Source organism: Hyperoodon ampullatus, assembly GCF_949752795.1.
Source record: "Hyperoodon ampullatus genome assembly, chromosome: 4".
NCBI lineage: Eukaryota > Metazoa > Chordata > Mammalia > Artiodactyla > Ziphiidae > Hyperoodon > Hyperoodon ampullatus.
The window spans coordinates 158,937,383-159,081,561 of record NC_136917.1 but is presented as its reverse complement, the minus strand read 5'-3'; positions in this window follow the sequence as shown (position 1 = coordinate 159,081,561).

Sequence of the window (144,179 nt, the reverse complement as noted above, 5' to 3'; positions counted from 1 at the left end):
TAATCTATATCCATATCTACCTATTTACCAACTTATATGAAATATATGATAAGAGAATAAAAAGACAAACAACAAAAATATTAGTTATTTGCAAAACATTTTTACTGCAAATAATTTGTATTCAGAACATGTACAAAAATCTCAGACTCCATGATAAGGGAATAGGCTAATAAAAACAAGGAAAACATTTAAACAAAAATTTCATCATGAAGATATGTGAATGGATTTAATAAATCATGCCTGTGTAGTGAAGCCACCATTAAAATCCAAAAGGAGCGGTTTCAGAGAGCTTCCAGGTTGGTGAAGAAGAATGCCTACACGTGCCACCATGCTGAATTCCAAACTTCAAGAGGACAGAAGTTTCTTTGTTCTTGACCTCACCGTATGAAACTCTTCATCTGGCTGTTGGTTTCTGTGCTTTAATATCCTTGGTAATAAAACACTCATTTGCTGTGTAGCTGACAGTGTCTTGGTGCTACAGGCTTGTGTCAGGCCAGAGCCTCTGAGGTGGGAGAGCTGAGACATTAGTCCAACAGAAACCTCCCAACCCAACATAATATCAATCGGGGAGAGCTCTCCCAGAGATCTCCATCTCAAAACTAAGACCTAGATCCACGCAACAGCCAGCAAGCTCCAGTGCTGGACACCCCATACGAAACAACTAGAAAGACAGGAACACAAACCTACCCATTAGCAGAGAGGCTGCCTAAAATCATAATAAGGTCACAGACACCCCAAAACCCACCACCGGATGCAGTCCTGCATACCAGAAAGATAAGATCCAACCCCACCTACCAGAACACAGGCACCAGTCGCCTCCATAAGAAAGCCTACACAAACACTGAATCAACCTCAACCACTGGGGGCAGACACCAAAAACAATAGGAACTATGAACTTGCAGGCTCTGAAAAGAAGACCCCAAACAAAGGAAGTTAAGCAAAATGGGAAGACAGAGAAATACACAGCAGATGAAGGAGCAAGGTAAAAACCTACCAGACCTAACAAATGAGGAGGGAACAAGCAGTCTACCTGAAAAAGAATTCAGAATAATGATAGTAAAGATGATACACCATCTTGGAAATAGAATGGAGAAAATACATGAAACGTTTAACAAGGACCTAGAGGAACTACAGAGCAAACAAACAATGATGAACAACACAATAAATGAAATTAAAAATTCTCTAGAAGGAAACAATAGTAGAATAACTGAGGCAGAAGAAGGGATAAGTGACCTGGAAGATAAAAGAGTGGAAATAACTACTGCAGAGCAGAATAAAGAAAAAATAATGAAAAGAAATGAGGACACTCTCAGAGACCTCTGGGACAACATTAAACAAACCAACATTTTAATTATAGAGGCTCCAAAAGAAGAAGAGAAAAAGAAAGGGACTGAGAAAATATTTGAAAACATTGTAGTTGCAAAGTTCCCTAACATGGGAAAGGAAATACTCAATCAATTCCAGGAAGCACAGAGAGTCTCATACAGGATAAATCCAAGGATAAACATGCCAAGTCACATATTAATCAAACTATCAAAAATTAAATACAAAGTAAAAATATTAAAAGCAGCAAGGGAAAAGCAACAAATAACATAAAAGAGAATCCTCACAAGGTTAATAGATGATCTTACTGTAGAAACTCCACAAGCCAGAAGGGGGTGGCAGAATATATTTAAAGTGATGAAAGGGAATACTTACAACCAAGATTACTCTACCCAGAAAGGATCTCATTCAGATTTGATGGAGAAATTAAAACATTTACAGACAAGAAAAAGTTAAAAGAATTCAGCACCACCAAATCAGCTTTATAACATATGTTAAAGGAACTTCTCTAGGCAGGAAACACAAGACAAGGAAAAGACCTACAAAAAGAAACCAAAAACAATTTTAAAAATGGTAATAGGAACATACATATCAGTAATTACCCAAAATGTAAATGGATTAAATGCTCCAACAAAAAGACATAGACTGGCTGATTGGATACAAAAACAAGACCCATATATATGCTGTCTACAAGAGACCCACATCAGACCTATGGAAAAATACAGACTGAAAGTGAGGGGGTGGGATGAAAAAAGTATTCCATGCAAATGGAAATCAAAAGAAAGCTGGAGTAGCAATTCACGTATCAGACAAAATAGACATTAAAATAAAGACTATTATAAGTGACCAAGAAGGACACTACATAATAATCAAGTAATCAATCCAAGAAGAAGATATAACAATTGTAAATATTTATGCACCCAACATAGAAGCACCTCAATACATAAGACAAATGCTAACAGCCATAAAAGGGGAAACTAACAGGAATACAATCATAGTAGGGGACTTTAAGACTGCACTTTCACCAATGGACAGATCATCCAAAATGAAAATAAATAAGGAAACAAGCTTAAGTGACACATTAAACAAGATGGACTTAACTGATATTTATAGGACATTCCATCCAGAATACACTTTCTTCTCTAGTGCTCATGGAAGATCCTCCAGGATAGATCGTACCTTGGGTCACAAATCAAGCCTAGGTAAATTTAAGAAAATTGAAATCATATCAAGTATCTTTTCCGACTATAACACTATTAGACTAGATATCAATTACAGGGAAAAACTGTAAAATAGAAACATATGGAGGCTAAACAATACACTACTAAATAACCAAGAGATCATTGAAGAACTCAAAGAGGAAATCAAAAAATACCTAGAAACAAATGACAATGAAAACACAATGACACAAAACCTATGAGATGCAGCAAAAGCAGTTCTAAGAGGGAAGTTTATAGAGATACAATCCTACCACAAGAAACAAGAAACATCTCAAATAAACAACCTAACCTTATACCTAAAGCAATTAGAGAAAGAAAAACAAACAAACAAAAAAAACCCCAAAAGTTAGCAAAAGGAAAGAAATCATAAATATCAGATCAGAAATACATGAAAAAGAAAGGAAGAAAACAATAGCAAAGATCAATAAAACTAAACATTGGTTCTTTCAGAAGATAAACAAAATTGATAAATCTTTAGCCAGACTCATCCAGAAAAAAAGGGAGAAGACTCAAATCAATGGAATTAGAAATGAAAAAGGAGAAATAACAACTGACATTGCAGAAATACAAAGAATCATGAGGGATTCCTACAAGAAACTATATGTCAATAAAATGGACACCCTGGAAGAAATGGACAAATTCTTAGAAAAGCACAACCTTCTGAGACTGAACCAGGAAGAAATAGAAAATATAAAGAGACCAATCATAAGCACTGAATTTGAAACTGTGATTAAAAATTTTCCAAAAAACAAAAGCCCAATATCAGATGATTTCACAGGCAAATTCTATCAAACATTTAGGAAAGAGATAACACCTGTCCTTCTCAAGCTCTTCCAAAATATAGCAGAGGAAGGAACACTCACAAACTCATTCTATGAGTCCACCATCACCCTGATACCAAAACCAGACAAAGATATCACAAACAAACAAAACTACAGACCAATATCACTGATGAACATAGATGCAAAAATCCTCAACAAAATACTGGAAAATCCATTCAGCCAGTAAACAGAATCCACCAGCACAATAAAGAGATCATACACCATGATCAAATGAGGTTTATCACAGGAATGCAGGATTCTACAACATATGCAAATTAATCAATGCAATACACCATATTTAAAAACTGAAGGATAAAACCATATGATCATCTCAATAGATGCAGAAAAAGCTTTCAACAAAATTCAACACCGATTTATGATAAAAACTCTCCAGAAAGTAGGCATAGAGGGAAGTTCCCTCAACATAAAAAGGCCATATATGACAAACCCACAGCCAACATCATTCTCAGTGGTGAAAAACTGAAACCATTTTCTCTAAAATCAGGAACAGGACAAGGATGTCCACTCTCACCACCATTACTCAACATAGTTTTAGAAGTTTTAGCCACAGCAATCAGAGAAGAAAAAGAAATAAAGGGAATTCAAATTGGAAAAGAAGAAGTAACGCTGTCACTGTTTGCAGATGACATGATACTATACATAGAGAATCGTAAAGATGCTACCAGAAATCTGCTAGAGCTAATCAATGAATTTGGTAAAATAGCAGGATACAAAATTAATGCACAGAAATCTCTTGCATTTCTATATACTAATGATGAAAAATCTGAAAGTGAATTTAAGAAAACACTCCCATTTACCATTGCAACAAAAATAATAAAATACCTAGGAATAAACCTACCTATGGAGACAAAATACCTGTATTCAGAAAACTATAAAACACTGATGAAAAAAATTAAAGATGATACAAATAGATGGAGAGATATACCATGTTCTTGGATTGGAAGAATCAACATTTTGAAAATGACTATACTACCCAAAGCAATCTACAGATTCAATGCAATCCCTATCACACTATCAAAGGCATTTTTTTACAGAACTAGAATAAAAAATTTCACAAAGTATATGGAAACACAAAAGACCCCAAATAGCCAAAGCAATCTTGAGAAGGAAAAAGAGTTGGAGGAATCAGTCTCCCTGACTTTAGACTATACTACAAAGCTACAGTAATCAAGACAGTATGGTACTGACACTAAAAGAGAAATATAGATCTCTGAAACAGGATATATAGCCCAGAGATAAACCCATGCACATATAGTTACCTTATCTTTGGTAAAGGAAGCAAGAGTATATAGTGGAGAAAAGACAGCTTCTTCAATAAATGGAGCTGGGAAAACTGGACAACTACTTACAAAATAATGAAATTAGAACACTCTCTAACACCATACACAAAAGTAAACTCAAAATGGATTAAAGACCTAAATGTAAGGCCACACACATCAAACTCTTAGAGGAAAATATATGCAGAACACACTATGACATAAATCACAGCAATATCTTTTTGACCCACCTCCTAGAGAAATAGAAATAAAAACAAAAATAAACAAATGAGACCTAATGAAACTTAAAAGCTTTTGCTCAGCAAAGGAAACCATAAACAAGACAAAAAGACAACCCTCAGAATGGGAGAAAATATTTGCAAATGTATCAACTAACAAAGGATTAATCTCCAAAATATACAAGCAGCTCATGCAGCTCAATTTCAAAAAAACAAACAACCCAATCCAAGAATGGGCAGAAGACCTAAGTAGACATTTCTCCAAAGAACGTATACAGATTGCCAACAAAAACATGAAAGGGTGTTCAACATCACTAATCTTTAGAGAAATGCCAATTAAAACCACAATGAGGCATCACCTCACACCAGTCAGAATGGCCATCATCATAAAAATCTACAAACAATAAATGCTGGAGAGAGTGTGTAGAAAAGGAATCCTCTTGCACTCTTGGTGGGAATATAAATTGTTACAGCCAGGGTGGAGAACAATATGGAGGTCCCTTAAAAAACTAAAAAAATAGAACTACCATATGACCCAGCAATCTCATTACTGGGCATATACCCTGAGAAAATCATAATTCAAAAAGAGACATATACCACAATGTTCATTGCAACCTAGGTGTCCACAGATTAATGGATAAAGAAGATGTGGCACGCATAAACACAATGGAATATTACTCAGCCATAAAAAGAAACAATATTGTGTTATTTGTAGTGAGGTGGATGGACTGAGAGACTGTCATACAGAGTGAAGTAAGTCAGAAAGAGGAAAACAAATACCATATGCTAACACCTATATATGGAATCTAAAAAAAAAAAAATGGTTCTGATGAACATAGGGTCAGGACAGGAATAAAGATACAGATGCAGGGAATGGAGTTGAGGACACAGGGATGGGGAAGGGTAAGCTGGGATGAATTGAGAGAGTAGCACTGACATATATACACTACCAAATGTAAAATAGATAGCTAGTGGGAAGCAGCTGCATAGCACAGGGAGATCAGCTTGGTACTTTGTGACCACCTAGAGGGGTGGGATAGGAAGGGTGGGAGGGATAGGAAGGGTGGGAGGGAGACACAGGCGGGAGGGGATATAGGGATATACGTATACTTATAGCTGATTAACCTTGTTATACAGCAGAAACTAACACAATGTTTAAAACAATTATCCTCCAATAAAGATGTTATAAAAAAAGTAGAAAATATGTGGAAACAAATAAGCACACAAAAATATGCTTAACAACTTTATTCATTAGGGAAATGCAAAGTAAAACAACACAATATTTCTTCCACCCTATTAAAATAGCTAAAACCAAAAAGATCCATCATACCAAGCATAGACAAGAAGAAACTTAAACTCTCAAACACTGGTGGTGGGAATATAAAATTGTACAATCACTTTGCAATACTAAACATACATTTATCCTATAATGTAGCCATTCCACCCCTTGGCATTCACTCAAGAGAAAATAAAATATATTTTCGTACAAACAGTATGAATGATGTTCCTATCTACTTCATTTGCCTTAGCCAATATTTGGAGACAAACCATATGTCTCTCAACAGATGAGTGGTAATATAAAACTGGTATATCCATAGATGGAATACTACTTGGCGATGAAAAAATCAGACTGTTCATAAATTCTCCAATATGGATAAATCTAAAGATAATTATGCTTAATGAAATAAGTTAGACAAAAACAGTAAATATTATATCATTCTATTTTGAAAAGTTCTAGAACATATAATCTATAATACCAGATAAAAAGATGGAAAGGCAGAGGTGCTATAAAAAGGTGGTTACCAAAAGGAAAGAGGAAATTTTTCCAAATACTGGTAACGTCAGCTGCCTTGATTATGTTGATAACTTCACAGTATGTATTTATTTCAAATCATAACAAATTTTATAGTCTAAACAGTTGTAAATTTTAATGCCATTTGTACCTCAATAATGTAGTTAAAATTATTTATAAGTGAGAATATGAATATATTTTAAAATCCTCCAAATATATCTTCCCATCATCCTAGCTTATGTTATTGTATAAGAATCTCCCTAGATCTGGGTCTTAAGAAATTGATATCTGGCTAAAATGATTTTCACATGTTATTAAACATGTGTTAAGGAAATAAAAATAGAGAATATGGACTTCCTGAAAGGAGAATTTTTGATGTTAATTAGGCTTAATTAAAGTGGCAAAATATATGTATTAGAAGAGCAAACATCATTCGTGTATTTTAAATATAAATTTGAATACAAAAAGAGAAAAAAAAAAGACAGCAGTATCATAATTACTAATACCAAAGAAAAAACAAAATAATTGTATGTATCCAAATGCAGATTCAATTTGTTATAAGACAATGCATTATGCTTTTATGTTACCATGAAAAAAAAAAAAGCAGCAGTTAACTTAAAATGTATAAGTTGGCAATGAGAGGAATGCCTCAACATGATTTTGGATTCACTTTATGTGTAAGAATCAATTGAGTCAGTATATATGGAAGTTCCTTACATGCTGAAAATAGTGCCTGTGGACAAATTTATTTTCTGTATTACTTTGAAGAATGCTTCACACATAGGTGTTTAAAAATGGTTATTGAGGGCTTCCCTGGTGGCACAGTAGTTGAGAGTCCGCCTGCTGATGCAGGGGACACGGGTTCATGACCTGGTCCGGGAAGATCCCACATGCCGTGGAGTGGCTGGGACCGTGAGCCGTGGCCACTGAGCCGGCACGTCCAGAGCCTGTGCTCCGCAACGGGAGAGGTCACAATAGTGAGAGGCCCGCATACCGCAAAAAAAAAAAAAAAAAGAAAAAAAAAAAAAAGGTTATTGACTAGACTTGATAGGTCACTAACTCTATAAATGAATCTGAAATTTTGGATAATTTTCTACCATTTTAAACTGATTGCTTGAAGATTTGCTAAGAAGGTAGTGATCTTTGAATTTACAAGTTCAGATGCAATTTAAAATGTGGTAAGTTCTAAAGCAAAATACTTACAATAGTCTCTAATTATACTCTTCTACTTGGACCCATTTTAACATCTGTAAAGCTACATTAAATCCATGCTGTCTTCCATTCCTGGAGGCTCCATCCAGTGAGGGCTAAGGATGTGTAATCTAATAAGGGCTCAGTAAGTTAATGAATTATTTTCAAATTCTGATTTCTATTTTGTGCTGCTTGTTTGCAAAAGAAAGATCTATTCCATACTACCTTAAGGATAGAAAACTATTTCCGTAGAAGTTTAAAGACATAGAAAACACAAAGTTTAGAGAGAGGAATTACAGAAAGATTTACATAGTTAATCAAACAAAGATTAGAAGTCATTATGTTTTTTCTCCTTTTTCCCTTTATGTAAATAAATTACCAATAAAATTAGAACACTTTCTGAATATTTTATTTATACTTTTTTTTTTAATCTGAAGAAAATGTTATTATATATGCATTCTAGCTTTGGGTGATAGATGATGACAAAAATGTTAAATAGAGATATCTCTACTGAGATATTTATATGTGTAAGGGATTGCTTTATTAACTGCTCAAAACAAACTTTGTTGTTTTCTCATTTGTTTTTGAAGATGATAACATTCAGGTGTAATTTTCTCAATCATAATATCTAACAAGTGTCAGAACTGAGATTTGAACCCAGGTCTCAGGTTTCGCTGCCCCTGGATTCCATGTTTAAGTGTAAATTCATTGCATTATGTCTGTCCAAAAAGTGTAATGCCTGACCATGGTGTAAATGTGTGAAGTGTGCTGAGAGAGGTTTTAGGGACAAAGACTTACAGGTGCTTTTATGGCAAAAATGAGGTCCTATGTCCAAAAAATAATAATTCCTAACTCCCCAGAGGCAAGTTTACATATTTATTAAAATATATAAATCATGCTTATTTAGAAGCACTGTTTAAACTCTCAATAAATACTTGTTATCAAAATCTGATATCTAAAGCAGAAATAGAGACACAGGTGTAGAGAACAAACTTATGGATACCAACAGGGGGATGAATTGGGAGATTGGGATTTACATATATAAACTACTATGTATAAAATAGATAACTAATGAGAACCTACTATATAGCACAAGGAACTCTACTCATTGCTCTGTGGTGACCTAAATGGGAAGGAAATCTAAAGAAAGAGGGGATATATGTATACATATAATTGATTCATGTTGCTGTACAGCAGAAACACAACATTGTAAAGCAACTATGCTCCAATAAAAATTAAGAAAAAAATGTGATATTTGAAAGATCAGTTAGGAAGAAGTTGAGGAAATGAAAGAGACAGATTTAGTCAAGGATACATTCCATATGCTAGAACTTTGTCTCAATGCAATCCCTAATTGCAAAGTTAACAAATAAATCTAATTCCTGTTTGGACCCATTCCCAGCATTAAAACTATATTAAGGAATATTGGTGGACAATCACATTGTATCCATAATCTGGATTTGACAATTATGAACATTTTGGCATATATGTTTTACCTCCATATTTTGATGAACTCGTTCATCACAAATCCGATATATGAAAAAAGTCCTTCTAAATAGTTTAGCATGAGGTTTTAAAAAATAAATATATTTTCTTACAAAATGGTAAGTATGATACCATTATCATAGTTAATAAACTGACCAGTTATTCTGTATCATCTAGCATCCTGATTAGAAATATCTCTGTCTCCAGCTGTATTTTTACAATTTTGTTGTTCTAAACAGAATTCTGAGTCCAAAAATTAAACTTGATTGAGATATTCTTTTCATCTTTTAAGAAAATACAATTTAACATTAAGCAAGTAACAATAAATCAGAACTCTTAAATGAAATACATATATATCATTACAATAAACTCAGTAATTATATTTATCACTGTAACCTGAACCAGTGAAACTTTATATCAGAAAGGCCCCAGTTCAAGGATTGGGTCCTGGAAATCACAAATCCACTCCCACTCTTAATTATCAAATAATGATCCTAAGGTCCAAAAAGGGTACATTAATTACTCAAGATCACACAGCTAACAAGTTTCAAAAAGACGAGCTGCCAATAAAGCTTGGATCTCTGGACCCTCAGCTGAAGATATTTTATGTTATTCAGGTGAAAATGTGATTTTCAGTGATTGAAATATTGAGCATTATATAATATTTAGGTATATTACTTGTAATATAAATATTTCAAAAAAGACATTTTCAACATATGAGTGATAAAAATGATAAAATACAATTTACCATAATTTACAAATAACATGAAGGGTGCTGGATCTTGCCTTTGAGATTTCATTTTGCATGATCTAACCTAATGTAATAAATAAGTTGTCAGAATCAGACTGTCAATCAAAGCAATGACACATAGTCATGCACCAAATATTTTTCCATTCAAAAAAGTATCTCTGATATGATTATGAGTTCTGCTGGGGGACTATCAGACTTGTCATTTTCTATCAGTATCCTGGACCCATATGCTCAGATTGGACTAGCTTCATGATTTCAAGAGTGCAAAACAACAGTAAAAAATAGTCAAATAAATTGCCTACTTACACAATAATTGGAAAATTTAAATTTTTGTTAGGTTTAAAAAGATCCAAGAAATTGATTTAAGCATGAGGAAAGAACAGAGTTTCATATTTTGAACTAGCTAAAAATAAAAATAATATAGTTTACTTATGATACAGATATGCAAATGTTATATTTCTTGGTACTTTATGATTTTCAAAACTTCTGAAATTAGGAAAATTCATTGCATTTCTTGGAATTGTTATGATTTTTACATAATGTACTATGTTATTATCACATAAATTTTGTTACTTCTAAGGTCCATTACCCACATCCAACTTTTAAAATAATGTATCAATAGGATAAATGAAAAATCTAGATAATCTCCCTAACCAAGGCCAAAAAAAAAAAAAGATATCTCAACATTTTTCCTTGATTTACTCAGCCTTTAAGCAACAGAAATATCTGTGTAAAGCATCAGTTTGACAGGGAGTGTCAAAATTTAAAAATCTTATGCTTTGGCTTCGTATCTCAGAAGGTGATTTACTGGTGCCCAAAGTTACATGAAATCAGAATAAATGGCCATTTGTTGGGAGATATGTCTTCAGCTCTGCACAATGGCTTTTCTTGTCCTTGCAATGCAGGCTTAATAAATAAAATCTGCACACACACATTAAAATCGGTCCAAACTTTATTTTACCTTCTTACAAAACAATCGGTATGCACCATTTTTGCAATAATGTTGAAATAGATGGCATTATGTTGTAGTATATTCTAGTTTAAAACAAGTGAAGCTATATCAAAAGAGGTTCTAAAATATTTTTATATCCCCATAAATATGCCTGGATTTGAATCTCAAAACAAATGTGACCAAAACCAATTTATTTTTCTGAGGTAAAATAGAAATCACAGCAATGAGAAGGTAAAAAGAATAGAAGCCAAGCAGGCCAGTTGTGATATAAGAGAAAATTCTAAAATTATCGCCAGAAAACCTATGGATGAATGCCCACTTGATCTAGATTGAGTTGTTTAATAATTTTACTCTAAAGAAATAGGGATATTAATACCTACCTCATCAGATCATCAAGAACACTTAGTGAGATAATAACCTATACTGCAGCACCCTGCACAGTGCCTGACAGTGTAGTTATGCAAAAACACTCCTGAAATTGAATAACGTGATTTGAGATGTGTCACTGGCCCCTGTTTAAACACACCACACCACACATGAAAAACAACTCACATAGAAAGCACAATAAAAACCTACACAGGCTGCTGTAGAACAGAAATCCTCAGTATTTGAGTCCTTCCTTAGCTCTGAGTCTTAATAGCAATATGGAATCAAATTTCAGAAGGGACTAATAGACCACTAATATATCAACGACTAATGATATTACTATTTTTGATTCACAGATGACAAGAACTTAAGAAAAAAAAAGGACACAGTAACATCTAGATGTTTCCATTGTTGTATTTTTAAGGAATGATGGGGTAGCTGATGGTGAGCTGGAGAATGACCATCAACATTTGGGAAAGATGAAGCAGCAGTATATGGAATTATGAAAAATATCCACAGATTCGTAAAAGTGGTGCTAAATACAAAGTGTGTCGAGCCAAACAACAGTTGCTTACTATACAATTTGGCCTTGAGTTAATTCCATAAACTCAAATTAAACACCTGGCAGTTAAGTCAGAAGATGTGTATAAAGGTCATATTATGTTTTTATAAATCTGCCTCATAAAAATCCCCTCTCAGATTTTGCAAACTTTATTCAGGTGACTATTCATTTTTTGTGTATATCAATTATTGTATACTGTTAATAGGACCACTTACACATGCATCTGTGTTTTCCAAGTGATCCATATTGTAGTATGATTTTTTCTATCCCTTTGTTATTGTTTTTTTATTTACTTAAAACCCAGATCTATTGAGAATTTGATGAAAGTTATGCAAACTCTGAGCAAAAAAAAAAATCCATAAAGAAACATTTGCACATGTTTTGAAGGGATTTTGAAGTAGGAGTTCTAGTATATTACTTAAAGGAAAGCAGGAAGTGAAAATGTGAGTCCACAATTAGAAAGAAACCAATAATTCTAAATACCAGAGTACCTCAAACGTGGTACATATCTGATTAAATATGACTATATACATTCCCAATGGTTAAGAGCAAAGGATTGGTGCCAGAAGGACCCACAATCAATCCAGGTTTAGCTTCCTCATCAATAAAATGGAGACAATAAAATTGTATTATTCTAAATAATAAATGAAATTGTGTATCCCAGTCACTTAGTAACTGTCTTGGGCTGAGCATCCAATAATTTATTTGCATAAAGTGAAAATATCCAGCATTTGGGATTTTTTTTTCTTTAATTAAGGAAACATCACACGATAAGTTCACCAGCTACTCTACACTCAGCCCTTCTTGAGCTCAGCTTAGCCCTCTGACATCTTTCTGGCTTTCTCCCCATCCTCTCATCCACTTGAGCCACGTCAATCACAATTCATTTCTTCACAGTTAATGCCTTCAAAACCATCCAGCCTAACAATTTGCTAATCTAATAAACTAGTTCAGGCTAATGAGTAGAGTCAAGATGTTCCTCCCTCATCTCTCACCAAACCTCTAATCTCTGATACTACTTTGTGTATTTTAGGAGCTATACTCTATTAAACTAGTTCTTCACCACTTTTGTCCCCTAGTTCAATTTAATTAATATTTACTAATCTATTTTATGCCAAGTAGTATGCTTTACCCAGAGGGGAGGGAATGCAGAAAGATAGATTATAAATGCAAGTAAGTTAAAGATACTTTCCTCAATAGAGTTAGTTAACTATTGTTGTGAAGATAAACTTGGTAAGATAGAATTGGCATTCTGTAAGAAGTAAGACAAAGTCACATGTTTAAGGGGAAAAGGAAAATTCTGGTAGTTTAAGTATCCACATTTAGGCATTATGACTTAACAGTAAGTAGAGACTGGTAGATAATAACAAAGGGGAAAATGTAATAAAAATGAAAAGTGATAGAATGTTTAGAAACAAGGAAGTGTTTGAGAATAACTGTAATTAACTCAGAGAGGACACTATACTTCAAAAGATTCATTCATTTTTTTCAAATAGATAATTCATTCACTTACTTTGTTATCTTCCAAGAAAATGTCATTCTTTATTCATCAATATATACTAAATACTTTTTCTTTGATTTATGTAAATTGAACTTTAAGTGTGTGATCACTGAATTAAACAATATTTCTTATAAGTTTATTTTTTTACAAAGTTGAAGATTTTGGTGAGATTTAAATATTTAAGAGATGGATTTAATGCAGACTGGTTGAAAGTTATTTCTTCAGTGAGACGTGTCAAATAGATGAAACTTGACTAAATGAAAACGGATAAATGTTTGACTTAGAGCAGCATGGAAAGTGCTGTTCATCAACAAATGTGAAAGAAATTTGAAAGTACATAATCATGTTCTTCCTTATGAACTGTCAGCTTGATTCTATCCTTCAGAGGATAGAAGGTGCTCATGAATCTGCCATGGCTACATGACAAGACAAAAACTTTCAACCTAGGGAAATAAGCACACACTCTCCTTGCCATGGGCTCTAACATCCAAACAAGTGGCAGCAGAAACAATGAAAATGTTGAAGGCACCTTTTCTCTTTAGCACAGTAGTCCGTGATGTTCCTTTTCAGAATTACTTCTTTTTACAGAGTACATACATCTTAACAACTGCAACTAGAAACCAGAGTTTTTACCAGTTTAAACTGAACCCAGACAAGCATCAATCCCAGGTGACATTTTGTACGTAGAGGCCCCATACTGATTGTTTGGCATCATGTGATGATAAGTTTTATTCCTCTGTACTTAAGAATAAACATGTGAGCAAATGTTGAACTTAATATAATCATATTTTATTTTTTAATTGATATTTAAAAATAATTGTCTAAAGTCCTATAAAAATCATGTCATTTCTATTTTATCCACAGTTCTTCTCTAAAACAGTAATCATACCTATATCATAGCATAGCTTTGAGGAGTAAATGGGTTTATAAGCACTGATCTCTGGGAGCATTCAATATTAGTATTCATCATTTGTAAGATTTGTAAGATGCAGTCATATTAATGACTACAGAACTATACAGCCTGTTACATGTTGTCATCAGAAAGGTATGCAATTTTCTTGGTTTCTTTATGTAATCATATAAGGAATACTTAAAAGAAAGTACATGGAAACAAACAAACAGAAAAGCCTGAAACTACTTTCGGGTAAGTGTAACAGATAGATAGATAACATAAACTGTATGAAGTAGTATTTATAGAAATTTATAGAACAGAAATATGTTAGTATTCACATTTTTGAGATGAGAAAAGCAAAGGGTAAATATTAAATAACTTAAGTAAACATGCATTATGCTATTTCCCCATAATCGTAAAAGAATATATTAATCCATTGAAAATGGCATGAGGTAAATTTTGAGTGACAATATTTATAAATTGTGTACTCACATTAACTTCATTTAAATATATAAAACTTGTATGTTTGATTATCTACCAAAGTTGATATATATTTTTTAAATTATGAAACAGCTACTAACTATTTTATAACCTAGAATGAAGTTTTCAGTTCTACTCCATTAAATATTTAACAGGTTTATTTTGAATTCTGTTGTTTTTTAATTTAATTGATTTGTCTATTAAAAACAATTTAATCACAAATTTAAAGTGGACATATGCCTTTCTGAAAATTGTCTTTCTAAGAAAATTTTGACACAAGGTTTCCTGTGATATTATAGAAGAGAAGTAAAGTATGAATATTCTTCTGAAATGTAAGCCCTTTATGTCGGACACTGCTGGTTGTAAACCAGAGATTTAAAAAAAATGTAGATTGAGAGGAAAACTACAAACCCATGTAGTGGAAAAAATATCTTTTCTCAAGGATATTAATCTCACGCCTGTCTTAATTTATTAAATACTGATATTGTCTTGATATTTACATCCTCAAATATTATATTTTACAATAAAGTTAAAGAAACTTATGAGTCAAAGTTTAAGTGAGATTTAGCTTAAAATCAATATAAATATATGGTTAGACTTTAATTCACAGAAACAAGCAGTGTAAAATCTCTTTTTTAAACTTTATTTTACTTTTCTCCTTTTTCTAGTAAGTTGCATTAATTTTGAACTTGACAAGTACACTTATACTTAAACTCACTTGGTAAACAGTGTCATATTCTTCCTTTTTATATTGCATAGACCCCTTTCTAAATTTGACCTAAAGCCATGAAAACATGGACTAACATTAAAAGTCTAATTAAGCTTTACCTTATAAGATAATAAAATGTGTGATGCCCTACATGCTCTAATATAACCTTTTCAGAAGGTGTGCAATGAATCTTAGCTCTCACATGCAGAACAAATGATTTAGCATAAATATAATTCTGTTTACAATTACCTACAATCTTTAGGATGGCACTGTAAGATATAAATATAAGAAATAATGTAATAATACATTTTACATTAGTATTTCAATTTTCAAAGCTATTTATGTTTAATTCACATCCTGCGGCATGAAAATAGAGGTAAATTTTTTCACACACACACATACACAAACACACAAACCTACTGTGCTTTTCTTGTAATGAGGAAGTATACTCATGATGATAAGTAAAGTCTTGTTTATTTGTAAGAACGTATTGATAATTTCTTACTAAGATAATTAACCTATGTATGCCACAAACCTTTTATAACACAATTTCCTTTTTTTTAACTCCTGTATGTTCCTGCATCCAAAAATGCATTTTCAAACAAAATTCATCTGCGAAACAAATAAGTTTTGAACCTATGTGATAAGAAAACTCACCGTTTCTAAGGGTTTCCAACATGGTTTACTTTGTCGTGTCCTGAGTGGGGCACTCAGGACAGACACAGATGATATGGATGAGAAAGGAGGGGCATATATTTGAAAACTGTATTACTTTATATCTTTGTTTGAAATGAATGGAACATAATGGTTTAGATTTTATGCTTGTTTTTACATTTAATATATTATCACAAAACATATCCATACTTAGAGGTCTGTTTCTAAAATAATAACAAGCATGTTACATGAAACAACAGAATTTGACTTTGAAAATATTGAATGTTTTGAAATATCAACATTTTTAATCCTTTCTGTTGCTATAAATGAGCAGGACTTAATAAGATTTTTGCATACTTACCTAAAAAGTCAGGCAATTATACAGAATATGTGTGGTGAAACATACTTTATACAAAATAAATTAAAACAGTACTTTTGATCTCATGGCTGTATTCTGATATTTCATCTTTTCACAAGAAATTCAGATGTTCAAGAAGATGTTTCTTATAATGTAAGGCAATTTTGTATCAGATCTCATTAGTCACTAACCAAAATGTTAGAGGGTGCACTATTATTTTTATCTACTATTTATTAAATTTTTCAATATCTATACCCATTATACTTATTATTCAAGTATAAGTATCATTGTTTTAATAAACCCTATCTATAAAACATTTATACAGATAAATGATGATTAATAGCCAGAAACTGTTACATCTCTAGACTCTGATGTTTAAAGATGTTATAAAACATAAGTCCAATGCCCATTAGGAAAGAGATCAACATCTAACAACAAGTTCAAATGATTGATAAAACATACATAATCAGATTTCTCTATGTATTCCAAGCACACACATGTACAAAATTATAACTTAGAAATAGTTTTTAAATCTATTTTACATGTCAGTCTCCTTCTTGAGCTTTCACTTAAAAAAAATTAGAAAAACTTAAAAAAGTCAGCCTAACGTCAATGTACCTTGGCTGGTTCTATGGCATTTGAAAAGTGTGCCCGTGAGAAAGAGTTCCAAAACTTATTAAAGAAAATAATGGAAGAGATTATATTTTTTAATGAGTGATCTTAAAATACAGAAGAAAATTGCTCTGCCAAACCTCTAAGTATCTCAGAATAGCTATAAAGTTATTTAAGGGAAGCTATATGACAACGTTTTTACATTTCTACAACATTTTTTATATAACAGATATTACATAGAAAATTTTACCTTATAATTCACTTTATGAATGTTTGGTGATATATTTTCTTATGTATGACTGTGATTGGGTCCTGAAGAGGAAAAAAAAAGGAAAAAATATATGAAAAACTTTTTGATGTCTGTATCATATATAATATGCATAGCTATAAAAGGTAATAGTTTATTACAAAATTCTCCATACCACTCAAGAATCCAACTCATGAGAACATAATGGAAGATGAATAGCAAATACAGTTTTTGAAGAGGCAAAATATTGAGGGACTTGAACTGCCAGAATTTTGTTTTTTAGAGCATAGCCATATGTCCCAGGAGCACTGTTAAGAGAAAGAGGTTTGAAGTAGTTTGGAGATCATGATTATCTATTTGTCTACCTATTATCTATCCATCTATTGAAAGCAAAAAGTCTCGGATTCCTTTAGAATACACACTACTCAGAAGCTTCAGGCTCCCTAGGCTCCCAATATGTGTGTTCTCTCATGGTTGTATTTCAGAACTCTGACCTCTTCAATACAGCCTTTCCTAAAACAAGAGGAAAAGTAAAACCCGAAGTGACTGATTTCTAAGTTTGATTTTAGGAACTGGTGATGATACAGCGTTCAAGTGCCCTGTTACTGGGAACTAGAATCACTCACTAATAGTGCATGATGCATGCACCCCTGCAACTCTTGTGTGCATGATTTGAGTTGAGGGGCGTCAGGGGTTTACAAGGAGAAATTTTGAAGTTTTGGGTTATTTGAATGTTCTAACAGAGTGTAGCTCATATGTGAGCACGTGGAGACTTATGTGTAGCTTACATTTTCTGCAAAGGTTATCATAGGCCTGTAGGAAATGAGACAAATAGCATATGGATGGTCATTTCATCTCTGCTTCATTGCTGGAAATAAGGCACTCTCTTACATGTGTATGGCCTGATGCACAGAAATGATGTTAATTGTGAAAAAATTCTCTAATTTAACTTTTTAATATCCGGCAAAAGAAAGTTAGTTTATAATTATTCTTAGCTTAGTGAAAACAGCTCAGTCAACCAGGAGATGTCACCAATGAATAACTCCGCCTTCTGTGTTGCAAACATTTACTCAAACTTAAGGGAACAATTCAGCCAAATACCTTCTGGAAAGGATTTACAATAATGTCCCCTTATTAAGAAACATATATTTTAGTTTCCTATGAAATTACACCTATCTTGCCTCTACTTCAGCTATTTCTATGTGCCTAATATTTTAAAATTCAACAATTATTTTAGAGACAATTTCAACAAATACTAATTTGCACTTCTGAGCTCTTAAAGTAAAAAAAAAAAGTACACTTCTAACTAGAGCAGGAATATTTTAGAAAATATATATGGGGCTACAATAGTGGTGCAGTGGTTGAGAGTCCGCCTGCCAATGCAGGGGACATGGGTTCGTGCCCCGGTCCGGGAAGATCCCACATGCCGTGGAGCGGCTGGGCCCGTGAGCCATGGCCACTGAGCCTGTGCGTCCGGAGCCTGTGCTCCACAACAGGAGAGGCCACAACAGTGAGAGGCTAACATACATCAAAAAAAAAAAAAAAAAAATATATATATATATATATATATATATAGTCACATCAAAACGTATTCTCACTTACTGTATAGGTCACTGTTTCAAAGGCATTCATATTATATTGTATTCTACTTGATTTCATATCTCTTTCAAAATTACAGGCTTATTATATATTCACAGAAACTAAAGTCTTTCCATGTTGTCCAAAAATAACAAAAAAAGAGACATGCCAGCATAATATAGTAATACTATAATCCTTTGATTTAATTTTATTTTATTTTATTAAGATATTATTGTTTTAGAGCAGTTTAAGGTTCATAGCAATGTTGAAGGGACGATACAGAGATTTCCAATATATCCTCTGCCACAACATGCATAGCCTCTCTCATTATCACCATTCCCTATGAGAGTGGTATATTTATTACTATTTATAAACTTACACTGACACAACATAATCACCCAAAGTCCACAGTTCACATATGGTTCACTCATGGAATTGTACGTTCTATGGGTTTGTAGAAATGTATGACATATATTCATTATTAGGGTATCATGTAGAGTATTTTCACTCCCCTTGAAATCCTCTGTGCTTTAACTATGCATTCCCCCCTTCCCAATTCCTGGAAATCGTTGAACTTTTTATAGTTTTCATAGTTTTGTCTTTTCCAGAAATCATGCAGTATATAGCCTTTCCAGATTGGCTTCTAGCAATAATATGTATTTGTTTCTCCATATCTTTTCATGACTTGATAACTCACATTTTTTAGTGATGAATAATATGCCATTTCCTGGATCTACCAGTTTATTTATCCTCATCCACTGTAGGAATCTTGGTTGCTTCCAAGTTTTGGTAATTATGAATAAAGCTGCTATGAATAAAGAGTGCACGCTTTTCTGTGGATATGATTTCCACTCTTTGAGGTAAATATCCAGGACTGTAATTTTGAATTGCATAGTAAGAATATGTTTAGTTTTGTAAGAAGTCACCAAACTGCCTTACAAAGTGACTATACCATTTTGCATTCCCACCAGCAATAAATGAGAATTCTTATTGTTCCACATCCTCACTGTCATTTGCTGTTGTCACTGTTCTGGAGTTTGGCAGTTATAATAGGTGTGTTGCAGTATCTCATTTTTTAAATTTGCATTTCTCTCATTACATATGATGTGGAACATCTTTTCATATATATATATATATATATATATATATATATATATATATATATATATATATATATATATATATATATATATATTTCTGCTGTACGCGGGCCTCTCACTGTTGTGGCCTCTCCCGTTGTGGAGCACAGGCTCCGGACATGCAGGCTAAGTGGCCATGGCTCACGGGCCCAGCCACTCTGCAGCATGTGGGATCTTCCTGGACTGGGGCATGAACCCGTGTCCCCTGCATCGTCAGGTGGACTCTCAACTACTGTGCCACCAGGGAAGCCCTCTTTTCATATATTTATCTGCTATCTGTATAACTTCTTTGGTGAAATATCTATCAAGGTCTTTGGTCCATTTTAAAAATCAGATTGGTTTATTATTTTTGGGTTTTAAGGGTTGTTTGTATATTTAGGATAAGAATCTTTTATCAGACGAGTCTTTTGCAAATGTTTTCTTCTAGTCCATGGTTGGTCTTCTGACTCTATTTATTTTTTTGTTTATTTTTGTCTTCTGATTCTATTTATATTGTCATTTTCAAAGCAGAAATTTTTAATTTTAATGAAGCCCAGTGTGTCAATTATTTCTTTCATGATTTGTGCCTTTGGTGTTGTATCTAAAAATTCATCACTATACTCAAGGTCATCTTGGTTTCTCCTATATTATTTTCTAAAACTTTCATACTTTTGCATTTTACATGAAGTTCTGTGCTTCATTTTGAGTTAATTTTTGTGGAAGATATAAGGTCTGTGCCTAGATTCTTTTTTTCTTTGCATGTGGATATCCATTTGTTCAAGCACTATTCGTTGAAGAAACTATGTTTGTTCCATTGTATTGTCATTACTCCTTTGTTAAAGATCAGTTGACTATATATATGGGGGCCAGTCTATATCCTGTTTTTATTATTTTCTATTGATTTACTCAACTGGTCTTTCACAACACTGCATTGTCTTGATTACTGTAGATGTATAGTAAGTCAGTTAGTGTCAGTCCTCCAGCTTTGTTTTTCTCCTTGAATCATGTGTTGGTTATTCTGGGTCTTTTGCATTCCATATAAACTTTATTTTATTTATTTATTTATTTAAAACATACGTTTATTTATTTATTTTTGGCTGCATTGGGTCTTGGTTGCTGTGCACGGGCTTTCTCTAATTGCAGTGAGCAGGGGCTACTCTTCATTGCAGTGAACAGGTTTCTCATTGCAGTGGCTTCTCTTGTTGACAAGCATGGCCTCTAGGCATGCGGGCTTCAGTGCTTGTCACACACAGGCTCAGTAGTTGTGACTCATGGACTCTAGAGTGCAGGCTCAGTAGTTGTGGCACATGGGCTTAGTTGCTCCACAGCATGTGGGATGTACCTGGACCAGGGCTCGAAGCCATGTCCCCTGCATTGCCAGGTGGATTCTTAACCACTGTGCCACCAGGGAAGTTCCCGTTCCATAAAAACTTAAGAATCACTTTGGTGATATCAAAGAAATACTTGTCTGGGCTTTTGGTAAGAATTAATTGAATTTATAGATCAAGTTGGGAAGAACTGAAATCTTGACAATATTGTCTTCCTAATCATGAATATGGAATCTCTCCATGTATTTAGTTCTTCTTTGATTTTGTTCATCAGCGTTCTGTAGTTTTCTTCATTTAGATCCTGTACATATTTTGTTGGATTTGTCTCTATTTCATTTTCTGAGTGCATATATAAATGCTATTGTATATTTGATCTCAAATTCCACTTGGTCCATTGCTGATAATACACTTTTGTGTATTAACCTTGTATCATGGAACCTTGTTATAATCAATTATTAGTTCTAGAAGATTCTTGGTCAGTCCTTTTGCATTTTCTGTATGGACAATCATATCATCTGGAAACAAAGACAGTTTTATTTCTTCTTTCCCAATCTTCATACCTTTTTATTTCCTTTTTTTTAAATTTCATTACCTAAAACTTTTATTAGATTTTTAAAAGGAATGGTGAGGGGAGACATCCTTCACTTCTACCTGATCATAGCAGGAAATCTTCAAGTTTCTCACAATTAAATATGGTGACAGAACTATTTGATTGTGCTTTTTAAGAACCATACCAACCCAAAGACAAATTCAAGTGTTATATTGCTTTTGTTTTTGTTTTTTCAAGAATCAGAATTTATCTGTACAAATATCAGTGAGAAAATAATGTTTTTAAAGATCTCTGTTGAAATAAGCTTCTCTCCCAAGGTCACGTCCTCCTCCCAGGAAAGCTAATATTCAATAACAGACTGTCATTGAGATATAAAGACTTGGTCCCCTTATCCCAAGTAGATAAAGCACTAAAGGGTCATCCATCAACAGAATTCCTCATATACTCTGTTGAGTCCTCTTTTGCAGTTACCTCAGAACTTAACTTCTTCTGCTGCTTATTTCCATTTTCTTCCTTCTCTTTCCTTACACATATTTTCATGTAAATACTACCAGCCAATTAATCTCCTGCATAGTAATCTCCATCTCCTAGTCTTCTTCATAGGTAAGTCAACCTGCAATATAGCCTATATACTATGCAACTTTACTGCACATGTGGTGGGAAGGGAATAGGTCTGGAGTCAGATCATTTGCTTAAAAACCCAAGTTATACATGTACTAGCTGGATCACTGTCAGCAAGTTACTTACCTTTTCTGTTTTAGTAAATTCTGATTCTTTAACCTAGAGGCCACCTTGGATGGGCCTAAAATAATATACTTCATGAACCTGGAAAATTATGAATATGAGTAGAATTATGTAACACCAGGTTATCAGTCAATCAATTTGGAAATATCCACAAGAATGATTTTAAATTAAGGCAAATATTTATCTACAGAAAGATTCATTAGAGAATCTCTTATGATAAAGAGAACATTTAAAATAATATAAAATATTAAAAATTAAACTACAGTTGTATGTAGCCAATGAAATTATATGTGAAGATTTTAAGGACATGGGGAAGCATTCATGACATAATAGTGAGCAGGAACATATGAATATGACATAGTTAATGCTTGTAAATATATAATATTTATAGAAGGAGGAAAACACTCCCAAAATGTCAGATATAAATGGATGAAACCTCACAGAAAAGAGCAATGAGAGATAATATTGGATTGGCAAAGTGACTCTTGAATGCCTGACAAAGAGGTCTGTCTTTATTCTAAGACTAGGGTACTAGCTTAAGAGTATTCTTTCAAAATATACATTCCATTATTTATTTTTCTAGATTAAAATATGCTTATAGCTTCTTAGTGCCTAATTATATATAAGAATAACCTATGGAAATTTTATAAATTGTATGTCTGGCTCTGCCCAAATATTTTACTTCAGGATTAAAAGATATTGATGCATTGAATGATTAGAGATTTATAAATAGCATTGGAAAAGTAGCACATGGTATGTATATGAAGAAAGAGGTAGCAGAAAGAGGTATAAAGACCCATTACTATATGTATCACTATCATTGTAGACATAAGAATAAACAGTTATGTTTATTGGGGTGATAGCAATAGAAATGATGAAGAAAAGATGAATGAGAACAGTTTGTTAACAAAGAGTCTCTATGATTTGGTACTTAATTGGACAAGGGAGCCTGAAAATTGAAAAGCTGTGATAATTCCACAAAACAAAACAACTTGAGTGGTGTGTGTGTGTGTGTGTGTGTGTGTGTGTGTGTGTGGAAAAAAGAGAGAGAGACAGAGAGAGTGATTTCAAGATAAAAATATTTTCATGTAGACATATAGAGAGGACTAGAACATTGATAGATATGTTATCTATCACCTGTAGATATAGGTGTAAATATAGAAGTAAATCAAAATCAAATATTACAGCCATAGAAATAGATGAAAATCTGGGATAGAACAGAACACAATGTTTTCTTCAATGAAATTCCATATTAAAAGGAGACAGAAAAGAGAATCAGAGAATAAAATAGGGCACATTTATCTCCAGGAAAAAATAAAAAATAAAAACTTGAGGGTCAAGGTAAGCAGTCCATTGTAGAATTCAAGTAAGTCTGCTGCTACCCCAGATTTTGGCTTATAAGACCCTATTCCTTATCAAAATATGACAAGTCTAAACATTAAAAACAACTTAGTTCTATACACATTTGGTTCATTCAAGTAGCCATTCAAATACTTATGGCTAAACTCTTACATACCAGGCATGGTAATATGATCTGGATATACAAGGAAGAGACTCTAGTATGCACCCTCAAGGAGATCATAGTGAAACGGTGATAAAGCAGCAATGCAAAGTTCAATGTATGAAATGTTAAGGAAGGCTTCATGGATCGTGTTCCACTATTCTGGCAACTTATCAGATTGGCCACTGGGTGAGAGGTTTTCATAACAAGAAAACATAAATACAAAAGAAATAATTTTCAACCAGATTTTTTAATGGAGGAGGAACAGAGAGAAATGAAACTATTTCTTTACCAAATATTCACTCATTTAATTTGCTCTTTCTATACCATATTGGTTTCAGCAGTATTCCAATAACTGAATTTAAATGTAGACTGGGCAAGCCTATCATGTGAAAAGTTGTAGGTATTTGTAATGTTAAAACTCCACATAAACTTTGATACTTTAATGCTCTATTTAACTTCTAAAGAATAATTCATATATTATATTGAATTTGCAATAATCTATTAAGTAATTCATGAACAAATTAATTGTGGCATTCACAGTCATTGTACATTTTAATTTTTTTTAATACAATATCCAGCTCCTATGATGTAAATATTTGTGATTACCATTATCATTATCATACTTATGCCCAATATAATAACTGTTAAACTGAAATAGAGTCTTAAAATACCTGAATAGCCATGAAATAACTTTTGGCAGGTTTGGCGTAAAAACAATCTCAGAGAAAGTTGGAATTAGTCACCAAAGTGAATTCCAAGTATTTTGACCCTGAAATTCATAGCATTTGAGCTAGTGAAACCCTAAGTCAAGAACACAGTTAAGCTATGCCTAGACTTCTGACCCATGGAAACTTTCAGATAATTTAGTACACAGCATAGAAATGCATAACAATTTTGAAATTTGGAATTGAGGTGCTAGTACAACAATAACAACAAAAATTATTTTAAAATGTGTGAGTAGCTTTGAAACCAGGAAGTTGCTGGAGACTGGACAAATTTTAAGAAGCATGAGAGGGAAAGCCTACATTCTCTTCAACAGATTGTTAGTTTGAAATCTGGATTTGGAAGATCCTGCCAGGGAGGGTCCAGAAGGAAGTGAGGAACATGTTACTGAAAATTACTCGAGGGAAAACCTCTGTTATATAGCGACAAAAGATTTACAAAACTGTGTCCTGCAGTTATGTGGGAATTTGAATTTATAAATGACAGACTTGGACCTCTAGCTAAATGCCAAAAGTGCTGCCTAGGTTCTTCTTGTTGATTATAATAACATGCAAAAGGAGAGAGATAAATTTAAGGAAGAATTGCTAAACAAAAAGAAGCAGAACTAGATGATTTTAAAGTTATTGGCTCTCCAGATGGCAAAAGATGCTAAAAGTCAGAAGTAAATGCTGGAAATCTGGCATAGAGAAAAGACTGAGTGTGGAACTGTACAACCTTTAGTTAAAACCTTAGAAAGATCAAAATGTTGGAGGATTTAGTCACACTTAGTGTTTTTCAAGTGATTAGGGATGTGCCCACAGATTTTTCTCAACCAAAAGCTCAAGGGGTGAAGCCAAAAGTCACAAAAGCTTTTTTGTAGGCTTTAATACCCAAAGAAGAAAAACCCATTTCAGAATCATTATGGACCAGTTATTCATGTTTATTTTCCCTTTTTTTTTTTTTTTTTTGAATCAGAAAGTTTATAACTTTTGTTCTGTGCCTGACCTGTCATTGTAAGTCAGGAGAGCTGATAACTTGTCCCTTTGGTTTTTCAGGTCCACAAATGGAGAAGAATCTGCCCCAGGAGATCTACTTCATGGACTACATCCAGACCTATCATCTACGCCTGGCCTGATTTAGATTTTGGACTCTGAGCTGGCACTGTAATGAAATAAAGCCCTGAGAACACTGGAAGGGGGTAAATATAATTTACATTTCAGACGGTCTTAATTAGTTGGGGGTCAGAGATGGGCAGATTCCCGCCCCCTGGTGTACTGATCTTGTATAATCACCTCTACTTTAATGTGGGCAAGAACTAAGAATGTGATGGAATAGTCAATCCATGATTATATTATGATATATAAAACTCTATATAGCAGGCTGATTCTCCTGCTGGTTTTGCAGAAATAAGTTGCCATGTTTGACTAAGACTTAAGGAATAACTTCAGAATCTGAGAGAGACATCTGGCAGACAGCCAGCAAGAAGATGGATTGTGCAGAACTAATTTCTTCCAAAAAAGAATGAGCTTAGAAGAAGATCCTGATCCTCAGGTGGGCCTGTAGTCCCAGTTAACTCATTGTTCACCCTTGTGAGAACCAGATAACCCAGGCCTGGATCCCTGAGTCACAGCAACTATGAAATAACAAATAGATATTTTAACCTAAGCTTGTAGTAATTTGTTCATGGTCACAGAAAACTAATGAAACTACCTTCAAAGTGGTATTAGGAAGCAGTGAATTTTTGATTCAACTTCTTTGAATTATATAGTTAAATGTAAATGCATTTGTTTTAGCAATGTCCGAAAATGTTTTCCTTCAGTATTATCCTTTTGTGAAAGTGAATAATTATCAGTAGAACATTTAAATTTTTTTCAGATATTTTAAAATGCGTTTATATGTTAAAAATATGAAAAAAATCAAAAAAACCCAAAATGAGTTGAAAGAGAATTTAGAATATAAAAATAAGGGCATTTTACTTATGAAATACTTTTATAGTCTATATGCATTAATCATTATAATCTATCACTTTACAGCTTGGAATGTAGAAAATGACTCTATTAAATAACAAAGGTTTGCTAAAGGAAAATTATCACATAATGTGAGGTTTGGCTTTGTACTTTTAACATAATGATAAAACAGAACATTTTGACTGAATCACATTAGAAAGACATCAGCAGTACAACTCCTCTACATAATATAATTAGGAATGCAATGAATAAATAATCCTTTGTTCCTTGATACAAGGTGCCGCTCATTCATTAGTAGAAGGGTCATTTGTAAGCCAATTTTTGTTATTACCCTGAAACGACATTGTTGTTAAATTGTGATAAAGGGGAAACCATAAAATGGGAAAGAATTTTAATGCTCATTATCTTCATTAGCTAATGAGATGTGCTAATTATATTCTTAGATGATAATGATTTAGTAGCCTTGGCATAAAGGGCTCACAGAGCAATAACTAGGCAAGTCTCCTTCAATGTGTGTTCACAATGTTGAAAGAGACATAATAACTGAGAGCAATAATTATGTTATGTATACTATTATTCATTAAAAATGTCTATCTATGTTATGTCTGATTTATGTTGTTTTTCCATGTGATACATTTGCATAAATTCTCAGGTACTGAAAATGTGACATAGAAATTTTATAAAGGCTTCACTTCTTGAAGTGTGGTCCCCAGACCCCTGGAGACCCCTGAGACCCTATCGGGAGATGTGTGAGGTTGAAACTATTTTAACAGTACCTCAATGTTATATTTACTATTTTCACTGTGTTGACAGGGCCAGTGACAAAAAAAAAAAAAAAAAGAAAGAAAGAAAGAAAGAAAGAAAGAAAAAATCATAAGCAAAATTGCTTGTTTCTTAGCATAAATCAAGGAAGTGTCTCCCTACTGTACTAAGAATTATTATAATCTTCAGCACTCTATACTTGCAGGAAAAAGAGACAGACAGAGAGAGAAAAAGAGAGAGAGAGAAAGAAATTACTGAACACCACTCCATAGAAGAGGAAATAACTACTCCATAAAAACATAATACGTGGTAATCCTCACTAGTAAATAAATAGCTCAACTTGACACTCAATACAAACAAAAACCAGTGATATCAAAATTTAGCAAAAATGTAGATAATGGCCTAACTATATGTTACTGACAGTTGTGAAAAATCTCTATTCATACCTTGGGGGAAAAAATGGTATTCAAAAATTTGCTCTAAGCATTTACTCAGAGAGACTCATACAAGTCCACTAAGACAGGGAAAAGGATGGGAGGGAGTTGTGTGGAAATCATCCTTATATCCATAACACAGAATGTATTACAACTGTAATGATCTCAGGGGAAATCCAGTAAAGAAAATATACATCAATTTACTTATGAAAATTTTAGAAACAAAAAAATGTGGATTTCAGATATATTTTGTAAACTTGTAGAGAAAGAAAAGGAATTACTGACACAAAATTCAGCTACCTGATTGTTCAAGGGAAGAGGGAGGGAAATGAGATCAGCGAGGAGACTGTGGAAGTTCAACTGGTCAGTGGATAAAGGAATTGTCATTTTATTATTATTTTTTTATTCATTACGCTTTTTAAAAGTATTCATTTGTTGATATTATATATTTTATTTAAAAGTTAAAAAAGGAAGTGATTGAATTATCTATTTCATTATGGATATGTATGTTCTGCATGAATAATATCTAATAATGCTAGACATGATATACTGTCAGTTCTCTTGCTATGGGTAGACGATGCCACAGTAATGATAACAAGGTACCATGGACTGCAGTGGTCTACTGTTCTTCATCTCCAGAGTTGCATGTTCTTCCCTTTTCAGAAAACATGGTATTCATTCTATTTGGAAGAAAAGCACAACCAGAACCTTCCCTCTTCTTCTTTTTTTTTCTTTTTTTTTAAACTGAGTTTCTGTCATTTATAAATATAAAATTCCATCCACTACTAAGAGATGAAGTAATGTTTTCAAATTGTGTCATTCAAACAGGATGGCAGAAGAATATGAAATCAGTTCACAATGTTCCCCATGAATGTTCCCTCCAGTTCTTAAAACCTATTATAATTCCAAAATATTTCAGTCAAACTGACTCTCACTTTTCAGTGGAGAGATAAGGTAATTGAGGTAATGAATTTTAAATCTGAGAAAACAGTAAAACTTTTATGGCATTATGTAGAGAAATACACTAATAATGTTCCAAAAGTCACTTTGTCATCCAATTTTCCATTCTTGTGTGAGTCTAAGAGGACATGGATAGGCAATATGAGTAATACTTCATTAAATTTCTACTCTTATGTCACATTTAAGCAACAGTCACATTTTTTTTCACGGATCATTCAAAGACAATAGAATTTTCTATGTGAAAACTATACTACTGGGGAAAAAAATGACCTCGAAGAAGACATGTCATGTATTTTCTTGTTCTATTAACTACATTATGATAAAGATGTGATCTTTATAATCAACAATTTTAATTGTCCATAAAATTCTTCCCAAATTAATGATTTTTAAAGAGTTATCAGTACCCCTTATTCCCTCTGTTACTTTGTCTTATTCTTTCTGTTATTTTGTAAATCTACCCATCAAATTTGACATTTAATCTCTCTTTTACTACAAATGTAACGAATATTTTTCTCCTGAGCAATTTTAATGTCTCAGTTGGGATCAAAAAACTGTCCTTCTGGGTTTCCCTGGTGGCGCAGTGGTTGAGAGTCCACCTGCCGATGCAGGGGACACCGGTTCGTGCCCTGGTCCGGGAAGATCCCACATGCCATGGAGTGGCTGGGCCTGTGAGCCATGGCTGCTGAGCCTACGCATCCAGAGCCTGTGCTCTGCAACAGGAGAGGCCACAACAGTGAGAGGCCCACGTACAGCAAAAAAAAAAAAAAAAAACTATCCTTCTGCTTGCTGTATGCTGGAGCAGGGGACTTAATTTTCATCAGATGTGAGGTCTTTCATTATTTACTACTGCCTGAGAAAAAGATCATGGTTCTTTTAATTTTCATTACCTAACTATAAAAATATAAACATATAACAGTAGGTAGAATCAATTGTATATTAAGCCTACTGATTCAGAGGTAAATCATAAAAGCATATTTCTTTTTTAACATAAATATTTATTTTTTAAATGTAATTAATTGCAATGCAAAAATGCTCAAAATGCAATCAATTAAAATAATGCTTTATAAAGTCTTATTATTTTAACTTAGTATAATGTGATAGTCTGTCTGGACTTTTAAAAAACTTAATGCTAATTAAAGATATGATAATCCTCAGGCTTAAATGCTATAACCAAACCATCAATATTCAATGAAATAGTGAAAGTTGCCAGTTATGATGCTGCTAATTGTGACCTATTTGCTAGTTTGCATATTAAATCATTTAGAAGTCCTTAATCAAAAAGTGCTTTAAAATTGCCTCAAGGAATAAAATTTGTAAATACTAATGTAAATATTCCACAATCACTTCAGCAAATATTTTTTAGTTGTGAATGATTGTCCTTAAAGAGAAATACAACAGGAGTTAAATATGAAAAAAATATAAAAACTTAATTTAATACTGTATCTATCAATGTAATATCAAATTTTCAACACCTATATTATGTTAATTCTAGAATTAACTAGATTGCTCTCCCTTAGACCACATAAACCTGGCAGTTGGTAATATACTTACTTTAATGATTATATATGACATCAAAAAAAGAGACATAAAACAATGACAACAAACTCTAAAATAGATCTTGTTAGCTATCTAAAATTTTCTGAATGATTGAATCCATTATTTGATAATTATTTATTCTAAAAAAATTCACATAGATAGCATAAGTCCTATATTTTTCAATTTCCAAATGCCTAGCATTAAAAAAAAATGTGTGGCTTTACAGTAACACACAATAAAGCTTTTTGTCAGGCACGGGGATATGTGTATGCTCTGCAAGCATGTGAGCTGAGATATTCATCAGAGTTGAAATTCTCCATTTCACTAGTTGACAAATCTACTGGGATGTCTAGTTCTCCCAAGAATAATTTGCTAGTGATAAGAAGAAAGATATGAAGAAAAGAAGACTGATATCAGGATATATTGGGAGACTGTTAAAAGAGAAGACTGTGTAACTTGAAGATAGTATCTAAATAAGCCCAGTTCAATCTAAGACAAATGTTACATTACCCAAAATTTACCTAGCAAAGACAGCATCTGTCATTTACGTTGGATGATATTTAACATGCAACTTTGAAGTTAAATTTATTTCGTATTGACTTTTTAACATTTATGCCCTTTTCTCTAGTCATCAGCTCTCTATTAGAGATGACATTTCTGAAAATAGGAAAAATTATTTATTGGCTTGTTTTTTGGTAATGTATAGAAATGAGAGTTCTTCATTCATAAAACTATATTATAAAAAGGCAAGAGAAAGTAGTCCAAGGAAAGAGAAGAAATCCCCTCCACTTTTTTTCCTCTATGAATGCTACTCATGTTTTTCCTTGTGTGGAAAATAAAATCAAACACCCTAGAAAAAACTATCTCTTTAAGAACAGAGGTGTAGTTTTCTAATTAACCCAATATATACTATTTCTATTTGACAGAACAAATATTCAGAATAAAATACCAGTTTATTTGAGAATGTCTAGGGAAATAAGGTTCAGGAGGGATGCAACAGGTTATAGAAAGTGAAGAATATGGAATTAATATGAGGCTGGAGGGGGTGCAAAAATTAAATATATATATAGATAGATAGATAGATAGATAGATAGATATACTTAATATATAGAAAGTTAAGCTTATTTTCTAATATGCTTATGCCTTACAATTCATAAAAAATAAAACAAGAAAAATAAATACTGAAATAAATTATATTATTTTATCTTTGTACAAAAATCAGTTGACATGAGTGACTGCCAAAGCTCATAAATCCCTCCTTAAACACCACTGTTATTGGAAACAAAAACCTAGAGAATATTTCATGCAGGGGAATAATGAGACATGTGTGCAGCCTAAAAATTTCCCTGGGTAACAATTTGGGATTGAGGGAACAAGAAATGAATACAGGAAAATTATTTAGACTATGGTCATAATATAGAAAAAATATATCTATATATGGTTTAAGTGAACAGTGTAAAGGAAGAGGGGAAGACATATGTGAGCAATATTAAGAGGTACAATATATCAACACGAGGTTAAATAAATTATTAGAGGGAGTGTCAGCTGCAAGATGTGTCACTATCCTTCAGATTTTTGTCTTATAAATATAAATAAGTAGTCAGGACCCTCAAGATGGAGGAGGAGTAAGACGTGGAGATCACCTTCCTCACCATAAATACATCAGAAATACATCTACATGTGGAACAGCTCCTACAGAACACCTACTGAACATTGGCAGAAGACCTCAGAACTCCCAAAAGACAAGAAACTCCCCACGTACCTGGATACGGCAAAAGGAAAAAGGAAAAACAGAGACAAAAGCATAGGGACGGGACATGTACCTCTGGGAGGGAGCTGTGAAGGAGGAAAGGTTTCCACACACTAGAAGCCCCTTCAATGGCAGAGACTGGGGGTGGACAGGGGGAAGATTCAGAGACGCGGAGGAGAGCACAGCAACAGGGGTGTGGAGGTCAAAGTGGAGAGATTCCTGCACAGAGGATTGGTGCTGACCAGCACTCACCAGCCCGAGAGGCTTGTCTGCTCAACCCCTGGGGCGGGCAGGGGCCGAGATCTGAGGCTTGGGCTTGGGAGGTCAGATCCCAGGAGAGGACTGGGGTTAGCTGTGTGAACACAGCCTGAGGGGGCTAGTGTGCCACAGCTAGCTGAGAGGGAGTGTGGGAGAAAGTCTGGAGCTGCCAAACAGCCAAGAAACCACTGTTTTGGGATGTGCAAGGAGAGGGAATTGAGAGCACCACCTAAACGAGCTCCAGAGATGGGTGTAAGCCACGGCTCACAAACAATGAGGAATAACACAGTAAATGAAATAAAAATTCTTAGAAGGAATCAATAGCAGAATAACTGAGGCAGAAGAACAGACAGGTGACCTGGAAGACCAAATAGTGGAAATAACTACCTCACAGCAGAATAAAGAAAAAACAATGAAAATAATTGAAGACAGTCTCAGAGGCCTCTGGGAAAACATTACACGCACCAACATTCGAATTATAGAGGTCCCAGAAGAAGAAGAGAAAAAGAAAGGGACTGAGGAAATATTTGAAGAGATTATAGTTGAAAACATCCCTAATAAGGGAAAGGAAATAGTCAATCAAGTCCAGGAAGTGCAGAGAGTCCCATACAAGATAAAACCAAGGAGAAACACACCAAGACACATATTAATCAAATATCAAAAATTAAAAACAGGGGCTTCCCTGGTGACGCAGTGGTTGAGAGTCCACCTGCCAATGCAGGGGACATGGGTTCGTGCCCTGGTTTGGGAAGATACCACATGCTGCGGAGCAGCTGGGCCCATGAGCCGTGGCTGCTGAGCCTGCACGTCTGCAGCCTGTGCTCCGCAATGGGAGAGGACACAACAGTGAGAGACCCGCATATCACAAAACAAACAAACAAACAAAAAAATTAAAAACAAAGCAAAAATATTGAAAACAGCACAGGAAAAGCAACAAATAACATACAAGGGAATCCCCATAAGGTTAAGAGCTGATCTTTCAGCAGAAACTCTGCAAGCCAGAAGAGAGTGGGAAGACATATTTAAAATGATAAAAGGGAAAAACCTACAACCAAAATTACTCTACACATAAAAGATTATTTTCAGATTTGACAGAGGAATTAAAAAATTACAGACAAGCGAAAGCTAAGAGAATTCAGCACTACCAAACCAGCTTTACAACCAATGCTAAAGGAAATTAGTTAGGCAGGAAACACAAGAGATGGAAAAGGCCTACAATAACAAAGTCAAAACAGTTAAGAAAATGGAAATAAGAACATACTTATCAATAATTACCATAAATGTAAATGGATTAAATGCTTCAACCAAAAGATATAGGGTAGCTGAATGGATACAAACCAAGACCTGAATATATGCTGTCTACAAGAGACCAACTACAAGAGACTTAGGCACACACAGAGACTGAAAGTGAGGGGATGGAAAAAATATTCCATTCAAATGGAAATCACAAGAAAGCTGGAGTAGCAAGGCTTATATCAGACACAATAGACTTTAAAATAAAGACTATTAGAAGAGACAAAGAAGGACACTACATAATGATCAAGCAAACAATCCAAGAAGAAGATATAACAGTTGTAAATATTTATGCACCCAATATGGGAGCACCTCAATACATAAGGCAAATGCTAAAAGCCATAAAAAAGGAAATCAACAGTAACACAAAAAGAGTAGGGGTCTTTAACACCCAACTTTCACCAATGGACAGGTCATCCAAAATGAAAATAAATAAGGAAACACATGCTTTAAATAACACATTAAACAAGATGGACTTAACTGATATTTATAGGACATTCCATCTAAAATCAACAGAGTACACTTTCTTCTCAATGCTAATGGAACATTCTCCAGGACAGATTATATCTTGGGTCACAAATCAAGCCTTAGTAAATTTAAGAAAATTGAAACCATATCAAATATCTTTTCTCAGCACAATGTAGTAAGACAAGATATCAATTACAGGAAAAAAAAACTATAGAAAATACAAACACATGGAGGCTAAACAATATATTACTAAATAACCAAGAGATCACTGAAGAAATCAAAGAGGAAATCAAAAAATACCTAGAAACAAATGACAATAAAAACACGATGACCTACAACCTACTGGATGCAGCAAAAGCAGTTCTAACAAGGAAGTTTATAGCAATACAATCCTACTTCAAGAAACAAGAGAAATCTCAAATAAACAACCTAAGCTTACACCTAAAGCAATTAGAGAAAGAAAAACAAAACAAAAAACAAAAACAAAACCCAAAGTTAGCAGAAGTAAAGAAATCATAAAGATCAGATCAGAATAAATTGAAAAAGAAATGAAGGAAACAGTAGCAAAGGTCAATACAACTAAAAACTTGTTCTTTGAGAAGATAAACAAAATTGATAAACCATTAGCAACACTGATCAAGAAAAAAAGGGAAAAGAATCAAATCAATAGAATTAGAAATGAAAGAGGAGAAGTAACAACTGACACTGCAGAAATACAAAGGATCATAAGACATTACTATAAGAAACTATATGTCAATAAAATAGAAAACCTGGAAAAAATGGACAAATTCTTAGAAAAGTACAAACTTCTGAGATTGAACCAGGAAGGAACAGAAAATATAAACAGACCAATCAGAAGAAATGAAATTGAAACTGATTAAAATTTTTCCAACAAACAAAATCTCAGGACCAGATGCCTTCGCAGGCGAATTCTATCAAATATTAAGAGGAGAGCTAACACCTGTCCTTCTCAAAATCTTCCAAAATATAACAGAGGGAGAAACACTCCCAAACTCATTCTAAGAGGCCACCATCACTCTTATACCAAAAGTAGACAAAGATGTCACAAAGAAAGAAATCTACAGGCAAATATCACTGATGAACATAGATGCAAGAATCCTCAACAGAATACTAGCAAACGGAATCCACCAGCACAATAAATCATCATACATCATGATCAAGTGAGGTTTATCCCAGGAATGCAAGGATTCTTCAATATATGCAAATAAATCAATGTCATATACCATATTAACAAACTGAAGAATAAAAATCATATGATCATCTCAACATATGCCAAAAAAGCTTTTGACAAAATTCAACACCCATATACCATAAAAACTCTCCAGAGAGTAGGCATAGAGGGAACCTACCTCAACATAATAAAGGCCATAAATGACAAACCCACAACCAACATCGTTCTCAATGGTGAAAAACTGAAACCATTTCCACTAAGATCAGGAATAAGACAAGGTTGCCCACTCTCACTACTATTATTCAACATAGTTTTGGAAGTTTTAGCCACAGCAATGAGAGAAGAAAAAGAAATAAAAGGAATCCAAGTCAGAAAAGAAGTAAAACTGGTACTGTTTGCAGATGACATGATACTATATACAGAGAATCCTAAACATGCTACCAGAAAATTACTAGAGCTAATCAATGAATTTTGTAAAGTAGCAGGATACAAAATTAAAGCACAGAAATCTCTTGCATTCCTATACACTAATGATGAAAAATCTGAAAGAGAAATTAAGGAAACACTCCCATTTACCACTGAAACAAAAAGAATAAAATACCTTGGAATAAACCTACCTAAAGACCTACAACCTACAAACCTACAAAAGACCTGTATACAGAAAACTATAACACATTTAAGAAAGAAATTAAAGATGATACAAACAAATGGAGAGATATACCACATTCTTGGACAGGAAGCATCAACACTGTGAAAATGACTATGCTACCCAAGGCAAGCTACATATTCAATGGAATCCCTATCAAACTACCAATGGCATTTTTCATAGAACCAGAACAAAAAATTTCATAACTTGTATGGAAACACAAAACCCTGAATGGTTAAAGCATCCTTGAGAAAGAAAAACAGAGGTGGTGGAAGCAGGCTCCCTGACTTCAAACTATAATACAAAGCTACAGTAATCAAGACAGTATGGCACTGGCACAAAAACAGAAAAATATAGATTAATGGAACAGGATAGAAAGCCCAGTGATAAACCCATGCACATATGGTCACCTTATCTTTAATAAAGGAGACAAGAATATGCAATGGAGAAAAGATAGCCTCCTTAATAAGTGGTGCTGGGAAAACTGGACATCTACAGGTAAAATAATGAAATTAGAACACTCCCTATCACCATACACAAAAATAAATGCAAAATGGATTAAAGACCCAAACGTAAGACCAGACCCTATAAAACTCTTAGAGGAAACCATAGGCAGAACACGCTATGACATAAATCACAGCAAGATCCTTTTTGACCCACATCCTAGAGAAAGGGAAATAAAAACAAAAATAAACAAATGGGACCTAATGAAACTTAAAAACATTTACACAGCAAAGGAAACCATAACTAAGACAAAAAGTCAACCCTCAGAATGGGAGAAAATATTTGCAAAGGAAACAACTGACAAAGGATTAATCTCCAAAATATACAAGCAGCTCATGCAGCTCAATATCAAAAAAAAAACCAAACAAACAAATCCAAAAATACGCAGAAGACCTAAATAGACATTTCTCCAAAGAATATATACAGATTGCCAACAAACACATGAAAGCATGCTCAACATCACTAATCATTAGAGAAATGCAAATCAAAACTACAATGTACTATCACCTCACACCAGTCAGAATGACCATCATCAAAAAGTCTACAAAGAATAAATAATGGAGAGGGTGTGGAGAAAAGGGAACCCTCTTGCACTGTTGGTGGGAATGTAAATTGATACAGCCAATATAGAGAACTGTATGGAGGTTCCTTAGAAAACTAAAAATAGAATGACGATATGATACAGGAATCCCAGCACTGGGCATATACCCAGAGATACCATAATTCAAAAAGGGTCATGTGCCACAATGTTCACTGCTGCACTATTTAAAATATCCAGGACATGGAAGCAACCTAAGTGTCCACTGACAGATGAGTGGATAAAGAAGATGTGCCACATATATTCAATGGAATACTACTCAGCCATTAAAAGAAACAAAATTGAGTTATTTGTAGTGAGGTGGATGGACCTAGAGTCTGTCATACAGAGTGAAGTAAGTCAGAAAGAGAACAAAAAATCTAAACTCTAAAGTCTAAATAAAGATGGTTGTGATGAACCTAGGGGTAGGACAGGAATAAAGATGCAGATGTAGAGAATGGACTTGAGGACACTGGGAGGGGGAAGGGTAAGCTGGAACAAAGTGAGAGAGTGGCATGGACATATATACACTAATGAATGTAAAATAGAAAGCTAGTGGGAAGCGGCCTCATAGCACAGGGAGATCAGCTCAGTGCTTTGTGACCAACTAGAGGTGTGCAATAGAGAGGGTGGGATGGAGATGAAAGAGGGAGCAGATATTGGGATATATGTTTAAGTATAGCTGATTCACTCTGTTATAAAGCAGAAACTAACACAGCATTGTAAAGCAATTATACTCCAATAAAGATGTTAAAAAATAATATATATATAAAGGGAACTTTAGTAATAAATTATTATGGAAAAAATAAGACATATGATTGGGAGTAGTAAGCAAATCCGAATATAGATATTTATAAGCTACCTGTCTGTAGTATTTTGTTACGGCATCATCAAAGGATGAAGACAGAAAACTGGTGTCAACAAGTGGGTGTGCTGCTGCAACAAATACCGGATAATGTGGAAGCTGCTTTGGAACTGGTTAGAGGTAGAGGCTGAGAGACTTTGGAGATACATGCAAGGAAAAACCTACATTGCCATGAACAGACTTTAAAGACAATTCTGGTAAGAGCCCAGAAGGAAAAGCAGGGAGCTTAGAGAGAGCCTCTATCTTCTGAAGGAATACCTGAGGAATTGTGGTCAGAATGTTGGTAGGAATATGGACCGTAAAGGCCTTTCTGATGAGGTCTCAGATGGAAATGAGAACCACGTTACTGGACTACAGAGGAAAAAACATATTTATCATAAAGTGGCAAATAACTTGGCTAAACTGTATTCATGTTCTAGTATGCTGTGGAAGATTAATCTTGTGAGTGATGAAATGGGATACTTGGCTGAGGAAATATCTAAGAACAATGTTGAAGGTGTGGATTGGTTTCTCTTGAAAACTTATAGTGACATTCAAGAACAGAGAAATGACTTAAAAACATGTTTGTTAATCAAAAGGTGAGCAGAGGGCTTCCCTGGTGGTGCAGTGGTTGAGAGTCTGCCTGCCAATGCAGGGAACACGGGTTCATGCCCCAGTCCGGGAGGATCTCACATGCTGCGGAGTTGCTGGGCCCGTGAGCCATGGCCACTGAGCCTGCACGTCCGGAGCCTGTGCTCCCCAATGGGAGAGGCCACAACAGTGAGAGGCCTGTGTACCACAAAAAAAAAAAAAAAAAAAAAAAAAAAAAGGTGAGCAGGACTTAACAATTTGGAAAATTCTCAGCCTATCCATGTTGCAAAAAATGAGAAAGCATGTGAAGAAGAGAACACTAAGGGTATGGCCAAGTGACCGTTTGATAAGGAGATTAATTTGGGTGTGAAGCATGGAATTAATGAGCCACTTCAGCAGGGAAACAGCCAGTTTGTACTGAATGGGAAAGAGACAGGAAGATCTTTGATCTTAGATTTTGCAGGCTGGAACCATGGAGTTATTTGGCTGTGAATGTGCACCATTCTTCAACACAAGGGAAGAAGGACCCCAATGGTGATTCAGAGTTCATCAGGGCTTCCTCCTTAGTTTCAAAATCTTTGCACAGCAGGAAAAAAAAGAAAAAAAAATCTATGGATCTATGGAACATGAGAAGATATTTGTAAATCATATATCTAAAAAAAGTTAATATCCAAAATTCAAAAAGAACTCATACAACTCAACTGCAAAAAAGAAAAAAAAATCAACCCAATTAAAAAATGAGCAGTGGAACTGAATAGACATTTTTTCAAAAAAATCCAAAAAACAAAACAAAACCCAAACGACCAACAAGTACATGAAATGGTGTTCAACATCATTAATCATCAGAGAAATGCAAAATTTAATGCAAATCACAATTAGATGTCACCTCATACCTGTTAGAATGACTGTCATCAAAAAGGCAAGAAGAGATAAGTGTTGGGGAAGATGTGGAGAAAAGGGAATCCTGTGGCCTCTTCTTTTTTGGAATATAAATTGGTACAGCCAATATAGAAACAGTATGGAGGTTCCTCAGAAATTTAAAAATACAACTGTATCCAGCAATCCCACTGCTGGGTATATATCCAAAGGAAATGAAAATAGGATTTGGGTGCTTCCCTGGTGGCGCAGTGGTTGAGAGTCTGCCTGCCAATGCAGGGGACATGGGTTCGTGCCCCAATCTGGGAGGATCCCACATGCCGTAGCGCGGCTGGGCCCGTGAGCCATGGCCGCTGAGCCTGTGCATCCGGAGCCTGTGTTCCGCAACGGGAGAGGCCACAACAGTGAGAGGCCCGCGTACCGCAAAAAAAAGAAGAAAAAAAAAAAAAGAAAATAGGATTTGGAAGAAAGAGCTGCTTCCCAAGTTCACCGTAGCATTATTCACAATAGCCAAGATACAGAAATAACCTAAATGTCCATCAAGGAATGAATGAATAAAGAAGATGTTGTATATCTATATGCAGTGGAATATATACAGCCTTGAGAAGAAAGAAAATCCTGTCATTATTGACAACAGGGATGAAGTTTGAGGACATTATGCTAAATGAAGTAAGTCAGAAAGAGAAAGACAAATATTGTGTGATATCACTTATATGTGGAATTTTAAAAAGCTGAAACCACATAAATAGAGAGTAGAGTGGTGGTTACAAGGGGTTAAGGGTTGGAAGAAATGGGGAGATGTTGGTCAAAGGTACAAACTTTCAGTTGTAAGATAAATAAATTCTGGGGATCTAATGTACAGCATGGTGATTATAGTTAATAATGCATTACTATATACTAATCCTCAAGGTAATGGTTTTAGGAGGTGGAGCCTTTGAGCAGTGATTAGGACATGAGAGCAGAGCCCTCCTGAATGGGATTAATGTCCTTGTAAAAGAGATCTCAGAGAGATTCTTTGCCCTTTCTGATATAAGAGGACGTAAGAACTCTGACATGGAAGAGAACAATCCAACCTCACTGGCACCCTGATCTCAGACTTCCAGCTTGTAGAACTCTGATAATTAAATTTCTATTGCTTATTAGCTACCCAGTCTCTGGCAGTTATTATATAGCAGCCTAAAAGGACTAAGACGATGACTAAATTTCTTCTTTGTTTGCTTGTTTCAAATAGGATGGTGGTGATTAGTGGGAAGGCTTTAACATAATATCTAGAGGCTGTGGATGATTTTTTTTCTCTTCTTTATACTTCCTTAGATGAGAGAGAATAATATTTCATATGCTGCATGTTAAGAGTCAAGGTAGAACAATGGGGTGAAAATACAGAAGAAAGAGAAAATCACTATGGCAGCGAAGTCCAATTTGTCGGATAGAATTGAATGGAATAGTATGATAATAATACAGACCACATAATATTATTTCCTTTACAGAGAAGGTAAAACTGAAGCTAAAATGTGAAGTAATAATTCTAATTAAGGTAACATTCTAGCAAGTAACCCTAGGTCTGTCTGATTCCAAAGACCATTCTTTTTTTTTTTTTTTCTTCCCCACTGCAGCATTCTATCTCAGCATATTCTTTTTTAAATAAATTTATTTTTTTATTTTTAACTGCATTGGGTCTTCATTGTTGTGTGTGGACTTTCTTTTGTTGTGGCAAGTGGGGGCTACTCTTCATTGTGGTGTACAGGCTTCTCATTGTGGTGGCTTCTCTTGTTGCCAAGCACAGGCTCTAGGCGTAGGCTCAGTAGTTGTGGCTCACGGGCTTAGTTGCTCCACGGCATGTGGGATCTTCCCGGACCAGGGCTCGAACCCATGTCCCCTGAACTGGCAGGTGGATTCTTAACCACTTCACCAACAGGGAAGCCCCTATCTCAGCATATTCTGTACACCACTTAAAAAAGAAATGGGTATATGGGAAGTAAACAACAATTAAAGTAAATAAAATAATTTTGCTGATGTAAAAGCTGCAAGGATTTCCAAGAAATTATGAATGGCCACTATTATGCTCTGACATAAATGTGTTTGTCCATAGTACCCGATGTCAAATATTTCAATGTGATAGTTAAATTCTATGAAAATAAAATAAAGTGAATGTACCTGGACAGACACTAAAAATAAATTAATGCATATATATATAACTATCTGGATTCTAACAATTTACTATATATTGATAACCACTTAGGACTGTGCAAGTACATTTTACTTAGGAAAACAACTATTTGGAATAGAAAGTAATCAGTATCTCTAATGATGTGTGTTTCAGCATCTCTACTGCTGTATTTGCAACTGTTCTCTAGTCATCTAGGTAGGACTTGTTAATTAGAAGCTGTTAAGATAGATACCGCCACTCAATGTCTCATTTATGAATAAATGAAGACACAACCACTTAACAAAGAAATATCATACCCTATTATACACAATACATTGCCTCTAAAGATGAATACAACATGACCTTCCAGATTCAGAGTCTTGTGTTCTTCTGAGTTTATTATACTGATTTTATGGAGCTGTTCCGATGTTCAAATAGCACAAGGGGTTAGTGTAATCTATGATTAAGATAACATATGCTTATGATGCTGAGGCAGATAATATGGGGAAATGAAGTGGATTTAGTTTAAGAAGCAATATGAATTATTAGGAAAAATAGTTAATTGGAGAGCAGATTATTGACTGAATGTGCCAGGCATTACTATTATACTTTCAATTAATGGATGTAATGAGATAATAAAGAACCACTATTGTCCAGTCACTGATATTTCAAGCTTGATGTGACATTTAGTGTTTTATGTAAAATTTCTGAATTATCAAATCTTGACAAAATATTAAAACTTAAAAATGTTACAGTATAAGTCAAACAAAATGCATATTTTATACTTGTTACATGTACATTGTTAGTATTTGTTGGCTTACCCATTTGGGGTGTCAGTTGTCGATCATCAATGTTGTCAGTAAATAGGTGACTACCATGATGGACACCCAAACATGGAAACAGTGCTCACATCAAAGCTATGCCAGGACATGACAAATGTACCTTGGAAATATTGTGGGTTCTCTTCCAGACAATCACAATAAAACAAATATTGCAATAAAGCAAGTCACATGAATGTTTTTGTTTCCCAGTGCATGTGAAAGTTATGTTTACAGTATACTATAGTCTATTAAGTATGCCATGACATTATGTCTTAAAAAACAATGTACGTAGCTTAATTAAAAAATCTTTACTGCAAAAAAATGCTAACTATCATCTGATCCCTCAGCCAGTCCTAGTAGTAACACCAAAGATCACTGATCACAAATTACATAAACAATATGATAATAATGAAAACCTTTGAAATACTGTGAGAATTATCAAAAGATATACAGAGACCCAGAGACACAAAGTGAACCACTGTTACTGAAAAATGACACTGACTGACTTGCTTGGAACAGGGTTGCCACAAGCCTTCAACTTGTAAAAAATACAATATCTGCAAAGTGCAATAAAGCAAAGTGCAATAAAATGAGGTACCTATACATATAAACTAGATTAAATTAAGCACCTGTAGAGGTAAGTTGTTATAGGTTGAACTGTGTCTTCCAAAAAGATATGTTGAAGTCCTAAGCCCCAGTACCTGTGAGTGCAGCTTTATTTGGAATTAGGATCTTTTCAGATGTAAACAAGATAAGATGAAGGTTTGGACTGGGTAATAATCAAAATGTCTGGCATCTTTAAAAGGAGAGAGGGACAACAGCACATAACAAAGGAGTCAGAGATTTTCAGGGATGTATCTCTAAGCCAAGGAACAACAAGGATTGCTAGCAACACCAGAAGTTAAGAGAAAAGCATGAAACTGATCCTTCCCTAGAGTCTTCAGAGAGAGAATAGCCCTCCTGACAACGTGATATCAAACTCCTAGCTTCCAAAACTGTGAGAATAAAGTTCATTTTAAGCCACCTTAATTGGTGGTATTTCATTTAATACCATACATTTTATTTAATACCACCTTAGTTTATGGTATTTTATTATGGCAGAGCTAGGAAATTAGCACATCTATCTCTGATTGAGAACACTTCATGGGTACATTTGGGATAAAAGTAATAAAGGTAAACATTAATAACCCAATATGGTGAAAGACTGAATGCCTTCCCATTAAAATTACTGGCAAGACATGGAAGTCTGTACTTACTGCTTCTAATCAGCATTGTACTATAGGCTCTGGTTAGTACAGTAAGGTAAGAAAAATAAACAACAGCATCCATATTATTGGAAAGGAAGAGGTAGAATGGTCTTTATTTGCAAAGGACAAGACTTTCTATATGCAAAAGATAATAAGTGCCACAGAAACTAATAAGCAAGTTTAGCAAGTCTATAGGACATAAGATCAACATACAAAAATCCATCATATTTGTATACAATAGTTGTCAACAACTGAAAGTCAAAATTTTAAAAATCACAATACCATTAACTATATCATTAAAACCATAAAATTCTTAGGGAAAAATATGACGAAGATGTGAACAGCCTTTACAATAAAAGTGACAAACACTGCTGTGAGAAATTGAAATTTGAAATAAATGAAGAAATATACTATGTTTATCTGTAAGAAGATTCAATATTTATATCACTATTCTCAATTTGATATATAGATTTACCTCTAATCAAATTTTCAATTGACTTTGTTTAGAAATTGACAAAATTATTCTAAAATTTATATGGAAATGCAAAGGACACAAATAGCAAACAACTTTGAAACAAACACATTTGAGATATGAACTATCTCTGTTTCAAGTGTTATTATAGCTACATTAATCAAAACAATATGCTACTTATGTAGAAAAACCAAACAGATTGCCAAAAGGGGGTAGAGTCCAGAATAGACCCACATATATAAGGAGAACTGATTTTCAACGAAGGTGCAAAGGCAGTTCAGAGTAAAAAATGTGTAGTGTCTTCAACAGTTGGTGCTGAAACATTTGAATATCTATATTAAAAAATAGAACATGGATCCATACCTGGCACAATATTCAAAAATTAACTCAAAATGCACTACACATCTAAAGATAAAAGCTAAAAGTACAACATTTCTAGAAGAAAACATAGTAGAAAACTTTTCTGACCTTGGGTGCTACGTGTATATATGCATGTATTTTAAGTATGGAACTAACAGAACAAGCCCTAAAAGAACAAATTGATAATTTGGACTTCATTAAATTAAAAACTTCTCTTCAAAAGACCTTCTTAAGAGAATGGAAAAACAAGCCATAGATTTGGAAAAAAAATATTTGCATAGCAAAAACCTAAGACTCACATAAATTAATAAGATAAAACAAATTATGCCACCCCCCCCCCAAAATGGCCACAAGATACACACACTGAAATAGCAGATATTCAAATGGCAAAAAAAATATGCCAAGATAAGTAACATCAATAATCTTTAAGCAAATGCAAATTAAAATCATGATTAGTGATAACCACATACATATCAGAATGATTAAAATTATAAAGTTGTATCCTGACACTGAGGCCAGGGAGACAAGGAGAGGTGGAAGGAGCCAACTGGGAGGAACAGAAGAGGAGTGGAGGGCATTTGCCTCATCCACTTGGGCCTGGGGAGCCTGCTGAGCTCCCAGGCCGGTCCCCTGCCCTCCAAGGCCCCCTCTTCCCCCAGCCACATTGGTCCTGGGAGCATAGGAAGGAGGCTGAGGGGAGTTAAGCTGAGGTAGGTGGGAGGGGCCTTCTGGAAGGAGTGGGAGAGGAGTGGAGGGTGATTGTCCCACCCACTCAAGCCCAGGAACAGGGCTGGCCTGCCAGGTGAGGTCCCCCACGCTCTGAGACCAGGGTTGGGGGGCATGCCTGGGCCTCATCTGTTCCTTGAGCCTAAGCTCCACCCCTGACAGCCCCCAGGGACTATTCCAGCCCTGTGGGTCCTAAGCATAGGCCCGGCCCACCACCCAAACCTTGCTCTTGCTTAGGACACACCTTCCACAGCCAAGGCCTCACCCCCCCTCTTTTTTTTTTTTTTCTCTTTTCCCTCCTCCTCTTTTTTACTATTGTGGTACTATTGTAACTTCTGGTTGTTGATTCATCTATATTTTTACTTTTATATTCTTCCTAACATATCTGTTAGTTTCCTGGTATAATTTTAGTTTTTACTTTGCTACTGTTCTCTCTCTTTTTTTTTTCTTTTGCCAATCCATGTGGCTTGCAGTATCTTGGCTCATGAGCTGGGGGTTTGGCTGAAGCTTCTGAGGTGGGAGCTCTGTGTCAGAACCACTGGAGTAACAGAGAACCTCAGACCCCAGGGAATATTCATCAGAGTGAGGTGTCACAGAGGTCCTCATCTCAGCACCAAGACCCAGTTCTATCCAACAGCCTACAAAATCCAGTGTTGGAAGCCTCAGGCCAAACAACCAGTAAGACAGGAACAAAATCCCACTTAAAAAAAAAAAAAAAGAGAGACAGCAAAAAAAATGTCACAGATGAAGGAGAAAGGTAGAAACCTACAAGACCAAATAAATGAAGAGGAAATAGGCAATCTACCTGAAAAAGAATTCAGAGTAATGATAGTAAATATGATCCAGAATCTCAGGAGTAGAATGGAGGAACTGATTGAGAAAATACAAGAAATGTTTAACAAAGATCTAGAAGAACTAAAGAACAAACAGAGATGAACAACAAAATAACTGAAATGAAAAATACACTAGAATGAATCAATAACAGAAAAAATGAGGCAGAAGAACAAATAAGTGAGCTGGAAGACAAAATGGTGGAAATAAATGCCAAGGAGACGAATGAAGAAAAGAGAATGAAATGAATTGAAGACAATATCAGAGACTTCTGGGACAACACTAAATGCACCAACATTCGAATTATAGGGGTCCTAGAAGGAGAAAAGAAAAATAAAGGGATGAGAAAATATTTGAAGAATTTATAGTCAAAAACTTCCTTAACATGGGAAAGGAATTAGTCACACAAGTCCAGGAAGTACAGAGTCCCATACAGGATAAACCCTAGGAAAAACACACCAAGAACATATTAATCAAACTAACAAAAATTAAATTCCAAAAAAAAATATTAAAAGCAGCAAGGGAAAAAAGAAACATACAAAGGAATCCTCATAAGGTTATCAGCTGATTTCTCAGCAGTGACTCTGCAGGCCAGTTGGGAGTGGCAGGGTATACTTAAAGTGATGAAAGAGAGAAACCTACACCCAAATTAGTCTACCCAGCAAGGATCTCATTCAGATTCAACGGAGAAATCAAAAGCTTTTCAGACAAGTAAAAGCTAAGAGAATTCAGCACCACCAAACCAGCTTTATAACAAATGCTAAAGAACTTCTCTAGGTAGGAAACACAAGAGAAGAAAAAGACTCACAAAAACAAACCTAAAACAATTAAGAGAATTGTAATAGGAACATACATATTGATAATAACCTTGAATGTAAATTGATTAAATGCCCCAACCAAAAGACACAGATTGGCTGAATGGATACAAAAACAAGATCCATATATATATGTTGCTTACAAGAGACCCACTTCAGACCTAGGGACACATACAGACTGAAAGTGAAGGCATGGAAAAAGATATTCCATGCAAATGGAAATCAAAAGAAAGCTGGAGTAGCAATACTTGTATTCGATAAAACACTTTAAAATAAAAACTGTTACAAGAGATAGGGAGGGACACTACATAATGATCAAGCGATCAATCCAAGAAGAAGATATAACAATTATAACTGTTTATGCACCCAACATAGGAGCACCTTAATACATAAGGCAAATGCTAACAAACATGACAAGAGAAATCAACAGTAATGCAATAATATTAGGGGACTTTAACATGCCACTTACACCAATGGACAGATCATCCAAACAGAAAATAAATAAGGAAACACAAGCTTTAAATGACACAATAAACCAGATAGATTTAATTTATATTTATAGAACATTCCAAAGAAAAGTGGCAAAACACACTTTCTTCTCAAGTGCACACAGAACATTCTCCAGGATAGATCACATCTTGGGTCACAAATCAAGCCTCAGAAAATTCAAGAAATTGGAAATCATATCAAGCATCTTTTCTGACAACAACACTATGAGACTGGAAATCAATTACAGGAAAAAAAATCTGTAAAAAACACAAATACATGGAGGCTAATCAGTGCTCTACTAAATAAAAAAGAGACCACTGAAGAAATCAAAGAAGAAATTTAAAAAAATACATAGAAACAAATGACAATGAAAAGATGATGACCCAAAACCTGTGGGATGCAGCAAAAGCAGTTCTAAGAGGGAAGGTTATAGCAATTCAATCTCACCTCAAGAAACAAGAAAAATCTCAAATAAATAATCTAATCCTACACTTAAAACAACTAGAGAAAGAAGAACAAAGAAAACCCAAAGTCAGTAGAAGGAAAGAAATCGTAAAGATCACAGTAGAAATTAATGAAACAGAAACAAAGAAAACAATAGCAAATATCAATAAAACTAAGAGCTGGTTCTTTGAGAAGATAAAAAAATTGATAAACTCTTAGCCAGACTCATCAAGAAAAAAAGGGAGAGAATGCAAATCAATAAAATTCGAAATGAAAAAGGAGAAATAACAACTGAACTACAGAAATACAAAGGATTATAAGAGACTACTACAAACAACTACATGCCAATAAAATGGACAGCCATGAAGAAATTGACAATTTCTTGGAAAGGTACAATTTTCCAAGGCTGAACAAGGAAGAGCTAGAAAATGTACACAGACAAATCACAGGTAATGAAATTGAAACTGTAATTGAAAATCTTCCAACAAACAGAAGTTCAGGACCAGATGGCTTCACAGGAGGATTCTATCAAACACTTAGAGAAGAGCTAACATCGATCCTTCTTAAACTCTTACAAAACACTGCAAAGGGAGAAACACTCCCAAATTCATTCTACGAAGCCACAATCACCCTGATACCAAAACCAGAAAAATATATCACAAAACAAGAAGATTATACAACAGTATTGCTGATGAACATAGATGAAAAATCCTGAACAAAATATTAGCAAACAGAATCCAACCCTATTGAAAAGATCATAAACCATGATCAAGTGGGATTTATCCCAGGTATGCAAGGATTCTTCAATATATGCAAATCAATCAATGTGATACACCACATTAACAAATTAAGAAATAAAAATGATATGATCATCTCAATAGATGTAGAAAAAGGTTCTGACAAAATTCAACACCCATTTATGATAAAAACTCTCCAGAAAATGGGCATAGAGGGAACCTACCTCAACATAATAAAGGTCATATATGACAAACTCATAGCAAGCATCATACTCAATGGTGAAAAACTGAAAGCATTTCCACTAAGATCAGGAGCAAGACAAGGATGTCCACTCTTTCCATTCTTATTCAACATAGTTTTGGAAGTCTTAGCCACGGCAATCAGAGGGAAAAAAAAAGAGAAATAAAAGGAATAAAAACTGGAAAAGAAATAAAATTGTCACTGTTTGCGGATGACATGATACTATACATAGAAAATCCTAAAGATGCTACCAGAAAACTACTAGAACTTATCAGTGAATTTGGTAAGGTTTCTGGATGCAAAATTAATGCACATAAATCTCTGGCATTCCTATACACCAACAAAGAAAAATGTGAAAGAGAAATTAAGGAAACAATCCCATTAACCATCACAACAAAAAGAATAAAATGACTAGGAATAAACCTGCCTAAGGAGGCGAAAAGCATGTATGCAAAAAACTATAAAACATTGATGAAGGAAACCTAAGATGACACAAACAGATGGAGAAATATATCATGTTCTTGGATTGGAAGAATCAATATTATGAAAATAACTATACTACCCAAAGTGATCTGCAGATTCAATGCAATCCTTATCAAACTACCAGTGGCATTCTTCACAGAATTAGAACAAAAAATTTTACAGTTCATATGGAAACACAAAAGACCCCGAATAGCCAAAGAAATCTTCAGAAGGAAAAAGAGTTGGAGGAATCAGGCTCCCTGACTTCAAACTATACCACAAAGCTACAGTAATCAAGACAGTATGGTACTGGCACAAAAACAGATATATAGATCAATGGTACAGTATAGAATGCCAGAGATAAACCCACGCACATATGGTCACCTAATTTAAGACAAAGGAATCAAGAACATACAATGGAGAAAAGACAGCCTCTTCAATTAATGGTGCTGGGAAAACTGGTCAATTACATGTAAAAGAATGAAATTACAACACTACCTAACACCATACACAAAAATAAACTCCAAATGGATTAAATACCTAAATGTAAGACCAGACACTATAAAACTCTTAGAGGAAAATGTAGGAAAAACACTCTTTGACATAAGCCACAGAAAGATCTTTTTTGACCCAACTCCTAGAGTAACGGAAATAAAAACAAAAATAAACAAATGGGACTTAATTAAAGTTAAAAGCTTCTGCACAGCAAAAGAAACCATAAACAAGACAAAAAGACAACCCTCAGAATGGGAGAAAATATTTGCAAATGAAAAAACAGACAAAGGATTAATCTCCAAAATATACACACAGCTCATGGATCTCAATATCAAAAAAACAAACAATCCAATTAAAAAATGCACAGAAGACCTAAATAGATATTTCAACAAGGAAGACATACAGATGGTCAAGAGGCAAATGAAAAGATGCTCAACATCACTAATCATTAGAGAAATGCAAATCAAAACTACAATGAGGTATCCCCTCACACCAGTCAGAATGGCCATTATCAAAAAATCTAGAAACCATAAATGATGGAAAGGGTTTGCTGAAACGGGAACACTCTTACACTGTTGGTGGGAATGTAAATTGATACAGCCACTATGGAAAACAGTATAGAGGTTCCTTAAAAATCTAAAAATAGAACTACCATATGACCCAGCAATCCCACTCCTGAACATATACTCTGAGAAAGCCATAATTCAAAAAGAGACATGTACCACAATGTTCATTGCAGTACTATTTACAATAACCACGACATGGAACCAACCTAAATGTCCATCATCAGATGAATGGATAAAGAAGATATGGCACATATATACAATGGAATATCACTCAGCCATAAAATGAAATGAAATTGTGTTACTTGTAGTGAGGTGGATGGACCTACAGTCTGTCACACAGAGTGAATTAAGTCAGAAAGAGTAAAACAAATACTGTATGCTAATGTATATATATATGCAATAAAAAAATGGTACTGATGAACCTAGTTGCAGGACAGGAATAAAGATTTAGACATAGAGAATGGACCTGAGGACATGGGGTGGGAGGGGGAAGCAGGGAAGTGAGAGAAACATAGACATATATACACTACCAAATGTGAAATAGTTAGCTAGTGGGAAGCAGCCGCATAGAACAGGGAGATCAGCTTGGTGCTCTGTGATGACCAAGTTGGGTGGCATAGGGAGGATGGGATGGAGGCTCAAGAGGGAGGGGATATGGGGACATATTTAGGCATATGGCTGATTCACTTTTCTGTACAACAGAAACTAACACAGTATTGTGAAGCAATTATACTCCAATAAAGATCTATTAAAAGAAAAAGAAAAGAGATGGTGTCCAGGAAAAAATTAATGTCAATTAAATATTATTTTATACTCAAAAAATAAAATTAAAAATAATAAAGTTGTATGCTGGCATGTATTAGTGAGGATGTGGAGAAACAGGAAATCTCATACATTGCTGTTGAGACAGTGAAATGGTAAAAACATTTTGGAAAATATTTTGATAGTTTAAGAAGTGAAACATACTTCTATAATATGATTCAGACATTCCACTCCTAAGCATTGATCAAGAGAAATGAAAGCATATATCTAAACAGCGACTTGTAAACAAAGGTCTATAGAATTTTATTTGTAATAGCCAAAAACCAGAAAAAATTGATCAAACAAACAAATGTTCCTGAACAGATAGATATAACACAGTTTGTGTATTCATTTATCTACACAATGGAGTATAATTTAGCACTAAAAATGAAAAAAACAGCATGGATGAATCACAGAATAATTATGCTGAGTGAAATAAACTAGACCCTCTCCTCCACCAAACAACCAAACTATTGTAAGATTCAATTTATATAAAATTTATACAAGTCATAAAATGCATACTAACAGAAATCTGGCCATTGTTTGCCTGGGTCAGAATGGAGGGATTACAAAGAGGCTTATAGACATTTTTTCATGTTCATTATCTTGATTTTGATAGTGGTTTCATGGATGTGTAAAAATATCAGAAAATTATCAAATTGTAAAATTTAAGTATTTGCAGTTTATAGTATGTTGATTATACTTCAATAAAGCTATTATTAACAAACAAGAAAAAAACATGTGCTTTTACTAGATCAGCATATGGATATTTTAATAAATGCAAAAGCAAAATATGAACTTCAGTACAAGAACACTATTCCAGGAAACCTTGTATATTGGGATGTTACCACGTGTCCTGGGGAAAAACTGTATGGAAATGCTTCATTAAACAATGTTGAATGTTATATGTGTGCATGTTTTTTTAATGTGGGCCTGAATATTTAGTACCCTCCTTTACATTGTGATTCTCTGAGGACTGTACAGATTGCAATAATTTTCCTAACCTTTTGATCATGGATCACTTTTCTTGCCATCATTATTATCATTTCCCCAAAGATTGTTCCAAGGAGCGCAGTTTAGAAGACACCAGTATAACTGTTAATGTTAGCGTATCTAAAGAAAACTGGGTTTACTAATAAGTAGATGACCACATGGAGCCCGAACATCAGGAAACGTCTTTTATAGGTGTCAGCTTTTCCACAATGCTGTTGAGGAGAAATGATGCTGGGACCTGAGAATGTATGCTCTATTTGACAGTGACAGGAGACAAGCACTCCTCTATGGCATTTTCCACTGATTTATTCAATTAATTTTCTTGTTTTGAGTCCATTAAGAATCATTAAGATTATAATTTGGCTTTGTCATAATGTATTTTATGAGACACAAAACATGCTGATTAATCAAAATGTATATCCTGATCTTCTCGTGTTTTTTTTTCCCCACTAAAATCTGAAGGATTGACATTTGAGTTAGGCCTACATCCTTCTTGTGAGCGATGTCTATCGCTCTCCTAAGACCAATCAACTTATGGCCTGTACAAAAAAATAAATTTTGTCTTGCATCTAAACACTCAGTACCAGACCACGAATCTACTTGACCTCATTGACTAATGACTTTCTCTGAGACCCTGCTGATTTCACCAGGGAGTTCTCTCTTTTAACTAACGTTTTTAGCTGACACCTTTATGACTTCAATTATCAGAGCCTAATTATTATAGGATCTTGCAATGCAATGTAAGGATTAGAAGTCATATTACATTTGAGGCCGGTGAACTCACTTCTGTGCCACAGCTATACTGTGCAAAGCTAATTCCCAAGGCTCACACATGGTTTGTAATGCTGTACTGCAATTCATCTTTATGGATTACTTGAAAAACTCTTCCGGGGGAAAAACAAGCAAAAATATTGGTATATTTTATTATGTTTGAGAGTCAATTCATCACAGAAGTTATTTTTCTAGACAACAGTGTTTCTGCATTTTGCCTAGTTATATTATAGCCATCTCATCTCAGAGAGAGCCCTTTCTGCATTCATTTGGATTTCTAGCAGTAGTTACAGCACAAATAAAATAGAGTTTGCAGGCTCTCTCATAATTGATGTATACCAAGCTCAATGACAACCTAGAACTTCAATTATATGCTTTATCTTTAGAACTGACTTTTCCAAAGACTAAACTTGGTTATTGAGATGAAGGAAATGTATCTTGTCATTCAGCTCTCCAAAAGAATGAGTACATTTAATGGTATTGTTTTAAAATAATATTAAATGAAATTATATCAATATATTTATTTCACTTCCCCTTGTGTATTTGTGTTTGCTATTTTTGACATATACTTACTTTTTATTACCAATTACATACCACATGTTGTATTTAATGTTAGAAATAAAGGTATTAATTATATATCACATTTGTACTCAGGGAGCTCAAAGCCTAATGAAAAAACCAGGCATGTAAGCAAGGAATTATATGCACACCATACAGTCCCGTAATAAAAATATAAATATGGTATTTGGGGTGATAGCTCTAAAATGTCATTGTTTACTTTGCCACTACTGTCAGTAGAACGAGTCTTTTAAAAATTAAAATCTTGATATTAATGGAGACAGACAAGTTCAATATTTACTTAGGTGATTTTTTACACATAGCAGTAGTAGTTTTTAATAAGCTACACATACTGTGTAGTTGCCACTTATAATAGTAGCTAAATAACAATAACTATCTGTATATTTATGCTAAAAGAAAATAATGCTTTTCATTGTGAGAAAAAAGTGCAATGTATCAGTAATTTAAATTATCATAGTGTATATTTCATTTGCAAGAAGAATATGAGGTTTAAATGAGAAAAAATGATACATAAAATTACACCTTGCTATTTGGGTGTATTTCTTCCTGTGAGAATAATTTACAATTTTTCTTCATGATTGTTGGTTGAGAAAATATTCAAAATCTTGGTGTACATTAACCCTTTTCTAACATGCCCTGTATTGACATAATTTTCTAGATCTACAGCACTTTCATCTAAACATCGGTGACAGCCTTGGCATCCCGGAGAATGAAATGACTCAGCAGACCAGCTTGCACAATATTTCTTCATTTCCTGCCTTTATCTTCAGTGACCAAGTTCATGATACAGCTCATTGAAAATGTTAAGGGGATACTTGTTATTCCCCAAACGCACACTACAGGGGCTGTGTAGGGAGGACACTGATTGGATAAAACAAAAAACATTCACCTGCATCACAGCATCTCTCACAAAGTTGCAAACTGCATTAATTCTTCATAGTTTCTACAGCCTAGACAATAGTTGTTTTCGAGAATTTTTTCTCCTCTTAAGTTGGATATCTTCCTTTAAAAATTAAATGAGCAGAAGGCCATCCTGATATTTCATTACTAATATGGGCTACGTTTTCACCCAAGTATCATTTTGGAAAATTCTCCTAAGAGTTATTGTGCAAGAACTCTGATTCTGTGCCTAAGCGGATTTGTATTAGGCAAAATAATGCAACTAGAGGTGTGATTTTCTTCTTCAATTTGTAGAAAATTACACTAACTTTATTGTGAAATAATACTCAAAAAGAAGTTCAACTTAGTTTCTCAATAATCTCTTATTGCCAAATCAGAATTGATCAGTCTCTGAGTCATCCATTTTAGAATGTTAGACATATAGAAATATCTAAAAAATATGTATTCAAATTTGAATTCAAGGATAAAACTGTGCCTCATTCTCCACAGGTGGCTCTAATTCTAATATCTGATTACTTTTCTGTTTATTATGATTTTTGAAAATAATCTAAAACTTTTCTGCTTCTTTTAGCACCCTGAATATTTTCTCAATTTAAGTATTGTGAATATCCTAAACATATACAAATATTAAAAATTCACAGCCTCAGAATTTTGCTGTTGCTTACAATGTTTAGATACTTGGATTTTCAACACAAATAACATACTATTTACACACACACACACACTCACAGACACATACACACATATTGAATTATTATGAGCAGTTCATAACAGAAACAGTGTTCTCTAAATCTGACTGGAAATATTAGCTGGTTTGATAGCTTGAATAAATTTTTCTTAATACTATAGAACAAGGAGTATTCACATGAAACAAATGAGCATTATGACTTCTCTGCATCACATTTAAAATGTAATATAATATATCATGCATTTCTCATGCCATGAAATAATAGAAGAAAAATGACATTGGTGAAACTGACCTGAACAACATTTGTTTTCGGAAATGTATCCTTGTGCGAGCAGCTGAAGCCCTGGTAGCTGTTTGTGCATTTGATGTATAAAGCATTTCGTAAGCAAGAAAGCATTGCACAAGGTCAGAAATGAAACACATCTGAACCTCTGTTAACATTCAACAAAATGTACTGCAGATATTCTAGAATCATTTTTTTTTCTGTCACTATGGATCAGATGCCATGCAACCTACATAGAAAATTATGTCATAAATTCCGTTTCTGCAAGAATATACTTTGCAATATGAAAAGAATGAACTGTTACCGGTTCAGATGCAGAATCTCACTGCACTGCGTCTTCTCAGGTGACTGAAATCTTTAAATCTAACAGAACTCATTTATAAAAATTTAAGCATGTCTGTGAAGGTGAATGTACAAGTTAAAAATATGTGAAGAAGATTTAGTTTCAATCAAACTGCTTTATAAAAGACAAGTATTTCCTTCTAAATTCAGGAAAAAAAAAAAACACAAACCATTACTCAGTGATACAAATTAATGGACACTGGCCATTATTTTTTTCCTCCTGATCAGACCTTTTTTTATTGTTATGCTAAGTATAGCATAACCCCACTCTAATTTTGTAGCACATAAATTAGTATATCGTGACATCAAAATAATTTGGCTATCAAGAAAGAGAGGCCTAAGGAAATAAAAAATAAAGAGTAGTAAAAGGGGAAACGTTTAATTTTATCTTGATAAACCCTTTATAGTGACAATAAATTTTACACACACACACACACACCCCTACATACATGAAGATGGCATATCCCTTTACACTTAAAAAATGAATAATATAGGTTGTATTTCAGGTGAATGGAATTTTTTAAAACTTTCATATTTTAAAATAACTACAATTTTTAAATGATAACAATTTATTTTTACAATAAGATAAATTTCAAAAGAATAATTCTTCACATTTCTTAAACTTAATTTTACTTTTCCAGAAATTAACCAACTTTCCTCATATTTAATTAGACTTGTTTTTTAAATTTTGATGTCATTTTTAGCAATATCATGTAAATTATATTATCTTGTCATGATACCTGTATCATGTCAAATTTTCTCCACATTCTATCTGATCAGTGGCATCAGATCATGTACTCAATTAATTGACCTCTTTCCTATTCATAAACCCACTCTTATCTAATCTCTCTTCCGCACTAATGCTATCTTCCAGAATCCAATATCTATATAGTAACTCATTTAATATTCACAACAATCCTTGTTTCCATCTTACAAATGATAATTATGAGATGAGAATCATAAGCTCATTATGAGACGTTAACTCACTGCCTCAGTGATATACAGTAAGTAGTAATCTGTTTAGCTAAACTTGAGTTAGGGGAGTCTGGCTCTAAAAGCTCTGTCCTTCATATTGTAAATATTATCACTAAAGATGTCAGTGTCAGCATGTCTTGTAGCCACTTTGATCTACATAAATGTTCATGAACACCCATTATGTCTGATGAGTGGTGCATTTAAATGCCCACTGATCTAGGTGACAGTCTACAAATTTAGTATGAAATTTGGGACCTTCTAATCACAGGACCACAGTGAACATCTTTGAATCTCAGCATTCTAACTGGTGAAATAAAAATAAAAACAGCTAATTTGTTAAACCTACTACTTTGTATTGACATCAAATGACATCTAAAAGCAAATATATTTTTTAAATATACTTTAAAATTTTCTCAAATTTAAAATTGTACTACTAGTAGTAGTAGTACAACCAAAGAAGACTCTATAGACCAGATACACGTTAACCTATAGATTCAATAAAGATATAACAATAAGCAGGGAAAAGGTGATGCATTTAAAAGGAATAGGCAGAGGGAACCCTGCAGAAAGGTACACATAGAGCACTGTTTCTATTTTCATATCCTCATCACCTAAACCTATTGCTATTATCACCACTCTACCCATAAGACAATTGGAATAAACAAATCTAATTTTGAAAATTTAAAGATGATAAAAAGTAACATAATTTCACAAAGGGACTTCAGATAGCTTGCCTGACTGTTCTCCAAAGGCAGGGGGAAATAACGTTTTTCTTTCCTCTCAACTATATTCTATACTAGGGGTTCTCAGAATCATCCTGTTGAAGAAGCACCTGTGATCATGTTAGGCTGCCGTGGACCCTACCTTGACCTACTGAATCAAAACTTCTGGGTATGAGTCCAAGTTAACTATCTTAACAAGCTCTTTAGGCAATTCTTATACACACTAATGTTTGAAAATAACTGCTTAACACACAGACCAACACCAAAGAAACCATGCTTTTCAAGCGGTAGAATAAGAAGTGTGTCAATAGTGCTTATGCAGCTCTCCAGCCAGATTTGTGTGTGAAGATCCAAAGTGGGAGAGAGCAGAGATAGTCACATGTAATCAACAAATATTCAAAAGCCTGCTCTAGACTTGGACCTGGGCAGAGTAATGAGGTCAAAAAAGTGAATGAAGCATAAGCCCTGCCTTTGCATAACTCAAGTAATTAACTGTAATAATGCCGGTTCCCAAATGAAGGCATCTTACCAAACCTAGAGGGATTAAAATAAATCCCAAGAAGGTAATATTTGAGTTTCATCTTGATAAGCATGCCAGCTTTAGGAGATAATCTATTGAACAATGTTTGATTGGAAAGGCAACTCAAGCGGAAGTAACATGTTCAAAGCCATGGAACCATGAGGAAGTTTAGCTAATTTGAAAAACTACCAGTAGTAGTTCTATAGCCAAAAATGAAAAAGCAGATGTGGAAGTTGTGAGATGGGAATTGGAGGTGTGGACTCAGTTCAGAAGAGTGCTGCATTGTTTATCATTCTATGAAACTGGACTTGATATTATGTAGCTTATGACTGCCACTGAGAAATTTCAAGAAAGGTGGCAATGTGTTAAGATTATAGTTTCAGGAGCAGAACGTGGGATGAATTAGAGAGCAAAAATTGAATGCAAAATGTCCAAATAAGATGATATTGAAACAGACAAGGGGAATGAAAACACAGTCCTCAACTAGGAGAGTAGTGGTAAAAATGAAAAAAGTATGGTTTCCAGAGATATTTAGTCATGTCATGAATACAGTTTATAAAAGAAGAGAAGGTATATTCTTGAGAGGAAATACAATTAGCTTGGAGCATGCCAAGCTTTACATTGCTTGGGAATTAGTAAATCCAAGAGTTTTTAATTCAGAGGAAAATGTTGGGTCAGAAATCTTAATTTGAGAGCCTTTAGCAAATAGATGATAGCAGATCACATAGAAATTGAAGAGACCTCTCAGAGACATTGACCACCGGGTGGGGGGGGAACTAAGAGAGACAGACTAGGGAAGAAAAAATGAAGGAAGAGAGTGAAAATGAATGAGGGATTGTCTTGAGATTGGTGATGGGTAGTTAAGTTTAGAAAGAGTACATAACGTTTAAAAAAGGTATGAAACAAAAACTGCACTGCCTTTGACAATATAGAGACCACTGAAGAATCAGCCAAAAACTCAGATCATCAGAAGCTGAACAAATATTTCAAAAGGTTGAGGAATAAAAGGAAATCATGTGGCTGTATAGAAAGGCATAATTTAGAAACAGCATGGATTTGTTTTATTTTATTATTCTTCTTCTTTTTTTTTTTTTTTTTTTTGGCGGTATGCGGGCCTCTCACAGCCGTGGCCTCTCCCGTTGTGGAGCACAGGCTCCAGACATGTAGGCTCAGTGGCCATGGCTCATGGGCCCAGCCGCTCTGCAGCACGCAGGATCCTCCCAGACCAGGGCATGAACCCGTGTCCCCTGAACCGGCAGACGGACTCTCAACCACTGCACCACCAGGGAAGCCCTTGTTTTATTGTTATTTCTTCTGAGGGAATGGTTTTTAAAGTCTAGTTTTTAAAAGATGGGAGGATTTTAAGTAGGTTTATTACATGTCAAAAGGAGCTAGCAGAAGGGAAAAATGTTTAGTTTCCAGAAAGAGAAAACAATTAAAGATATAAGGCAAACCATAAACCATCAAAGCATCAAGTTTTGATTTTTTATGACAAGTAGGTTCCCAAAGCAAAACAGTCCAAAGCAATTTGTCAAGGCACTCATTGATCCCAAGCTGCCTTTATTTTACCATAGGGCAAATTCTTATGTTCAGAATATCTCCCTGGCCCTACTGGCTTTTCTAGTCCTATTGCTCACTCTGATTCACCTCAGTGATTTGACCTCCACTCTCCTGTAATTTCTTTCATAGCTTCCTCTCTGCTATTGTCAGGTCATCATATCCAGTTTTCAGAACTCTTTAATTCACTAACTCTCTGAAGATATCAAATGCCCTCTTCAGCTGAAATAGACTGAGCCCTGGACTGAACCTTCTGCAAAGGTCAGAATTAGGATACTGTTAGTGATGTAGAAACTGTATCTGAACATGTGTAGAGGCATTCAGTTTTGGCAGAAAATGAGAGGATTTTTGTTTGTTTGTTTGTTTTTCATTTAGCTGTGAAAATGGGGAATAAGAATGAATGTGGACAAACTGAGAGACAGTGAATTCCCACTCAATGTTTTAGTTCCTGAGATTGGGAAACACGATTGCTGCTAAATGTAATTGGAATTGAGGAGAGAAAGATGCTGAAATAAAGGAGAGAAATGGCTCTAGTCAAAGGTGGAGAGAATGATCACCAAAAGCACAGATTGCCTTACTAACGTTGTGGTGGAACTATCTCCAATTTCATTTGCCATTGTTTTGAAAGGGCTCTATATTATGGCTGTTGATGTTGAGGAGACCAGTGGTAGTTATATTAGGTTCCTAAGGTTGCCATGACAAAGAGCTACAAACTGGGTGGCTTAAAGCAATAGGTACTTTATTGTCTCAGAGTTCTGGAGCCTATAAGTCTAAAATCAAAATGTCAGAGGGCGATACTTCTTCGGAAGGCTCTGGGGAAAAATATACGCCATGTCTTTCTCTTAGTTCCTGATATTGCTCGCAATCCCCAGAATTTCCTTGTCATGTGTAAGCATCACTTTATTCTCTGCCTTCATCATCACATGACGTTTTCCCCGTATGTCTTCACATCAACTTTCCTCTGTGTATATCTGTCTGTGTCTTTTTTTTTTCTCTTTTTAATAAAGAAACCTGCCATGTTGGATTACAGCCCACTTTAGGACTTCATCTTTAATGATTATGTCTATAGAGACTCCATTTTCAAGTAACATTCACAGGTACTGAGGGTTAGGACTTCAACATATCTTCTCAGGGGACACCACTCAACCTATAGCAGCTGTAATGATTGAGCCAAAACTGTGCAGGATGGTGGCAGGGAGGGTACAGACAAAGGTTCAGAAAAAAGACAATGTCAGAAGAATATCCAAAGACACCTACCAGTGGGTTAATAAGGAAGAAATATGTGCTGGCTGAAGAAGAAAGGACACTAATCGAATGTTACTAGATAAGAGAAAAAAGAATTGCACAATGTAGAAAGAGTTGTCTGACTAAAAATAAGGATAATTATGTTTCCTCTGGGGTATTTGAAATTTACGTTTCCATGGCCAAAAATAATCTTCATATATTATTCAATAAGAGATAGAGTAATAAATAAACTTTAAAATACAAATGTCTGATTCATCAATTTTAGAAAGGAATTGGAGATATTTAAGTAAATGAAGGAAAATCATAGTAAAATATTGCTTTTTAGCATGACTAAATTTTTTTGAATAATTAATTTATATAAGCCACTTCTTTTTTTTTTTTTTTTTTGTGGTACGCGGGCCTCTCACTGTTGTGGCCTCTCCCGCTGTGGAGCACAGGCTCCGGATGCGCAGGCCCAGCAGCCATGGCTCACGGGCCCAGCCGCTCCGCGGCATATGGGATCCTCCCAGACTGGGGCACGAACCCATATCCCCTGCATCGGCAGGCGGACTCTCAACCACTGCGCCACCAGGGAGGCCCAAGCCACTTCTTCTGATGGATTTTATATTATGCAAATATGATATTATAAAATCTGAAGTTCAATATATAAAAACCACAAGACTAACAAAAGCTGAAATAATTGTACATAGGATAGAAATTATTCTCGGTTGGTTTATGGTGTCTTAGGCTAGACTCAACTTCATTAATGTACATAATTATATAATGTGCCCTTTTGAATCTATTCTGTCTACTTTCCCCTAATTAAAGGGCATCAATAGGCCCTCAATAAACATTTTTAATGAATGCGTATTAATTGTTAAATAACAGCATAGACAATTTATACACATTTTGAGTCACGGCAAATATCCATTGCTTTAGAGTCTAATATTTACTACCTGTCATATTTTACATATGTAAGTTCTGGGTTGAAAAATGCACGGTTAAGAAAGCACTTCAAGACCATTATTGATCCTCTTATCTACCCCAAATTGCTGTTTTGCCTAATAAATAAGCATCTTTACAACCAACGGCCCATAAAGGTTATTATCAAACATTTTTCCATTTCCTTGCATATGATTAAGCCTCAAAGGTGAATTAATGTATCCTGTTAGCCCATGGCAGGAAAGCAATAATGTCTATTAACCAAGAAGTATGTACCACAAATACACACTGCTTGCTTTTCAGTGTGGTCTGTAGGTTTTGATTTGGTTTCCCCTTAAATGGGAGATGATAAGAAGGGCTGCTAAAGGCTAGCTTTATGCCTTACAGCTAGGTATAATGGTAAACATTTATTTATGTGTGCTGACAGTATCTCATTAACAAGGAAAGTAGATTATTGATCCCAATAAAATGTATACTATATTATTTATCTTAAAGTAGTAACAATAATCAAATTATGTTGCACCTAACTTCATTTTATGTGTCCTGTTGTTTTCTATGTCCCTTAATTTTACCTTGTTTTAAAATTGTCTACTATATGTATATATATATTTGTAAGCTCACCCACAGCCTTTTGAAGAGTATGAGTTAAAAATTAAAGAAAAAAATCTAAGTGGTTTAGTGTAAATATGTTTAATCCATTCCTTCTAACTCTCCATAGATAGATAGATAGATAGATAATTACATAAATTCCAAAAAAGAAAAAGAAAACCTCATAGGAACTATCATGTAAGCATACTAACAAAGGCTGTCACTTCACTTTAGCTGTTGTACATCAGCAATGTGTGAAATATTCAAAGTGAATTTGAATTCTGTGTGTGTGTGTGGGGGGTAATTTTACTTGATCATGTTTTGTCAGAAAAAGATAATTTAAAAAAGAAAAGTATAATATTTTAGATTGTCCACTAACTGAAGTTGTCAAATTTCTCCACTGTTAGGATTAAAATTGTCACATGCATACTTTGAAATGTACAATGGGCGTTATATATAATTATCTTATAACAACAAGAATAGCATCAATACAAAACAAGTTTTTTATAATTTTATACTATTGTGTATCATTATATCAAATTCTAGTACCATGGACTTTTAGATCTCTATGAGGGAGTTATAGTATCAGCTTATATAATTATGATGGGAATAAACAGAAAAATGATTTTGGTTGGAAGGAAGCCAGAGGACCCATAATAGACAATGAATAAAGAAAGAAAATAATTTTAAAACACTTTTTCAGATTACCAATTACATAAGGATTACAGGGTAGAGTAACTTTTGAAAAATCTCCAAGCACTTTAGATATATATATGCATTGAGATTCACAGTGAATTACATTCTCTACATTTATAATCACACTTGACAGGAGAATATCAAGCCATTGACAAATTTCTATAATAGATTGTCACTAAATTTGCAGTACTCCCACTAAAATTTTTATATAATATTTTAATGTTACTAAATTAGTCTAAAATCAAAGCTTCTTCTATGACCCTAAATCTGCTTCAGTATAACATGGTATAGGTAAATTAATTTATAATTTATAATACATGTAATGCATTATTCCTTAAGGTATTGTGGCATCTTAAATTCACTTAAACTTTTGTATGCATTTCACACATATCGAACCCAGGATACAACTCCAGAAAGCATGGTCATTCTCTCCTGGTTTGAAAAAACAATAATCTCATTGTGCTATTTAGATCTTCACCATCTTTTTGAAAGTGAGATAAATGAGTGAAGAAACTTTTCAACTTATTAAACCCATAAGTCTATGTACATACAGATTTTATTATGTAAATAAGAATTTATTATTAGTTATATACATGTGTTTTATATTTATATCAAGATAGATATAAGATGGATAGATAGATACATCCACTTGGATCTATTCTAATTACCTATCTATTCTATTTATCTATCTCTTATCAGAAAGAAATTAATGCAGTTTTTGAATGGAGAGGACCTATATATATTTAAAATATATAATACACTTTGGATAATAAATTATTTTAAAAGAAGTAAATGAAGAAAACAAGGTAAAATAAAAATGGAATAGTGTTAATTTTAAAAATTCAAAATGTTAGTATACAGAATACATGATCATGACTCCATAATCTGCCCCCCCATTTCTAATTTGATAAATTATGGTTTTAAGCATTTTTACAAATTGCCATGTATAAGCAGGACAACTTGCCTCTAAGAGTTCTCCTCACGCACCAAGCTGATGCAAAGGGAGTCTGAGTCACTAGCTAAGGTCGTGCTGCAGGGAAGGCAGCAGAGGCTGCTTTGAAATTCAGCAAGTTTGACTTCAAAGCATGATCTCAATCAGGGTAGAGGGCTTCAAACTTTTTCCTAGAGGATGACCATGGCTTTGGCTTTTATTTTTTTATTTTTATTTATTTATTTGTTTATTTATTTATTTATGGCTGTGTTGGCTCTTCGTTTCTGTGCGAGGGCTTTCTCTAGTTGTGGCAAGTGGGGGCCACTCCTCATCGCGGTGCGCAGGCCTCTCACTATCGCGGCCTCTCTTGTTGCAGAGCACAGGATCCAGACGCGCAGGCTCAGTAATTGTGGCTCACAGGGCTAGTTGCTCCGTGGCATGTGTGATCTTCCCAGACCAGGGCTCGAACCCATGTCCCCTGCATTGGCAGGCAGATTCTCAACCACTGCGCCACCAGGGAAGCCCTGGCTTTTATTTTTATTGCAACAGAAGTAATGGATTTCATTTGATGTGCCACAGCATCCACAATCCAAAAACAGGCCAATGGCACAGGAGAAACACCAAGGCCATGAAAAGCTTTGTCCTGTGAGTCTTTCTAAACTGGATACCACATAACCTAGGGTAAAGATTCTCACAAGCATTAGAATTCTATTCTCACAAGTGAATAGAATTAGTGTCCAATCACTTTTTCTTACAACACCTTTCAGTGTAAGCAATGACAGCATAATTTTAAGCCAAGGAAATTTAAAGGGGCTTGAGTAACGGGGTGGTAATGGGTGGTGTGATTCAAAGAGACACCTCTTTGAAGTCATGATTAATTTACAGGATGCGGTATAGAATAAGACAGTTCCCTTCACACTATCCTCTGAACCAAACAGTGGAAAACAACTGTGCAGCAGGAAGGTTGAGATCCTTCTCCTCGATAATACCTACAACAATTTTATTCTGATAAGTAACTAGAAGGCATCTATCTTTCCAAATTACTGTAACCCCTGTTATTCAGTGGCCAGCTGAGCTAGCCCACTCTAGAATTCTTTTATTTCTTTAGGAAAATGGAAGAGAAGGGAACACGCCTGGCTAGAAAACCAGCTTGACTCTGCAGAGAGGTGTTCTGTGGGCAACAGCAGGGCCCTCCTTTAAGATGTTTCCAGTTATCAGATGAAGAGGTGTGTTTAAAAGAGCCATAATTTAGTCTCATAGTTGGGGGGGTGGGATCTCTCTCTCCCTTAAGATCTTTCAGTTAGCTAAATTTAAAAAAAAAATCTATAGAAGATTTAATCAAGAAAAATAGGGTTTATTTGTTTTTTTTGTTTTTTACTTATACCCCATTCAATAACTAAATGCTATATATTCACTTATGTAACTGATAGTACTACAAATAATGATAAAATAAAATTCAAGGCATTGACTGCTATCAAAATTGAGGGTTCTACGGTAGTCTAGAAGATTGAGGTTATAAAGCAATATGACTGATAATCCTTCCTTTGGGCAGGTTGTCTACTCAATGAAGCAAATTGCCTCATTCTGCATAATTAACTCATCAAGAATAACATAAAGTTGTTCAATTTCAAATTTAAAAGACAACAGAGAGTATCTGCACATGTAATTGACTCTCAAAACAGTGCTAAGATCCTGGGAATTCAAAAATGCGAATAAACAATATCATTCAGTCAACATATATTAATTGAGTGTATACTCCATGTCAGGCACTGTTCCAGAGATACAGCAGTCATTAAAACAGACCAAGATATCTCATCTTATATCCTGGTGAGGAAGGCAAACAATAATATCTTATTATAAGTAGATTATGAAGTATGATATATATGCTGAATATACATGTATAAAAGAGGAATAAAAGTCAGTGAAGATGTAATTCAAGGTATGATGGATACTGAAGGAACAGAGGAATAAAGCAGTTTGGATAAGGGAAGAGCATTTCTGGGAAGGGAAAAACGTGCACAAGGACATCTAGGCAGAGAAATCTTGGATTTCCAGACAAAAGTTACAGTAGTGTGTCTGGAGCAGAGTGAGTAAGGTAGAGAGCAGTCAGAAATGAAATCAGAAACATAAGGAGTGAGAGCTGGGGGAAGGCAATGTAGAGCATTATGAAACATGTAACAGATTTTGTTCTTTTACTCTGAAATGGGAAAATTTTGGCTGTGTTTGAATAGGGCTCCAAAATGGTGTGAGGGAGGTTTAAATGAAACATCATGACTTCAATCAATATTCTAGGGGGACCATGGAGAAAGCATGGAGGTCCATTAGGAGGGTAGTATAGCACTAAAGAGAGAGAGAATGTTGGCTTAACTCTGGATGGAAATGCTGGTGTCCAGACAATGTCAGATTCTGGATAAACTGGATGTGATTTGGCATCAAAATGGATGCAACCAGGATGATTCCAAACCATTTGGCCAAAGCAACTGAAAGGGAGGGTGAGAGTTCCTAAAGTTGAAGTTCCATAAATGTCAACACAAGGTATACATTGAAACAAAAACAACAGTAACATTAACAAACCATTGGTTATTTCTAGCAGATTTATTCTCAAGATGATACAAAACATTATAATGTTCAGAGGTAGAAGACTTAGGCTCATCTCTTCCTAAAAACCATTTCTTCCTAAACAAGAACTTGGGGACCTTGATTTTGCAAATAGTCAAGAAGAAATATATTTTAGGTGAACTATCTTATAGGTTAAAATATGTTCATTTAGGAGTAGTAAATTAAAATGTGTTATTCTACAAATGGGATTTAGCCAGGCAGGACAATTCCGTGTGAATTCACAAAATTAAATAATTTTTATGAAGAGAAATTTACCATTCAATACGATGAAGAATTTTTTTTGAATATTTGAAGTGTGAGATTAAAACAAAATTAACTCTACAATACGATGTTGAAAAATATCCTGGGATCTTTTCTCTTAGGGTAACTGAACCTTAGTTTCTATAGCAGGGACGTGTAAGCCCCCTTTTGGTCAACAGAGTAGTTCCAAATCTCCCCAGTCTCATTCACACAAGTGTTTCCAATAGGAAACTGGACATATAATAGGATCTGAGCAATTCAGACATAATTTCCACCTAGACTAAAGTGTGTGTGTGTGTGTGTGTGTGTGTGTGTGTGTGTGTATAAAGTATGTATATATATACATATATAATATTTTGACTTCGATCCTTTCCCCTCTTTCCCTGCTATCTATTCCCACATTAACAAGACCAGAATATATTTTTCCAGCTAAGAGCTTTGTCACACTAGGCTTTAGTAACACATTTTTAACACACTTTACAGGGAATGTGGGAAAAGAACTGATTTCAAGTTACCGCTGTTGATAAGTGAGAGAAAGAGCATTTTATGTAGCCCTTAGATACTATTTCACACATCCTCGAGGATAAATGGGTCATCATCAAAAGAATACAAAACTGCCTCAGACTATCTTAATTTTCACAACAGGCTAGCCACCCAGGTCTAACAAATAGAGCGTACAATCTATGAGATGGCTGTGCTTTTGAACTGGTGCTTGACAAATCTCCATCAGGTCCTGATATCTGACTAGTTCTAGATTTATGTCATGTACTACCACTCAACAAGAGTACTCTTCATTAAAATAAATTATTTTAAACAAGTGATTTTTTTAAAAAAAACATATGTTTTTTCCCATCTTATCCATATGGTGACAGAAAGAATTAATGCTTCCATGGAATATGTAAAACAAATGAAAGTTAAAGCCTCTATAAGATCAATCTAAGCACACATCATTCACCTTAATAAAGAAAATTGTAAGAGATACACTGGAAGGATAATTTTTAGAAGTCTGACCTGAAGGCAGGTGGAAAACACAGAAATGGGTTGTTAGAAACAGGCTGATGTGGTTTTAGAAGCCTGATCAATGACGTCAGGCTTTACTGTGTCTCCTTCCATGAGAATCTTTTGAGAAGCACAATACTTACCCCTACACAAAGGTAAGAGCAGTCATTGTACAGACAGGTTTCTGAACTGGGTTGAGTACAACAGGGTTGTTAAAACTTTCCACTGGTGTACAGGAAAATATATTAGAATTTCAACTTACATTCATTTCAATTCATCCTTTTAACATTCTCATCTATTTTGGTCTATGCTATATAATTTGCATAATAGGGGAGTGTAGCAATATATATGTATAATTTATTGTTACAAAACATACATGTATTGGGGAGCATGTTAAACCTCTTGCTGATTACATGAGACTGAATGTAATTAAGAAGATTTGAAGACAGATTCTTGGAGCCTTGGTTCCTGAAAGTCTATCCAGACAAATGCTAATTCTGGCTGCAGTTTTCTCTGGTCCACAGGGATCAAGAAGTAAAAGAAAACATGTAGGATATGCTTCAATGTAAAGAACTCTCTTCTCATTTGTATTGTGACTGTGGCTCTTGGGTGTTCAAATGTTCAGAATTATGAGATCATGGCCATATTCAATGTGTTTTTTTCTTTTCATACTTAATTCCTCCTCTAGCAAAATAATTGTAGGTAACATTATTATTAAGAGTAGAAGTAACAACAGAACCAGTAGTAGTTGTTGTACTAGTATTGCTAACAATGTTCCTTAGAAATTATTTGGCTTGTAGTATCCCAAAGGCAAGGAACCTTTGGTACACAGGCATCTTTTTAGTTCTGGTTTCCTAATCCACCATCCTTCCACACACTTTTGGCTTTTGATACTTTGTTGATATGCTTTTCCTCATCTAATTGCTATATATGTTAGAGACCATGTGCTTTAACTCAACATTAAATTAGTTTGTGACTTGAACAATTTGAAATGTCAGGAAGGAGTACCATTCCAGTAAATCAAATATGATGTCTGTAGTGAGGAAATATCTAATTGGGGAGGCAGTTAAACCATGGGTCCATCAAATTGTTTTGAACGGAAGACTTTGTGGAGTCATAGCTACAAGGACTAAGGGGGGGACGCCAGGGGAGTGTTTTTGACAGTGGGGATGAAGAATAACTTAAACCTCTTCTGCATAATGTGTTTATCTTTCCGTGTATGTGGAGTATAAAGCTAAGTGTCTGATGTGTTTCTGTCTATATTTCACAGCTTTTAACTAGATATAGTATAATTAAAGTGGTTGAAAAACTCCAACATGAGAATTGTTTAAGGATCAGCAAAATTCACAACTCAGACTTTCTTTACTTTTGAGTTTCTATCCAAACAACGGTGCAAAGTTTACAAGCAAGATCAAGGATAAAAGTGGCAGAGGATCCCTGGAATCTTCCTTTGTTATTCACGGAAGAACGTGAAGATGCATCAGTGTCCCAAGGTCTAAGCAACCCCAGTGTCTAGAGGAATCTGGAACCATGAGCTTCCTGCATTTAGAGTGTGATAGTCTAAGAGGTGCTATGTAAGCACTTAGAGGACAGTTTAAGAAAAGATATTTTTTATGACACAGTTACCTCCAAGTTCTACTACTGATTTGAGCCTATTTAAGGTTTCAGGGCATGAGGCAGGGCTACAGGCACAAAGCATGTAGGTGTTTTGTTCCAGAAGTAGGAGCCCTTTGGCTTTGAGCCTGGTCTCTTTTCAGACTCCTTATCTGAAAACTGGGGGTAAACTGTTCTCAGGCACACAAGTAAAGCACCATTTTTCTAAAGTGACATCAACTATGTTCACCCCTCTAAACGGTCCAAATCCAGCCAAGGCAGAGGGGACAGTTATTTACAAGAACATGAAACATGACTACCAATTCCATTTTAGTCATGAACTCTGGGGATGTCATATTCCTATGTGTCTAAAATATACTTATTACATATTTTATAAAATACAATTATTAGATTGCATTGCAAGTAGACCTTATGGTTGAACAGCCTGAATTGTCTGGTTTATATAGGATTTTGATTAATATTTATAACTCATGCTTCCAATGGCTATCATGCTCCAACCCCTGTCACCCAGGCGGAAATTCTTCTTCCTAAAGTAATAATTATTATGACGTTAGCTGATAGGTCTCTTTAAAAAGTCTAAGCACATTCTGACATTCCCCTTCTTTTGGGAGTCAGTTAGCTTTTCAAAAAGACCATCTAAAATAGTGGTAATACATAAGAGCAAAATTCAGAAAACATATATTTTTGGAAAAAAATGTTACAGAAGTTCAAGCCCCAAGAGATACATTCTTTACAAATCCACACAGAAATATAGAACATAAAGTTTAATAATGTGCACACAAGTAAGAGTCATTAATTTAAGGACGAGTTCTTATTGTTGGTCTGTAATTTGCTTGGCACTGGGAATAAAAGGATGAGCAAAAAACAAGGTCAATATTGTCATTGAGCTTATAGGCTAGTTGTAGCAAAAGAGTTACTCAAATAATCATCCAACTAAATAGATATTTACCAACTCTGATATGTTATGAGGAAGATACAGGTTGTGTTAAGAACAAGGAACAGGGAGCCCAATCCTAGTCCTGGACGAATTCCCTGAAAAATTACAGTAAATTTTGGAATATAATGAATCCTAAGATAGGAAGTGCATAGCAACTTAAAAGAATCAAAGAGAAGGAAGCCAGTGTGAACGGAGGGCAAGTTCAAGGAGAGTGTGCATGACATGAAGTCTTTTATCCTAAGAGTAATGGAAAATCCATTGAGGAGATTTTGGTAGGGCTGTGCAGTGAATCGATTTATGCTTTAAAATGATTTACATTACACTGTGGGCTTTAGGTTTGAAAATAGATCTCAGGGCACAGATTGTGGGAGATCTGTTAGTATCCTATTAATAGCTTGGTCTCAGATAATTTATCAATGAGACATATCCAACATGTAACATGATTTTTGCAGATTTTCTCTCACATCAAAGAAAACAAAACCCTAACAAGCCATACAAATTAAAGTTAGAACAGCATTAGAAAAGGGATTAGCTAATTCATGCATATTAAATATAATAGCAGTAATGCCTTAAGACAGTGGTCTTCAACCTTTTTGGCACCAGGGACCGTTTTTATGGAAGACAGTTTTTCCACGGACTGGAGTGGGGGATGGTTTCGGGATGATTCAAGCACATTACATTTATTGTGCACTTTATTTCTATTATTATTACTTTGTTATATATAATGAAATAATTATACAACTCACCATAATGCAGAATCAGTGGGGGCCCTGAGCTTGTTTTCACTTGCCACTCACTGATAGGGTTTTGATACGAGTCTGCAAGTAACTGATTTATCATGGTCTCTGTGCGGTCAAACCTCTCTGCTAATGATGACATGTATTTGCAGCCACTCCCCAGCACTAGCCTCACTGCCTCAGCTCTACCTCAGATCATCAGGCACTAGATTCTCATAAGGAGCATGCAACCTAGACCCCTCGTATTCGCAGTTCACAATAGGGTTCGAGCTCCAATGAAAATCCAATGCCGCCGCTGATCTGACAGGAGGTGGAGCTCAGGCGGTAATGCTAGTGATGGGGAGAGTTTGTAAATACAGATGAAGCTTCGCTCACTTGCTCGCTCGCCGGTTGCTCACCTCCTACTGTGTGGCCCAGTCCCTAACAGGCCACGGACCAGTACCAGTCCTTGGCCGGGGGGTTAGGGACACCTGCCTTAAGAGTTTCAAGTGAACTGCATGCATTGTATTTCATTTACATGCATTGCCTACCAACTGGAGAGTAAAAATGGGGAAATGGAAGCCAAAAGGAAACTAAACAATATTTCCTTTCTCTTGATATTTATTTTCTCATTAAGCAACAAATACCCCAACTATAACCAAGAGATAGGATACAGTGTGATCATTGTTCAAGAACTTTCCCTAATACTCACAAAATACTCTTCACTGAGTATGGAAGTCTCTACTGACAGTCTAACATTATCTCACCTTTATTTTTTTGACAATGATCAGTTTCTGTTCTACATCAACCTTAAACATTCATATTTTTACATATATAAACATCAATGAAAATGCAGATTTATTTAATTTGGAAAAAAGGACACATTTTTATTGCCTTTAACGAAACGGAGCTTTTTAGATGAAAACTGCACATTAGGGTGAAAAGGCATTTTTTTCCAAAGTAATATACATTATATGTGCCTAGAGTTGTTTATTTGCCTCTTTGAAGACTGATGCTTTTGTTGACTGAATTCAAACTATATTTCACAGCAAACTGTTTAAAGGGTTTAAATCTGCTAAATTTGTGTAGTTGTAAAGTCAAAATGACGATTTTGTTTCTATTTCTAAAGTATTTTTGTGGGTGGAAATGAAAACAGGGAGGGAAAGTGGTGCACTGATTTAATGAACTTTAAAAACACCAAGATTAACTAACATATGATGAAGGAAAGTATTTCAATAAACAACCATTAGAAAGCAGCATAAAAGTTGCCAAGAAAGTTATAGTTTTTCCAATATTTCCAAATCTTAAAGGTCCAAGAATTGGGTGTACTAAATGACTTTCTCTTGAACAGTGAGAGCACTGGTGTGCCTCAGCCACAGGAATCCATAGTCAACTGTACCCAGATACAGACAATTCTGTACCTTTCTCTAAAATCTGGCATTTTTTGTATATAAAACAATGATCACAGAGATCACACATACCCCTTAAATCATACACGTTATTGCTTTCACACATAGGAGCAAGAAAATTGGGTATTTATTTAATTTACTGACATTAGGTAGAGGGTTGGGCCTCATCTAAAATGCTAAGTTAAATGCCATAGAATGCTGGATATTCATAAGAAAATTAAACACCCATGTGCACACACAAACACACAGGCAAAATAATTGTTCTTGGCAAAACCTCTTAGTGTAGAGAGACAGGTTGGAGTGACAGGTTGACTTGCTTGATTATGATGTCCTATCTCATATAACTTGTAAAGGGAATTGTTAACATGTTGAAGAGGGAAGAAACAGAAAAGGAACATGTAGAATCTTGCTTTAGGCAAATAGATGCCCCCTCCTTCCTTCATTTCAGCCTCTCCATCTTATACAAGCCTAGGTCAGAATATTAATTATCTAAATAGGCAAGAAATATATATGCCCTAGTACCTATAGTTTGTTGTCAACCAAAATAAAGTCTGCAAAGCATCTAAAAAATAAATTGGTGTTCATGATACTAACAACAATGAAAAATATGAATTTTTTAAATCTTAAGGAAAAAGTACATAAAATAATAGTTCACACCTGGCTTGATAATTTAATTGTGAAGATTAATCCTTGAAAGTTATTTTTCCTATTGGGCAATAACTGAAGACAGGGATGCTGCTTCTCAAATTGAAGAAAAAGACATTAACTAAATTATCTTATCAACACATATGTGACATGTGACAGAGTTAAGCACAACAGAAATGTCTACAGCTATTTCTTGATAGTAATTTTACTGAAATCACATCAAGGTTTCCCCACATACACTGAGAAACCATAGCTCAGTGGCAATGTAACCAAGCAGGACCCTATGGGTCCTTCCCAGAACAGGACATCTCCCTCCATGTCCTCCTCCTGCCTTTTGTCTGTAGAAAAATTTCAAAGAATAAATTGAATCAGAGAAGTGAGACAATGCAGAAAGAATGGAAAACAGTCAAGCAAGACAAAATAATAATAGTTTGGCCATTAAACAAAGTCAAGGACCTTTAGTTCCTCCTCAAGGACTACATATAGATAATATTCTGAGCCATGTCCTTTGAGATGTTTTGCAGACATTGAAACCCCCAGCAGGTGGACGAAGTTAAGTGCATGCTGCCCACAAGCACGTAGACCCCAGACTGGTTGGAACCAGAGGTTGATGATGTTGACTCCCTAGTACCTCACCACCAACCAATCAGAAGAACATCCACGAGCTGATCACACAACTCAAAACCCGCCTCCCTCACCTTGTCTTCAGAAAAAAAAAAACCTTTCCCTGAAAGCCTTCAGAAAGTCTGTGCCTTTTAAGCACTAGCTACCTATGCTCCTTGCTTGGTGCCCTGTGATAAACACTGCTCTTTCACCACAGCCCAGTGTCAGTATATTGGCTTGACTGCACGCAGACAATTTTGGTCTGGTAACAGAAGCAGTGTTAAAATATGTGTTCAGTGTGTGTTTTATTACTGCTATTAATTTAGCTTGCATCCTCTTATATAACCATTGTCATTTCAGCATATTATGAACCCATATTCTTGGTATCTTTCCTTTCAGTTTCAGAAAATGAAAATATTTAAAAAATTGCATTAAATTCTAGTACTTCTAACTACCTCTTTATCCCTCTATTATATACATAAATGTATTCTCTCTCTCTAGTTGGTTCTTTTTTTTTTTCCTCTGTGTCCTCCAACATGATGTAGTAAAAAGAATATGGGCTCTGAAGCCAAAGGAAGCTAAATGTGAATTGTGATGCTGTCTCTTAATTATTCTGCAAACTGAGGAAGGTGTCTAACTTTTCAATGAATTGAATAAAGAAATTTGTTAGATGCTTAATAAAATACATGATAAATAGTGGATGTACTACAAAGTTTAACTCAGTTTCTCCCTTCTTTTTTTGCTAATTGTATTTAGGTGTCTTCTTTTCTAAAAATGAGTCAGGTCAAAAAGTCTCAACTTCTTCTTACTATGAACTCCATTCAATTATGTGAAATCTGTGCCCTTTCGTATTTAAACTCTACAAGCACATAGACAGTACTTGTTGTTTCCATGCCCCATTTATCATTATTACTAGTTTGTAATCCAGATCTTATACCTCTGCATTATTTGGGGAAAAAATGCCTAGCAACCCACAGTAGAATATAAATCATTGGTTAAGAGTAGACCAGGATTCTGCAGCCAGAAAGCTTGGTTCAAATCCTGTCTCTTATATTTACTGGTTACGTGACTTTTCATTTGTTTGCTTGTTTATTTGTTTTTGTTTTTGTTTAACCTCAATCATTGTGCCTTTATCTGTCATGAAGAATTTTAAACTGGGATGAGTTAATACATATAAATCCCTTAAAAGGAGTCTGGCACAGAGTAAGTGCAGATTGCATGTTAGCTATTATTATAATTGTGCTATTTCCAATAACATTGTCTCCTTTGTCCAACTTCATTTTTAATATTTGAAACTGCTTGCCACTTACTTCTCCCTGAAACTCTTCTTTTAATTTACAACACACTTGAATGCAGTGCCTATTTTCTTTCCTCTATTCTTTCTTCTCTTCTGGTTATTAAGTATTCCTCCTCCACATTCCCTCAGCACCAATTACTAACAATCTGTCTTCACCTTTCTGCTGACCTCTCTGGATTCTCATGTTCCCGTAAATTCCCATCTATAGCTTCATCTATAAATTACATTCAACGACAACCAAATTTTCATCCCAGACAATTTATAACTCTCCACTTCCTATATTAACAACAGTATGAAGCCATGCTCCCTTGGCTGCCTTAGAAGAGTGGCTAAGTTTATCAGACATCAAACTCAGTACTTTATATATCCCTGGTCCTTGAAAATTAGAAAATAATTTCACCTATTTCAAGGTGTCTTACTCTATCTCGCCCTAGAAACCTAGGAAATATTTCCAGCTCTCTGTTTTCTGAACAAATGGAAGGACTGCACGTCCCCATCCCTCGTGTATGGGTGCAGCCATTTAAGTAGTTATGTCTCTTGAGCTTTGAGTCAATATGACACTTTATATTTGTCAGTATTCTCTTTACCTCTGTTATAGCAACTGTCAACTTCCAAGGTGATGGCTGCTCCATTAGCTTGGGTAACAGCAGAACACAGGAATTAAAGTTCTCAGCTAACACACTGGACATTTGATAAGCAAGATATATACATTTATCATAATAAACCATTGAGATTTTGAGGTTGTGTAATTTTGCAGCATAACCTAGCTTATTACCATGACTCCACCTTGACTTTCTTTCATCCTTTCTGATGGTTAGCTTCTATAATTAAGTTGGCAAGATGTCACACTCATTTTTCTTTTTAATTTGTTTGTTAAAAATAAAAGACAGAAAATAAAAGAGAAAAAAGTCATATGGATTGGCATTTGACTCTGTGCTGATACCACTTAGTAGATCCTTGGCATTTGGATGGAGAAATAACTACTTGTTCACCTGTTCATTCAGTAGCTATTCAGTACTTGCTGAATTACATGCTCCAACCTTAGCTTCTCCAATGCTGTCGCACATACACAACTCATATCACCATTGCTCAAAAATGTTCAGGTCTCTCTAAAATCTGCCATGTCAAAGCCAAGGTCCCCTGTATGTCTGTTAATCCTTTAATAATCAATATAAAGTCACAATTTCTATTACAGTCTGAAAGATGGCTTAGTTGAACAGGAAATAAAAACATATTCTCATTTTTCAAGTTTTCTCATTCCATTTCCCAAATCTGAGGGTGATTCAGCATCTTCTTCTACGTCTGAGCTATCCTTCATGCCATTTTTAACTTTCTTCTCTTTAATAAATTCTTCCTTATTTCTTCAATGTAAAACTGTGATCTCACCAATTACAGATGAGCTAATTTTATTCTGCTGTGCTAGAGCAATGCCTTATACACAGCAGGAGCTTAAAAATTTTCTGAGGAAAGGAATTAATCTATCCCATGGCTTAGGGGATTCTTATATATGCAGTAGGTACATTCTTAGTAAATAGTAATAATTTTGTACTGATAAAATAATGTCCTACTTAACTTCAATGACACAATAAAAGTTTGCAACTTAAGTGCTTAGAGTGTAGATTATGCAATTAATACATTTACCATATACTGAAGAGTTTTAATTGCGTTTGAAAAAATGTTTTCTATTAACTTTGTTAATTCATATATAGCTCATTTAACCCAGATATGCTGCCTTACTGAACAAAAGAAATTTACCCTTATGTAAGATGGTTCTTATCTGCCATCTCTCCTTTTATTAACTCCACTCCCCTTAAACCCTAATGCCAGAACTATGAAAGGAAACTATTTTCTATCACTTAATTCATTCAATTTTGATTAGTCTCAAATATTACATCCATTTCTTTTCTAAACTGAATAAATCTTAGTTTATATTTTTCCTCAACCACATATCTGGCATCCTTAAATTGCAATAAAAGCAGAGCGAATAAAATGCATCCACAAATCTTGAATGTAAAATTACTGAAGATTAAATCTGTACATCTCTATAGACTTGAAATTCAAGAGACCTGGGTTTCTGTGTTAGCTTTGCTAATAAGTATATATATGGTCTTGGGTTCTCTATTTCTTAGGTTTTTTATCTAAAAAATAAAAGACACACTATATAAATTTCAGAGCAAAGTTCCTTTTATAGCTATGAATCCTCTAGTAGCTCTAATTTTTGTTTTCTCTATATGCACTTGCTTCATCCACTATATCTCTTTTTCCTACATGAGATTGAAAGAGGAACAACTGATTAAGAAAATTTCAAAACATTTTGGTCACTTAACATCAGTTTAAATCAAAATGAATTAAATATTGGATACTTTGGGATATCTTTTTTAAAATATTTATTTATTTATTTATGGCTGTGTTGGGTCTTCATAGCTACACGCGGGCTTTCTCTAGCTGTGGAGAGTGGGGGTTACTCTTTGCTTCAGTGCACAGTCTTCTTGTAGTGGTGGCTTCTCTTGTGGAGCACAGGCTCTAGGCACGCAGGCTCAGTAGTTGTGGCTCATGGGTTCTAGAGCACAGGCTCAGTTGTTGTGGTGCACGGGCTTAGCTGCTCCACAACATGTGGGATCTTCCCAGACCAGGGATTGAACCTGTGTCCCCTGCATTGGCAGGCAGATTCTTATCCACTCTGCCACCAGGGAAGCCCTACTTTGGAGTATCTATGTGTGTGAATCTATGTTATTGATAAATAGTATGTGGTATTTTTCTCTGTAGGAACTCCCGATATTGACCCCATTATTTTCTGAGTATGCATAAGCTCATTTCCTCAGAGCTTCAGGATAGATGGGATCATTAAGAAACAATATGCTAACCATTTTTTTTGTAAATTTAGGAAACCATATGCTTACCTTTCTGTGAATTGATAATTTTATTAACACACATCTGAATATTTTAAGTTGAATTCTATAGATGAGTACACAATAGCATACAGCAGTCAGTAACCATGACAATAAAATTATTATTAAAGTCTAATAATTCTTAGATAAAGTTAGAGAAAAATGTTGAGAAATGTTATTGAAAACATAACAGTATTTCACAGTGGTATTCTTCATGAATAATGCCTATTTCCTTTACAAACTAACATGAATCACTAAACAATTTTTACCTAAAATGATAGCCAGTTTGTTAATGTAAGCAGCACTTATGAATTTGACAAAAAACACATCACGATGCATGTACACAATTACTTTATTATGTCCAGGAACAAACAAAAACTTAACAAATAAAATTTAAAAGGCTTGATTTCTGCTTTACTTTCTTTTTTTTTTTAATTTTTACTTTACTTGTCTACTCTTTAAAAACACTATATTAAATACCCCCACCTTCTTTGTACCCAGAGTCTCAAGCCAAAAATCTAGGAGGAGCCCATCATTTCTCTTTTTCTGTCACGCTCCTGATTTCTGCTGGCTTCACTCCCAAGCTCCCTCTTAGCTCCATGTAATGTAACCCTTCTCCATTGCTGCCAGTTCAAAGTTCTACCATCATTTCTACCATGCATAGTCTCTTAATTGTCTTCCTAAACCCAACAGTAATCTCCTCAAATCCACTCTCCAGGTATCAGTCAACAGTCTTCTAGAAGTACATAAGTAAGTAATTAAGTAAGTAAGTAAGTAAATAAAAAACCACATCATTGTATTCCCTTACATTTACTTAGTATTTTGCTTGATACCATAGAGTCTTGAAACCCTATCCCAAATCACATCATAAAACTCAAACTTCTAAGGGGGGTCTACACCATGCTGAATGATCTCTTATCTCCCTCTAACTCACTGTACCACAGTTGACGACTCTTCTTTTTTTTCTCTGAAAGAATGTGCCAAGCTCATTCCCATTTTGCCGATTTCACACTTGCTCTTCCCAGTGTTTGAAACCGTCACCGCCACCCAACCCCCCACCAGACCTACCATCTTCTCATAATTCACATCTCAAGCAACTATCAGTTCTTCATGGAGATGATTTCAATAACCAGGAACTCTGTGTCATAGCTCCCTCCTGTGAGTGGCTCTGTGTGGGGCTATGCACATGACTTACCACCACTCTAAACCTTATCTTATTTTTTGGTCTGTTCAGTGTTTGTCACTGCTCCTGACCAGAATGGAATCTCCTAAACTGCAGAACTTGTTGGGTTTGTTTTTGTGTGTGTTCTTCCATTTGTTTTTATCATGAGTCTATTCCCAGAGCTAAGAACAGTGCCCACCAGGTATCAGGGTCTCAGGATATACTTGCTGAAGGAATGAATAACATGTAGACAAGCATGACAACCATGGCATAATTAAAACAAACTTTAGAACGAGGGCCAGGATTAATCCTGACTGTTCTTCTAATCAGCAATGTGAATTTCGGTAAGACTCACCAACTCTAAAGGGATTCAGTTTTGTTTTTGATAGCTTTTTGTTGTGGTGGTTGTTTGCTTTTTTGGCCATGCCACTGGCATGCGGGATCTTTAGTTCCCCAACCAGGGGTCGAACCCATGTCCCCTGCAGTGGAAGCTCAGAATCTCAACCACTGGACTGCCAGGGAAGTAACAATTTTGTTTTCAACAAAACGAGGAGGTTGAGTCAGACATTTTCAAAATTAATATAGTTCTGATACACTATGAGGGTCTTTTTTCCTTTTAAAAATTATTAATTTCCTTAGCTTATATTATTCAATTTTTATTTGATTGGAAATTTGTAAACTTCTGTAAATGACATTATTGAGGCGGGAAGGGACTAAGAAAGCTAAAAAATGATGTTGTTAAGAAATAGCTGAAAAAAGCAACTTGAGTTTTCTTAGCACATTGTAGCTTATGATATTGTGGTTGTAAATAAATATTGTAATATCATAGTGTTTGGATTATTCCAATGCCGACTAGTGTTATCTCCTAAAAAAAACCAAATTTTATATTATTTAATACATTATTACTTTAATCTAATGAAAAGCATGGTGGTAATTTGAAGCAGTTCTTCCTCTGAATAGAAGCTGTCAAGTTTATTAAATTTGAATTAATTGGAAATTTTTTGTCTTTGTAATGAGATAAGGCACTAATTAGAGCCCTCCAATTAACATGGAAATTTTGACCTTGGAGAAGAGAGGAGAGAAGAGAAAGGAGATGATAGAAAAGAAATATGATAGCAAATAGAGGCAAAGACAGAGAAAGAGAGAGGGAGAGAGAAAGAGGCACCAACAGCATTTCATTTATTTTTAATATTTTTTAACATTTTATTTTGATTACATCTTTGTGCTTTGCCTTGAAAAGAACATTTCAACAAGTCTTATGATGCTTTATATTTCCATTGCTGGATATTTTGTACACTGACTTTTTTTTCCTATTAAAGATTTTAATGAGGGCTTCCCTGGTGGTGCAGTGGTTGAGAGTCCGCCTGCTGATGCAGGGAACACGGGTTCGTGCCCCGGTCTGGGAAGATCTCACATGCTGCGGAGGGGCTGGGCCCGTGAACATGGCTGCTGAGCCTGCGTGTCTGGAGCCTATGCTCCGCAACAGGAGAGGCCACAACAGTGAGAGGCCTGCGTACCCCCCCCAAAAAAAAAATTTTAATGAACTCTTTAATTTTATGAATGGTAGAGTTTTTGTAAAGAAAAGAATATCCTACAAGAGATATCAGAATGTAGTCACACATTTAATAAAAAGAGAATGAGGGCTTCCCTGGTGGCGCAGTGGTTGAGAGTCTGCCTGCTGATGCAGGGGACACGGGTTCATGCCCCAGTCCAGGAAGATCCCACATGCCGCAGAGTGGCTGGGCCCGTGAGCCATAGTCTCTGAGCCTGCGCCTCTGGAGCCTGTGCTCCACAACAGGAGAGGCCACAACAGTGAGAGGTCCGCGTATGGGAAAAAAAAAAAAAAAGAGAGAGAGAGAATGACATCAATGTTTAGGCAGCAAAATGAATTTTCTATTAACAGTAGATAATACAGTAAAGTATTCACCTAACATTTTTGTCTGGTCTATACTAACCTAAATCTGTTAAATATTTTTGGTTTTGCTTTTAGAATTTCATCCTTTTTTTCTGAGAACCAAGTAATCATACAATAAATGTCCAGGCACATCTTTAAATTTCAGCAAATGTCAGAGTAGATTAAATTCTAAGTGAAGGATAAGTCCTTGCTGACAGCTGTGTAAAGAAGCATGTATTTAAATGCAATTTCATATTCCTTGATTGAAAGTATAATTGAGATTCAAAAATAAAGATAGCTCTATTGGTACTTTTACATTGGAGGATAAATCTTTTTTATTGTTTCTTCATCTTAAAAAGACATGTTATCTTTCTATGTTTTGGCTTTTACAAATTTACAATTTAAGTGTATAGATTCAGCATTTGCTAGTACAACTATCTATGGGTGTAAAATGAACAATGAACTTAACAAATTAAGTTTAATATATGCTTTCATTCATATTCAAAATGATATCTTGGATGAAAGCATACTTTACTTACAATAAAATATGACATAGATTGATCATGTGGCATCTTCTGAATTATGTAGTTGATAATCATACAGCTATTCATCTTCCTATAAGGATGATGGACAGGGCAATAAATCTACAAAGTAAAATTTCCAAAAATGTTCTGAGAATTTCTAGCCCTATGCAACATTCTACTTAACAATGAAACAAAGTAATATATATGTTAAGACAATTTTGGCAAGTGCTGCATTATATATTCTCTGCTTGGACCTTAAAATGCAAAGTGGTTTATTAAAGTCACTGAAAGTATTGTAGTAATGGAAGCTATTTAGTTTTTAACCTGCAACTTTCACAACTTTATTGACCATGGAGGTGCTATCACTGTTGTCGTTATTGTTTTGTTTGATTTGCTTTATTTTGTAACATCTATCAGCACCTGGTGGAACAGTAGTGGACCTCTGGGAAATTCCGATCTAACTTTAAGTGAGAAAATGGAAAATTCCAGCTTACCAAGCACAAAAGAGGGTAAGATAAGAAAGAGAAGTTTCAGGGTCGTTATTTATTATAATTATTTTTTGTTGTTCTTTCTGTTTTATTCTACCAAAATAAGAGTTTATTTAAAATCTCCCTACACAATCACTGCAACTTCCTCATACAAGACAATAAACAAACAAACAAACAAAAACAAAACAAAACATTGTCTACGGGTCCCAGGCAAGAATGTAAAACTGTAAAAGTTACCTGAAGTACTTTTCCACCATCAATCTTTCTGCCTATTTCCTCCAAGCCTCCCTCTCCACACACAGCATAGGGACCCATAAAGCTTCTCTGCTTGGAAGAGCACCACACATTCTAGACCCCTCTCTACCTGTCTACTCGTGAAAACTCACCTGCTCTGTTTTATCACCTCCTCATGATTCTGCTATATTTTTTTCTGATTTCTAGCTATCTCATTACTTCATTCTATAATAAGGTACATAGTACTTATTCTGTCATTCCTCTGCTAGAGATGTTTTAATTATTTATTTTTTACTAGAACAAGTATGGTATCTATGATCAAGTTAAAAGCGAAGTACAGCTCTTCCCAAAGACACTTGTTTCCCACCCCCCATTATTTGTTGATTCAATTTCAAATCTGTGTTCACGTCATCAGCCACCACCCATACTCCAAGACTTGATAATGAATGCTGGCTCCTCTATAAGCTTCCCCTTTGCTTCTAGAACACATCTACATTTGTTATATTTTTACCTATTTTTGTTTTTCTCTGTGAATAATTGAAAGCTAATATACTGTTTGCTTTAGGCATATTTGCATTTTTAGGGATTTGACTTTTCTAAAGATAAAATACCTTAATTTTAAAGATAAACTCTGATATGGTCACCAAAGAGGAATAGGGGTAACATTTGAGGTCTGTGTAAATACTTAGCATCTTTCAGATGCTCACCCAAATTTATCTATACACATGACTTTGTCAAAAGTGGTCTACAAAATTGCACATCCACTTTTGTCATTAGAAACTTTATACAGTGCTGGGAAAAAAATTAATGATATGGAAACAAAGTTAGAGACCAATGATTGTAGGTACAGTCAATGTATGAATGGCTTTGCTGGTTTGATGCTCTAATCACTTATTCTACATCCTGATTATACATTTCACTTAACCTTGATAAAGACATGAAAAACCTGGACTTTTGCTATATGTCTGTATGGTTGTTATATTCTAATTCCAAAGGCACTTACTAGTAATTCCTTGCATTAAACATACCAGGACAATATGGAGACAGTACCTCTTTGTTACTGTGAATTGTGTTGCATTAATATTGCCCCTTTTTTGTTCTTGTTATTCCATAACATCTTTGTGTTGGCTTTGCTCCTGCATAAAGATCAGAATGTGCTTGTTGATAGTCGGTGTTGATGGAGAAAGATATATTTAAGATTCATAAAATCAACAGCCAGGCAGACTTTAACATTCATTAGTCTTCTTTGACCCACAGACACTTTTTCTTAGAGAGACATTGGTTTTCTTGAAGTGTAAGTCCAAAAATAAGATCATTTCTGATCATTTCTGCTCTCACACAGAAAGTACTATGCCACACATTTCTGGGGTGAGTCAAAAAGAAGTGACTCTGCATAAATGTAACAGAGACAAACTGCACAGTCAGAAACCTAAGTATGAAACCTAAAACTCTGTTTCCTTAAATGAATCTAATTTTCTTTCTGCAGTCCCATTTCTGTTTGGTCGAAGAAAAGTTAATGTTGTTATTTTATGATATTCTAGTCACTCTCACTTTAAAATGGTTTCATTCAGGTAATTATTCAGTAACTTCAAGCATCTTTATCTAACTCACTGTCCACAGATTTCTAGCTGAGATTTCTCTGCTTCTCTGAGGTCCTTCCCTCTCTAACATGTTTGCTAGACAGCAAAGAGGCAGGTGTGCCTAATCCTGTCTCTCAGAGTGTGCTCACTGTGTCTCTGTTGCAGACACCTCTCAGCTCTGATCCTGTGATACTGGCTCTTTGCGTGCCTCCCTTTAGCAGTCTCTGCCCCAGGCAGGCAGCACTAGTGGCTAGTGTTCTACACAGCCATGGAGGAGATGTCTTTGTCCCCTAACAAGCCTCTCAGTGATTTAAACTTAGTACATATTTCATAGAAGTCCAGGTTGGTCTTTTTCCCTTTCCATTGTTTCCTCTCTCTCCTTGGCTTTCTCTTTTGCCCTGGAAACGTCAGGCATCAGGCGTATTCTCCAGCTTCTATAGCTCAGCATACTCAGAGAGTGGGCTTTAATTCTTTATGTTTGGAATCATATTCTAATGTTAAAGCAAGAGTTTCCCAGGAGCCTTCTCCAACTCTGAGAGGGTAAAGGAGGGAACTGTGCTTGGGATTATCAACAGCCTTCTGAAACACAGTTCCCTAAACTTCCTTCTTCAAGCTCAAAATCCCTTTGATCCCTTGCCATTATCAACTTCCTTTGCAACTCTGTCTGGAATTAGTGTGTCTAACACTAGGGACAAGGGATTTGGGATCCCTTGTGACATTTGGGGTTTGGTGTCTTGGTCCTCAGCTACAAACTGCCTCCAGCTACCCACCCTCTTTTAGCTTGGGACAAATGAAAAGCCAAGCAGAAACTCTGGGAGAAAGAAAACCTCCCTTCAGATCCTCAGATCAAAATTTCATCTGACTTTAATAAAACGGTCTTGATTGTTATATTAAAAAAGTGCAATCCTCTCTCCTATGATGTTTCTGTGATTAGTAAAATTTACTTTTCAAGTTTCCTTCGTCTCATAAGACTATGTTGTTCCTTTCTCCCCTTCCCCCTCTCCCTTTCTCTTTTCTTTTTCTCTCCTCTCCTTTTACTTTTTTTTCTTTCCTTTCTATCTTTTCCTTTAAATACATTATTGAGAGAATCATAGCTATGGCCTCCTATGCATCTAGAGGAAGCAAATAAAAGAAAGAAGATGGTTGCACTCAAAATCATTAATTGTGACTTTAAAAAGACCCAACAATTATTTACTTATAACAAAGCAACACCAATTCTCAACCTTCTTCTTATCCCCCCAGCATGGCTAAAAGAAAATCCCTGTTTCCAGTCATTTACTCAAAGTCTATTCTTTTCATAATCTGTTTTCAAGGCTTATCTGATGTATATTCGAAATTTATTTTACTCCAGCATAGAGATGCTATGATTTATGAGGAATTCTCTGTGGTTATAGGCTTTAACTGAGCAGAAACATGCAGGAAACTTCCCATGACTGAACACATTTTATGCAGAAAAACAGGGCATGGTTGGAAGGTAAAAACCATCTTTCTACTGCAAACATAGAAGAAGCTGGAGATATGATGCTGTGTCTTGCACCACTAAGTAGAAGCCATTGATTTCAGATGAATCCACTTAAACAGACTGAATTTAGATAAAACACTAATTATTCATAATAATAGTAATTAGTGTTATAATTGTGGGTAATTATAACTATTGCTGCCAATGATAGAAGAAAAAGAAATCTAAAACTGAAGTTGCCTATGATCCCAGAAAATAGATGTAAATCCATCCTATAACATCATATACAATTTCACATTAAATAAAATCCATGTTTTGTTGTTGAACAGATATAAGGGGAGCCTTCACTCTGCAATTTCCTAATTGTCTGACTATGGAAAACATTCTTAAGTCTTGAAGCATTCGTTTCTTCTTCCTCAGTGGACATGTTAATGCTGGGTCATGGTCAAGATCAAATGGAATTGCCTCTATGACGTGCTAAGCTGTGTCCTGCACGAAAACACTCAATGCATTTCAACTCTTTTAAACAAGACTCCCTTCTAAAATTATTACAAGATTTTGTTATTGTAAGTTATTATTAGAGATGCTGAACTGAGATGGAGGTAGAAAATAATTCTTCAAAGAATGCAATGAATTGACAAAAAGTAGCTTGACAGAGCAATTCTAACTGCTCTGTTTTTGTTTTCATGGCTACACTTTGAAATCACAGTCTCCATGAAGAAACATGTTATGCTAACTGCCTAAAGTACATAGAATAATTGAAACAGTTTGCAAGATGTCTGCCAGTGACTTTGATTCCTTTTGCAACACTGCATGTCAAAACATAAAAGTAAACCTTTATGTTAATTAACATAAAATCTAGATAGAATATCCTTTGGTGCAACAGGAGTCTGTCATTAATGAAATAGGTCAAAAATAAAAGCAGGTTGAAATGTTAAGACACAGATGATCTTTGTCATACAGTCTGTATTCCATCTCAGATGTGAATAAGTACTTAAAGGTAATTCATGTGGTGAATGAAAGGATCAGATACTTGAAAACAAGCCAATCATGGGGAAAAATAACATATTTTAAGACTAGCTGCAATCACTGAGATGACATATCTTAAATCCTGGATTTGTTCACTGGAACATAACTTAGCTGTACAGCCTGTGGTGCATTATACTAATATTAGACAGGCACCTGATCTGTAGACCTAAAAATTATGTGAAACGATGCTATTTGTGAGTGCAATTTCTTCAAGATTGATTTTTTTTCTTTAGTCCTTAACCTGGGTCCTTCATTTATAATTCGTGTGAATGGCATAGCATTTGCCTTTAAGAGACAATATTACACATTTTTAAAAGCGATTACATTCTATTTCACAAAAATATACTTGGCTTTAAATGGTGCACAAGCTGTTTTTATCCCAAGGAGTGTTTTGCTTGCTTTATGTGCTTGAAATTCAGTATAATACACAGATAGTAAGATAATTTTTCCAACTCAGTGTAAAGAAAATATCATACCTAACTGACCACATTCTCACACTCTGGTTTTTTAATATGCATTATATCCAGAGAGAAATCCTTTTTCACAAAATCCAGTAGATACTGTAACAATAGATTTAGTTCTTTTGCATTTATGTATTTGAGATAATTTGTGTTTCCTCTATGTCTATAGTAAGCAACTATGTTCTAAACATTTTTTGTGGTCATGATTTGCAAGCACAGGAAACTATATAGGAAATGTATAACACAGGTCTAAGAATTCATTTTTCTTTCAAAATATCCACAGTCCTGGAGCTCAACATCTTAATTCACTTGAACATTTATAATAGAGTGTTTTATGGAAATGCTTATATAGCTAAACTTATGGGAAATAGGCCAATTAAAGCCATTAGAGCAACATGCTAATGAGGTAGCAGCGCTGAACCTAGTTCGAGGCTCTGCGTTTTGCTGCGGCAAACATTCTACAGCTAAAAGAGAGCATGTTTTAAAATGAACTAGCTACTCTCCAAATATGTTATATTAATTTAAAAGAAGAGACCAAACCCATCACCCCTCAATGTATAAGACAGTAGATCAGTTCAAATCTGAGTCGAATTTGTGAATTTTACAATTTCAGGAGACACATTGAAATCCTCTCTGAAGCCTGAACAAGTCACTTACAGGAGAAAAAAATGTGATACGCTTTTTTTTTTTTTTTTTTTTTTCCCTAAGCAAGTGCTAAAAAGTCAGGTTTTATTTTTCTCCAAAAATCCATGGTTTACTAATATACCACTGGTGGGTAATCCAAATGCTTTTTTTTTTTTTTTTTTTTTTTGAGTATTTCTATTTTCTTTTTTTTTAACCATTATTTTTATTTAAGTATAGTTAATTTACAATGTTCAGGTGTACACCAAAGTGATTCAGTTTTATATACACACATATTTTATATATATATATATATATATATACATATATATATATATATATATATATATATATATAATTTTTCAGGTTCTTTTCCATTATAGGTTATTATAAGGTATTGAATATAGTTCCCTGTGCTAGACAGTAGGATCTTGCTATCTGTTTTATATACAGTAGTGTATACTTGTTAATCCCAAACTCCTAATTTATCCCTCCCCCTTCTTTCCCCTTTGGCAACTGTAAGTTTGTTCTCCATGTCTGTGAGTCTATTTCTGTTTTGTAAATAAGTTCATTTGTATCATTTTTTCAGATTCCACATATAAGTGATATCATATGATATTTGTCTTTCTCTATCTTACTTGACTTAGTTTGATCATCTCTAGGTCCATCTATGTTGCTGCAAATGGCATTATTTTATTCTTTTTTTATGGCTGAGTAACATTCCGTGGTATATATGTACCACATCTCATTTAGCAGCCTAAATGTCTATGCGTCTCCACCTCTACCTTTATCCATCACAACCACAAGCCTCTCTGCTTTCTTAGGAACCTCTACACTATCATATTTACCTTCCCTCTCTTTTATCTTTAATTCATTAGATAACTTACTTCAACACTTTAAATATGTTTATTGTTTCCATCTTAAAAACAAAATCACCTTTCTTAAGATTCAACTCCATTTCCTCAACTGACTATACATCTCCCTCCTTTTCACAATCTGCATTCTCTCTTGTTGTCCACATTTTCTATTTGTTTGCCTTTTACATCCTTTGCAATCGGTTTCTGCTCCCAACAACACAGTTATCCCAAAGCCACCTGTAAATTCTATGCTGATCCTCATTTTTTTTTTTTTTTTTTTTTTTTGGCGGTACGCGGGCCTCTCACTGCTGTGGCCTCTCCCGTTGCGGAGCACAGGCTCCGGATGCGCAGGCTTAGTGGCCATGACTCACAGGCCTAGCCACTCCGTGGCATGTGGGATCTTCCCAGACCGGGGCACGAACCCGTGTCCCCTGCATCGGCAGGCGGACTCTCAACCACCGCGTCACCAGGGAAGCCCTGACCCTCATTTTAATGGTGTTGTCAGCAGTGGCCAGTGCTATGACAAACATGACACACTCTTCTCTCTTGGTTACTGAGTCCTGTTCTCAAGGATTTCTCCCACTTTGCTAGGAAGCTCTTCTTAATCTTTGGTGCTTGATCAGTAGTATCCACCCACCCTTGGAACAAAAAACTCAGGCTCATTCCTAAACCCTTTCACTTTCTAGTCTAGATGCTTTTCTTAAGGGATCTCACCCTGAGTCATGGCTTCAATGATCATGTATAATCTCATCCAAATCACAGGTTCTCAATTTTATCAACACATTTAGTGTCCCCTGGGATCTTTTTATATCATACTTGCACCTAATACCTTAAAGGCCAAGTACAGCATGTATCTATTGTACAGGGCATCTATATTTGTATAAAGTATCCCAAATGATTCCAATATGTAAAGAGATTTGAGAATTCCTATCTAGGTGATCATTAATTCTGAAGGCTTGAGTTATTTATATATTAAAGAATCCAACTTGTTATTTCTAAATTAAACAACCCTCTTGGTCTTTACATTTATTCTTCGATATCATGCTCAGCTCTCCAAATCCAAATTTAACTTCAGCTGGAAATGACTGTGGTAGCAATGAGGGACTAATTAGAGAAAAAAAATATATGAATGAATCAAATCATCTCAGGATGGAAACAAATATGTTTTATAGAGTAAAAACACATTTTCATTGTTTAGGTTTTGAAGCTGAATATAAAAGTATGTTGTTGTTAAAAGAAAAACAGTTGCATGGCCAGATTAACTATTACTCTCTGTATGTGAGTATGTGGGACAATGGATGAGTTAATGTATTTTGACCCATATTGACAACACTATCTCAAGTGGATGGGACACTTGGTTATATGTTTGAATTATATTTATAGATGTGTAGGTATAGTTACATTTTAAGTTAAAATTCAGAGATTAGAATATGTACAATGTGCTTATATTTTTGGTAAAGATAGTTCATATTAAACAAGTTTTAGAGCCATCAAAAACTAAAAATGTCAGCTATCTCCTCTACCCTCTAAATCATGTTTATCCTTACAAACATAACTGCTTTAATAACCCCCCAACCCCCCACCCAAAGAAAGGAGCTAATAGCTAGAGAACATTCCTGAGGGCTTCAGTGAGCATTTGCAAATGCACTGAGCTTTGAATAATGCATATCAGAAAGACAGTGAATGCAGAGGTTTCTCTGGTAGGTACAGAATGGCTGAACAAAGGCACACAAATTACAGATCATTATTGATCTATTTCTTTTGAAGTCATATTGAATTTCAGGTAGTTCCAATATCTGAAACTTTCAACTTATGAAAGTTTCTGTTTGATCAAACTACATTTGTGGCTAAAATATACAGAGAACACAAAGTGGAACAAGTGGTACTGAATTAAGCAAATATTATTTTAAATATTCTGAAAAATAACCTATAGGAAAAAATGCTCATAAAGAATAAGCGTTGAGTTTTAGTCTGCTTATAAACTATAATATTTTCCGACAAGGAGTTAATGATGTCTCATAAAGCTAACATACACATATTTCATATAGCATATGTCACTGAAGCTAGAGTAGATTCTGGATATTTTAGTGCCATAATATCTCCTAAGAGCAATATCATTTCTCATAAATAAAAAACTTGCAACTAAAATCCGTGTACCAGTAATAAAAAAAAAAAAAACTGTCTTAGAAACTCCCAAATGAGAATTTAAAACAATGTATAAAAAGATCTTTCTTCATAAACTTACGTTTGTGTAATTATCAGAATTTTATTACCTCTATAAAAATAACGTTATTATGTTTTAAATAGTTGCTTATATTAATTATCAGAATTTGAAATGGAGCCCTGTTGCTGAAGTAACCATCCTGTCAGGACAATTAAATAATGAAAAGGTAAATTTTTTGAAGATTGTTGCTATTTTTAGAAGTAGAATTGGGCAATCAATTTGAGTGAATTGTTAGTTTTTTACAGGTTTCCCCCCAGTTTGTCTCCTGAGACAGTATTATTAATATTGGCATATCATAAAGTTCATGTTCCACAAAGTACAGTTCAGGAAATTCAGGCCCAGTGATACAAAAGTTTGGGCTAAGGCTCAGATTAAGAGTGGAGATATGCAAAAGATTAAGGATAGAAAACATTTTTCTTTAACATTTGTCAACTCTGGGAATTTCAGCCATAGTCAGAATGAAGATCTGAATTTCTCTAATTTAATAATCCTGTGGGTTGTCTTTTCATGTAGATTAAAGTAGACTACACGCTGAGTTACTTTTGCTATTTTCTTTTTTCTTCCATCTTCCGTTTCTCCCTTCCTTCCTGTCTCTTTCATTCTCTCTCTTTCTTTCTCCACAAGATTTCATTCAAGATTGTATAGAAAAAACAAAAAGAGATTTCACGTCTCGTCAAGGTTCTGACAGTGATAGGGTCGCTGAGTGACCTTCGTCAAACCTTTTCACCTCTTTGGGCCTATAAAGGTGTGAAATTAATTTTTTTTGAAAGGCCTATCATAGATTCAACATTCTATGACACCGGTGGCTTTCTTCTTCACCTTGCAGCCTGGTTATTACGAAAAGCCCTAGCTTTGGCTCTGAGATTTCATCAGAGGGGCTTAGTAGATAGACAAGCAGGGTTGTAGATAGACAAGAATTATTGTCCACATATGGCTCCAGGAGCACTTTCTTTGCCAATGTGATAGTTGAGACTGGGGGCTCTCCCTCCCTCCTGCTGAAGAAGCCACAGCTGATTCCAACTTCCTGTAGTCTTAGGTCTATGCATCGAATATTCTTAGTAACACATTTAAAGATTCGGTATCCTAGTTCAGGCTATTTGGTGCCCAAATACATACTGCTTTTTTCTTGCTTCTATCAAGAACTCTCTCAAGCTTGCCCTATAAAAATAAAAATGAGAGAGGTCTCTTGCTGGAAAAGAGGCCTGAAGAGTGCCCAGCCCCTATGATGTTTCCAGTCATCCTGTAGGTCAAGTACTTGCCTCCACTGGGTCTATAGAATACGGATCCTGGGCATCTTCAAGCCCTTCTGCCCACAAGTTCTAGTCTGTGATGAAGGAAGTTTGCTTTGGTTCAGTTAAGCCCTTTAAGTGGCATTTGTATCATCTGAGTTTATTTCTAAACCTGCTTATTTGATTTCTATCACAATTATTTGATAATTGTGCAAATTTGACTGCACTTATTCCTACAACTATACTATTTTTAAGTTAGAATATTTAACTTGGACTCATTGAAAGGTTATGTACTTCTTCAGATTTGGTCCTAATAACATTTAAAATGGCAGGACATTTGATAATTTTTACTGTCCAAATTAACGCACACTCTTTCCATCTTCCTCTGCGCTTAACTGCTCCAACTATGTCATCTACTTTGTCTCACCATCCTTAAATAGGTTTATTGATTTTTTCCTCCTTTTAGACTAAGTTTTTGATGATAAGAATAGACATTTAAAATAATTCTTGTAATGAAAGGTCATTTCTGTGAAAAACTTAAGTCTTTGCTTCCTTTTGACTATGGGGCCTATTATCTAATGTGTATCAAAATTTATCTCAAGATACACAATCATAGGAATACCGTTGCATGGGTACAATATAGGATTAAAATACTGCATCTTTTCCATTTGTAAAGATAATCCTCTCTTGTTGATATTATGAACAATTTCATTTCTCCAATTCAAATGAGGTAAGTGAAATTAAAAAACAAATGCATTCAATATCTTAAGAATTTAATTGACATCGACTGCAGTGGTATGATTGCATTGGTCTTAAAAACCAGTATCGGTTACACTGTTATGCAGCAATTTGTACACCTTGACCATAGAAGGGTCCATCTCTAGCTGGATTATCTTTTCTAGCCAAGTAAGATCTTCTCTGGAGGAATCACTTTATAAGGAAAGATACAACTTTAAACTCATGGACATAAATAATTAGTATAAAAAAATAAAAATGAGAGTTTGAGTAGAGATTGATTACTCCCTATTGGTGGCAGGAGTTGAGTATGTCTTTAAGGTGAGAGAATTAGCATTGACCTCTAATTCAAAGGGTTTTGGTCAAATGAAAATGGGTTGAAGGTAAGGAGGAAGTTGGTTATTCCTGTCATAAGGAACTATTCAACTGATAGAACTGTAATTAGTGAAGAGTACTAACGTGAAGTAAATTTAAAAGATATAAGTTTGGGGTCAGATTTTGGATTGTCTTGAATACCAGGATCGGAAATGGGTAGGGAAAGGAGGGTGAGTCTTTGAACATCTTTGGGCTGGATAGCATCATAATCTCTACAGCATTTCAAAATATTAATCTGACTTCAGTGCTTGAGAGGAACACGATAGAGTAATGGTGAGTAGCAGAGAGACGATTCAGAGGCTGTTTTAATAACTCAGGCAAGAAGGACTGAAGGGCAATGTTAGTCAGTGCGTATAGGAAGGAGACATGGGATCCAGAGAGCAGACCAATGTAAAATCAAAAGAAACTGACAGGGCTTCCCTGGTGGCGCAGTGGTTGAGAATCTGCCTGCTAATGCAGGGGACATGGGTTCGAGCCCTGGTCTGGGAGGATCCCACATGCTGCGGAGCAACAAGGCCTGTGAGCCACAACCACTGAGACTGCGCATCTGGAGCTTGTGCTCCACAGCAAGAGAGGCCGCGATAGTGAGAGGCCTGCGCACTGCGATGAAGAGTGGCTCCCGCTTGCCACAACTAGAGAAAGTCTTCGCACAGAAACAAAAACCCAACACAGCAAAAATAAATAAAAAATAATTAATAAACTCCTACCCCCAACATCTTCTTTAAAAAAAAAAAGAAAGAAAGAAACTGACAACTAAGTGTTTATGGGGTGAATGAAGGTAATAGGCTGGACTAGAGAACTTGATCTAATAATTATATTACACTTATCAATAAAAGAAACTTTATAAATTCCCCCCAACACACACATATACCAACATCATCACACTTACCAACCCCCCACATACAAATGGCTCCTCCTATACCTCAATAAAGGGCAACCCCATTCTTCCATCTTTCCAGGCCTAAACCCTTGTAGATGTTCTAGGCTCCTGTCTTCTTCTCCCACCAACATTAAACCCATCAGGATATACTGTCATCTCTATCTTTAAAACACATTGAAAATTTGCCTGTTTCACTGCCATTTCGTCAACACCATCATCCTCTCTGACCTGGCCAATGGGTGATAGCTTCCTAACTGTTCTTCTTGATTCCTTTCTGTTCCTCTTTGTTTTCTTGATCTCACAATAGGCAGAGTGAACCTCGCTCAGACTTTCCATATCTTCCTATCATATAAAAGAGAGGGCCAGAGTCCAAATTCTACAAAGCCCCTACATGACACTCCCCGCTTCACACCTCTGGCTTTATGCCCCACTACTCTTTCCTTATTCCCCTCTAGCTACATTACACTTCTGGTCTTCTTATTGTTCAAATAAGACAAGTACAATACTGTCTCAGGACAATTGTCTTTGCTGTTTCATTTGCCATTTATAATTTGCCCCCAGTAATCACCCTTATTTCAGACTTTTTCTTTAAGGCCATTTTCCCAAGGAGGACTTCCCTGATCTTCTTATTAAAAATGGAAAACTTCCACTGACTCATCACCCCCTAAGCCTCATAGCCACTGTATTTTTCTTTATTTCTCTTATTATTCTCTAATATATGCATGCTTCAATTTCTTTCTTTAATTATTTTTCTGAGTCTTACCACTAGAATGGACAGGAATTTTATCTGCTGTTCACTGCTGTATTCTCAGCACCCATGAGTCTCTGAAACATAGTAGCATATCAGTAAATATTCCTTTAGCAAACAAATGAGAATTAAAGTGTATAACCAAGCAATTAAAAAAATACATAGGAAAAACTTTAAGGCAGACTTTCAAGAAATGATATTAACAGCACTTTTCATTCATATATTATTTTAAACTATGAAAGAATATTTTTTAAACTGCTTATATTTACTTTTAATAAATCCTCATCTTAGAAATGAGAAAGCTGAGGCACACTTCTTATGAGATCTACGTGGGGTGGTGCTTTCTAGAAAGGAAAAATCAGATAAAATAGTAAAATAAAGGTCAGCCTAATAAATAAACTTATGCATTAACAACTATTTATTTGAACAAACATGTTTTGCTGTTAACTGACAAAAAAATGAAAACCATCTCCATCTAGTCTAGATCTACTAATAAATGTGTGACTATGAGCAAATTATGCAATCTTTTTCCAACGTCTCACCTCCCTCACAAGTATGTTTGGATGTGAAATGATATTGCATCGCATGGAACAACAAACTCATTAACAAGAAAAGATGTCTATTAATTGCTTAATTGCAATGTTCAAAGACAAACATGTAGGCAAATCTCGGCCTTGTACACAATTACAATGTAAGAGAAAATACTGATGCAAAATGTAGGTTGAGGGCTTCCCTGGTGGCGCAGTGGTTGAGAGTCCACCTGCCGATGCAGGGGACACGGGTTTGTGCCCCGGTCCGGGAAGATCCCACATGCCGCGGAGCGGCTGGGCCCGTGAACCATGGCCGCTGAGCCTGCGCGTCCGGAGCCAGTGCTCCATAACGGGAGAGGCCACAACAGTGAGAGGCCCGTGTACCGCAAAAAAAAAAAAAAAAAAAAAAAAAAAGTAGGTTGATAGGAAGACATCAGAATAAAATCATCAAACCAATTAATGAAAGATCAGTGAAGTCTTAATGCCTACGGGCAGCAAGGCAAAACATTTTTCATTTCCTTATCAGTTTATGTTGGCTTTTAGGAGTGAGGCTGCTTGACAGTTTACAGGTGGGGGGAGATAATTTGTTGTGACAAAGATAGGACAAAAAATCTGACATAAAATGAGCCCAAGAAAGAAACTGAACAGGTGATCAAGAGAGGAGTAAAAGCAATGAAGGAATTTGTACCATACTCAAAAAACAGCATTTCAAAAGTAAGATTATATAATGAAAAACAAGACAATGTAGATGGAGTCATTAAGGGAAGAGACAGAAGGATGAGACAAGACTAGCCTCCAGACTCGAGTATTTTTTAAGGAACATTAAATCTGACATAGTTTTACAGGCTCCCCTTTCTCTGGCAGCAGCGAGAATGACAACCATTCTCTCTGGACCTTCATTCTCAGAAAACAAACAGAAACAAAACAAAATCTCATCTCTTACACACATCCTAAAGCTTTTACTTCCTGTGATATAAAGTCCAAAAAGCATAGATGTTTTTCCTTGGATGCATAGAATTATTTTTCAGAAGATATTTGCTCTCTACTAATGTTGGATTCTATTTTGGAGATTTATATTAACATTTTATAACAAAATGTTAGTCATTGAAGTTAGCTATCATGTAATTATCAAAAAGGAAGAGTACTTCAATGTTGATCTTTTTATTTATCTATGCTATGATTTCATACACTGTACCATAAATAAAGGAATAGAAGTAAGGGTTTGGTGGTGTGCTAAGGAACAAAAATAACTCTAAAGGTCATTTTGAATTTCTTTTACTCCTGTATTATCACTGAAAATTGAAACATCTACACCAATCAGCACTACCTTTGAAGATAAGTTTTTTTTTTTGTTTTTTTGTGTTTCTTTTCTCTCTTTGTTTTTTAACATGCTATTCAGTCTTTTTCAAGACAAAAAGTCAAATTTTACAGTAAGGTGCTTCAAGTTCAAATGCAATATACATTCCTGATAATTATGTAGAACTCACAGAATACTCTGGAATCTCTGGCTTTTTACCTCTAATCTTCACAATACACTGGTTTATTTTTTAAATTGAGAATAATAGATGGAAAATCTTTTCATCTTATTAATGAAAGGAAGTGTTTGATCCAGCAGACATTAGAGTTCAAATGTGCAGATAAAAGATAAAACAGTAGATTATTGCAGACAAGTTCTTGGGTTATGTATTCAGAGTAAGAAGCAACATGAAAAGAATGTAATATCAGTATATCACACATCTGGACTACACAAAGATTGCAAGATATAATGATTTAGCTGCTTATCTATAAATGTAATGGATGTTATTCTTTCATATATAACACTCTATTGCAGATGTCCAATTTTCCAAAGATATGTCAGAATACATTGTCTCAAACCTAGGAAGAAATCATATTGGAAAACTATTAACATAGAACAAATAATGGGACATATTTGCAACTCCATTTCTGATCCTTTAAGAAGCAATGAGCTAGAGACAGTATAATAAAGCTTGAAATCGTGGTATGTAAAATTATGTTCTCACATTTTCATATGTTTCACATTTACACATAGCAGCATGCACAGCAGTTTTCATGGTTTTAAAGCAAGTGTCACAGTTGACCAAAGCCAAGCAAGAAAGGTTGACATATCCTTTCAATATAGCTCACCCAGCCAGCCCAGGAAAAGAAATAGCAAAGTCTGTCTCTAGAGAAAACTGGAGCTCTTATGTATTTTATATTTAGATATGTGGTTTTCAAAAGGTACAGCAAGGATTCATTAAGGGGTCTCCTTGCTTACTGATCTCTTCTAATGTTGACTCATATTAGAAGACAATTTTTTTAAGCCGAAATATTCATCTCATCACAGTTCCTTTTACTGGCTACACATTAAAAGCAGCAGCCAACTTTTCATGTTGATATACACAGTGAAAAACAAACATAATCCTAAAATAATACAGGATTCAGTGATCTTTGATACATACATTTTCTGATATGTTTTATTTAATTTAATCCAGAGAAATCTCAGTCCCAGAGATTTTCCTCTCCAACAATACTGTTGCTAGATAATTATAGAAACAGAAAAAAAGTCAATATTTCCCTATGTAAAATATACTCTATTTTCTGAGCATTAAGGCCAGCAAAATATTACCTATAATATCACTTCATAAATGTATTGATATTATGAAGTATAATATCATTGCATAAAGGTACCTATATTTTATAAAATATTATCCTTAGCTTAGCAATATATAATCCAATCATGGATTTACTGTCTTGTGCAGATTTCATATCATGGGTATTCTTTGTGAACTGATGAATTGACATTGCCATATTTCATGACATTCATGGGTTTAGTTGTATAAGGAGATCATGTTAAGAATCTTTGTGATTATTCATGCACCCTCTGGAGGCAGACATTTTAGGACTGTGACAGAAGAATAAGATAGAAGGAGGTGGCTTAGAATTTTGAAAAAAGGAAAATGAGAAGACGAGGAAGAATGAATAGTTTCTAAAACTACACTATTTACCTGAGCGATTCAGAATATTATTTGGCTTAGAGTTGCTCTTTCTTTTCAAATTTTTAGCTTCTTTATAATAAAAGAGGATAAAGGAACAGAAAGAAAACTTAAAACTATCTCAATGGACTTCTAAATCTTTTCATTTTGGAAAAGAAAAAAAAAGAAGAAAAAAGGAGTTTTTAAGCTCATTTCCATTAAATTTTTGTTCAAATGTCAACTTAATGAGTCTTACCCTGACTATTCTATTTCAAATTGCAACACCTAGTACAAACTTTTCCCTGACCACCTTTTTATTTTCTGACATTTATCCCCTTCTAACCTGCTATGTAAATGCCTTAAATTGTGTGTGTGTGTTATATTTGTGTTGTTTATTTTCTGTCTCTCTCTACTAGAATGTAAACTCTGTGAGGGCAGAGATCTTGTCCTTTGTGTTAACTTATGTATCAAGTGCTTAGAACTATGCCTAGCACATAGGACATAGTCAGTAAACACTTGCTGAAGGAATTAATAAAACCACATAAAATGCTTTCCTAGCAAATATCTTATTTTCAGTAAGGGCAACATCAACAGCCACCTGCTGCTTATTTAAGGGTTAAGGCGGTATTACAAAGACGAACCATTTATAAATGAGCTCTTCTTAAATCTGTCTGTATAACTGATACAACATCTGGCTTTTGGAAAGATATGTTCTGCTTCAAGTGCTTGAAGACATGGAAGCACAGACCATCTGACTGACGCTGAAGATGTGGTTTTTTTCAGCACACCTAATTATTTCTTCATATCTTTTTTTTATTTTCAATATTATAAACTTTATGAGTTCTGTTGGCTGGATGATATCACTATGCAATAGTTCAAATTTTTTTTAACAGCTGCTATATGAAAATTCAATTTTGGCAAGTGAAAGATAAGATTTAGTTGTGTCAGCCTATAATGGTCCTAATATGAAAGTCCATTGTGAAAATGTAGGATTCAGTGACTTGCCTGTCATCTAGTTATGCTACTACTGGATGTCTATTAGTTAGATAAAAATCTATATTTTTTGTTGTCTAATTATTTAGTTATTATTTATTGGAGTGTAGTTGATTTACAATGTTGTGTTAGTTTCAGATGTACAGCAAAGTGATTCAGTTATACATATATTACTATATCTATATTTATTCTTTTTTTGGATTCTCTTCCCTCATATGTTATTATAAAATATTGAGTATAATTTCCTGTGCTATACAGTACTTTCTGATTATCTATTTTATATACAGTAGTGTGTATATGTTAATCCCAAACTTCTATTTTATCCCTCCCCCTCTTTCCCTGTTAGTAACCAGAAGTTTGTTTTCTATGTCTGTGGGTCTATCTCTGTTTTGTAAATAAGTTCATTTGTATGATTTTTTTTTTTTAGATTCCACATATAAGTAATACCATGTGATATTTGTCTTTCTTTGTCTGACTTACTTCACCTAGTATGATAATCTCCAGGCCCATCCATGTTGCAGCAAATGGCATTATTTCATTCTTCTTTTTGGCTGAGTAGTATTCCACTGTACACACACACACACACACACACACACACACACACACAAACTATGTCTTCTTTATCCGTTCATCTGTTGATGGACATTTATGTTGCTTCCATGTCTTGGCTATTGTACATAGTTTTGCGATGAACATTAGGGTACATGTATCTTTTTGAATTATGTTTTTTTGGTGTCATTTTGCCATAATATTTCACATTTTTATGCAGCCCTGGAAAGGATGGAACCTAGAAATTCCACTGAGGCAAACTTTCCTAAAGAGACTAAAGTGGCAGTGAGAGAGGAAAAACGACAGTTCCTCAGCTCTCTCATAAAAACAAAGCTCAACAGCTTAAGTTAACTAGAAGGTGGCTCTAAAATAAGACAAAGCAGCACTCAGTCTTATTCTGCAACATGCAGGAAACAACTGTTGGATAGTTACCACATGAGTACTGATACCTTCAAAAACAGTCACGGAAATTTTTCCCCAATTTTTACAATAATGGTATCATTTTCCCCATAGCATAGATGAACAAGTAGAAGCTTAGTTAGAGAATCAGAATTTTGACAGCATCCGGATATTGAATACATGGTATATAGAGGATTTAACTCCACATGGATGTGACTGCAATACCCATGCCCTTTCCCACTGCATTCAGTTATCAAAAACATGCAATTAACATCTATATTAATCTTTCATGCAAGTGGTTAAATACACATAATCATCTTAATATTAGAATTTTATGTATAGAGATATGAACCTAATGTCTTTTAAATTGATGCTATTGATGCAATTTATATTTTTTAATTGTTCAGACATTTTTATTGCTAAATATCTTCTTAAAATATAGCAAGCTGGAATGTATAAAACTGGATTAAACTAACCAAAACAATCTCAGTTATGAATACTAATGGAAAGGAACATTTTATGTAAGGCTTCATGCTTTTTGTTTGTTTGTTTTTTCTCTAAATATTTCACAAAGAATAAGGAGATAGTTTTTCCTTTTGATTCATTTTTCTCCTAATTATTGAAAGAAGGTCATATACAACAGTCATGTGATTTATCCTGGCCTCGTGTGTTCCACTAGAATACAGTCTTCTTTCCCTCATACGTGAGTAAGTTATAGCACTCTTTGCATTGCTTCTCCATTCATAACTGAAGTTTGATTTTCTTTGTTTCCTTTTTGGCAGCTCCCCTCTAAGTGCCCAAGCGTGTGTGTTCAAGATTCCAGTTTGCAAACATGTGTTTGTCAGCAGAATGGGAATTTTCAGAGATTGATTTTCAGGAAGACAGTTGGCTAATAACCTTATCGTATTTTAGGTTACTAATAGGGTGTTATACACCATTTTTTGTGTTTTAATTAAAATATATTAATAAATTAAGTAAACTCAAAATTCATAAAAAGAGGTTATCATTCCCCTAGAACCAGTTCACTAAGGAAATGACAATATACATGCAGCACATTAATTTTAAATCCTATTTAACTTGTCTTCCTAATTCACCCTGATCATACATATAACCTTTTATTACAAGGTTTTCTTCTGACTCACCTGGAATTCAGATTGGCAGTCAGAAATTCTGCCTGATGTTTTTCCTTAACCTTCAGGCTCTTGGCAACGAAGTCTTTCTGGAATTGTTTACCATACAACAATCAGCTATTACCACCTTAGCAAGTGTGATTCATTTCTGTGACTATTTCCCATCTCTTGAGAGTTGTAATTTGTCTTTTCTGGCACTCTGGATCAGCTGTGCCCCAAGAGCTCTGGCATCCTTTCATCCCTTCTCCCACAGGGATGAAGAATGGGAATGAAACTAGACAGGCTTCCCTAAACCACTGGCTTATAGAGTCCCCTGACCACCATGATTAGAACTCTTGAGTTCTTAACGGTTTCTTGGTCAATATGCTTTTCTAAAAATTCACTTTTTTTAGGAGAAGTGTGATCAGCTTCCTGCTTCCATCAGCTATAAACTTAAACTTGTATTTAAAAGAAAGTGTAACTACATTATTTATAACAGAAGTTAAAATAGCTAATCTACTTTGAAACAGAGTTTTCAGAAGTGCTTTGGAGAAAGTTTTAAACCCTTGATAAAGAACAAAACATATAAATAATACATTAAAAAGAAGCATTTAAAATGTAACAAAAGTGGTTAGTGGCAATTTGCTGTCTAATTACATAAAGAGCTTTTACTTTGAAATTTCGCATTAACTGATTTAAATTGAGAGGATCCTCTTTACTTGGGATATATTTGAATATGTCTATTTTAAATTTACCCAAACTCTATATTATATGATTCACACTGTGCATACACTTTAATCATGTAACAACACATATTTATTCTCTCACTTGACCCCTGAGCTTTATAATTTATACTTCAATAAAGAATCAGAAAGTCTGTAGAGAAGAGAGTTAGAAGAGGCATCCAGATTAGAAGGACAAACACGGCGGGGACAGGTGTCAAATGCTTTGGTTGCCATGCCAATATATCTATGGGCTCTCCTACATATATGACTTGCAGAAGCAGTTGCTGCCTTTTATGAGATGCAGAACCCGTTCGGATGGAAGTTGTGATTCTCACAGCTGCTCTTAATCAATGACCGAGCATGACAGATGTACTAAGATGGACCATTTCTGGGAAACACTTCACTAAGTGGGGACATTGGTACAGGACTGCCTGATACCTTTACCAGAATTTTCTTAAAAACATGTTTCACTTCCTTTCTTTCTTCTCTTCTTTAAGATGTCAGACTTCCATCATCGTCCAAAGGTTCTTCCAGACTTGCCTGGTTCCATTCCCTCTTCCCTGAATAAATGTCCCGCACATCTTACTTCCTATCAATACTTACATCTTAGACAATCTAGACTAATACAAGTGACAGATTGTGTGGTTGTGTTAATGTGGCACTTCATCTGAGACTGAGATACTGTCAGTTATATGTGCCAAAATTGGAGGAGCTCAGTGTGGCTCTCCCCACAACCCACTCCTGGCAACTTCAAGGGCATCCTCCATGAAAACAACTGCCTGCCCTTGACCATTTCATTTTTGTTCTCTTGGCTTTTCCAAACCTAACATACCTTTTTTGAAATGTTACACTCATTTTCAGGCAGCATTTCATATGTGAATTCAGCATAGCCTGTACATGAATGGGAGGTTATTTTCTCTTTCAAGTACAATATCCTCACTTAAAAGGTATGATTTGACCATACAAACCTTATACTTGTTTGCCTTGACATTTAATTCTTTTGTAAGAACTCTTCATCTGCCACTGATATAAAAGGCTTTGGAAAGTGTATATTGCTCATTAACTATGATTAGGATTACTTTACCTGTGTGAAAAACAATTCTACCTCATGATACATTTTCTTGATTGCAAAACAGTATTTTAAGATAAAGGAAAATTATTTTTAGATATCTGTAGCTAAATGCTTATGTGTCTGAAGTTTTACCTCCATATACGTGGATATGCAGCAAGCTTCATATTTACATATTTACATACTTCATATTTACATACTCATGGCCAATATATTTTTAATAATAAGGTAGGAAACACATAACAAACTGATGGAAGCACAAGAGAAATGGCAGCAGCCACATGGCATTTTAGATTTTTCACAGTCCAGATAACTAAATTTAAGTAATGCTGCAGGTTGACTGGCACAACAGACATGGAGGTAATTTCCTAACCTAAATACAAAATATGTTTATTTGCAAAATATATCCTTTATTGATTTAAAATTGGAATATCTTTTTTTAACATCTTTATTGGCGTATAATTGCTTTTCTAACCAAAGCATTAACATTCTTTTAAAAAACAAGTAGGGCACTAAAAAAAAGAAAAAAAAAAAACCCTCCAAAATAAATCTCAAATGCTTATGGAAGAAAAAAAAAATGACTAAGATGACTAACTCAAAACATGTTTAATGAAGAATAAGGTGAGCAATTCATATTTAATGAATATTTATTAAAATTTAGACAGCATGTAGATGAAATCAAGAGTAAAGAGGACTTTATCAGCTATAAAAACACATTATCAATTGAATGAAAACTACAAGGTACTAGGGGAAAAATGGTCATATCAATAGAATAGATCAAAAGCTAGAGAAATAGGGCCAAACATTCCTAGATATTTAATATATGTAGTATATATATAACTCAATTTCAGGAAAAAGGAGCTAATTCATAAATAGTGTTAGGATAACAGGTTAGAAATTAAGAGAAAATTCTATTTATCTAACACATTTTTAGAAAAAAATATCCAGCGTGGATTTAAATATACATCTTTTAAAAATGACAGATTTTTAAGCATGACTCCAAAGGCAAAAGGAAACAGATTGAGCTATTTAACAGTATATATTTTAAGATAAAAATTAGAAAGAGAAGGAGGGACGGAAGCAGATAAAATGCTATAAACATATTTCAGGTAATTGGGAAAAAATAAACTTTCATTTTTGGCAGACAAGAGATTAATAATTTTACAGTTAAAAGAAACACACATAACACAAATCAACACACACATGCCAACATGCCAGTAGAAATGAAAAAAGAACAGAAATGATGCTTCAAAAATTTTTAATTTAAACAAAATAGTTGAAGATAGTGCCTCCTATGTTACAGAAATTGTTCTAGTTACTGGAGATGAAAATTGAACAAAACAAAATAAACTTTTTACCATTGGATCTTACATTCAAATAAAGGAATCACAAAATATAAAATTGGCCAATAAAACCAAGGCCAAATAATTCAGTCATTCATAATAATAGAAAAAAATATTTTGAATGACATTCTATTTATTTCTTATCAGATGGTAAATGATAATTTTTTTTTATTACAGCTAGTGTTTTTTGTTTTGTAGGGGAACTCATTCTCATGAATTGTTGGTGTGCGTTTTTACTAGAGTTAACTTTCTGGAGGGCAATTCAAAATGCTTACAAAAATGTGTAACATTAAGTAAGGCAATACCATCTACAGGGTTAGAACCTAAGATAACACTTAAACATGTTCTCCAGGCTATAGTAAAGGAACTATACAGTTTCTTTTTTTAACGATGCAAAATTACAAACAATCTAAGTGTCCTGAACTATACCCTTAATTTGAAATTGATGCAATAGGTATGTTTTTTAAATTAAGAGATGGTACCAATATATTTTAAACAAAAAAATAAAAAACAGATTTCAGTACTAAACACATTTTATGTGATCTCACTTTAATATGAACACATGTACAAATAGCACAAAATATTTGCATTTTAAAGACAGATGTATTTGGAGTGATCTGATAGCCATTTTTCTTTGTGCACATCTTTATTGTCTAAGATTCCTATAACTGTCATGCTTTACTTGTTTCACAAAATCATAAAGTTTTCCATAAGAATGGCATCTTATGTTGAGGCAATCTAGTAAAACAATCTAGAGATTAGCATTTGGCTTTCATATGGATTATAAAGCAGCTGGATGCTTTACTTTTACAGCAATTTTGCCTTTTGAAACTTCATGTTGTTCTCACACTGGAAACAGCTAAAAGAATGATCTTTCTCTTAGTATTTATTTTCTTTGTAAACTGTGTCCTTTAAATACTTGCATTTATTTTTTAACTTTGTTGCCCTGTCAATTGTTAAATTATGTGAAGAGAACACCAATAACTAAGTGCACTAACTACCTTTGAGAATCAGACTTAGTCTCAGTACATTTTACTATACAGCCACTAAACTTCAAGTAGGACTACATATTAGTCCATTTTAGTAAACACAGTAATTGTCCAACAGTTTTCTCTAAAACATTTCCTAGTTACATACTTTAAAAAAATAACTCAAAAAAACATTTTTGGCTGCATTGCATCTTTGTTGCTGCGCACAGGCTTTCTCTAGTGGCGGCGAGCGAGGGCTACTCTTCATTGTGTTGCGCCGGCTTCTCATTGTGGTTGCTTCTCTTGTTGTGGAGCATGGGCTCTAGGTGTGTGGGCTTCAGTAGTTGCAGCATGTGGGCTCGGTAGTTGTGGCTCGCGGGCTCCAGAGAACAGGCTCAGTAGTTGTGGCGCACAAGCTTAGTTGCTCCACAGCATGTGGGATCTTCCCAGACCAGGGCTCAAACCTGTGTCCCCTGCACTGGCAGGCGGATTCTTAACCACTGTGCCACCAGGGAAGCTCCTCAAGATTTTTAAGAACAATCACACTGAGTCTCTCAACAAAATACTTGCAATTTATTCCTGTCACACATTTTCATCGAGTCATCTGTGGGTAAAATGACCCAGTGAAGTATTAATTTTCACTCTTTTGTAAAGGTGAAACGTAGGTAATTTTTCATTGCCTTACTTATAGCTTTGAGTGAATATTGTGGGAATATTAAGGAAATCAACTTTCATCCTTTTAAAAAACTTAGTCCTATATGTTATGTTGCTGTATCATTCATAAACAATAGTTTAGTATGAATACAATCAATACAAAATTTTCAATTAATGGCATTTAAATTATTATTTTTATAATGAGCAACCAGATAAACAAAAAAGGATTGAGTAATTAAATGCATAAATCCAGGACTTCCCTGGTGGTCCAGTGGTAAAGAATCTGCTTCCCAATGCAGGAAATGTGGGTTCGATCCCTGATCAGGGAAATAAGATCCCACATGCTGCAAGGCAACTAAGCCCAGGTGCCACAACTACTGAGCTCGTGCACCTCAACTAGAGAGCCTTTGTGCCACAAACTACAGAACCCACACGCCCTGGAGCCTGCATGCCACAACTAGAGAGAAAACCCACATGCTACAACTAAAGATAAGTCTCGCGCTGTAATGAAAGATCCTGCATGCCTCAACAAAGATCCCGCGTGCCGTAACAAAGACCCGATGCAGCCAAAAATAATTAAATAAATAAAAAATAAATCTTAAAAAAAAAAATCCAAAACTACCTATTCTTCCTCCAGCTTAAAAAGATAACAGAGGTTTGTGGCTAAATTGCATCTCTAAAAATAAATTCAAGGTTAATCCTTGATTTAGGGGGATTAAAGGCAGGGCAACCTCTTCATGTTGGCACAGTTTTTTCTGAACATGTTTGAAGACTTATAACTGGGAATCCTGCTGTAAATAAACACATTTGATACGTGAACATGGACTCTCAGCTTTGTCGCCTTCCGTTCATCTGTTAGGTTGGCGTCATTCCTACTGACAATTTGGTTGGAATTCTGCCTCAGGGCCTAGGTGCCAAATGGCAAGATTTTTAAATAGGACAGTGCATACAATGCCACCTGCTCTGGGTGGACAATCCCTTATAACTGAATCCAAGTAATAGCATAAAGCCTGGTTTTACCCTTCATCACAACCGTTGGGCATGTGTTAAAGATGACACACGTAGCACATTAAATATGCTAGCATCATATTTGTATCTGTTAAGTCTGCCATTTTTAGATGATTGTATTGAAAGTTATATTACTGCCATTGTTATTATTTTACATTTTATATAGCTAAAGCTTCTATATAGACCTGTGCAAAACATTTTTCTTTTTCTTTTTCTTTCTTTCTTTCTTTTTTTGTTTTTTTTTGGGGTACACGGGACTCTCACTGTTGTAGCCTCTCCCGTTGCAGAGCACAGGCTCCGGACGTGCAGGCTCAGCAGCCATGGCTCACGGGCCCAGCTGCTCCGTGACATGTGGGATCTTCCCAGACCGGGGCACGAACCCGTGTCCCCTGCATTGACAGGCGAAATCTCAACAACTGTGCCACCAGGGAAGCCCACATTTTTCTTTTTTAATTAGGAAATATACAGCAAGAACTACAAGGATCTCATTTGCCCTTCCACACATAAGAATTTTAAATCTAAGATACACATTCAAAGACAGAATGCTTTTAAATCATAATAGAGTATTTAACTGTAAATAATTTATTTTTAATACATTAGCACACAATAAAATACTGAGAAACTTTAAGGTTCACATATAGACAAAATATGTATTCAAAGAAGAACTAAAAGTCAGTACTAATAGAAGAGAGTAATTACCTCAATTTTTAGTTCTGAAACTATTTTCATCAGTTTAATTTAGATTATAAATTGATCATTCATTCATTCGTTCTCTTACAAAACAAATATGTCTAAGTCATCGATGTTACCAATTCAAATGAAGGACTTTAGTATAAAATTGAAGGACTCACTCCATAAGCATTTTGTGCTAGTAAAACACAGAAAATGTTAATCTGTATGTCATCAGACTTGGAATCAAAAACAGCAAATATATTTAATTACTAAAGAGCAACTTACAAGAAAGAAGTCATTTTAAATCAAAAGAAGATGGTAAGCAGTGCCATCCTGCAGTAAATATGAGATGGTCACATTTAACATCCTCAACTGGATTACAGATATCCCTCGCCTTTCAAAAGTTTGCTTTATGCCACTTCACTTTTACAAAAGGAAGATCTATGTTAGTACCTGTTTCTGATAACAGAAAGAAATGTGAAGAGAATTTTCACTTTTACTAAAAAAAGGTGAAAAGTGAAAATTGTTTTGCTTTACACCATTTCAGCTTGAGAAAGTTTTCATAGAAGCACTCTAGTTTCAGAGAGCACGAGAAACCTGTATTGCCATAATCATTTGATAAGATACTAAGCAAACTGTTCATAGATTTCATATATTTTCTTCTTGCAACCATGAGAACAATAAATAAATATATTGAGGATGTCTATCTCAGTAAAAATGTGACTTAGTTTGGAAATGTTTTGCCTTTCATGTACTGAGAACAAATAACTAAATAACTTTGATTTTATATTAACCTCATAAAACTGGCTACTTGGAAAAGAAAATACATTGAAAACAAAGACCTAAATGGGTGTATTTTGGAACACAAAGACCTAAATGGGTGTGTTTTGGTTTTTAATACTGAATCTACATTGCCTCGTTCATTATTAAGCTTATGAGTATATAGATCTCTTTCATCTAACCAAGGTTTTTCAAATAAATATCAGGGAACGTAACTAAGTTAGACAAAAATCATAAACATTTACACTAACTTGAATTGAATGTTCATGTTTGGTCTATAGACAAAACTTCCTTTTCAGAAAAAAATTATATATATATATATATATATATATCATAATATTCACTATACTTATAGCAAAACAAAAGCATAAACAAACATAGAATACATAGTACACTGCAGCACAATTTCTAATATTAAATGGGTTTGGAAACAACAAGAAAGAGCTTTTAGATGAAAAATAATAATAGGGAAGAGTAATCAAACATGCTATTGGTACAGTGCCAGGGAAACATCTGAACTAAATACTCAGCTACAGGGGGCTTCAAGATAGCAGAAGAGTAAGACGAGGAGATCACCTTCCTTCCCACAGATACATCAGAAATATATCTACACGTGGAGCAACTCCTAGAGAACACATACTGAACACTGGCAGAAGATCTCAGACCTCCCAAAAGGCAAGAAACTCCCCACGTACCTGGGTAGGGCAAAAGAAAAATGAAAAAAACACAAACAAAGAATAGGGACGGGACCTGCCTCTCTGGGAGGAAGCTGTGAAGGTGGAAAGGTTTCCACACACTAGGAAGGCCCTTCACGGGTGGAGACTGCGGGTGGCGGAGAGGGGAAGTTTCAGAGCCACGGAGGAGAGCGCAGCCACAGGGGTGCGGAGGGCAAAGCAGAGAGATTCCCGCACAGAGGATCGGTGCCGACCGTCTCTCACCAGCCTGAGAGGCTTGTCTGCTCACCCGCCAGGATGGGTGGGAGATGGGGGCTGAGGCTCAGGCTTCGGAGGTCGGATCCCAGGGAGAGGACTGGGGTTGGCGGCGTGAACACAGCCTGAAGGGGTTAGCACACCACGGCTAGCCGGGAGGGAGTCCGGGGAAAAGTCTGGACCTGCCGAAGAGGCAAGAGAGATTTTCTTCCCTCTTTGTTTCCTAGTGCGCAAGGAGGGGGGATTCAGAGCGCTGCTTAAAGAGCTCCAGAGACGAGTGCGAGCCACAGCAATCAGCACAGACCCCAGAGACGGGCATGAGACGCTAAGGCTGCTGCTGCCGCCACCAAGAAGCCTGTGGGCGAGCACAGGTCACTATCCACACCTCCCTTCCGGGGAGCCTGTGCAGCCCACCATTGCCAGGATCCCGGATTCCAGGGACAACTTCCCCAGGAGAACGCACGGTGCGCCTCAGGCTGGTGCAACGTCCTGCTGGCCTCAGCTGCCGCAGGCTCACCCCGCATCGGGACCCCTCCCTCCCCCCGGCCAGAGTGAGCCAGAGTCCCCTAATTGACTGCTCCTTTTACCCCGTCCTCTCTGAGCAAAGAAAAGACGCCCTCAGGCGACCTACACGCAGAGGTCCAAATCCAAAGCTGAAGCCTGGGAGCTGTGCAAACAAAGAAAAGAAAGGGAAATTTCTCCCAGCAGCCTCAAAGCAGCAGATTAAATCTCCACAATAAACTTGATGTACCCTGCATCTGTGGAATACCTGAATAGACAACGAATCATCCCAAACTGAGTAGGTGGACTTTGGGAGCAAGGATATATATATATATATATTTTTTCCCCTTTTTCTATGTTCTATGCCAAACAACTAGCAAGACAGGAACACAACCACATCCATTAGCAGAGAGGCTGCCTAAAATAATAATAAGGTCACAGACACCCCAAAACACACAACCAGACAAGGACCTGTACACCAGAAAGACAAGATACAGCCTCATTGACCAGAACACAGGGACTAGTCCCCTCCACCAGAAACCTACACAACCCACTGAACTAACCTTAGTAACTGGGGACAGACACCAAAAACAATGGGAACTATGAACCTGCAGCCTGCAAAAAGGAGACCCCAAACACAGTAACTTAAGCAAAATGAGAAGACAAAGAAACACACAGCAGATGAAGGAGCAAGGTAAAAACTCACCAGACCAAACAGATGAAGAGGGAGTAGGCAGTCTACCTGAAAAATAATTAAGAATAATGAGAGTAAAGATGATCCAAAATCTTGGAAACAGAATGGAGAAAATACAAGAAATGTTTAACAGGGACCTAGAAGAACTAAAGAGCAAACAAACAGTGATGAACAACACAGTAAATGAAATTAAAAATTCTCTAGAAGGGATCAATAGCAGAATAACTGAGGAAGAAGAATAGATAAGTGACCTGGAAGATAAAATGGTAGAAATAACTACTGCAGAGCAGAATAAAGAGAAAAGAATGAAAAGAATTGAGGACAGTCTCAGAGACCTCTGGGACAACATTAAATGCACCAATATTCAGATTATAGAGATCCCAGAAGAAGAAGAGAAAAATAAAGGTACTGAGAAAATATTTGAAGAGATTATCATTGAAAACTTCCCTAATATGGGAAAGGAAATAGTTAATCAACTACAGGAAACACAGAGAGTCCCATACAGGATAAATCAAAGGAAAAACACACCAAGACACATACTAATCAAAGTATCAAAAATTAAATACAAAGAAAAAATATTAAAAGCAGCAAGGGAAAAAAAAAACAAATAATATACAACAGAATCCCCATAAGGTTAAAAGCTGATCTTTCATCAGAAATTCTGTAAGCAAGAGGGACCGGCAGGATATATTTAAAGTGATAAAAGGGAAAAACCTACAACCAAGATTACTCTACCCAGCAAGGATCTCATTCAGATTTGATGGAGAAATTAAAACCTTTACATACAAGCAAAAGCTAAGAGAATTCAGCACCGCAAAACCAGCCTTACAACAAATGCAAAAGGAAGTTCTCTAGGCATGAAACACAAGAGAAGAAAAAGACCTGCAATAACGAACCCAAAACAATTAAAAAATGGTAATAGGAATATACATATTGATAATTACCTTAAATATAAATGGATTAAATGCTCCAACCAAAAGACACAGACGGCTGAATGGTTATAAAAACAAGACCCTTATATACGCTGTCTACAAGAGACCCACTTCAGACCAAAGGACACATACAGACTGAAAATTAGGGGATGGAAAAAGATATTCCATGCAAATGGAAATCAAAAGAAAGAAATTGCTGGAGTAGCAATTCTCATATCAGATAAAATAGATTTTTAAACAAAGACTATTACAAGAGACAAAGAAGGACACTACATAATGATCAACTGATCAATCCAAGAAGAAGATATAACAATTGTAAATATTTATGCATCCAACATAGGAGCACCTCAATACATAAGGCAAATACTAACAGCCATAAAAGGGGAAATCAACAGTAACACAATCATAGTAGGGGACTTTAACACCCCACTTTCACCAATACACAGATCATCCAAAATGAAAATAAATAAGCAAACACAAGCTTTAAACCATACATTAAACAAGGTAGACTCAATTGATATTTATAGGACATTCCATCCAAAAACAACAGAATACACTTTCTTCCCAAGTGCTTATGGAACATTCTCCAGGATAGATCATATCTTGGGTCACAAATCAAGCTTTGATAAATTTAAGAAAATTGAAATTGTATCAAGTATCTTTTCCAACCACAACGCTATGAGACTAGACATCAATTACAGGAAAAGATCTGTAAAAAATACAAACACATGGAGACTAAACAATACACTACTTAATAACTGAGAGATCACTGAAGAAATCAAAGAGGAATTCAAAAAATACCTAGAAACAAATGACAATGAAAACACGATGACCCAAAACCTATGAGATTCAACAAAAGCAGTTCTAAGAGGGAAGTTTATAGCAATACAATCCTACCACAAGAAACAAGAAACATCTCAAATAAACAACCTAACCTTACACTTAAAGCAACTAGAGAAAGAACAAAAAACCCCAAAGTTATCAGAAGTAAAGAAATCATAAAGATGAGATCAGAAATAAATGAAAAAGAAATGAAGGAAACTATAGCAAAGATAAATAAAACTAAAAGCTGGTTCTTTGGGAAGATAAACAAAATTGATAAACCATTAGCCAGACTCACCATGAAAAAAAGGGAGAAGACGCAAATCAATAGAATTAGAAAAGAAAAAGGTGAAATAACAACTGACACTGCAGAAATACAAAGGATCATGAGAGATTACTAGAAATAACTACATGCCAATAATTTGGACAACTTGGAAGAAATGGACAAATTGTTAGAAATGCACAATGTTCCGAGACTGAACCAGGAAGCAAGAGAAAACATGAACAGACCAATCACAAGCACTGAAATTGAAACTGTGGTTAAAAATCTTCCAACAAACAAAAGCTCAGGACCAGGTGGCTTCACAGGTGAATTCTATCAAACATTTAGAGAAGAGTTAACACCTATCCTTCTCAAACACTTCCAAAATATAGCAGAAGGAGGAACACCCCCAAACTCATTGTACAAGGCTACCATCACCCAGATACCAAAACTAGACAAAGATATCATAAAAAAAGCAACCTACAGGCCAATATCACTGATGAATATAAACGCAAAAATCCTCAACAAAATACTAGCAAACAAGATCCAACAGCACATTAAAAGGATCATACACCATGATCAAGTGCAGTTTATTACAGGAATGCAAGGATTCTTCAATATATGCAAATCAATCAATGTGATACACCATATTAACAAACTGAAGGAGAAAAAACATATGATCATCTCAAAAGATGCAGAGAAAGCTTTCAACAAATTCAACACCCATTTATCATAAAAACCCTCCAGAAACTAGGCAAAGCAGGAATTACCTCAACATAATGAAGGCCATATATGACAAACCCAGAGCCAACATTGTCCTCAATGGTGAAAAATGGAAACCATTTCCACTAAGATCAGGAACAAGACAAGGCTGCCCACTCTCACCACTATTATTCAACATAGTTTTGGAAGTTTTAGCCACAGCAAAAAGAGAAGAAAAAGAAATAAAAGGAATCCAAATTGGAAAAGAAGAAGCAAAGCTGTCGGTGTTTGCAGATGACGTGATACTATACATAGAGAATCCTAAAGAGGCTACCAAAAAACTACAAGAGCTAATCAATGAACTAGGTTAAGTAGCAGGATACAAAATTAATGCACAGAAATCTTTTGCATTCCTACACCCTAATGATGAAAAATCTGAAAGTGAAAATAAGAAAACACTCCCATTTACCATTGTAACATACAGAATAAAATATCTAGGAATAAACCTACCTAAGAAGACATAAGACCTGTATGTAGAAAGCTATAAAACACTGATGAAAGAAATTAAAGATGATATAAATAGATGGAGAGATATACCATGTTCTTGGATTGGAAGAATCAACCTTGTGAAAATGACTCTACTACCCAAAGCAATCTACAGATTCAATGCAATCCTTATCAAACTACCACTGACATTTTTCACAGAAGTAGAACAAAAAATTTCACAATTTTCATGGAAACACATAAGACCCCAAATAGCCAAAGCAATCTTGAGAAAGAAAAACAGAGCTGGAGGAATTAGGCTCCCTGACTTCAGGCTACAGTACAAAGCTAGAGTAATCAAGACAGTATGGTACTGGCAGAAAAACAGAAATATACATCAATGGAACAGAACAGAAAGCCCAGAGGTAAACTCATGCACATATGGTCACCTTATCTTTGATAAAGGAGGCAAGAATATAAAGACAGCCTCTCCAATAAGTGGGGTGGGAAAGCTGGACAGCTACATGTAAAAGAATGAAATTAGAACACTCCCTAACACCATACACAAAAATAAACCCAAAATGGATTAAGTACCTAAATGTAAGGCCAGACACTATCAAACTCTTAGAGGAAAACATAGGCATAACACTATATGACATAAATCACAACAAGATCTTTTTGACCCACCTCCTAGAGAACTAGAAATAAAAACAAAAATAAACAAATGAAACTTAAAAGCTTTTGTGCAGAAAAGCAAACCATAAACAACACAAAAAGACAACCCTCAGAATGGGAGAAAATATTTGCAAATGAAGCAACTGGCAAAGGATTAATCTCCAAAATTTACAAGCAGGTCATGCAGCTCAATATCAAAAAACAAAAAACCGAATCCAAAAATGGGCAGAAGACCTAAATAGACATTTCTCCAAAGAAGATATACAGATTGCCAACAAACACATGAAAGAATGCTCCATATCATTAATTAGAGAAATGCAAATCAAAATTACAATGCAATATCATCTCACACAGGTCAGAATGGTCATGATAAAAAAAAAAATCTACAAAGAATAAATGCTGGAGAGGGTGTGGAGAAAAGGGAACCCTTATACACTGTTTGTGGGAATGTAAATTGATACAGCCACTATGAAGAACAATATGGAGGTTCCTTAAAAATCTAAAAATAGAACTACCATATTACCCAGCAATCCCACTACCGGGCATATACCCTGAGAAAACCATAATTCAAAAAGAGTCATATACCACAATGTTCATTGTAGCTCTATTTACAGTAGCAGGACATGGAAGCAACCTAAGTGTCCACCGACAGATGAATGGATAAAGAAGATGTGGCTCATGTATAGAATGGAATATTACTCAGCCATAAAAATAAATGAAATTGAGTTATTTGTAGTAAGGTGGATGGATCTAGAGCCTGTCATACTGTGTGAAGTAAGTGTAGTGAAGTAAGTAAGTATAGTAATAGTGAAGTAAGTCAGAGAGAGAAAAACAAATACTGTATGCTAGCACATATATATGGAATCCAAAAAAAAATCAGAAATGGTTCTGAGGAACCTAGGGACAGTACAGGAATAACTACACAGATGTAGAGAATGGATTTGAGGACAAGGGGATGAGGAAGTGTAAGCTGGGACAAAGTGAGAGAGTGGTAGTGTATATATGGACATATATGCACTACCAAATGTAAAATAGCTTGCTAGTGGGAAGCAGTCGCATAGCACAGGGAGATCAGCTCGGTGATTTGTGAACAGCTAGAAGGGTGGGATAGGGAGGGTGGGAGGGAGAGAGACGCAGGAGGGAAGAGATATGGGAACATATGTATATGTATATGTATAACTGATTCACTTTGTTATAAAACAGAAACTAACACACTATTGTAAAGCAATTATACTCCAATAAAAATGTTAAAAAAAATACTCAGCTACAAAATTATCATCCTTTCTCTCCGTCTTTCTCAATCTTCCCCAAATAGCAAACTTTAATTGTTTCTTTTTCTCTGGCCCTATGATAATAGGTGGCACCAAACTGCATGTGAAAGTTATACACTGAAGATGACTCCATTTTTTTCACCTTGGGTTTCAGAGGATGAATACATCATTGGCAAGGAATAAAGAAGGGGAGTATGGATTGGGATAAAAGATAATGAGTTTCTTTTCAGGCATATTGAGTTTGAAGTGTCTTTGGGACAGTCAATAGCAATGCCTGGTAAGAAATTAGAAATATAGATCTGAGGAAGAAACATAGATCTGAAGATACCTTTCCTGGCATCAGCCCTCTCCTGTGGCCTCCCTCCTTCCTAGCCTTTCCTACTTCTGGGTACATTAGTGGAGACAGCTGTCTTTGCCTAGAAGGCCCTCCTTCCTTTGTCTGCTTGCCAAACTCTGACTAATTCAAGACATATCCTTCTTCATCCTAGTCAGAAATACACGTTTCCCTTTTTCAGTTTCTGAAGCACTGGTTACGTTACCCTATTCATCACTCTGTGTGGCCATGATTTGTAACATGCTAGTGAACAGGATTGAGTTACTGCTTTGTGACAGCTTCTGTGCCAGGAACTTGAAAAATAATCTCTAATAACATCCTCAGCTAGGCATTACCACTTCCTTTCTGCAGGTAAGGACACTAAGGTTCCAAAAATATTAAGTAAGTTCACAAAGGTGATACAACTCATATTTGACAGCACTGAGGGCAGGACCCATGTTTCCCAATGTCTTTCAAGATTCCATTCTCTTGTCCTATTCTCCCAAATAAAGAAGTTGAGCCCACTGAAGTCAGCAGGTATTTATTTATTTATTTAGCACAGGCATACCTCATTTTATTGTGCTTTTCTTTGTTGCTTTTCATAGATATTGCGTTTTTTTTTTTTTTACAAATTGAAGGTCTGTGGCAACCCTGTGTCAAACAAGTCCATTGGCGCTGTTTTTCCAACAGCATTTGCTTCCTTCATGTCTCTGTGTCACATTTTGGAAATTCTTGTAAGTTTTCAAACATTTTCTATTTTGGTTTGTTATGGTGATCTGTGATCAGTGATCTTTGATGTTATTATTGTAATTGTTTCGGGGCACCCATGAAAAATGGCAAATTTAATCCATGAATCTGTGTTCTGACTGTTCCACTGCCTGGCCTTTCCCTGACTGCCTCCCTCTGCCCAAGCTTCCCTATTCCTTAAAACACAACAATATTAAAATTAAGCCAATTAATAACCCTACAATGGCTTCTGAGTGTTCAAGTGAAAGGAAGAACCACACGTTTCCCACTTTAAATCAAAAGCTAGAAATAATTAAGCTTAGTGATGAAGGCATGTAGAAATCCAAACCAGGCCCAAAGTTAGGCCTCTTATGTCAAGAAACCAAGTTACGAATGCAAGGGAAAAATTCTTGAAGGAAATTAACAATGCTCCTCCAGGTAACATGCAAATGATAAGAAAGCGAACCAGGCCTATTGCTGAGATGGCGAAATTGTTGGTGGTCTGGATAGAAGATCAAACCAGCCACAACAGTCCCTAAAGCCAAAGCCTAATCCAGAGCAAGGCCTCAACTCTCTTCAAGTCTATGAAGGCTGAGAGAGGTGAGGAAACTGCGTAAGAAAAGTTTGAATCTGGCAGAGATTGGTTCCTGAGATTTAAGGAACGAAGCCATCTCCATACATAAAAATGCAAGGTGAAGCAGCAAATGCTGACATAAAAGCTGCAGCCAAGTTAACCGGAATATCTATCTAAGATAATTAATGAACATGAGTACACTAAACAACTGATTTTCAATGTCAACAAAACATCTTTCGATTGGAAGAAAATGTCTTCTAGGACTTTAATAGCTGGAGAGAAGTCAATGTCTGGCTTCAAAGCTTCAAAGAACAGGCTGACTTCCTTATTAGGTGTCACTGAAGCTGGTGACTTTATGTTGAAGCCAATTCTCACTTACCTTTCCAAAAAGCCTAGGGCCTTTAAGAATTATGCTAAATCTACTCTTCCTGGGCTCTATAAATAGAACAACAATGCTTGGGTTACAGCACATTGGCTTATAATGTGGTTTAATGACTATTTTAAGCCCACTGTTGAGACCCACTGCTCAGAAAAAAAGATTCCTTTCAAAGTATTACTGCTCATTGGCAAATCATTTGGGCACTCAAGAGCTCTGATGGAGATGTTCAGTGAGATTAATGTTTTCATGCCTGCTACCTCATATCTATTCTGTAGCCCATAGATCAAGGAATAATTTTGGCTTTCAAGACTTATTATTTAAGAAATATATTTTGTAGGGCTTCCCTGGTGGCACAGTGGTTGGGAGTCAACTTGCCAATGCAGGGGACGCGGGTTCGTGTCCCAGTATGGGAGGATCCCACATGCCATGGAGCAGCTGGGCCCGTGAGCCATGGCCACTGGGCCTGCACGTCCAGAGCCTGTGCTCTGTAGTGAGAGGGGCCACAGCAGTGAGAGGCCCACATACCACAAAAAAAAAAAAAAGGAAATAAATTTTGTAAAACAATAGCTGCCATAGAAAATGATTCCTTGGATGAATCTTGGCAAAGTTAATTGAAAACCTTCTGGAAAGAATTCAAAATTCTAGATACCATTAATAACATTTGCGATTCATAGGAAGAAGACAAAATATCAACATTAACAGGAGTTTGGAAGTTGATTCCAACTCTCTTGGGTGCCTTTGAGGGGTTCAAGACCTCAGTGGAGGAAGTAACTGCAGATGTGGTGGAAAGAGCAAGAGAACTAAAATCAGAAGTGGCTCCTGAAGATGTGACTGACCTGCTACCGTCTCTGTTAAAACTTTAACGGATGAGGATATGCTTCTCGTGGATGAGCAAAGAAAGTGGTTTCCTGAGATGGAATCTACTCCTGGTGAAGATTCTATGAAGACTGTTGAAATGACAGCAGAGGATTTAAAATATTACACTAATTTGGTTGAGAAAGTACCGACAATTGAGAGAACTGACGTCAACTTTCAAAGAAGTTCTACGGTGGGTAAAATGCTATCAGACAGCATAGCATGCTACAGAGGAATCATTCGTGAAAGGAAGAGCCAACTGATGCAGCAAACCTCTTTGTTATCTTATACAAATTGCCACAGCTGCTCCAACCTTCAGCACACACTGCCCTGATCAGTCAGCAGGCATCAACACTGAGCAAATAAGGCACGGCCCACCACCGGCAAAAAGATTACGACTCACTGAAATCTCAGTTGATGGTTGGTATTTTTTAAGAAGAAAGTTTTTTTAAATAAAGGTAGCTACATTGTGTTTTTAGATGTAATGCTATTGCATACTTAATTACCTACAGTATAGTGTAAACATAACTTTTATAGGCACTTGGAAACCCAAAAGGTCGTGTGACTCCCTTTATTGAGCTATGTGCTTTATTGCAGTGGTCTGGAAGCAGATTCCCAATAACTCATCTCCAAGGTATGCCTGTATTTCCTAGAGCAAACAAACTAATCTGTTTGGGGGCCTCAGTAAATAATTGTTGAATTAATCTAATCATATAAATAAAACTAGTAGGAAAGAAAACAAGCACCAAGTACATATGTGTATGTGCATGTGTGTAGGCACACATATAGGTATGCTGAAATTAAAAAAATAATAATTAGGTCTAGAAACATTTCTAGATCATCTGGTACAACTATTTACCTTTAAAGAGAATTAAAAATGGAATAAACCTATTGCATAAGGATACCTACTTTATATATTAGGATATATATTTGAGAGAACTTTTGAGCATGTTTAGTATAAGGAGTATGGACTTAATTTGTACAGAAATAGAAAATAAAGAGCATTTTTTCCCCTTAAGGGACATAGACTTGAGGGCTTACACATTAGAACACATGTTTTCAAGTTCTCAATTCATTGTATTATAAATATTGAATACTGGACAATGATTGTGTATAGATATTCTATAACTGTATCTATACCATATGCATACCCATTTTGATTTATCCAGATCTTATTCCTATAGTGATTCATGTTTCCTATAATATATATTATGTAACTATTTTTAATGAAAATTTGATGGAGTTTTAAAAATATTAATGGACAAGTAGAATGGAATTGGAGAGAAGTACTGATGTATGAAACCTGAACAGTAAATGTTTGACAAAGAATAAATCAGTAGCTATTTAGTGACACAAGGGTGCTTGAGAATGTTTTCTGAGGATGGTCTAGGCAAACATCTGCAGTAACACTGCTAATTTTGGTTGTTGCTTAGGATAACTTAATGCCTGATTTCCTGTGGAGAGGTCTACACAATCCAACACTACTGACATGCTTTCAATTGTTTAGATACACCATTTATTTTCCTAATTCTAGTTTTAAATATATAAAAGCTATCATATCTTTGATATATGTTAGCTGTCAAAATTAGTATTCCCATGCTTTTATTATATTTATTTATCATCAGTAGTAATTGATTTTCTCTTATAAAATAAGAAAAAATAAATGATCCCTAGAAATTAGGTCAAAATTAATTCCCCTCCCCAAAATTCACAAGCACTTCAGTACTGCTTTCTACAGCACCCAGACTATAAATCATGCAGGTATCTCTGAATCGTGCCTTGATACTTAACTATAGTCATCAAGCATTTTTTTGTTTCATTTTCTTTTTTTTATTTCTCTCTGTTACTGAAAATATATTCTGCCTTTCTTTCATCTCATTTATACTTGAGATTCGCTAATCCTAGGCATCGTTTCGCTTTTCCTCTAGGCCATTTTTCTCAATATGAAGTGTGGGTTGCTCTTTGGTTGCCTGGGTTCTAAGTGACAAGTTACAAAAGATGCTCTCTGAACATCTTTTTTCTATTTTCCTTTTTCTATAATTTATTAGCCTTCCATAGCTTCACTGGAATACTCAGTTCAAAACTCCAGCCAAAGGAACTTCTTTGATCATGATGATCAGATGAAATGTAAATAATATACACAACAACCTGCTTGATTACTCCAATTGAAATGTCACAGTTCTCTCAAATTAATCACATCCCAAAGTAAATTCATGATCTTCCAGACATACACCTCCTTTACCGCCAGTGCTCCCTATCTTATTTCACAAGATAGGAAACTGAGAACAGTGATCGATACATCTTTCTTTCTTACCTGCCACAAACCCTCAATCACCAAGTCTTTCTGATTCCAGCTCCCTAAGTATCTCTGAATCTGTCTACTTATTTCCTGTTCCAATGGCATATCCTCTTTTAAGTCACATTTACTATTGCAATTAAATTCTAACTAGTCTTCTCACTGTCACTAGAGCTCCTAAACAATTCATTGTCCAAAAAGTTTATTTCACTGATGCCTTAAAAAGCAGTGGTGGAGAGTCTGAATCAACAGGGCATCATTTGAAATCCAGCTCTGCTACCTACCTGCCTCATAATCTGTGGCTAGTGACTTTACCTTTTAATACGTCAATCTTCTCTAAAAATGGGATAATAATAATCACTCTTTCACAGGGTTGTTGTGAAGAATAATGAACCACTAAACAAAAATACTTAGAATGGGTCCTGACTCATATTAAGTACTCAATAAATACTGACTAACACTGTTTTATTGAGCCCATGTGTTTTAATTGAACGCCTACTATGTAGAGGGTTAAACAACCAGTGTAGGATGGATCTTTCTTTCTCCAGAATGATTTGGGGCCCCTGGGAATTACAGGACACTTTGAGCATGGCTGCAGGTACTGATTCACCTAAAAGGCCACCCTCGTTATACTTGCTAGACTAGACAATGCATGCCTATAGGTTTTTCCTAAAACTTACCCTATCACACTGAGGTGTGTGTGGTCTGCGTCACCAGGGTGATACTCAGCCATTTATAACCAGTTTCTTGGGATGCTGATGATTAGGCTGACAGCACTCACAAGCCACACAGGATGGGTTGCTGACATAAGAGGTATCATGCTGTCCTTCAAATGAGAGAAATAGACTGAGTGATGATTAGTGTTACCTTGTTCAAGATTGATCTTCTCCTGGTCAGCCTCCCAGAAAAAGAGTTGGTCTCTAGTAAAGTCCTGGGCAAAACTAGCAGTAGCCCTGGGTTTAACACAGTCAATTGTGACCACATCTCAAGGATTCCAGGCCTTCTAACACCAGAGGAGAGACTCAGGCTTCTCCCCATCAAGAACAGTGACGTAAAAATGCTGCCACTGGCTTGTCAGTTCACATAATTGTACCCACAAGGACTGGCCCCTCACGTTTAATTATAACAAAGGAAGGGTTGGTGCTACACCCATCCACTAATACTGGGCTGCAGGAGAGAGTCAGAGACAAGCTGCCATCATGTCATATTACTCTTGTGTCATAGCCCTGATCATACCAGAAAGAGGTCTAAACCTACCTAACCATGCAACGTGACAGTCCTACTAAACAGCCGGCCACTCCTTCAGAGTCTGAAATGACTGTTCTAGATCTCTGAGTGCTTCCCTAGAACGGACAATGGGACCCACACACCTAGATCTGTTGCTCTAAGTTTCCCCGTAAATGTTTCCCTAGCAGATCTCAGGTGAGTGCTATTTTCCATTGCCCTTGTTTGCACAACAGACAGAGAAGGTATTTTCTATTCCATTTTTCAGTAGCAAATTCACTCTGTACAGTGTATAAGACAATCCTCACACTCACACATTCCCTTTCCACATACAAGTAACTCTGATACTCTTAAATAATTTCTATGTTAGAATTTCTGTGAAAAAAATATGTATAAAGGAAATTCAAAGTGAAGTAAAAACAAGAAAATCTGGTGATTCTTTATAACATCTTAATTCTCATCTTGCTAAAAATTAGCAAGTTACTAGAAAGGTAATATACATTCTTTTTATTTTTAATATCACTGACTTAGGATTCGTCTTTACCAGGTTGTACTTCCTCAGTACATCCTTGATTTGCTTCCACAAAGACACAGACTATCCCTTCACATAGAAGAGTGTTCTCAACTCTAGCCACATGTTAGAATCAACTTGGGAGTTTTAAAAAACATGGTGCCTAAGCCCTACTTTCAGAGATTCTGATTTAATTGATCTGGGTAAGGCCAGGCCAAAGGTACTTTTAGATTATTTCTTAGATGATTCTGTGGTGCAAAAACGGGATGAGAACTGCTGACAGAGAGTTTAGGACTTCGGGGATATAACATCTGAGCACTTAATAAGCATTTCTTATTATAGACAATATTGGAAGTTTCTGTAGCTTTTTGTATTATGGGCATGATGTACCCAGAAGAGGATATGTAGGAACTTCAGTACTATAACATGAAAAATAATTTTATGCCCTCTGGACAAAACAGAATAGGGAGGTTGTGGCTTCCAATGGAACAACAGTTTTAAAAATTGGCTGGAGGGCTTCCCTGGTGGTGCAGTGGTTAAGAATCCACCCACCAATGTGAAGGACACAGGTTCAAGCCCTGGTCCAGGAAGATCCCACATGCCACGGAGCAACTAAGCCCCGTGAACCCCAACTACTGAGCCTGCGCTCTAGGGTCCGCAAGCCACAACTACTGAGCACGCGTGCCACAACTACCGAAGCCCGCGTGCCTAGAGCCTGTGCTCCGCAACAAGAGAAGTCACCGCAATGAGAAGCCCGTGCACCACAACAAAGAGTAGCCCCTGCTCTCCACAACTAGAGAAAGCCCACGTGCAGCAGTGAAGACCCGGTGAAGCCAAAAATAAAAATAAATAAATAAAAAATAAAAAAAATGGCTGGAGACTATATCATTAAATATGGCCACCTTAATTTCTTTGTACTATTATTTATGTTAAATAAGTTCTTAAAATCAAGGAATATCATTAGTGTTCAGGACAGAGAAAATAAATATTTGTCTAAATCTAAAAGTCAGAGGAAATTGACATAAGGCTATACTACCCAACAAAAAACAGAAGTAGACAGAAAAAGCTTTCTAGACTCTTTTCAGATGAGCTCATTAAAAGGGAAATGGTTCAGATCTGAATGTTTTGAGGAGAGTGAATTCATTCTAATGTGGCAGTTCTACTTTCAAACTGAGTAAAGTAAAATAAAATATATACCTCTTTATGCCATGATCATTTGGCTGTGGAGAGGCAGTGCTAAAACTTGATAAATTTTAGCTTCTGAATCTGAGCATCTAACTTTGGCACAAAAAGCAGAATGTGAGCATGCAGTCCTGGCATTAGATCAACAAAGCCCCAATTCTAGTGCCAACAGCAAGTGCACATTTCAAGCCCAATCCTGGGAGCTGGCACATAATTTCATAAATTCATTGCCCTCCATCTGTGTATTGTTGCTCAGCTCCCTAGTCAAGCAAGAGGTAAAGCTTCAATGACACAAATGATCTCCTATTTTCTCTTATAATTTATTACTCTTTGAATTTTCAGAACAAAGGTCATATTCAGTACTGACCTATAGGAGTTTGCTTCCTTTTACTTCCTTTTTCTCGTTGTACTTGGCTTTTTATTTTATCTTGGGACTCAGCTTTCACTAGAGATGGAAATAAATCTTTTTTTTTTTTTTTTCCTTCTCAGCTTGCCCTTGACTGCTATGGAAACCAAAAATGAGCTGTAGAAATCCTGGGAAATTCATTTTTTTCCTTGGATGAAGGCTGGGGTAGTTACTGGAGGTCTTTTAAACCCTAATGTAGGCTTATATGGCTGAAAAAAGGGGAAATGTGGCCTCTATTGAATTGAATCTAAATGATTTTGGCCATTATACACAAAGAAGAAGCTGAAAACACTTGTCTCTCAACGTCAGTATAATTATCCTAGTATAATTGCAACCAGCAAAAAGGAAGAAAGAAAATTTAGAAAGACATGAGATGTTATCTAGATAAAAAGGAAGAGGGCAATTCACTTGACTTCTTTGCTAAAATTTTGTTCATTTTTCAGAAAATGTTAGCTTTCAAAGTCATGCACCAGCTTCTTCATTCTTTCACTCAATGTGAAATGTGATGTTAATAAGTCATGTTTTTTGATGGTTAATTTCACAAGCGTGCTCCTATTCTGTGGTGAGCAGGAGTTCGGTGTGGAGGAATTATTTAGAGAAACAGATAATCAAAGAAAACGCTCATTTCTGTTTTGAAAGTATCTTGCCCAGTGCTACACTTTGCCACTCTGTGCCACACATAAGTTGCTAAAACTTCTGGCACTGTCTGCTTATCTGGTTGTTAAAAGAACTTGTGGTCATCTGATTTGGAAATCACTTGATGTTAGAAGCAAGAAATAAACACATAGAGTGATTTATGAAAAAACAATTATCCTTTTAATATTGAAATTTTAGTTTTTATTAATGCTTTTTATTTCTAGAGGTATAGAGGCTTCACAGAGTCCCCCAGTAAATAATTAATGCTGTCCTTTTAAAAACAACATTAAAAAAATAAAAACAATGTGGATAAAAATATTACATCCAGATAAAGTAGTTGATCATTATCACCATCATTATCATCATCATCACTATTGTATGCAACAAACATACATGATTCTAATGGATTTGTGTCTATTAACACATGTATTTTATAAATCCTGTGCCACAGTTACTATTATTACTTCAGAGATTAGGGAACTGAAGCTCAGAGAATTGAGTTCCCTTGTAGGTAGCATAGCTGGAATTTATGTCTAGCATTCTGGGATCATCACCCATAGTCATACTTCCATGAGGCAGTAGTATGAAGTAGTGACTGTGAAATAATTGAAATTACTCAGTCATTCACTCACAAAATATGCACTTGTACTAGATGTTGTACCAAGTGTTGAGTATAAAGTATTGTAAAGTCACACAAGAAGCTTATGTGCAGTAAACCACTGTTATGCTAAATATAGAAGAATGATATACTCAACTCTATATTTTGAGAAGATCACTCCTGCAACTTTGTGGGGAATGTTTCGGGAAGGCTATGAGAGTGGGGAGGGCTAGGAACTGGAAGACCGTGTCATCAGTATATGAAACAGCTTATGCTGGTCTAGATGAAGGTAGAGGAAGCAGTGGTCAGAAGGGGTTTGTGCTTTGGGGAGTGGAGGAGGGAAGGAAACATTCTGAGAGATGCAGAGGTGGAGGAAGAAGGGTGAACCATGGTGAGGAAAATAGAATAAAAAATAATGACTGGGACCTTGCTTGAACACTTGTGAATAACTTATGGGGTAAAGATGAAGGTAGATTATGGATCAGCAGTTCTCTTTTGCACCAGGTCAATATGTTTGAGACATCTTTCTATGTAGAAATGTCAATTAGACATATTTTAAGTGAGCAAGGACACCAGACAAAAGGGAAGTCCTGGATACATATTTGCTGGTCTCCAGGTTATTGAAGAATGGCAGGCAAGCTCTGAATTTGGCAAGATGGAAATTGACAAGCGTGTGTTTTGGTAAGTGGTGGGTGAAGACACCTGATCAGAGTGGAACAATTTATGACACATTCAAATACATGGAGAATACTAGCAGTTCTTTCTAGAAATGTCCTTGTAATGGAGAACAAAGAAATAAAGTGACTAGGGAATGTCAAGAGTATGTCTTGTCTGTCAAAATGGTATGCTTACATGTCAATGAAAAGAAGATTGAGTAGAGTGAGAGAGGGCTTTAGGAAACAGAGGATTCCTAAAGGAGGGGAGAACAAGAGAGGTGATGGGGTCTAGAGGACCAAGTTCGCACATGGCATTTGACAGGAGAAGGGATTCCTTTTCCAGGGTAGGAAAAGAATAATGGAGGAAGAAGTGCTTATAAGTGCAGGTTTGAAGCTTTGGTGACAAAAATATGAGAGTGGCTTCTATTTCTTCAACAGCTAGAGTTTAATATCCAACATTTAGTGAGTGCTGCCTTATCCCAGGCATGTTCTAAAGCACTTTACATGAGGTGCTTAAATGAGGCATTAAATGAGAAGGTGATATGATAATAGTGAGGAAATAGGCATGGAGAAAATAATTTTTTTGAGATCATAGGACAGATGTCAGCTGAAAGTGTCTAATTTAAGTCTATGCTCTTATTCATGAAGCTAAATAACCTCCTGAAACAAAGCTATTAGTGGGGGAGCAAAGATCTGGATTTTGCAAGAAGTATTAGGAGATTTAAGAATAAATGAATTGTTTCTAAATGAAATGACAATGCGTATAAAAATCAGGCCTGCTGGAAAATAGCAGGAATTTCAACTGAAAGCAGTTAACAATTAACTTAGTTGTGTGGTAATTACACACATACACATACACATGTATATACATATTCATATATTTTTTCCATATGGAAATACCATTTGTAAGCAAATGAAATAGATTTTCACCAATTTTATGATATATTCTGAGATATTACATAAGCTTTTCTTATACTTACTTTTCTCAATTTTTAGTGTTATCTGACAGTGTTTAGGCCAGAAACCAATTTTGAATTTGTTCACTTTTTTTGTTATTGTTCTTTTTTTGCCCTGGGTTCTTTTCTTGCCCAGAAACCAATTTTGACTTTGTTCACTTTTTTTGTTTTTGTTCTTTTTTTGCTCTGAAGTAATTTGTCTGAAATTAAATCTGGACTCTAACACCTAGACATTTCCATCTCTAAGAGACTTTAGGCAAGATAATTTACATTTTAAGCTTCTTTCCTCAAAGAGGTAGAATAAGAGAACTTCATCACTGGACCATTGTGAGATTTAAATGACAGATATTAAAGACAAGTATAAATGCTAGTATTCTTGTTAATTATGTTGTTATAATTAGACTATTTTTCTTTCTGCATTCACTTTTGTCATCTTCAATCCGTTTTCTTAAAGTCAGCCAAAGTGATATTTTAGAAATTCATATAGATTATATCTCTCCCGTGCTTAAAATAATTTAGTAGTTTCCCATTGTTGTCAAGATAGACATAAAATAAAATAAAATTCACATTAAATACACATTACCTGTCAGACCCTACATCTAGGCCTGGCTTATTTCACAGGCCCTAACTCTGTGCTCTCACTTAACATGGCACCCTTCTTTAAATCCTCAGATGTGTCATGATCCTTTGCACCCCAGGGTTTCTTCACATGCTATCCCCACAGTTTGAATGGTCTACAAGTCTCTAGATCCCAGCTGTCACCCAAATCACTGTACCAAAAATTCTAATACTACCTTTGTATACTTTAAACCTGGCTTGATCTTATCTTCTCAAATTAAATGCTATTCACTCAAACAACCATTCTCTGCACCTCAGAGTGAGGTTATATTTCACTTGGTCTATGAATTTTAGCATCTCATCACTTCTAATTTTCAGCATTTTTCACATTTGTAATCAAAGGATTAATTGCGTACTCAACTGTCCAGTCTTGGTCTCCCTTGCAAAAAGGAAAAAAAAAAAAAAAAAACACACTTGCAAGCCCCGTCAGACTAAAAATCTTCCTGTGTGATTGTCCTTTGCATGTAGTAGGTGTTTGATAAATTTATCATAAATGAATGAATGAATAAATATGGACATTCAGGGCTAGCACACTCAATATCTGATTGAACGTTTCAGTGGTGGTATTACTGAAGGTCTGTCTTACCTATTTAAAATCATTTAAGTATCCCTAAATAGACACAAAGATATTGTGAGCTCTAAGTAACACTTTTATAAAAGTCTCTAAACCAGACAAGCTATACATGAATAACTACTTCCTGAATTCAAGGAATTTAACCAGATGACATGACAAATATATCAACAGTTGCCTCTGGATGGTACTAACCTAGTCTCTGCCAAGCACAGTTAGTGAGTACTCACTGTGTGCCATGAGGTAGGCTAAATTCTCACATGCTGGGGTCTAGAAAGGCACATTCAACAGATAAATGACTCTAACACTTAGACATTTCCATCATTTCATTTCCAAAGGTTGAATTAAAATTGAGATCTGTCTAATTTGTAACCTGTGCCCCCTGCATCACTGCTTCGACTCAGGCTCAATTCTGTAGACACCCTTAGAAGAGACAAAGAAAAGTCACAGTTGAATGAGATTTTTCAGAGGTGGCTTTTGAAACGAGATAAATGCCTATTGAGTGAATAAAATGATTAGTCAGAATTCAGTGAGGCAAACAGTTATTGATTGAGGTCTCTTGCTATCTAATGTAGGTAGGTCTCTGCAAGTTCAAGTTCTGGATGAGCATAGATTTGAATACATTTTAGGACTGAATTTATTCTAAGGAATTCCCTGGTGTTTTACAAAGAACCACAATGGCTGAAACTTATCATTTATTCTATGGTGGAGACATTAAAGACACTCCTGAGTCTTTAATTTCTTTCCAACATTCTTTAGACGAAGTCAATATAAACCAGGCTTTTTCAGAACCAAGAATCACCAATCCAAATGATGTCAAACTGAACAAATCAACCTCCAGGGAAAGGGGGAACTAGATGAAGAATTAACTTCTGAATGTTCCTTCACAAATAACATTAATAATGATAACGATTATAACAATGTCAATTAACATAAAAATGTATCCAAAGCAAAACTGATGACAATGTGTTATTATGAGTTAAGAATTAAAAAATGGCTCTGAAGAACCTTGGGGCAGGACAGGAATAAAGACGCAGACGTAGAGAATGGACTTGAGGACACGGGCAGGGGGAAGGGTAACTGAGAGAAGTGAGAGAGTGGCATGGACATATATACACTACCAAATGTAAAACAGATAGCTAGTGGGAAGCAGCCGCATAGCACAGGGAGATCAGCTCTGTGCTTTGTGACCTAGAGGGGTGGGAGGGAGATGCAAGAGGGAGGAGATATGGGGATATATCTATATGTATAGCTGATTCACTTTGTTATAAAGCAGAAACTAAAAAAAACAAAACAAAACAAAAACTGAATTCACTTTACACACTGATTCTTTTATTTCATTAAATGTCCTAAAATGGAGTACACTCAGTAAGTTGCATTAACTTCGAAACAAACTTCTTGGACTAAAAATAATTAGAATTGCTTTTTTCGTATTAGCATGAAACACTAGCACTATGTTCGTAGCATGACCAAGGAACTGAATTTTTAATTTTGCTTAATTAAATTAATTTAAATTTAAGTACCTGTTTGAAGCTTGTGGCTACCACATTGGACAGTGAAGGTCAGATGTCTCACGTTGTAGTATCATTAATTGTATAGATAGGTATCATTCATATCTTTACCATCTTTCTTAGCTTTTCTGAATTTCCTTTGTCTCAGTTTTTCTGCCTTTACATTCAACACAATTCTTTGTATGCCTGCTATATGAAACTCAGTTATCCTTCCTCTTTTGTAGTTTCCAAACCTATGCACTGGGGACAATGATGCTTATTTTTAGATCTGTATTCATGTCACTCCTGGGGGATGGTCAGGACTAAGCTTAGGTTGTTTGGCAAGGAGATGTGAGACGAGACATGCAATAAGCTGACAACTGAGAGTAGGAAGCTAAGGATTTCCCTACTCTCATCGCTCTCCTGGACTAACATTACTTAGAAAGTAAAATAAAAAATTGTTTGTAACACATTAGAAACTATAAAAAAGAAAAGCAACAGTTTATCACAGAGTTCCCCAGTGCTTTGATCTATGTACTAACATTCTTTATAAACAGAATCACCTTGGCCTCCATTAGAGATCAATTTCCTGAAGCAAAAATTTGTTTGTTAGTTTTTTGTTCCATAGTCCATATTTCCTCCTTGATGAATATAACTTAAGATAATTATTCTTAAAATTTTATTTTTATGTTTTTCTTTTGAACCAGTCTAGACATTTTAAGATGTCAGTGGAGACACACTGCATAAGTAAATATTCTGTAGTGAGCTGTAGGTCACCTACTCTGTGGTGAAAAAGAGGGTATGATGGTGGTTTTAGTGTAATGTGGAAATAGGCATTGACCTCTACAACTACATTCATAAATGGTTTGTAAAATTCATATATCTTTTTGATTCATTCAATAGATACTACCTAAATATTCACTGATTCAATCATGTGATGGGTCCTAGATATAAAATAGTGAATAAAACAGGCAAGAACTTACAATCTAATCTACTGAATCAAATAGTAAACACTTTAAAAAAGAATAAATTCACACAGAAAAGTTATCTTGAAAATCTTTCTTTCTTTCTCTCTCCCTTCCTTCCTTCATTTCTTTTTTTCTTTTCTTCCCTCTTTCTTTTGCTATGATTTTTGTTTTTTTCTGATTTTTCTTATCTTTCTTTCTATTGAGATGTCTGCAATACTCTGTCTAAAAACCTCCTTTTTCACTTCTTTTTTCACTTTGGTTTGTAATAAATAAATATGGTCATCACAATTATGTGTAAAATGAGTACACACTTACACTAAGGGCCAAAGTTGCCTTTCTACAAATAAAGAATATGGGCATTAGTGAATACACTTGGTTCTTCTATTTGTCTAGGCATAGTCTCTTTATGAGCTTCCAATTTCTAAGATGTTTTTCAAATAGTTTATGTTGCATAAAAGTTACCAATGAAGAGGTATAAAGAAACCTTATCAAGATTGATCATTAGTGTATCCCTATATTCATAAATAGAACATGTACATTTAGTTAGGATTGATAGCCTAAACTTGTAATATAACAAATAGAAAGTATTACCTTGTAAAGATGAAAGTAAGAAGTTTGCATGTGATATGAATAAAGTAATTTATATGTCTAAATCTATTGGTAACTTTACATTAGATGACAGGGAAAAATGTAAACATTAAAGAGAATCACAGCAGTACATAATATAATTTTTAGTAGTGTTTTTAGTTTTTCATATCACAAAGGTGCTGGGGCTTCCCTGGTGGCACAGTGGTTGAGAGTCTGCCTGCCGATGCAGGGGACACAGGTTCGTGCCCTGGTCTGGGAAGATCCCACATGCCGCGGAGCGGCTGGGCCCGTGAGCCATGGCCACTGAGCCTGCGCATCCGGAGACTGTGCTCCGCAACGGGAGAGGCCACAACAGTGACAGGCCCGCGTACCGCAAAAAAAAAAAAAGATAAATAAGAAAAAAGTACTGTCTTATTTCAGTCTGATGAACCAGTTATTTCAGGGATGCAGTTTTATGAAAGTTAACAGGTAACTTTAGCTTCAAGAAATTGAATGAGGTTGGGATTTTGGTCCTGAAATGCAAGTGTCTGTTTTCTTGTTTTGGGGTGTACATTATTTGATTTTCTTTTGGCTTAATTAAAAGTGAGGCAAATGAAAATGAACTACCTTTCCCTGATGTTCTAAAATAGCACACATATTGTGTCCTTTAGATGTTAGTTCACACCATTGTTGGTGTCATTGTGCTTAAAATGTCAGACCATGTAGAAAAAGACACAAAGTCTGGCTCTTTCTAAAGTGGTCAATTCCTTCTTTAGAGTAACAAAGTTTGCTCTACAAGAAAGTAGCAGCTATCTGTCATATTTCAACACTTTTCAATGTTTGTCTGCTAATAGAATTTTGACAGAATACTCAAAAAAACAAACTCAGAATTAAACGTGAAATATGTATCCCCATAATTCACAATAATTCATGAACATGAACGTGCAAATTATTTACTTTTGCTCAACTTTTTGTCCAAACTAAGACATTTGAGTATAAATCTGATTTCAAGTAAAAATTGGGAAGATATATTTCATACAGTATTTTAATTATGAGGGGTCACTCTGGGTTAATTCTTTTCTTAGTATAGACAAATCTCCTTTATATTAGTTAATTATCAGTTGTCAAAGTAAAAGTTGACTTTTTACTCAGATGCTTCAAATTTTGTTTTTCACATCTGGACATATAAGAATCTTAAATCAATGCCATCATTGAAACATTTAATAAATGCAGGAAGATAATAGTTATTTCATATTGAACAATCTTGGAAATGCAATATTTGATACTGAAGACCAGCTGAGGCACCTAGCAGTGAGTAAAAAAAAAAAAAAAAAAAAAGTCAAGTTTGAGTTACCATAGGAAAAATCACAGTGTACATAATCATGTATCATTTCCACATTTTGCAATATATATAGATGAAGAAAACTAAAATTAAAATTAAAAAGGAGGATTCAGACTTTATAAATTTGCACTGAATATTTCTAATGAAAAACATAGCTATTGATAAGGATGTGATGACTCAGAGGAATCACAAGTTACTACCTTCCAATTTGTTAACTTCTCAATCATGAATTTACTTCTTTAAACTTATGTTTAGCTTGACACCCATTATTCCTTATACCTTAAGACACTGAGACTGTGATAAACTTTGTGTGTGAGATCACAGACACCTTTTGTCTTCCTGCAGAAAGTCAAGGCACTCCTCAGTTAATTTGTTAACAGATAACCACCCTTTCCTTGAAGGTACAGCCTCCAAACAGGAGGCTGAGGACACCCCTGTGAGGACCAAGCACAGATCTAGGTAGTTGCTCTTTAAGATATATTACCTTCTTTATCTTTTGTCACAGCAATCTCATCAGTTTTATATCATTATATCAATTATATAGGTGAGAAAACAAATGTGTACAATGTTCAATTAAATTTTGCAAAGACATAAAAAATACTGGGAATTAAATCTAAGTGTATAATTTCAAAACTCTTTGACATTAATAAAACGAAAACCCATATGCTATAGAGTCTGACACTAAAGTCTTCATTGCAGTTGAATGGAACTGAAATCCTACAATAATCATTCAGAGTTAGACCTGATCACAGATCTGGGAGTGGGTACCACTCTGTTCACAGTACTTGGGTGTCTTGGTACCTGAAGCTGGCTGAGTAAAATTTCAGTAATTAAGGGATTGAGGTAATACATGTAATACACACAAAAACAACAGAAAAATTGTCTCAGTTTAATTCTTTTATGGCATCCAGAAATATCAACCTTAGAATAATCCAGGAAAGACTGTGAATACTACAACTTGGCTGAGGGTGAACCATGGCTCATTTAGGCAAGTGGGTATGCTGGTATATGCCACATTCCACATTTTTGAACATTCAACATGAGTTGGTTATTATTAAATACTGTTAACTCTGGGGGCATCCCTATTGATTTTGTTTAAAAAAAACTCAATGTTAACTCCTCGATTAAACCTAAAGAACTGCAAAACATAAATCATATCTCAAATGTAGGATGAGAGCAACAACTGTTAGATTTCTTATACTATATAGCTTCTTTTTTTTTTTGGTAATTGTCATGTATGGTTTTCTCTTTAATATTGCTAGATTTCATAGCCATAGTTATCCCTTACTTACTGTCTGATAGAAAATATGTTACAGACCCATATTGGGGTTATTTTAAATAGAATCATTCTTAATAGTAACACATATCAACTTCAGTTTCTGCTGAGCAGCTGTTATATTAACAGCATCAAAAATATGTATATGGTCACCACAGAGTATTATGAACACACCAGAAAGCTATAATACTGTTCTCTTATTTCAGGTAATGCTATATAGCTAGCACTGACAGACAAAAATACCCACAGACACCAACAATATACTCAGTGCAAGTGTGAGTAAATATATTCTGTTCATATTTAATTGGAAATAAAAACATAACAAATGACATATATAAAGATGTATTTGGAGAGGTTATTTTAAGGTATCTTTAAAATTATTTCTATGCCTACATGTAGGATTTAATTTTAAAGAACTGATTCAGGATATAGCCATTAAAGATCAGATAATAAAACTGTTAAAGGTGGATTAGTAGTAGCATTTACAAATGACAAATATGAAAAAATCAGCATTAAATTATTTCTGACTATTGAAGGATTAGTATGAGAAAGTTAGAGAGAAAAAGAGGGAGGGAACCAGCCAGCCCTCGGTGGTGACCCCAATCACTGAAGCAAAATTGGCCTCCTAGATGGATACTGAAAAAAACAAGGTAATATGATGGTGCAACTGCAAGATGTTCCAATATCTGAATTCCATAACGTATCTCAAGTGTTTTATTGTTTTCTTTCTGTGAAAGATGGACTGTGGCTTCTACTGATGGATGGCTAAAGGTACAAAGTGAATATCTTTGCAAAATGAGGGAAGAAATAACACAAAGGAAATAGCTGGATCTAAACTGTAGCATCTCTTAAAAATATATTTGTCAATTTAATAGCATTTGGATGGATCAATTGAATGTGTTAGAAATTAATCTCTGAACTCATTTTTGCACCAGAGATAAGTACTGAGGCTTTGAAGTAAGGCAAATCTGGGTTTAAATTCATCTCTAAGAATCTAAAGTTATGAGAGTTTGAGGAGGTATTTAAACATCCTGAACTTCACTTTTTCTCCTGTGTAATAACAATACATATCTCACTGGGTTGTTTGATAGATAAATAATACATTTATTTAAAAATAATTATTATGGTTGTTGTGAAGATTAAACATGTTTATATGTATATTATTGGCTCACTATATGGTGCATAGTAAACTCTTAATACATGTCAATTCATGTTCTTAATTACAGTGTTTAGCACTTAATTTTATTTAATATGTAGTAATCGTTTTTTTGTTTTGTTTTGTTTTGTTTTTTTTGTGGTACGTGGGCCTCTCACTGCTGTGGCCTCTCCCATTGCAGAACACAGGCTCCGGACGTGCAGGCTCCGTGGCATGTGGGATCTTCCCAGACCGGGGCATGAACCCGTGTCCCATACATTGGCAGGCAGACTCTCAACCACTGCACCACCGGAGAAGCCCAGCAATCTTATTTTTAACCAGAGCATGATAACAACCTTGAAGAGAGAAACTGTGGTTAGTTAATTATACACACACAATACTCAGTCACTCATTATTTGAGAGGTTAAGGTATTTAAATATATACATATATATATATATAGTTTTTCTTTTGTCTGTTTGGTATCATTTCTAGTCCTCCACCCAATTTCTGTGTTTGGCACAAATCCATCAACTTTCTAAGATAACAGAAATAAATTATTTTTAACAAAACTCAAAATGGAATAAAAAGATATAATATTTTAGCTCAAAATGACACACGGATTATGCTGATTGCATGTAAATTATTGACTCTGGACAATTATTTACACTAGCCAAGATAAAATCTCTATGGTGGTATGCCAAAGGGACCTGTGAAAGGCTGCATTGGATCCTTCCAAAATTCACAGTTTGTAACCCTAACCATCAGTAGTACCTCAGTGACTATTTGGATACAGGGTCCTTAAAGAGGAGATTAAGTTAAAACGAGGTCATTAGAGTGAGTCCTGACCCCATCTGATTGGTGTCCTTTTAAGAAAAGAGAATGTAGACACACAAAGAGACACCAGGGACACACAGGTACAGAGGAAAGACCATGTGAGGCCGGTGAGAAGATGACCATCTATGAGCCAAGGAGAGAGACCTCTGGAGAAACCAAGCCTGCAGATGCCTTTGTCTTGTATTTCTGGCCTCCAGAAAAGTGAGAAAAATAAATTTATGTTGTTTAAGTCACCTAGTCTGTGGTGTTTTCTAATGGAACAACCATCCAAATGATGCCAACAGATCAGAAGAAGAAAGAGGTGAGACCTGGTGGGGGCAGAAACTGTATGTGTTGGGAAGATGAGGGATGTGTTGTGAGAGGTGAGATTAGAGGGTCTAAGGATGGAAGGGTCATGAAATCAACCAGTTCAAATTGTACCCCTCCTGCCTGCATGGCATTTCCAATCCCCTTCTCTCTGTTATACCTTTTCCATATTATTGATCATCTTCCAACATACTATACATTTATTTTCAACTTAATTGTCTCCCTACTGCAAATAACAGGGAGGGCCTGGATTCTAGTTTGCTTTCCTGTCTAACTTCTTTTGCAACAATATGTCCTCAGCCCCTAGAAAATTGCCTGGTGCTTAATAGAAGATGAACAAAATAGTGAATAAATGAGCTGGTTGAGAGAGAAGAGACAACTACATAGATGGCCCTGAAAGTCAAAAACAATTGGATGAATTAGAGAGTTTGGAAGAGACCCTTCCCATTCAACCAAGGTAGAATCAATACTGACTACAGCAGAGTGTGACTTGTCCTGAAGTAAAGAATTATTCTGCCAACTATTTCTACTGATTAGTTAGCAGAAAGAAAATTTACCTTAATTCTTTCTGATGTTCAGGACTTACAAGGGAGTTTGTCTTAGAATACTTAAAATTACAAGACAATACACAGATAACAAAGTAAAAAATATATCAATTGAAACATTTCTTATGTTAATTTTGCAAGCCTCTTAATTTTAATATTGAAATCCTAAGCTATGCTAAGATGAAATACAAAGTGTTCATGCTCACTCATTTCCAAAATATAATACAGTTAAGAACACAGAAAATAGCAAACACGAAATTACCAGAGCCTGACCAAAGTAATTAGCCAGTTACTAGCGTGCTTAACTGTTTGCAGGAAATATAAAATTTTAGAGATTGTCTTATCAGAGAAGTGAGACAATACCTTCTGTGTCATCAGAGAGGTGAGAATTAAGTTTTTTCTTTACACTAGCAAAAATGAAGAGATCCTGGGACAAAGCCATACAGGGTACATCAGACATGGGTTAAACAGAGTAAATGACCTGAAGTTTTTTTTTTTTTTTTTTAATGAAGAAGCAATGGTATAAAACGCTGGAGAGTAAATGTTTAATTTATGAAAGACACTGGCCTTCACTGTAAAGAGTAGGAATCATTGCAGACTTCTATTTAAGGAATGCCAATTATGGTAATTCATGATAGTCAGATAAATATGCTAATGTTGTAGGGCCAACAGGAAGAGTAAGTATAGAAGGAAATACATAAGAAAATCCTCACTGATGGAAAGATGATAGGAAGGTGAATGGAAGGAACAGAGTTTAAGGGGTGAGATGAGGAACATCTAGTGAGAAACAATAAGAGCAACGTCCTGAAATGTCATCAAGATCAAGAAATAAATGTAAACCACTTCAAAATCACTGGTTTCACTCTGTCTTTTGCAAATAAAATTCAAGTCATGTATGCATGACTTTGTTGTGGGCTATGCTATAACTATAATCTGGACTGTTCTTCTTCCCTACTAGGTGCAGCACACCGTTTCCTTCACTTCCTGTTCTCCTACAAGTCATTCAGTTCCTTCCCTAGGAATGCTATGGTTACCATTTAATCTGCCATATAAACAGGGATACTTTTATTCATAATTATATTGGGCCAGCAGGTATAAAGTTGACAACCCCATGCAAAGTAGAAGGTGTATTTGTGCTGCCTCTCATTCCAAACATGACCTATCATTTGCCTCCCTCTAAAAGCCCCTTGTTAAATACACAGATATGGCTAATTTAATAATATTTCCTTTTCTACATCCAGTTAATTAATCATTCCCTCTATTATAGCCAATATTCTAAAGTGGACTTAAGATTTAAATATTATATGGTAATAGGAATTATTTTACACCTGTGATATTGTTATGCTTGGATGTTCTGAGTTAGCACTGTTGTGTGCATTCAGAGGACAAAATGTTGAAACCAAAAATCTATCTAAACAGCAGCCATTTAAATGCTTTAAAAACTAAAGCTTAGCACATTATTTTTAACTGCCTATTTACTGTGGAAACAATCTGAGTGTACCTCAAAAAAGCAGTTCTTCCAGGAATGTTTTACAGAGCTTTCAAAGGATGGCAGAATACCTGCTTCACTTGGAAATGAAATCCTCTAGAACTACTGAAATGTGGAATATCTAACACTTGTGTTTTGTTTTGTTTTGTCTCAGTTTTCCAGATGCCTTTAGCATCTGCATGAATGGAGAACAGTTTCTAGTTGATCAACTGATATAAAATGCTTTTTTTAAAATTTACTATTGTGTTGCAATGCTCTTTTGGATAAATTTTTAATTTGCTCTTGTACTGAAATGATCCTTTGGATCTATCCTTTCTGAGAGAGCGATGAAAAGTGACAGGTTATTGAAAATAGGTTGGTAAGCCACATAATTGCAGAATGTAATTTGTAATAAGAGAAATATACTTGTAAGCATAGTAAATGATATGAAAATGTTTACCTACTGTGTAGAAAGGGTAATGACTTTTCACAATTAGATAGAATAAGAATTATAATGTCATTATTAACAGGATTGTTACAGATATTGTTATTGTAAAGATAAATATATATGTGATAGTATCACAATATGGCAAGACTGGTCCATGAGATAACAGATGTAACATTTAAATGAAATGTAATTGAAAATTTAAATACTATTCTATGAAGGAGAAATTGTTTCATTTAAAATACTGAGCAATCAAGTGTCTTTGTTTTAATTTAAAAAACATTCAAAGTTTTTAAAAACCTGTTATGAAGAGAACTGTCAAAGTTGCATATATTTTTATATTACTTATTTGACCATGTTAAATGATGTCGTGCTTTATTATATATAATGTAATATTTACTCAATTAAGGCCTTTTTTGGACTGTATTTAATCAAGAAATCCAGAAGACAGCACAGGTCCTATATCATATGCTATTGACATTTATAAAATAGAGAATTTCTACAGGTCAGTGTGTTATGGCCAAATGTTACAGAGGTAACAAATGCTAAGATACTTGTGAAAAATCTAAGAGACTATCCTTGGTTGTCTGAATAATCCTGATCTAAGAGTTCTGAGCTCCAGTATCCATCACTTTCTCCCCTAAGACTGAGGTCGAATACTTTCCAAAGCCTTCATAACAAGCACTGTGCCAGCATGAGGATCCGGGGGCCACTTTGGGCTAGACTGGCAGCCTTTTTAGAATCCTGATGCTAACTAGGATCTTGGGCTTTGCAGAATGAGCCACAAAATGATTTGTGTTTCTGCTCTCTCTGCTAACACAGAGGAGAAAATTCTATGGCTCAATGGGGTTTGCAAACTTTTGGCTTTCTGTCAACCACCTGATCAAACTAGTGGTAACTGGGGTTTCCCTGGTGGCCCAGTGGTTGAGAGTCCGCCTGCTGATGCAGGGGACATGGGTTCATGCCCCACTCCAGGAAGATCCCACATGCCGCAGAGCAGCTGGGCCTGTGAGCCATGGCCGCTGAGCCAGTTTCATATACACATATATATGAAACACTTTGCTGTATACCAGAAACAGATACAACACTGGAGATCAACTATACTTCAATTAAGAAAAAAAGTAAACAGAAAAAACCAAAAGTGAAATGTAGTCTTGGTAAAACAATACAGTTGTGTTTAACAGAAAAAAATATTTTACATTACTTCAGTTTATTATGAAAATTTAAATTAATTTAAATAAAATACAGTTAAAAACCCAGTTTCTCAGTTTCACTAGCCACATTTCAAGTGTTCAACAGACACGTGCCAACTAGACTATATGCTATCACAGTGGACAGTGTAGTTCTAAACCAGGTAGGAAATCAGAAAATGTGAGGATATTTCTTGAGTAATTTATTATTTTTAAATAAGATACATCCATGAATATAACATTTCTATATTCATGAAGTATGTGGTCTTCTACAATGTTTATCTCTAAAATGTGTTTATATTACCAGAATGATAAACACATACAGATGTATAATTACCATTTTTTAAGTAACTAATTTGATTAGCTCTGAAATAAGTTAGTTTAAATTTTATTAATAGAGCATCATTCAGAAATTCAAACTATAAAATAGTCATCTTCAATGAACAAGAGAGCATAATTTCAACACTGTTATGTGACAGAAGCAGAGAACATAACCAAGAGCCTTACTTTGTGAAACAAGAAGGTTAGTAGATTCTCAGAAGGGAAAAGCATGGCAACAAGCATAAAAAGCAATTAAACAAAACACACCAAACTCACTGATCACAGAATCCTTGTTTCACCAAAATAATACAGCCAGCTGATATGAACTCTGCACTTGAAGGGAAAATTAATACAAAGATCAAGGAAACAGAAAATTAAGAATTAAATAAACGAATATTAAAGCATTCTTGTTGACAATATATTGTTTTTTCTGAATTCAATATACCTTCTTGTCAAAGGACATAAAATTGATGATAAAATATGAAACTAACTTAAGTACTCATAAAGATAAAAAAATACTAGGGAGAGAGAAGTTAGAGATCGTAATACAAGACAAAAAGGAATTACTGGGGGACCATAAAGATGGTGGAGGAGTAAGATATGGAGGTCACTTTCCACGCCACAAATACATCAGAAATACATCTACATGTGGAACAACTCCTACAGAACACCTCCTGAATGAGGGAAGAAGAACTCAGACCTCCCAAAAGCCAAGAAACTCCCCACGTACCTGGGTAGGGCAAAAGAAAAAAGAAAAAGCATAGACAAAAGAATGGGGACAGGACCTGCCCCTCTGGGAGGGAGCTGTGAAGGAGGAAAAGTTTCTATACACTAGGAATCCCCTTCACTGCCGGGGACAGGGGTTGGGTGGTGGGTAATCTTCAGAGCCACGGAGGAGAGTGCAGCAACAGGGGTGCAGAGGGCAAACTGGAGAGACTCCCGCACAGATGATCAGTACCAACCAGCACTCACCAACCTGAGAGCCTTGTCTACTCACCCGCTAGGGCTGGCGGGGGCTGGGAGCTGAGGCTCGGGTTTCAGAGGTCAGATCCCAGGGAGAGGACTGGGGTTGGCTGCGTGAACACAGACTGAAGGGGATTAGTGAGCCACAGCTAGCTGGGAGGGAGCCTGGGAAAAACTCTGGACCTGCCTAAGAGGCTAGAGACCATTGGTTCAAGGTGCGTGAGGAGAGGGGATTCAGAACACCATCTAAATGAGCTCCAGAGACAGTCACAAGCAGTGGCTATCAGCACAGACCCCAGAGATGGGCATGAGACACTAAGACTGCTGCTGCTGCCACCAAGAAGCCTGTGTGCAAGCACAGGTCACTATCCACACCTCCCTTCCCAGGAGCCTGTGCAGCCTGCCACTGCCAGGGTCCCATGACATAGGGACAACTTCCCTAGGAGAATGCACGGCACGCCTCAGGCTGGTGCAAAATCACACCAGCCTCTGCCACCACAGGCTCACCCCGCATTTGATACCCCTACCTCCCCCTTGCCTGAGTGAGGCAGAGCCCCTGAATGAGCTGCTCATTTAACCCTGTCTTGTCTGGGCGGGGAGCAGATGCCCTCAGGCGACCTACATATAGAACTGGGGCCAACCCAAAGCTGAACATTGGGATCTGTGAAAACAAAGAACAGAAAGGGAAGTCTCTCCCAGCAGCCTCAGGAGCATGGATTAAATCTCCACAGTCAATATGATGAACCATGCATCTATGGAATACCTGAATACTTAAGGAATCATCCCAAAATTGAGGCAGTGGACTTTGGGAGCCGTTGTAGGCTTGAGGTGTGCTTTCTGCATCTTATTTGTTTCCGCTTTTATATTTATCTTAGTTTAGTATTTAGAACTTATTATCATTGGTAGATTTGTTTATTGATTTGGTTGCTCTCTTCATTTTTTTAATATATATATATATATTTTTTTTCCTTTTTCTCTTTCTGTTAGGTGTGAATGTTTATGCTTCTTTGTGTGATTTTGTCTGTATAGATTGACTTTTATCATTTGTCCTAGGGTTATCTCTGTCTTTTTTTTTTTTAATATAGTTTTCGGCACTTGTTATTGGTGGATTTGTGTTTTGGTTGGGTGGCTCTCTTCTTTCTTTCTTTTTTTTATTACTTTTTAATTTTGTTATTTTTAATAATATTTAATTTTTTATTTAAATAACTTTATTTACTTTATTTTATTTTTTTCTTTCTTTGTTTCTGTCTTTTATTTTTCTCCCTTTTCTTCTGAGCTATGTGGCTGACAGTGTCTTGGTGCTCTGGCCGGGTGTCAGGCCTGAGCCTCTGATGCGGCTGAGCCAAGTTCAGGACAGTGGACCACCAGAGACCTCCTAGCCCCATGTAATATCAAACAGCTAAAGCTCTCCCAGAGTTCTCCATCTCAACGTTAACACCCAGCTCCACTCAACGACCAGCAAGCTACAGTGCTGGAAACCCTATGCCACACAAGTAGCAAGAGAGGAACACAACCACACCCATTAGCAGAGAGGCTGCCTAAAATCATAATAAGTTCACAGACACCCCAATATACACCACCAGATGCAGTCCTGCCCAACAGAAAGACAAGATACAGCCTCATCCACCAGAACACAGGCACCATTCCCTCCACCAGGAAGCCTACACAACCCACTGAACCAACCTTACCAACAGGGGGCAGATACCAAAAAAAATGGGAACTACAAACCTGTAGCCTGTGAAAAGCAGACCCCAAACACAGTAAGTTAAGCAAAATGAGAAGAAAGAGAAATATGAAGCAGATGAAGGAGGAAAGTTAAAACCCACCAGACCAAACAAATGAAGAAGAAATAGGCAGTCTACCTGAAAAATAATTTAGAGTAATGATAGTAAAGATGATCCAAAATCTTGGAAATAGAATGGAGAAAATACAAGAAACATTTAACAAGGACCTAGAAGAACTAAAGAACAAGCAAACAATGATGAAACAACACAATATATGAAATTAAAAATTCTCTAGAAGGAATCAAAAGCAGAAAATCTGAGGCAGAAGAATGGATAAGTGACCTGGAAGATAAAACAGTGGCAATAACTACCACAGAGCAGAATAAAGAAAAAAGAATGAAAAGAAGTGATGACAGTCTCAGAGACCTCTGGGACAACATTTAACACTCCAACATTTGAATATAGGGGTCCCAGAAGAAGAAGAGAAAAAGAAGGGACTGAGAAAATATTTGAAGAGATTATAGTTGAAAACTTCCTTAATATGAGAAAAGAAAGAGTCAATCAACTCCAGAAAATTCAGAGAGTCCATTACAGGATAAAACCAAGGAGAAACACGACAAGACACATATTAATCAAACTAACAAAAATTAAAAACAAAGAAAAAATATTGAAAGCAGCAAGGGAAAAGCAACAAATAACATACAAGGGAATCCCCGTAAGGTTAACAGCTGATCTTTCAGCAGAAACTCTGCAAGCCAAAAGGGAGTGGCAGGACATACTTAAAGTGATGAAAGGGAAAAACCTACGACCAAGATTATCCTACCCAGCAAGGATCTCATTAAGATTTGACAGAGAAATTAAAAACTTTACAGACAAGCAAAAGCTAAGAGAATTCAGCACCACCAAACCAGCTTTACAACAAACGCAAAAGGAACTTCTCTAGGCAGGAAACACAGAGAAGGAAAAGACCTATAATAACAAACCCAAAACAAATAAGAAAACGGTAATAGGAACATACATATCAATAACCACCACAAACGTAAATGAACTAAATGCTCTAAACAAAAGACGGAGACTAGCTGAATGGATACAAAAACAAGACCCATATATATGCTGTCTACAAGAGACCCACTTCAGACTTAAGGACACATATAGACTGAAAGTGATGGCATAGAAAAAGATATTCCATGCAAATGGAAATCAAAAGAAAGCTGGAGTAGCAATTACTATATCAGACAAAGTAGACTTTAAAATAAAGACTATTATAAGACACAAAGAAGGACACTACATAATGATCAAGGGGTGAATCCCAAAAGAAGATATAACAATTGTAAATATTTATGCACCTAACATAGGAGCACCTCAATACATAAGGCAAATGTTAACCGCCATAAAAGGGAAATTAACAGCAACACAATCATAGTAGGGGACTTTAACACCCCACTTTCACCAATAGACAGATCATCCAAAATGAAAAAAATAATAATAATAAGGAAACAAGCTTAAATGACACATTAAAGAAGATGGACTTAACTGATATTTATAGGACATTCCATCCAAAAACAAGAGAATACACTTTCTTCTCAAGTGCTCATGGAACAGTCTCCAGGATATAT